The following is a 121,832-nucleotide window of genomic DNA, read 5'->3' as shown; positions in this document are numbered from 1 at the left end:
GTATCACCTTTAGTGAGTCTTAAGGTAAGACTGGATGAGAAAACCGAAGGATAGTCCATTGGCTGGGTACAGTCCTCTTCCAGCATGCCAAGAAGAAAGGTTGGGAACTGAGTTATCTCGGGATAAACCAAAATGCATAAGAATGTATAATGCCTTGGAGGCAGGCAATGGCTGAGCAGTCAAGAGTACATACCCCTTGTGATAATTTATATATGCTCAGCCCAGGAAGTGGCACTGTTAAGAGGTGTGGCCCTGTTGGAGTAGGTGTGTCACTGTAGGCATGGGCTTAAGACCCTCATCCTAGCTGCCTGGAGGTCAGTATTCTGCTAGCAGCCTTCAAGATGAAGATGCAGAACTCTCAGCTCCTCCTGCCTCAAGCCTGTCTGGATGCTGCCATGTTCTCACCTTGATGATAATGGACTGAACCTCTGAACCTGTAAACCAGCCCCAATTAAGTGTTGTCCTTGTAAGAGTTGCTTTGGTTATGGTGTCTGCTCACAGCAGTAAAACCCTAACTGAGACACCGCTCTTGCAGAGGGTCTCAGTTGGATCCCCAGCACCCATATCAAGTGGCTCAAAATTGCCTCTACCTCCAGCTCCACGAGATCCAACGCCCTCTTCCGCATACCATGCGGATCTGCACTCTCACGTGCGCACACATACACATACCCACAACTAAAAATAAAATAAATATATTAATTATGTTATTAATTGTCAATTATGTTATTAATTATTAAATGATGTTAAATATATTATTTAATAAGATAATATATTAAAATAAACATATTTTAAAATGTGTGATGACAAATGACCAGATGCTTGGTTAACAGGTCTGCGTGACAGCAGCATGTGTGACCCACATGTTGGCTTGGTCTCAGTATAAGCTACTGAGGGAGCATGCATGTGTTCAGGAAGGCTGCTGAAGCAGCTAAAAGCAACATAAGGCCCAGCCCCTCAGGAATCTGTTTTGGGGTCTCGACAGTATTGGAAATGGGAATGTCACCGATGAGCCCTTGCAGAGAGAGGTTTTCCAGATTTGCCCTTGTCGGCAGATCTTGCCGGCCTTTAAACCGCCTGCCTGGCTTTGACACTAATGTCCTTCATCGATGTTCCTGAAACTCTGAAAAAAAAAACAGACTTGCACAAAACGCATCTTAGTTTTTAGGACGGGCAATGTGCCAAAAGGAAAAGAGGGCCTGTGACCAAAACAAAAATGATAAAAATACAATTTTGATTCAACTGCTTCAACATGGCTGACCATCCCAGGGTCCTTATTGCTTGTAAGTATCGGTGTGATACCTGTGGCTAGGACTCTCAGTTCTGCAGATTTTAAATGAACGCATCCTATCCACTGTGCAGAGCATACTCCACAAAGACTGATAGAACTCTGAAGGCACGCAGAGCAAATGTAGACAATGCAGAATACTTTAGAAAAAGCTGGTGTGGCGGCACTCACCTATAATCCCAGAACTCCAGAGGTGGAAGCAAGAAAAAAAAAAGGCTAGCTTTGGCTACATAGATGAGTTTAGGGCCATCCTGGGCTTCATAATACCTTATCTCAAAACATAAACTAAACTAAATACTTGGGAAAGAAACGATAGTACTTATGTAGCCATCATTATCATGGATCTTATAAAGGAAAATGAATCTTCTAGTCAGAATACAAAAGCCACCACAGATGTGGGCCAGCTTACCTGAAGAGCAGAGGCTACAGTGACTTGCCTGTGACATGCTGGCAATCAGAAGCAAGGCTTCTGAAACTTACGTTTTTTCAGAGTCTTACTGTCAGGTTCATGGGGACAGTGGGTTTCTCGACTCCTGTTGTCCCCAGAAGGCATAGTTTTCCCACAAGCTTGATGGAGGCAGGAGGCTATTGATATATAGTTAAGTCGGGGTTGCTTCTAACCTTCAGAGTGGGCCATGCCGGTCATTCTTCCCTAAGTAAAATCTGCCAGAGACATTGGGTCAGTGTACCTCTTTACCCACAGAACAAAAGCTTCATACACAGGAATCATAACCAGACAACTGTTGAGTATATGAATTTGGAAAAATACAGATGTTGGCAGAACTGAATGTGGATTTCCAGACAGCCACTCCTATGATTCCAGCATTTGGGAGGCTGAGGCAGGAGGATTGCCATGAGTTTACTTTGTAGCCAGCCTGGACTACAGAGTGAGACCTTGACTCAAGGAAAAGAAGGAAGGAAGGGAGGAAGAAAGGAAGGAGGGAGGAAGAAAGGAAGGGAGGGAGGGAGGAAGGGAGGGAGGGAGGGAAGGAGGGATGGAGGGAGGAAGGAAGGAAGGAAGGAAGGAAGGAAGGAAGGAAGAAAATAAAAGAATTGAAGAAAGACAAGCTGAATCATTAAGAGAGGCATTTGTTTTGTTTTGGTTTTTGGTTTTTTGTTTTTTTGTTTTTTTTTTTCCCCAGCTTTGGAGGAAATTTGTAAATTCTTGTCTCCGTTAAAGTGTTTCCTGGTGTGACATGTAAGGCACTGTACCCCACCCCCCTGAAACCCTACCCACTCTTTTTATGATACAAAATAACTTACTAATGGCACAGAGTACTGAAGTACTCCAGTAAAAACAAACAAATAAACAAACAAACAAACAAACACAAAGACGATGTAACTTGTAAATATATCTGGATACATAACTTCTTTTCTTAGGTGGTGACATTCTGCTATTTTCTATATGGCTAGGGTTCTACACCACCCATTGGCTATATTTGCTGTGGTGATTTTAACTAAATATGGTGGCCACAGGGAAGGTGTTTGCTAGTGAAGGAAGCAAGATACAATGGGGAAAAGTCGAAAAGTGTGTCAGGAGTCAAGTGAGCCATCCACTTATCCTTCACCCCCCCCCCCACCTGTGCAGAAAAGATGCCCTATGCACACCTGCTGCTACATGAAACCTGAGGCACAGCTTAGCAACCCTGCTTCCTTTTATGTAGTCGAGTATGGCCAAGTTCACCCTCAGGCTCACTCAGGTGACTCATTTATAAACATGAAAGTTTGTAGACATAAGCATCTCTGTGATTGTGGTAAATTTTAAAGTTCTATGTATCTAAGGAACATTCAAAAAAATCATTTGTTAGTGCCCAGCAAATCTCCTCCTACTTAAAAAAAAAGTGAAATATCATATTTGACTTCCTACTCCGAATTCCATAACTTCCTTGTTCTCTACAGAAACCAGCTACCTTACCCTAAGTGCTTGGGACAGGAAGTTTCTTGGCCATGTCAGAGTTTGGGATATCTGCATATTACACAGTGAGATTTGGGGAGATCAAATCCATGTCTAAACAGTTTGTTAGGTTTCATACCCACTATAAACACAGTGTTTGAAGCCCATTTCCACAATATTTGGGGGGGGGGATTGTGTTTTTTGGTTGTGGTCTGTGACATAAGGTCTGATAAGGAAACTTAACACTTGTTAGAGAGCAAGGCATTTCAGATTTTGGAGCACTTTAGGTTTCAGATTTGGGGGTCATGAATGCTGTCGTAATTAGGTTTTCTGACACTGAAATAAAACACCATGACCTAACGCAACTTGGGAGGAAAGGGTTTATTTGGCTTACACTTCCACATCACTGTTCATCATCAAAGGAAGTCAGGACAGAAGGTAGGAACCTGGAAGAACCTGGAAACAGGAGCTGGAGCAGAAGCCATAGAAGATGCTACTTACTGGCTTGCTCCCCCATGTTTGCTCAGCCATTTGCCAAGGAATAGCACCTACATCAATCATTAATAATAATAATAATAATAATAATAATAATAATAATAATAAATGCCTGACAGGCCAGTCTCAGTCTCGTAGGGGCATTTGTTTTTTCAATTGAGATTTCCTCTTCCGAAATGACTCTAGCCTATGTCAAGTTAACATAAGACTAGCCAGCCCAGGTGCTCGCCCAGTAGTAGCATTCGATAACAAAGAATATGTTGCCTGGAGGACCTATTTGGGCTGGATCTTGGAGTGCTAGAGTTCTGTCACCTGAGCTACTGAAGATGGGCAAACGGGAACAGTAATGACACTATCAAGGCCAAAGTGTGTATAATAATAGCCTTGGTCCAGCAGAGCTGAGCACTACAACATAGGGAGAACACAGGAGCTGGCAGGAGGACACCTCTGGTGAGGACCATCTGCGAATTAGAAAAGTATTTATCATGTCAGTTTGGGACTGGGGGTAGAACAGGGGCAGGGCTGTCACGAAGCTTTGTTGGGGGCCAGTGACAAGCCTGTGTGCTGAATGTTTCATCCCAGTTAAAACCCTTTAACTAAATGAGGGACCTGAAACCTGAAAGCCCTAGAGGAACCAGCTTTAGAATGTGCCAGCAGGAGAGTGCTGGGGGTTAGCCCAGTCTCTCCAGGAGGGAGATGCTAATGAGTTAAACTTGGCTGGAAGAGAGAGTATGGAACCCCCAAGTGAAGGTCACATCCTCACAGGAAGTCTTTCATTGATGGCGATTTCATGAAGGGATGGATGGCGCTAAATACTGTTTATAAATTATTGGCAAGCTTCACCACAAAGATAGCAAGCACCTCTTAGGAAATTTAATATGTGAACTGGCAGTAAATACTTCGAAATGAGATGGTGAGATAGCCCATGGAATCAACACCTCATCAGAGTGGTTGAATTGCAGGACGTATTCTGAATTTCCTGGCCAAGTGATATGCACCTGGAATCAAAACTATTCTCAGGCTCCCTGTTCTGCTCTCCGATAGCCAGGGCTTACGACCTCTTGGAAGACAATTTCCAATCTAGTGGGGAAGCTTGCAACCTCCACCTTGTCACCTCAACTTGTTCCCTCAGTAAGTGTACAGGAGCCATCTGGCCTGAACGGCTGAAGCTGGGGGCACAGAGAACTTGAGGAACACCCTGGGGCTGATTAAAGTGCCCACCAAAGGCCTGACCCAGCAGTAAGTGTTGGCAGATGCTGCCAACATGAGATACCCAGTGCACAGAAGAAGGCAGACACCTGTGAATGGGGAAACTATGTGTTCCGTCAAGCTGACTCCTTTCCTAAGAAATCTCCGTTGGTCACGGTGATAGGAAAGTGTTGAAGACAGGAATGAGTCATAAGATGCCGTGGGAAGTATTCCATTGTAACACACAAAAGCTTTGTTCAAACGGACGTGTGACGTAGGCCGATGCTAAGAGATAATCCTGTGGTGTTGACTTAATGCCATAATAGATTTAAAGCAGGCATCAGGATGAAACAGAATGGCTTCTTCCTGGCCTGGATTTATAATTCATTTGGTTGAGGGCTTATCGGTGGTGCACAAAGCACTTACTGAGCTTGCCCCACCACACTGCAAAAGCTGGCCGTGGTATTGCAAGCCCATAATCCTAGCATGTAGGACATGGGGCCGGAGGATCAGCAGTTCAAGGCTACTCTTGGCCTCAGAGAGAGTTACAGGCCTCCAAGTAAGTATCTCCTCTGGTTGCTGTAAGTTTATGGAAATGGAAGACAGACTATACCTCTCATGAGAAGCTTGCAGCCTCAGAGGTAACAGCTGCCTGGATGTGTGGGTGGGTGCTTGGATGGACAAATATTTTTGTGCATTGTCATCTGGGGCCCTGTGGTGGATTGAATATTCTTAGCCCAGGGAATGGCACTATTAGGAGGTGTGGCCTTGTTGGAGGAAGTGTGTCACTGTGGGTGTGGGCTTTAAGACCCCACTCCTAGCTGCCTAGAAGTCAGTATTCTGTTAGCAGTCTTCAGATGAAGATGTAGAACTCTCAGCTCTTCCTGTACCATGCCTGCCTGCGTGCTGCCATGCTCCTGTCTTGATGATAATGGACTGAACCTATGAATCTGTAAGCCAGCCCCAGTTAAATGTTATCCTTTTAAGAGTTGCGTTGGTCATGGTGTCTGCTCACAGCAGTAAAATCCTAATTAAAACAGGCTCCCACTGAACTGCAGAGTCCATTCGTTTTCAATTTCTTCAAAGAAGACAGTGTCTGCCAATGTGTCCCCAATAGCTCTCAAACGCTGAAGCACCCAACAGTCAGCACCTAGTTTCTCCACAAATCCTGCATCGCATCATGAAAGCTCTGCAGAAACAATGGAGTGTTTGCAGAACATGATCAAGTTTGATCAAGAGACCCAAGGAGGCCAGAGAAAATCACTGGGAACAGATGGCCCACATCACAGTCCTCTCAGGAAGTGACTCCTTTTAAATCTGGATTAATATATCAGCGGCGCTTGATAGTTATAAGGATGGGTGTGTATAGTTCAAAATACATGAACTAAACAATGGCAGACTTAAAAGGAGTTATAAGTGACACATTCAAGAGTGTGTGGACAGCACAAACTCTACCTGATGGGCTTTGAAATGAAGAGAGGATGCAAAGTTGGGTGTGGCCAGGAATGGGGGAGGATGGGGGTGCATAGAGATGAGCAGATGCGTGATACGAAACATTCAAAGGAAAATTAAAAATGAGGAAACAGCAGAGCACATACTGCTCTTTATAGGATTTGGGTTCAGCTCCCAGAGCACATCAGGGAGTTTATGACTGCCGACAGCTTCAGTTCCAGGGATCTCAGACCCTATTCTGTGCTCCACCAGCCTGTACTCGCTAAACACACACACACACACACACACACACACACACACACACAGAGAGAGAGAGACAGAGAGAGAGACAGAGAGAGAGAGACAGAGAGAGAGAGAATGATATACCTATGTCTTTTTAAAAGAAGTAATATGATATCATAATCATGAGTATATCGATATCTATCTATCTATCTATCCATCTATCTATCTATCTATCTATCTATCTATCTATCTATCTATCTATCTATCTATCTATGAGATAGTGTCATTAGTCAGCCCCAGCTGGCCTAGAACTCCATGTGTAGACCAGTCTGGCCTTGAACTCACAGAAATCCACCTGCCTCTGCCTCCCAGTACAATATTAAAGGCCTGTACAGCCACATCTAGAACTTGACTCTGTGTTTAATTCTTGTTCTTTGCAACTGATGAAACAATTAGGGAAAACGTTCAGTGACATGGGTGAACTTATCAGAATACTCAACCTCGAGGACCTTAAACTAACTGTTCATTACATAGTCCTGGGACTAATGAGCCATATGGGTGAAGATAGTTCTACAAAGCTGCTGGAAAATTCCTATTACTAAATGACACAGAGCGCTTGTAAGATCATCGTGTGGTGAGTTCCTTGTGTTTGTGGCGATGTACAGGGAAACAGACCACAATGCTATCAACTGTAGAGAGAATCTCTTAAATGCACCTCCTGTCAATAAAAAAGCTTAAGACCAATGAGATGAGCAGAAAATAGGAGGTGGGACATTGACAGGGATAGAGAGGATTCTGGGAAATAGTCAGAGGTATGGGAGATTCGCCCTGGAACAATGAGGAGACAGTCAGTCATAAATGAATAGATAGCTGAACTTAGGATAGAATAAAGGGAAGACTCACCTTAGAACTCTGAGGAGACAGATGTAAGAAGACAAGAGAGGAAACCAGCCACATAGTGGAACCTGGGTTAGAATAAAAGAAATAATAAGTTAAGAACAAGTCAGAGAACGAGCTGAACCTTGTGGCCTAGGCATTTACTAATAAATAATTAGTCTTAGAGTTATCATTCAGGGAGCAGGGACTAGGAGGATTTATTTTTTTATAGCCAGCCATACAGAAATTCAGCATGCATAATCAGATGTGTGTATTGAATATACTTACTATGCTCTTATATTTGCATACTCTTACTATGCTTTTTTTTTTTTTTTTTTTTTTGCTATTTTAGAGTATGTTCCTTTTACTTGTATACACATAGTAGTTTGCAAGCCAAGCATGGTGGTGCGCGTGTGTAATCCCATTACTCAAGAGGCTGATGCTGGAGCATTTCATGTTCAAGGCCAGCCTAGCTGAATACCCATGTCAAAAAAAAAAAAAAAAAAAAAGGAAAACTTACTTTGAAAATGTATTCCACATTAAGCTACGGTCACTTCCGACACTGTCTTGATTTCATCGAGAGGCCACGTCAGGACTGCAGATGTAGCACAGCCGGTAAAGATAGCGACCACCCAGGAAGCCCTAGGTTCAATCCTTAGCACTGTATAAGCAAGGAACAGGGTCTCTCACCTGAAATCCCAGAATGTTGAGGGTGGGGAGGGGGATCCAGGAGGTTTAGAAGTTCAGGGTCATCCTCAACTATATAGACATGTCGAGTGATGGAACTAGGTTTGTGTGGATACACTTTATGCTGCTCAGACACTGACAGCATCCCCTAATGATGCATTACTCACAATGTGTCTTCATCCCTAAGTAACATGTGGCCGAATTTACAGGACACTGAGAAGTCCATGCTGTGAGCTCCTTCAGGTGTACATACTTAGCTAAAGATGATAGGACACAGGCCGGAACACGAAGTGTATTTTAACACACTGAAAATGATCAGAAACCATACAATCTAAACTATCACATTAGAAGGGAATAATAAATTACATAGGGAAGTTGCAAATATTTAGGGGTTAAGTAACATCTTGAAATAGCCTGTTCAAGAGGACATGACAAGAGAAATCTTAAAGTCAACTTCTAGCTGAGATCGGTAGCACTTGGAAGATGGAGGCAGGAGGATCAGGAGTCAAAGACAGCCTTGGTTACAAGTTTGAGTCTGGCTGGGGCTGCATGTGACACTGTCTCAAACAAACAAAACAAAATCAAATCAAAGTTTTTTAACTTATCAAGGTCGGTGAGATGCTGCTGACCCCATTTCAAGAACAGATTCCTAGGCTGGGGAAACAACACACAGTCTGTGAGGTGCTTTCCACACAGCCTGAGGACCGAGTTCAATTCCCCAGGACCCACTAAGAAAGTCGGATGCAATGGTGCTTGCTTGTAATTCTAGCCCTGGGCAAGCAGAGACAGGTAGATCCTTGGGACTGTGTGGCTAGCCAGTCTAGCCTACAGGGTGCGCACCAGGCCAATGGAAGACTCAGTCTCGAAAACTCACTCCTCACAACACACTGTCCTTGCTTGCTTTCTAATGGTGGATAAACATCATGACCAAAAATGACTACAGTTCCTCAGCCAAGATTTCTCTTCCCAGATGATGCTATCCTCTGTTAAGATAACAAGAAACAAACAAAAGCCAAAACATTCTAACCAGCACTCATCCATAACCCCCACGTATGCACCTCCTGCAAGTGAACATACATGCACACACAACATACATAAGGAGAAAATTCCTGGCTTAAAGAGTTCATACATATCATATATCATATCATATCATATCATATCATATCATATCTATCATGAGAAAAAGCTCTAGCATCAATGACCTAAGATAACGCTGACGCACAAAGGCTGTGCTGGAGAAATGGCTCAGTGGGTAAAGGAGCTTGCAGCCAAGCCCAGTGACCTGAGTTTGATTCCTGGCACCCATGTAATTGAAGACAAGAACAACTCCTGAAAGTTGTTCCTTCACTTCCACACATGATCTGTGGCACACACACACACACACACACACACACACACACACACACACACCCCTGCACACAAGATAAATAATGTAATAGAATATTAAGAAAAACAGTGAGACTAGCACAGAAAATCCTCAGGAAAACAACAACAAACCCTAAAACATAAGACACAGCCTCAGCAGCTGAGAGTGACCTTCATGGTTCCTATCTGGTGCACACAAAGCCCCAGCATCAGAATCACTGAAATAGAAAAGGAGATGATGAAGAAGGAATTAACAAAGCCAGAAGCCCACTCTTGGAAATAAACAAAACCAATAAAGTCCTTGCTAGACACATCAGGAAGAACACAGGGAACACATCCCAGCAATACTGGGAATGAGAGACCAGTCACAGCAGCAGACCCTACAGATTTTTAAATGACAAAAGGGGTATGTTGTGAACAACTTTATTATCAACAAATTAAACAACTTGGTTTAACTAGAAAATTGTCTTGAAAAATACTCTTTATAATAAAAAAATAACACGAAGCCTGCCTTAGTTAGTGTTTTACTTCTGTGAACTGACACCATCATCAAGGCAACTCTCATAAAGGCAACATTTAACTGGGGCTGGCTTACAGGTTCAGAGGTTCAGTCCATTATCATCAAGGCAGGAGCATGACAGCATCCAGGCAGGCATGGTGCAGGAGGAGCTGAGAGTTCTACATCTTCATCTGAAGGCTGCTAGCAGAGTACTAGCTTCTAGTCAGCTAGGATGAGGGTCTTAAAGCCCACACCCACAGTGACACACTCCCTCCAACAAGGCCACACCTTCTAACAGTGCCACTCCCTGGGCTGAGCATATGCCAATCATCACAAAGCCAAAATAATTTCTATTCTCGTTGTAGTAAAGAAATAAAATTCATAATTAAACAAAATCTTAGAAAAAAAAGAAAATTCCTGACCAGGAGAGTTCACTAGTGACTTCTATCAGACACTGAGGAAACAGTAAGGATAATGTTGCATTAATTATCATGGAAATTAAGGGGAGAGACATTTTCCAACTCATTTTACCAGACCAGTATAGGCCTAGTCTCAGCAGGGCATGGGGTAAGCTGGGAACTCTGTAGGTCAAAGGGTCACTTTTGCTTATTCCCATCTTCCTTATGCACACAGTACTTCTAGCAAACTTAACAAGTAAATGTTCTCAGAATTCTGATTTGACAGAAAAGATGCATAACTTGGTGTCCATTACAGAAGGACTAGTTATGGTCACGTAGAAATTAACTCCGAAATACAATGGAATTAGCCTCCTGTGTCATCAGTTTCAAAGTGTGGGTCCATCAGTTAGCAGTTGGATTGCACCGTGTTCCGTATCTGGAAAGAAAGGCCATCAGGAAAGGCTACTTTGGGACACTTTGCTCAGCAAAGCGGGGCTGGGCAGAGGGTGTAACTGGCCACTGAGAAGAAGTTAGACCTGGTCTGTTTCTATCAGGTCTATCACCCTGCAAATATTTAGCTCTACAACAATGTTTGATTTCTCTTGTTTAAAGACCTCGCCCTTCTTCCATCCACAACAGGATAAATTGTGCACATAATTAGTGTGTGTATATGTGTGTGTGGTGGTGGGGGCGGGGGGGAGTCCTGAACACATAAGCGACACTGACCTTTCTTCTCCATGCAAGCTTTCATCAAATTGCAAGACTGGTGCTGTCAGTGCATTTAACTTCCCTGTAAAACCCAAGCCTAGCACTTTATCTGTGCAGATCCCAATGCTTGCACTATGAAACAGGAGAGCACAGCTTAACCTCGACATCTATCTGTATCTGCATCGCCTTTGTCTCCTCTCTTCCTGTCCTCTCACAGCACAGGAAGAACTGGTCACATGATCCTGCTGAAACTCAGAGGGCTGGGACCTGAGGGGGACAGATGGCTGCTGTCTTTGTGCTGGCTCCCTTCCCCACAGAGCTTTGCTTCCCATGTTTAGTTGCATGTCCTTAAAACTTCCATCTTGGCAGGCTTATGGATTTGTTGACTGTTTCATGAAATCTGGGTAATATGATGTGATTCCTTAGAACGTTAACCCTGGGCTGGGGACCACAAGTCAACTCAATGAAAAATAGTGACAGTAGTTTTTGATTTTTAATGGTAAGTGCTTATGTATCTTTGTGCTTAGCTGCATTTTCAAACACTACAATAAACATGTTACTTCTATAGTCGGGGGTGGGGATAAGTAATTAACCACCAAGGAGAGACACTGTGATGGCTAATCTTGACTGTGAATGGAAGCGCCTAGAAGATACACATCCGGGTGTGCCTGTGAACTTCCTTCTGAAGAGGATTAACTAAAGGGAAGACTAACCATCAGAGCAAGCAGCACTTTCCAAGTGGCTCAGACATAAAGGGGTCCAAGGAAAAGCAGTGTGGCCTGCCTGCTTCCACTGCTTCCACTCCTTCCTGAGTGCATAGGCCCCTCTGCTGCTGCTGCTACTGCTGCCGCTGCCGCTGACGATATTGCTGTTGGTGATGATGACAGTGCTGCTGCTGCTGCTGCTGATGATGATGATGATGATATTGCTGCTGGTGGTGATGATGGTGCGGCTGCGGCGGCTGCTGCTGCGGCTGCGGCTGCTACTGCGGCTGCTGTGGGTGCTACTGCGGCTGCTGCTGCTGCAGCTGCTGAGGGTGATGATGACAATGTTGCTGCTGCTGCTGCTGCTGCTGCTGCTGCTGCTATCAGCCTGCAGCTTCTTTCACTTCCAAGTGAGTACCAGGAGCTCTTCAGGAATTCTCTAGGTCTTTAGTAACAGATTGGGACCATTGAGGCTTCATGGTCTAAGTAGGCAGCTACTACCATTTCTCTGCTTCTAGAACCTACTGATGGCTAGTGTTAGCCTACTCAAATCCTATGGTGTAAGCTATTCCACACATCTCCTTTTACAACACACACACACACACACACACACACACACACACACACACACACACACACACACTCCTACTTCTGTTCCTCTTAAGTGATAAGAGGATGAACTAGGAGAGTACTTTGGGGCCTCCAAGCTTGGAAAGAGAGGTGTTGACCTACCATTTGGTACTTATATGTTGAAGTTGCTCTCAACAGTGACTCAGCCTCACACAATAGTCTGGTCAGAAAGCTACAGACCTCTGGCAATTCTAAAAGCAAGCTCATTTCAATGTTTAAAATGAAAGTAGTCGACTTAAAGGAATTCACTGAACTTGATTCCCATCATGAAACATTCTCCCCCAAACCCTATTGGAGATCTTCCAGCTCATAAACGAGTCCCTTCATATTTGGCGGTCTCCCTCTCTAGCTTGTTGAAGAAGGGACCCTTGTGTAGATCAAGCAGGTCCCAGAAGCAGACAGACTTCGACTTCATTTGTGACCTTAGACTCTGAATTCTGTAAAGGATGGCACTCTTTTCCCTCCCTAAACATCACCAGGGTTGGTACAGGTAGTTGTGAATAGTGGGCATAGGGGAGTGACACCATGAAGGGACACTTAGGTCCTATGGTGGATAGAGCAGTGAGACCCAACCTTAAGTGAACAAAGAAATCACCTTGGTAGGCAAGGAGTGTTAAAATTCTTGTGTAAAAAAGCCATTCTCTGGGTTATTGAGATGGATCGGTGGGTGGGCACTGGCTACTTTTCCAGAGGGTCTGGGTTCAATTTCCAGTGTCCACATGGTAGCTCACAAACATGGAGTTCACCTTAAGTTCCAGTGATCCAGCGCCCTCTTCTGGCAGCCATGGTCAATGCACACACAAGGTATACAGACATACATGCAGACACAGAAATGCATGCAAATAAGATAAAACATCTCTACACATAAAATAAACTTAAATAAATGGGAAAAAACCACTCATTCTCCCAAATCAAGAAAATACCAGGGATCAGCTATGTCATCTTGAACAGGTCGCTCAATTCCTGTGAGCCCCAGGTTTTACACCTAAAAAAGCCAACTTGAGAAAACTTGAGTGGTGGTTTGAATATGTTTGGCCCCTGGTAAATGGCATTATTAGGAAGTGTGGCTTTGTTCGAATACGTGTCACCTTGTTCAAGGAGGTGTGTCACTGTGTCAAAGGTGGGCTTTGAGAGTTCCTAGTGCTCAAGCTTCTCCTAACTCGCAAGACAGAACCTCCTCCCGGTGGCCTGTGGAAGAGGAGAGGCTCCTCCTGGCTGCCTTCAGAGTTACCTTGGTCATGTTGTTTCTTCACAGCAATGGAAACCCTAACTAAGACACCTGGCTACTTCAAGAGATGTTGTAAAGATCAAATGAATGGATTTCTTTCTAAAGTCAGGCAAACATTGTGGCATGCTAGTTGCATTGCATTCTTTAATGGGCTTCTTGCTGCCAAAGCTCCTTTCAGTGACAAAATGAGCACAGAATACATCTGATGACCATGGGATAGAATTGGCACCTATAGGATCCGAGCCCTACGATTCTGAACCCATAAGGCTTACATAGGCAACAACTAAAGAGAATGACCTCAAGGTTTTGGCCAAGCCAACCATTGTGGAAATTGCCAGTATTCTCTTCAACTACTGTGTGTTGCAGGGTATTTGATCACACTGTGAACCCTGAGATTGTGTTATTTACTGGGAGAAAAAAACAAACCTGTTTTTGGTTGTGGTGTGGCTCAGCCTTAGCACACAGCTTTAATCCAAGAGCTTTCTGCTTGCATACTGTAAACAGGATTAAATAAAGTCAACCATTGGTCACAGGGCAGAGCAAGCAACAGATGACCAGAAGTAAACGTAGGATTGATTATTAAGGAAAACCCATAAAGGATAAGAAGTAGACCAGAGGACAGATAGAGAGGGCAGGAAGTAGAAGGGCGGGACATTCAATTTGAAGGAAGTTTTTTGTGAGAAGGGGCATTGCTTCTGCCTCTCTGAGCTAGCAAGCTATCACCCCAGCATCTGGCTGCTGGGTCTTCATTGGTAAAACTGAAAGTTGAGACTTTCTTAGAAAACAACTACGGTGTGTACAAGCTTGGACATTATTTGAGACACAGGCAGTAAAATATCCTAGCAGATGTTATTGTATGATGAAAGTTCACGTAGGGAAACTACAAAGACCAAGAACAGGTGTGTGCATGTGTGTGCACTTCTCTCTCTCTCTCTCTCTCTCTCTCTCTCTCTCTCTCTCTCTCTCTCTCTGTGTGTGTGTGTGTGTGTGTGTGTGTGCCTTTTGCCATTGACTTTCTAATCCTCTCCCACTAAATGGGTCAAATTGGAGCCTATTCCTGGTTAATTCTTCCCGTAACTGTGTGAGCTTAGCCAGTTTTCTATTTCTACAGGCCCCAGCTGGAGCTTGAGTACACTCTAATAGAAAATGTTGAAATTTCTTTCCATTCCTACAATGAATTGACTAGTGAACCGAAGCACAATGTCACCTGGTCATTTAAAATCATTCTGTAAACAATTTTAGATTTTCCCTGTACATGCTTTTGTGTCATTATTTGTTAAACTAATGATTTGGTCAGGAGATTAGGCTCCATAATGTTACCACTTTCCAGTAAAATAGGGACTGTTTGTCAGCCAAGGTAATGGATACATAGTATATTTGCAGCTTGGAGTCAGCAAATGACTGTAGCCAGGCTTCCTGTGTAGTTCATTCCTGGGGAAGGCGGAAGCCATTTTATGCACCCATTATAAGCTAAAATTAAGTTGGAGGTGACTTCAGCAATGCTTCAAGTATGGCCAGACACATAACCCATGAGCACTGAGTTCCTTCTGTCTCCAGAGCTATTTGAAATCCGTTTCTGACATCAGAGAGTTAACTAGCAGCACTGCCTCTGGTTGTCTGAGGGTTGACTCAAGATCTGAGACTCAAGCAGCCTCAGGACTTTAACACCCTAGTACCTGGGTAAAGATATAAAACATGGCGACCGTGAATACAATGTTCTTCACACAAAACCAACCCAGGCTACCACAAAGCCACCACAATGCCTTCATGTCTCTTAGTCACTCAGCAGACACACCACAGATCACCTTAGACTATTTCTCCAAGTTCCCCAGTTGCCTACACCACTTCACATTTTATCAGTAAGTGGAAAGCAGAGCCTAGAAAATTCCTTTGGGAAAGATGAACTGATTCAAGAAACAGATCTGAATGCCTACGGTGTCAGATGCAGCTTTGAACAGTACAAATGTCTTTAATGAGGGGGATTAATTACATTCTAATTAAAAGCTGATAGAAAATGGAGTCTTTTCATTCTTCATAACATTAAATACATTTCAGCTTGGCCTAAGTCTTTGTATGTTTCAGTTTGTTTGAGATTGGGTCTTACTCTTGGAACTTGAGATTCTCCTGCCTCAGTCTCCCAAGTGCTAGGATTATAGGTGTGTGTCACCACGATTTTCTTAACATGCAGCATTGCCAAGTTGAGAAAAACCTCCATATACTTAAAACTGTAAATTGGATTTCCAGCTCACGATGAGAGTGCATTGTTAGTATTTATATTTATTTTTGTCAAAGTTGGAGGATCAGTATGTCTTATTCTATAACTTAAGGACTTAGACCCATGGCATAGGAGTGTCCACTTGTGCCCTGGTCTCAAGGACACCAGGATTGTTGATGTGTTCATTAGAAAGTTCCATTCCCTGCATCTTTCTTTTTATATTCTTGGCACCAAAACTTAGAGGTTTAAGTTGACTTTTCTGCAAATAGATGAGCCAATAATTTAACTTTTGAGCTGGGTATGGAAATTCCTACACTTGAGAGCATTGGAGACAGGAGGATGGCAAGTCTGAGGACCACCTGAGCTAAGGGAGTAAGACTATGTGAAATGGAAACTTGGGGGTTCTTTGGAAAGTCGCTTGGATGGTGTTTTGCTGGGGCAGACGTGTGAAGGAACATTTCCTTAAAGTGGACACAGGTGTGCAAGGCTAAGGCGACTTGTGAAGGAAGGTTTTGCTGAAGCAGACACAAGTAAAAGGATGTTCTGCTAAAGCAAGCACGTAAAAGGACATATTATGAAAGATTCTTTGCTAATGACACACATGTTTTAGTCTACCTTACATTGCATAGTTGAGCTGCATTTGTGGGGATGCCATAGAGAGAAATGCACTAAAAAAAACTTCTGGTGGTGTGCTGCAGTTTCTTGCCGCTTCTGTGGACTCAGGCTGATTGGACGCATGTGCTGAGACAAGGCACATGGAGGACACGTGATGTTTGGAGGGTATAAATAGGACTCCACAGAGTGATTGAGACAGAGCTTGGCTTGCTGGCACAGCTGAGAACTTCTGGTGTCCCTTCAGGTCCTTCCTGCTGACTCGAGCTGAGGCTGAGGCCTGGCTTTCTCTGCTAGGTTGTGTCACCTCTGTTGCTAACCTGACTCTACTGAACTGGAGTGCTGGTCTATCTGTGAAGTGCTTGCAAATGGACTGAGACGCCGCTGCCTGCTAACCTGTGAACTGAACTGCTGATTTCCAGACAACATAGACAGGAGTTGTTCCAAAGAACCTTTCTAAGCAGGTCCACTTCCCATGTGTCCTTTCTTCCCCACTACCTGTGGTGGGTGGTGAGATACAAGGGACGTTAAAGCACTTAAGATTTAAGCATCATTAAAAATAGGATTTGGAAACATTAGTGTCTCAAAAAAAAAGGAGAAAAGTGTAACTTTTGTTAGATATTTTCTTTGCAAAAAGTAGGAAATTCCAGGCAGGTTAGAGTAACCAGGGAAACATTTTGCCTCCATTCATGGGGATTCTATTGGTGACTTTTCTATTTTATGATGCTGTGAGTGTTGTGTGCTCAGGAAAAGGTGTGAGCCCCGTTTGACCTTAAGATGAAGAGATGCAGTGTGGTGTTCTCTTGTGATGTCAAATGGGGGCAAAGAGCCGAAGCTACTGGTCAACTGTTCCATGAGAGGCAATGGTCCTCATGTCAGAGTGGGTGTGGTGCTATGCTGGGGTGGAAGGGGTAGCTGGGGTGGAAGGAGTAGCTGGGGTGGAAGGGGTAGCTGGGGTGGAAGGAGTAGCTGGGGTGGAAGGAGTAGCTGGGGTGGAAGGAGTAGCTGGGGTGGAAGGGGTAGCTGGGGTGGAAGGGGTAGCCGGGATGGAAGGGGTAGGTTTAGGTGCATTGGGTACTCTCTTGAATTACCATGGTCTCAACTACTGGTGGATTTTCAGGATGTAACTCTACTATAAGGTGAGGAACATCTATATAAGGTGTCATAGAATGTAAGCAAAAGTTCTCAGGATTCTAAAAACAGAAATCCATAGTACCAAGTAGGTCTTGCAGAGAGGCAAGGTGTAGCCTTGGCAGCTCTGGGGTTCAGTTTACTAAAGGTTTGAGTTGACTTGATTGGAAGCCATTGCATTGTGGGTTTTTTGTTGCTGTCACATTGTGTGTGTGTGTGTGTGTGTGTGTGTGTGTGTGTGTGTACAAATGCCACAGCACAGATGTAGAGGTCAGAGTAAACTTGCAGAAGTTGGTTCTCTCTTTCCATCGTGTGGATCCTGTGGATCTGACTCAGGCAGTTAGGCTTGGTAACAAGTGCCTTCACTGGCTGAGCCATTTTCCTGGCCTTCCCATTGCAGCCTCACCGGATTCTTCCACTGGGTTTCTTCTCTCAACTGAGTTTCTTCTCTCTGCCTAGGGATTTCCCACTACGATCGGCTTGCTCCCAGGTGCTAACTCCCCTGTCTCAGAGTGTTTTCATCACTCTCTGATGATCCATCCTTTTCAAATCCAAACTTCAGAGACAAGAACCAAACTGGATTCCCTTGTTTTGCTTTTTGTTGTTATGTTTAAAGAAAAATCTGATCACCCCAGGCTAATCTGTAGCCACATTCCTAGCCTTTAATAGCCCAGACATCTCTCCAGCCCACGTTCCTAGTCTAATCAAAACCCTTGGTAGATGGTGAAGATGTAGTGTATTTGACAGAGCGCTTGCCTAGCATGTGTGAATCTCCCAGCATCATATTAATGGGGCATGATGGAGTAGCTGTGTAATCCCAGAACTCAGGAAAGAGGCAGGAGAACCAGGAGTTCAAGATTATCCTCAACTATATCTTGAGTTTAAGGCAAACCTGGGCTACTTGAAACCCTATCTCACAAATCAAAACCACGACCATGGTGAGGCATCAGTGAGGGGTTGGCAGTTCTTGGGTTGTATGTGGACTAGTACTGAGTCTGCATTGCTGGAGGGATCTTCGGCAGATATAGTTGCCAATGTAGGGCCTGTGCAGGGGACTATGGACACAGAGACTCCACAACTGTGCGCTATAGTGGCTCATGTAGCTTTTCTCCTTCCAATCACATTTTCTATGTATTATGCAATGAGGGTAACCATGGCCTATCACTAGTCCATGATAACATTAGTCACCAGGATGTATTTCTTCTGTCTGTGCTAAGTGTAAGGAACATTAAATCTTTGGTCATCAGTAGTTCTTGCTCATTCCCCCCACCCCCGACATGTATGGGATCATACTTCTTTCTCAGAGTTCATGTAACTCATCTCCAGTGGGGTCCGCACGCCCCTCTAAGTGGAGGCCGCAGACAGGTCTTAACAAGGACATTTGATAGTTTGAGCCCTGGGTGCCAAAGCTGGAGTTTCTGGAAGAGTTAAGGATATGAACCATGGGCTGGTGAGACGGCTCAGTGGTTAAGAGCACTGACTGTTCTTCCAGAGGTCCTGAGTTCAATTCCCAGCAACCACATGGTGGCTCACAACCATCTGTAATGGGATCTGATGCCCTCTTCTGGTGTGTCTGAAGACAGTTACAGTGTACTCACATATATAAATCTTTTAAAAAAAAAAGGGAAAGTGACAAATGTCTTTTTTAAAAAATCTGAATCATCCTTAGAAAATGCCAAAGGCAAAAGATGAGGAAAGCCAGATCTAGAGGCCAGAGTAAGGTCAAAATCAGCTCACAGTGCCAGAGAAGAAATGGAGGGTGACAGGAAACTGTGGAGGGGGCACTGTCGCTCCTGTGGTCTCACTAGATAGCGCATGGCTGGTGTCCTGGAAGAATTTCTTTTCCTTCATTCTTTTTTAGGTCATATTCCTCTGTCATCTCAGCTCTCCCCCATCACATCTGGCACCCTGAATGATCTGCTGAAACCACTTCTTTTTTTCTATTTGAGAATTCATTTTTAATCATCAGTTCAGTTTTCGTTACAGAACACAGCACAGAAGACAGGATTTACAACTACATCACGGGTCACTGACTTGAGTCCCTCGGCCTGAGAATGCTTGGAATGAAGAACAGCCGAAGTGTTCTGTATAACCGGCTCACAGGAAGATCTGCCCTTGACATGTCCTGCTGCGTACTGACCCACCCTACTCCCAAGAAAGACAAGCTGCCACAAAGTACCAGGTTACAGTCATCACATCTCCAGTGTTGTCTGGCACTGAGCCACAAACCTACACCTGACTCTCCACTCATTGCAGACATCCGAGTGCCGTATATGCTCTCTTACAAAATGAAACAAACAAACAAACAAACAAACAAACCAACACATAAAGTGTAGAGTAAAAGATGAAGTTAATGGACTGGAGAGATGGCTCAGTGGTTAAGAGCACTGACTGCTCTTCTAGAGGACCTGGGTTCAATCCCCAGCACCCATAAGACAGCTCACAACTGTCTGTAACTCCTGTTCCGGAGGATCTGACACCTGCCAGCAAAACACCACTGAATATGAAATTAAACGTTTTTTACTTAAAAAATGTTTAAAATACATGATTGATAATTTTTTAAAAAATCTTTGAATTGGGTCAACAGACATTAACATTATTCAAGTGTCATGGTTCTGAAAGAAAACACTGTACGATCAACGCACATTTGCTCGCCTTTGAGAATGAACTCATATCTCCCTGCAGAAGTTTTGCTGCTACATATTTAAAATAGCTGTGAAGTCACTGGTCTACGGTGATACTTTACCTGATTTTTTATTTTTTGAGGCAGAGTCTAACTCTGTAGCCCAAGCTGGCCTCATAGTGCCAGGATTATAGGTGTGTGCTACAGTGCCCAGCCGAGGGCACCGGGGTGAGGGAGAATTCAACCACTGGACTTCCTGTTAGAGGACCAGTGGTGCTGAGGAGTACCCAAAATGTTACTATTGATCTTATGGGGTGGAATCAGTGGAGGCAACAATGTGGGCAGGGGCAGAAAATGAAGACACTTGCCACCAAGATTGATGATCTGAGTTCAATATCCCAAACCCAGATGGTGGCAAAAGAGAACAAGCTCACTCCAGTTGTCCTCTGACCTCCACACATGATGGCATGTGCACGCACACACAGGCACATGTATGCACATACACACAATAAATAAGTAAATAAATACTTAAGAAGAAACAGCATGAACTTTTATGGAGTGACATGGCAGCTTGGCCTTCACCTTGGGCTCCTGACGTCAGCTTTCGTATCTTTTGGAAGACACGTCACTCATACTTTAGTGAGTGTCTCTATTAAAACTGAAGGGGCTGAGTGTGGTGGTGCATGCCTTCAATCTCAGTGCTCCTGAAGCAGAGGCAGGTGGATCTCTGAGTTCAAGGATAGCCTGCACTACAAGTGAATCAGTACATCCAGGGCTACACAGAAAAACCCTGTCTCAAATAAGTGAATGAATGAATGAATGAATAAATAAATAAATAAATAAATAAAATCTTTGTAGAGCTAGCTGTAACTCAGTTGGTAGAACACCTGTTTGGCATGTATGACACCCTGGGTTCCACCTACCTCCAGCACCACCGAAGCCTGGGCATTGTGGTACTAGCCTTTAATTCAGCACTTGGGAGATGGACGCAGGAGGATCAGAAGTTGAAGGTCATGCTTGACTTCAGAGTATGTCTGAGGCCAGCCCAAGATGTACAAGACCTTGTCTCAAAAACAAATAGCCTCTTTGTATAAAAGAATATCATTTTTGTTGACATAGCATCAGTTCTTATCTAAAGCAAACTCTCACCTTTCAAAAGCATCCCCCAGAAAACATTTTCATGCTTCTTCAGAGGTGGAAGTTATTTAGTATAAATCCAACAGCCCTGAACTTGAAGGCTGTTGAGCTTAAAAAAAAAAAAAATTGAGAGAATCTGCACTTCATCCCAAATATCCTCCTAGTCCTCCCCTCAATTACAGCATTGAGGAGCCCTTATGTTGATCAAGGTTGTGCTTCATTTCAAGATACGTTTCCAGCACTCTAAAGGGATGAGGACTGTTTATTGGGTATGCAGTGTTTCAATCACATTTCAAATTACACAGAGAAAACCCCCATCACGAAGCGCTTCAGGAGGCAGAGATTCATCACACAGCAAACAAAATCACTTCTGCCATCAGTGTGCTGGGGCAACATCTAATTAGCACCGCTCTCATCTGCCCATGATGCTTGCAGGCAGCGGCTCTGATTTTTCTCAAACTATCACTAATAGTGCCCATGGAGGAAGCAGAGAGAAGTGGGAGAGGGAGAGAGAGGGAGTGGCCAGGGGAGAGAAGAGAGAGAGGAGGAGGGAAGGGAAAGGAGGAGGGGGAGAGAGATAACACATGTCATGTAGCCCAGCCTAGCTTCAACTTACTAGGTAGCCATAGATTGCACTGAACTTCCTGCCTCCACTGCCCAAGTGTTGGAATTCTGACACACACTATCATTCTGGAAGCCTTTGCCTTGTAAGGATAGAGTTCAACTTTGTTTCTTGTTCAAAGCTTGGAATGGTAATAAACCACCTACTCTGCCTTTAGGGGAGCTCCCGGCTAAAGGTGACAGACACCTTCCCTTTTCTCCTAAAAAGGCTCCATGGAGACCCCCTTCTTTCATCTCTTTGCCCACTTAACTAACCAGTTATGACTTGTCGGGAGAACATACATAAGACACAGCTCACTTTTTTTTTTTTTTTTTTTTTTTTTTTTGACGTCTGGCATCTTATTTAAAAGCAAGTGGTTTGGAGCCAGAATTGAATTCAACTGTCCCAGTTAATACAACTCTAAAGAAACCATCGTGAATGCTCTGGGTCTGTTTTCTCATCTCCGAGATAGACTGATAACAGGAGTTAACATCACCGTTAAGGAGCAAATGGGCTAAGATTTGCAAATTTCTTAACACGGGAATAGGCATTCACCGAATGACAAATGTAACTATTAGTCTTTAATAACTGCGTCTGCCAGGCAGTTACCATTATCCCTGCCTGGATGGATAAGTGATACTGACTCATTCCAAAGACACCAGGATTTCTGACTCTAGGTGTCAGGGTCCCCATCACCCTCCATTACCCTCCATCACTTTATAGACTCTTATAGAATGGGATGCAGTATCCAGCACAAGAAGAGAATTCTCCTTGTTGAAGACCAGTGCCACAGGACGGGAAAGGCCATGAGTAACCATCGGCTTCAGGGCTGGAAACTCCTCAGGTTTCCCCAAGCACACGATGCCTGGACCAGAGGTATCAGCAACAATCACGTTTCCTTGGTGATCAAAGGTGACAGCTGAGGCGGTTATTTTGGAGGGGAAGAGGAGGTTCAGCCCGAAGCTATCCACCTGGCCAATCAGCTGCATAGTGGAGCTGAACACCTTCACCCTTGTGTTGCTACAGCTTGCCGTCCCAAAGGCACAAGGATGCTCTAGGACCGCGATGGCCCCGGTGAGCCACGACACAGCCACCCCACGGGGGTTGCACAGGTGAGCTTGCAACCTCTCAATTCTCCGAAGGACCCCTTCAGGGAAATCCGCTTCCAGCAGGTGCAAAGTCCCTGCCTCTGTGTCAGTCACCAAGACCCCATTGTGAGGGGTGATCTCCACACCCCAAGGCAGAGCAAACTGCTTTCCCACAACCAGCTTGATCTGGCCAAAGAAATCAAACACTTTGAGGGAGCAGTCGCCAGCGTCGGTGACAACCACATGGCAGTCGTTGGTGACGGCGACATCCAGTGGGTACTTGACGTCGTGCGCTGCGTCCCCCTTCTCTCCAAACTGGTGTGCTCCTCCTCCTCCGGAGTCAAAGATCTTGACTCGTCTCTTACCGTCGTGCACGACCACTACCCGTCCGGTCTTGGGGCACAGTGCAAGCCCTGTGGGGTTCACTAGGGTCCCCCACCCGCCAAAGGCGTGGTAGCAGGTGAGAGCCCCAGGCGCACAGGAGGCAGCACTGAGGGCAGCCGGGTTCGCGTGGAGGGTGGAGCCCAGGAGCTCCAGAAGGTGCAGCACCGGCAGGCAATCGCTGGTGTCACAGGCTCGGCAGGCCCGCCGGCAGAAGGGACACTCGAGGGCCAGCGTCCGCGGGTGCGCGAGGGCGGCGACGCAGGCCAAGCAAACCACGTGGCCGCAGGGCAGGTTGCGCGGGCGCCGCTGCTGCCGGTGGCCGAACCTCTCGAAGCACACCTTGCACTCCAGCAGGCTGACCTCCGCCTCGCGCACCAGCTCCGGCCGCACCCCCGCCGCCTCCTCCCCCATGGCTCCGGCCGAGCCGCGGCCTCCACGCAGCCCTCGGTCACCGCCACGGTCACGGGGCGGGGCATGCGCTCTGACGCGGAGAGCGCGCGCTGCCGCCCTCTGGCGGACGCACGACGCAATAGTCCGCATGCGCCGTGCGCAGACCCGGGGTGATCACGTCACCGGTGGGAGAGCCTAGTGTTAGAGATTGAAACGCGTCTGGGGACACGAGTGGATGTCTCCGTGTCCGCCTGTAAGTGGCAGCTAGACTCCCAGGGCTGGTGCCCAGCAGGGCTGCCAGTCAGCTTCGTTAGGAGCTGGGTACCAGGGCTGGGCAGCAAGACATGGTTCGTAGTCTCTGTGTAATATGACTCTGAAGACAGAGATACAAGAAAGAAGGTAACTTCAAGAGGGTGAGGCAGATGTGCATACCTCTCTGCTGTGTTTTATCACTCTTGTGAGAAGGTAGATACGTAACCCTCAAAGAACTGGATGTGGGAGTTGTGATGTCAGAACTCAGGAGGCGGAAACAGAATAACAGTTGGTGGTTACTTGGAGGCCAGCCTAGGCTACTGTGCCTAAAAAAACAAACCCCCAAACCAAAACAAACAAAAGAATACTTGTGAAGTGGGTTTGTGTGGAAGGGATATTTTTAAAGCTGTTAGTTCCCTTGCATGATGCTGGCCAGATAGAGGTATAAAGGGAGACCCTGTCTCAAAAACAAAACAACAACAAATCTTGTTAATAGCAGTTACTATAGAATTCACTCCATGCCTGCCTTTTAAGTGGTTCTCATTCATTGTTTTATTAGTAATTTTAAAAACTTTTTTTATTCGTATGTGTGCATGTGGGTGTCTGTGTGTCTGTGTAGATGTCTGTGTGTGGCTCTTGAAAGCCAGAAAAAGGACGTTAGATACCCTACCGGAGAGCCAGAATTATAGGCAGTCGTGAGCCACTGAATGTGGGTGTTGTCCTACTGTGGATTCTCAAGATTGAGCAGCAAGTGTGTGTAACTCCTGAGCAATCTCTCCAGCCCCTCAGAAATAATAAGAAAACAGATTTATTTTACTTTGTGTGTATAAGTGTTTTCTCTACATTATGCCTGGTGCCATAGGAGGTCGGAGCGGGGTATCAGTTCCAGGAAACTGGACTTATGGATGGCTGTGAGCCACTATGTGGGTGCCGGGAATCAAACCCAGGTCTTCTGCAGGAGCAGCAAGTGTTCTTCACTGTTAAGCTGTCTCTCCAGTTCCTCAGAAACAATTTTCAACTCAGGAAATACAGTCAGGATACAAAAGCTGGACTATTTTTAGAACCAGTCTTGTGCAACAGAAATGTAATGGAACCCACATTTTAAAATAATTTCCCGGTAGCCCTGTTTTTAAAAGTTAAAAAGAGAAAAAATGAAGTTAACTTAGTTGTATACTTTATGCAATCCATCATTTGGACATCGTAATCACCTCAAAACATGACCGAGATATTTTAACACTCATGTTGTGTACTAAGTAAAGTCTGGTGTGTTTTATGTTCAGTGTGTATCTAATTCAGACAAGCTAACCTCCACACGGAGCTGGCGGCTCCCACACATGACAAATGTAGAACTATGCTATGAGATATCATCTTTTGAAGGTATTTTCCCCAACTGACCTCGATGCATCCCTTACTTGTATCTCTGCTCCAGCATTGCATCAAAACTATTCAAAGACTTCAATTCATTGCTGACAGCAGCTGAACTGTGTCCTCTAGAGATGTCCAACAGCTTGCTGCCTGCTAAACCTCCTTCTCTGCCTTGTTGGACCTTTGCTGCCTCTGAGAGGCTACAGCTGGCACTACACCATTAGTATTGCTGGCTCGGTTGGGCAGCTTTGCAGCACAGGACAGCACAGCACAGGTCTCTGGAGGTTTACAATGAAGCACCTAACCAGGAATTAGAGGGGTTTTTTTGTTTGTTTGTTTGTTTTTTGTTTTTTTGTTTTTGAGGCAGGGTCTCATGTAGCTCATGTCAGCTTCACACTGGTTTTGAGGCTGGGGCTACCCTCCTGCCTCTACCATCCTAGTCCTTGGACTACAGGGCTTACTACTCTGCCAGGCCCAGATATTAAGTTAAAAGGATGGCATCTGATTGGCATAATTGAGCTTTTCTCAATTATGCAAGGCTTCCAGCTTCAGAAGTGGAAATCAAAACCAAGGTTTGGGTCTCGAAGTTTAGGGTTCTTGGCAATCACGATCTTCAGACTTTGCCTCCTTCCCATGGAATCCACCAGTTTCCACTCTGGAATTTCTACCAGCCTAAACTGACAGCCGGGTCCTTCTTCTGTATGATCTGAGATACAGAGTCTAATTGATAGCCTGGTCCATTTTAAAGCTTACAATCCATCTTCATCTCTTCTTATTGCTTCTGTCTCTGAAGAGACACACTAAGTCCCACCTCTGGTTTTGCTCAACTCTGTACCACACCGAGCACAGGCCCAACAGGCTCACACTTCATTTGCTGGGTGAATGTCATCATCAGGACAGGAGGAAGTGTACAGGGACTTTACCTTGGATGTGGTGGGAGTGGTGGGGGTATACCTTTAATCCCAGAGCTTGGGAAGTGAAGGCAGGTGTACCTCCCTAAGTTCCAGGCCAGCCAAGGCTACATAGGGAGACCTGGCCTCAAATAAGGAAATAATAAAGACCTTGGATTAGGCAGGTAACTCAATGAGAGAACATGGTGCTTACAACCAATACCAGCACTGATGAATCAAAAAACAAACAAACAAACACCCTTTGCTTTGCTTTTGAAAGATATTTAGTTACTCAGGAAAAGTCAGAAGAACTTGAGAGATGTGCTATGGGACCTGTCATGAGAGCATATGTTTGTAGAATCACAAGTATGTAAAGGCAGACCAGAAAAAGATGAAGAAAAAACAAACAAACAATCCCCTCTTAGCAGTGATGTCTCTAGTGCAAGGGTGTTTGGTTGCTCCTGTTTGTCCTTGGTAGCCGACCCCCCCCCCCAGACTTTCCAGGTTTTCAGATATTAAGATTATTTTGTAGTACTAGGGATTGAACCCGGGCCTCACATATACTAAACAAACACTCTACCATTGAGCTATATCCCAAACCTAGAACAGTATTATTTAACATTTATTTTTACACTTTTATTTATGTGATATGTGTTACCTGCATGTATGTGTGTGCCACTTGTGTGAAGGTATTCACGGCAGAACAGAGAGAATATCAGAGCCTCTGGACCTGGGGTTACAGACAGTTGTGAGCTGCCTCACATGGGTGCTAAAAACTGAACTTAGGTCCAGTGCATGCTCTTAATCACTAAGCCACTGCACCAGCTCCCAGCATGTTATTTTTATCATTTAAATATAAATAAATGTTCACCTCTTACTTAAAAATACTGCAATGCGCAGTGGTAGCAAATGCCTTTAATCCCAGATTTGTGAGGCAGAGGCAGGCAGATCGCTGTGAGTTTGAGGATAGCCTGGGCTACACAGCAAGTTCCAGGACAGCCAGGACTAAACAGAGAAACCCTGGCTTGAAAAAAAAACAAAACCAAAAAAACTGCCTTTGATGGCTACCTTCCCCACCTTTTCTTCAGCACTCAGCAGATTTCCAGGCAGATTTTTAAAAATTTTATACATCAAAGTTATACAAAGTCAGAAATGAGGACTGTATACTGAAAACAGAGTGGCCATGCTTAAGGCTCACATATATGAATCTTCTCCCATGCCATTTATAACTCAACCACTCGAGTGGATTTGTAATCTGTTTGCAAGGAATAAAACATTAGATGACACACGGGAGGAAGCAGGAGCCGTATGAGTTAAAGACAGTTTTAATTAGAGCATACGGAGCTGGGCGTGAGGGCAAACATCTTGAATCGCAGCAGTTGGAATTAAAGAGGCAGGCAGAACTCTGTGAGTTTGAGGATAGCCTGGTCTACACAGTGAGTTCCAGGGCTACTAGGAGGAACCCTGTCTTGAGAAACAAAGCATCCAGAGATCTTTCTTTTAAAAAATCTCTGTCTCTCTGTCTTTGTGTGTCTCTCTTTGTCTCTGTCTCTCTCTGTGTCTTTCTGTTTCTGTTTCTCTATGTCTCTGTCTCTCTGTCTCTCCATTTTGCACTCACATGCATGCCTACATGCATGTGTACACACACACACACACACACACACACAGTCCTCATTCCCCACCCCCATAATCACACTAGTTACTTTTCTTATTGATGTGACCAAATACCAGACACAAACTAAAGGAAGAAGGGAGGGCCTGTTTTGGGTCATGGTTTGAGGGAGGACATGGTGGAAGGCTAGGACTGAAGTAGCTGGCATGTCCTGCATCTGATTGTTCACTGCCACTGAAAAGGAAGCAGAGAGAGCATGTACTAAACCAGGCCTGACTACAAAACATTAAAACCTGCCCCCAGTGGCCTATTTTTTTCAGCTAGCCCCATCTCTTAAAGGTTCCAGAAACTTCCAAAACTGTGCCACATTCCAGAGACCAAGTGTTCAGATTGGTCCAAATCATAACATGCATGATAAACACGCATTGAAAAAAATGCTTCCTTTATGAAAGAAAACAACGACTAAGAACGTACTAACTATGGTAGTGAGCGGGCAAGCTAATGTCTCTGTGGGCCGAGTTTCCGTTCATCCATGAGTCCCGAGCATTTGAGAGCTCTCTTAAGCAAACAGTTTTCAGGCCACCTTCTGTGGTCCTGACCATAAATCCTTTCCAGAGCCAGTCTCCTGCAGATGGTGGATCTTTGGTCACCTTCCCCATGTGTTCTTTCCTCACTCAAGTACACAGACAGACTAGGACACTCTTTCCTTTCTGCCCATCTGCAGCTGTTCAGTCCAAGTTTGTGTATTCAAGCATGCAGAGCAGGTAAGTTAATAAATCACCATGTAGGGCACAGAGGCTCGGCTAGTCTAGTATTTAAGCTATGAAATTATATAAAAGGGACTTTTGGGAAAATCCCAGGAATAATTCAATCCCTGTAACTTAATGCATACGTAGTGTGTTTTCAACTCAAGGCTTTTAAAGTCAGAACACCCCCAGTGAGGACATAAATTACACAAAAGATTGATTGTATAAGGCTAACTCATTAGTGTCATTTAAGACTCTCTGGGTTTGAGTTATGGAAATGAACTTCAGCTACTGCGTGAAGAGAGGAGTCTATCATACAACATGAGACTTCCTTCCTTTGGCTGGGTGGCAGGGCCTTGGGAAGGGAAAAATGGGTGGGTGGGGCAGAATACTGGTGGCCTGTCTTCTGTTGTTGTCTCCAATTCTCAGCTCTGTGGTAGGCCATAGCGACCAGAGAGGTCCTGGCTGTACCCATTAGTCTTGCCCTCTGAGCAGGTAACTTGTTTTTCTGGCTCTGCGGGGAGAAAAAAAAATTGATTGGCCCAGCTCAGCGATCCAACCTTGTTCATTCAACTGGCTACAAAGATGAAGTCAGATACTCATCACTTCTAGAAGTCCACTCTGACACCGAGGCAGGTTTCAGAGAAACAAGTCTGATCAGGATATTTGAATAGGTGTATGGCAGAAGGTATCTAAGGGAAGCACCCTCAATGCTGTTGCTGGAGAGGATGTGAGGTGAACACAGCATTAAAGAAGTTTATACAAAATTTAACTATGTGTGTGTGTATGTGTGTGTGTGTGTGTATGTATGTGTGTGTGTGTATGTATGTATGTATGTATGTATGTATGTATGTATATGTATATTGGAAAGTTAAGTGTTCTTTGGAAAATCCATTGTGTTGGATGGTGTTTTGCTGGGGCAAACACATGAAGGAGTGCTTTCCTGAAGTGGACACAGGTGAAAGACTAATGCAGACACTTGAAGGAATATTTCACCAAAGCAGAAACATGTGAAAGGACACGTGAGGAAAGATTCTTCACTAACAACACACATGTATTGATCTGCCTTACATTGCAAAATTGAGCTCCATTTGTCAGGACTCCATAGAGAGAGAACGCACCAAAAAACTTCTGGTAGTGTACTGCAGTTTCTTGCTGCTTCCTTGGTCTCTGGGCTGATCTGCAGAGTGATATCAGCTGAAACAGGTACACATGCTGAGGCAAGACCCATGGAGGACACATGATGTTGGAGGGAATATAAAAGGACTCCATGGGCAGTGAGGGAAGGTGAGCTTGGCTTGCTTATAGAACTAGCTGTGCAATGCTTGTTGGTCTTGGGTCTTTGCTGATCTTTGCTTCCCCAAGAACCAGCCGAGAACTTCTCCTGGTCCCCCTTGCTGACTCTTGCCGAGGCTAAGGCCTGGCTATCTCTGCTAGTTAGTGCCACCAGTGCTGATGAATGTTGGGAACCAAACCTGTGCGTTCTGGAAGAGTAGCAAGTGCTTTTAACCACTAAGCTTTCTCTCCAGCTCCAAGTTTAATGTTTAAAAGACTCTAGGGAGAAGATAATACACAGCTTTCATCAAAAAAAATTTTTTTGAGACAGGGTTTCTCTGTGTAGTCTTGGCTGTCCTGAAACTTACTCTGTAGACCAGGCTGGCCTTCAACTCAAAGATCTCTGCCTCCCAAGTGCTGGGATTAAAGGCATGCACCACCATACTCAGCTCAGCTTTCACCAATTTTAAATGGTGTTCGTCGTAGCAACCATCACCTTAGTATGTGCACAAATATGCACATATATGTTCAGAAACCAATTCTTTAAAAATGTACATTACTGTATTAACATGAGTTAAAAATATAAAGCACTCAAGAGTTAGGAGGCATGGATATATATATATATATATATATATATATATATATATATATGATCTGATTTGACAAAGTGTGATTGTTAATAAAAACTGACAAATTATGAACCTATGAGCTTTAGACCACTCATTTAAATAAGACAGATTAAAAGGAAAAAATGACCAAACTCAGAAAAAATATTTTTTAAAAGTTTTATTCTTATGGTTGTGAGGGAAAAAAATCCTTGCCATATAGGTTAATTTTTTTAATGTCTCTTGATTTTGTTACATATAGAATTATACAAGTGGAGAAGCATGTGAAGATATAGTCCCAGAATCTAAGTAGATTAAGATTTATAGCAAAATATAGTTTTTAATAAAAAATTTAGACTATCCCAAATCCTATTAAAATCTTACATTTCCTCAGTGACTCTAATTTCCACACAGAATGTTTTTTTGTTTAAAGTTATAAGCATTTTATTTTTGTTTTTTTTAGTTATAGAAGAAATACATGCTGACTACAAAGAAGACACGTGAGTATTCAATGTTTCGCTACCAGTCATACAAATCTTTAAAGAATTGATTGACTTATAACATTTTAGTGTGATTTTATTTTTAAAAAGTCATGAGCAAAGATCTGTATATGTTGCATGAGAAAAAAAATTAAGTCATTATATTTTTAATTGTGATGGTTTGTATTTGCTCGACCCAGGGAGTGGTACTATTAGAAGGTGTGACCTTGTTGGAGTAGGTGTGTCACTGTTGGTATGGGCTTTAAGACCCTCACTCTAGCTACCTGGAAGCCAGTATTCTTTTAGCAGCCTTCAGATGAACTCTCAGCTCCTCCTGCACCATGCCTGCCTAGACGCTGCCATGTTCCCACTTTGATGATAATAGACTGAACCTCTGAACCTGTAAGCCAGCCCCAATTAAATGTTGTCCTTATAAGAGTTGCCTTGGTCATGGTATCTACTCACAGCAGTAAAACCCTAACTAAGGCAGAAATTGGTACTAGGGACTGGAGTATTGCTGTGATAGCCCTGACCACGCTTTTGTTTGGAAGAATGTGGATTTGGGGACTTTGGATTTGGAAAGTAATAGTATGCTTTAAATGGGGTATAGTGGTCCATCCTATTAGGAATATGAAAGACTTTGTTGCTGAGAATAATTTGAACTGTGCAGACTTGGCCCAAAAGGTTCAGAGGAGGAGAAATTCAGTATGTGGTATAAAGACTGTTTTTGTGGTATTTTGGTGAAGAATGTGGCTACTTTTTACCTTTGTCTGAAGAATCTACCTGAGGCTAGGGTAAAGAGATTTATATTAATTGCATTTGACAAAGGAAGTCTTTAAAAAGCCCAGCAGAAACTTTGTTCTCTGGTTAAGTCTCATGAAGAACATTTTAAGCAAGCATCGCAAGCTTAGAAAGGGAAATATCAAATATATGGTTTGAGTATTAAAGGGGCACCAGGAAGTGAAATGGAGCTGAATTCTGTGTTCTAGGAGATAGTAGATTAAGGGAATGAGATTTTAGGGCAAGATCCCACCCAGCTAAATTTAGATTCAGGCATAGTAGTACACACCTTTAATCCCAGTGCTTAGGAGAGAGGCATGAGTTCAAAGTCAGTCTACAGAGAAGTTCCGGGACAGCCAAGCTTAGGCAGTCAAGGGAGTTGGAAAACTGAAAGCTGGTGATAATGTAATAGAACAGGGGAGCCAAATTCCAGCCCCAGGAACAGCAGAACTCAGCAGCTTTGGTCATTTGGCTCTGGGTTTAGACTCAAGAGGAGAAGGAGACTACTGGGACAGTTGATGCTGGTTAGCTGGAGCTAAGAAATTAGTGGTGATTAAGAAGAGACCAGCATTGCTGAGGTGAAATCTTCTGGGAGGTGTTTTCTGAGAGCACAAAGAAGCTGTGTTCCAGAAATAGTTAAGGTTGTACCTCATGCTGTTGCTATACTTGGTAATGTGTAATAGTTACCTAGGTAGTACTGGTTTTGAAGGCATAAAAGGGTCATGAAGAGCAGCTTAGGCTTAGCACTGTGAGAGGGCAGGGAAGGCCATTGGTGAAGGTGCAGCCTCAGTTACAGTTGTTGACCCAGGACTGAAGGGGTCATGCAAAGGAGTTGAGGCTTGGCACCATGAAGAGAGCCTATGAGAGGCTACTGGTGAAGCCTAGTTGCAGCAGAAGACCCCAGTGTATTGGAGATGCCAGTTCCATGGGATGATCACCAAGAACAGCAGCAGCAGTGGAGTGGATCAACCTGAGCTTAGAGTGCTACAGAGGGCAGAGCTGGAGAAGTGATGCCAGCCCTTTGGAGGAGCCCAGAAGATCATGTGTGGATCTACAGACAAGCCTGCTGATTTTATCAGGCTTTTTCCATCTTCGAAATCCATTCTTAGAAGACAAGTCTATCTTCCTTAAGACAAATTGGCATCATTCTTTTCTGATTTTGTCCTTATGTGGTACTGGAAAGAACTAAACAAGAAGGGATGGATGCATGAAGTTTAAGGGATTCCTCATAGAGGTGATTCTGCAAATGGGGCTAAAACAGATTTCTTGGACTGAAGTAAAGGAAGCATCTTGGGAAGACCTTGCCAACTTACTGGTGAAACATTGTGAGGGGAAGCAAGCCTCGGAGATGACCTCCAGAAGATTGACAGGAAGGATGAGAGGGCAACAGGGGAGATTGCTGCACAAATGATATATCTAGCTCATTTAAAGAAGCTTGACCCATGATTGTTCTAGAAAATTCAATATAAGTATTCAGAATTTCTTCCAGGATGAATATGATAATCTTGAGAACCTTCTTGTACCAAAGGGAACTGAAAAGAAGCCGCACATGGTGTTCCTGAAAGGTGCGGATGGAATTGGCAAGACCATTATGTTGAAAAATTTAATGCTTGTCTGGTTGGAAGGCCTGGCATTTCAGAACAAATTCTCCTAAGTCTTCTACTTCTGATGTCAAGATGTGAAGCAATTGAAGACAGCAAGCCTGGCTGCACTGCTCTCCAGAGTGGCCCAGTCTCTCAGCTCCCATGGAGGAGATCCTATCCCAACCAGAGAAACTCTTACTTAGCATTGACAGCTAGCTTAGAAGGGATGGGATGGGATTTCACCAAACGGGAGTCGGAGCTACGTGACAGGTGCATAGAGAAGCAGCCAGTGGATGTATTGCTGAGCAGTTTTCTCAGGAAAAAGATCCTCTTCAAATCTTCTCTCTTCATCTCAGCTACTTTTGAGACTTTTGAGAAATTGGAGGAAAGGACCGAGCGCACAAATGTGAGAAAAATAACAGGATTCAAGGAGAGCAGTACTAAGACTATTTCCATAGCTTGTTCCAAGATAGGAACAGAGCCCAGGAGGCCCTCAGTTTGGGAGAGAAAATGAGCAGCTGCTCACTGTATGTCAGGCCTCTGTGGTCTGCTGCATGATGGCTACTTGCCATAAAAAATGAGATAGAAAAGGGAAGAGGCCCAGTCTCCATCTGCCGATGTACCGCCTTCCTGTATACCACGTACATCTTCAATTTGTTCACTCCCCAAAATGCCTAGTGTCCAAGTAAGAAAAGCCAGGACCGACTGCAGGGTCTGTGTTCTCTAGCTGGCGAGGGCCATGTGGACTGACACATCTGTGTTTAGTGAGAAGGCTCTCAGGAGAAATGGGATTGTGGACTCTGACACCCCCACACTGCTGGATACTGGAATTCTTAAACAGAGCAGGGAGTGTGAAAATTCTTGCATATTTCTCCACCCATCCATCCAGGTCTGTGCTGCCATCTTTTATCGGCTAAAGACCCACAGGGACCACCCTAGTCAGGATGCTCACTATATAGACAAACTTCTGTTTACTTTTCTAAAAGAGGCCAAAACACGGTGGAATTTTTTTGGGCTGTTTCATCTTTGGCCTTTTACATGAATTGGAACAAAAAAAGCTAGAGGAATTTCTTGGCTACCAGTTGTCTCACCAATTAAAGCAAGAATTGTTTGAATGGCTGGAAACCCTGTGTGGCCTCGAAGACCCTTAAATACAAATACATAGCACAAAGTGCCTTTATTGTCTGTTTGAGGTGGAAGAGGAAGACATCACAGAGCCAGCAATGAACTTAAGGGCCAGGTTGACATTGTGGCTAGGGATTATTCTGATTTTATTATGGTGCCTACTGCTTAAAACATGGTTCTGCATTGAAAGACTTATCCATTTCAACCCAAAATGTCCTGAAAGAAGAGCTGGACCAGAGGGAAAAGCTACTCATCCTTTGGCATCATATATGCTCTGTTTGTAAGGAATGAGGACATCCTCCAAATGATAGACACTATTTTCAATGAGCCAGTGTTTCAAATCTTATATAATTATCTGAAGAACTCCAGCTGCATCCTTAAAGAACTTGTGGTAAATAACGTGTCCTTTCTATGTGGTGAGTGCCTATTCTTTGAGTTGATTCAAAACTCTAATTTGGAGCTCTTGAACCTCAGCAGCACATTCCTCTCCCACAGAGATGTGGACATGTTATGTCATATCTTGAACCAGGCAGAGTACAACTTACAAATTCTGATGGCAGCAGCCTGTGACCTTTCACCTGATGACTGCAAGATCTTTGGCTCCATCCTGATCAGAAGCAAGACCTTAGGAGTCTTAATTTAGAATCTAACAACTTGGGCCAGGGGATATCCTCACTGTGCAAGGCTTTGTGCCACCCAGACTGTGTTCTGGAGTACTTTGTGTTAGCCAAATGTTCCCTCAGTGAGCAATGCTGGGACTATCTTTCAGAAGTTCTTAGGTAGAACAAAACCCTGAGCCACCCAGACATCAGCTCCAATGACCTGAAGGACGAAGGATGGAAGGTTCTCTGTAGGGTTCTCACTCTCCCAGACAGTGTACTGGTGTCACTGTGAGATCTGGTCTCATCACCACTAGAGGCTGCCAGGACCTGGCCAAAGTCCTCAGGAACAATCAGAACCTGAGATACCTAAATGTTTCAGAGCATATTCTAGAAGACTCTGATGTCAAACTGCTGTGTGACACTATAAAACATCCCAACTTGCTTCTTGGTTATGATATTTTGTGCAGGAATAGAAAACCTAAGACATTAACCCTCAACATAATTTTTAATTGTTCAAAAATTCATACAGGATTGATTGGGTATTTTTTGTTTGGTTGTTTGTTTGTTTGTTTGGTTGGTTGGTTGGTTGACTGGTTTTCTATTTGGTTTTTCCAGACAGGGTTCTCTATGTATCCCTGGCTGTCTTGGAACTCACTCTTAGACCAGGCTAGCCTGCTGAGATAAAAGGTGTGCTCCACTACTGGACTGGTTTTTTACTTCTCTGTAAGGAGATACAATTTTTCAAAAATGTAGTCAATTCCCCAGGTTTTATGTCTTTCTTCAAAAACATCGACCTCCTCAAGGCATTGGATGCTGCATTTTGCACCTGAAGTAAGAAGGTAACAGGTTAAAATATTGTGAAAGATGTTGCAGGAGGTTTATTGACAATAATGCTGGACTGGGTATTAGGTCTATCTTGTACCTTACAGTTACAAAATGGTAATAATTGTGCTCAATTTATATCTGAGATAAAAGATTGTTTTAATTGGACAGAAAGGGGGAAATGTTGCAGAGAGCCCTGGCCTTTTATTTTGATGCTACTTCCACTTTCCCGTGAGGGGCTGCAGAAGAGGAGTGAATCAGTATACAGGTGACTTCTTGTGAACCTTCTGCCCACCTTAATTTGTAAAATAAAGGCTAGAGCTGGTGATTGGGCACTAGAAGGGGAGGTGGAGCAGAAAAGTTTGGGAGAGAGGGAAGGAGAAGGAAGGAGAGATGGTGGTAGACGTTTGTGACTCTAGCAGTCTCAGGTAGTTATTCATATCAAGGTATGTAATTGGATTAACAATTCTAATTGTGTGGGCATCTTGTGTGTTGAGTATTTGCTAATATATAAATCCAATGGATAATCTTTAAGCATTAAGAGTCTTCTTTCTACCAGGTACTGGAATTGTTATATCTACCACATGGGGGTGGCGGAGTTGGCCCAGGGGCCATGCTTAGAGCCATGGACTCCATAGGGCTGAGCAGTGGAGGCAGCAGCCATGCCAACGTCTCGTGGGTCCCGGGCTGGTGCCACTGGCCATCCGGCACCTCCATTAGTGCAGGAACTTAAGAGCGAGAACAAGGCCACCAGGCTGGGAGCTAGCTGGACCACCCACTTTTTCTAATACCTCCCACAACAGGTGGGCCCAATGTGGGGTACGAACCCATGACCCTGAGACTAAGAGTCTCATGTTCTACCGACTGAGCTAAGACCAGGGCTATCCACAACAGAAAGATATCTAGGGTGTTTCTAGAAACGCTCCTGAGGATTTTGTGGCTACAGTCCTTATTTCTTTTGTGTTGTGTCTGTGTGCATATGAATGCATTGACGTGAGTTTGACAGTCAGGAGATGATGCTTGGTGTCTTCTGTCTCACTCTCTGCTTTATCGATTGAGACAAGATCTCTTGCTGAACCCAGAGCTCATAACTGGCCAGCAAGCTTTGGAATCTCCCTGTGCTAAGGATGCTAAGATCACAGTCATGAGCAAGTAGGTCTGGCTTTGATGTGGGTGCTGGGGATACTAACTTGGGTCTTCATGCGTGCATAGCAGGCACTTCACCCTCTGCACTATCTTCCCAGCCCCTTCTAGCTTGTTTTTTTTTTGAGACATGGGTCTCATGTAAACTAAGCTGCCCTTGAATTCACTATATAAAAAGGATGACCTTGATCTTCTGGTCCTCCAACTCCAGCCTCCCTAGTGCCAGGGCTACAGTGATGTGGCAGATAAAAAGGTACACTAGAAAGGGAGACTAGTCCCTTTTCTAGGATAAAACAGTCTCCAATGAAATACTCTCTACTCTTACATTTTATAGACTTTAATTGCACATACCACTAATAGTTCTGTAACAACTCAACAATTAACTGTTATCCTTTCCTTATTTTTATTTAATTCTACTGTTTTAGACAGGCCTTTCTCCTTGGTCCAGACTCAGGCTGGCCTTGGATTTTCTTCCCTCTTGACTCAGCCACCTGAGTGCTAGGATTACAGTCGTGCCCACCATGCTTGATTTGCTGACTTCATTTATTTAATCTGAGCATAACTGGGGCCGGGAGATAGTTCAGCAACTAAAGCACTCCCTGCTCTCACACAAGATCCAAGTTTTCTCACAACTGCCTGTAACTCCAGAGCCTGGGGCTCTGATGTCTCTGGCCTCTATAGACATGAGCACATACCCATACAGACACATATACATGTAAACATGGTTAAAATAGTAAAAATAAATCTTTAAGAATAAACATAAGGAGTATAATGTCTACCCTATGATAAGGGTGCCTGCTGCCTGCCTGACAACCTGAGCACATGCACAGAATTGAGGGAGAGAACTGGCTTCCTGCAGGTTGTCCTGTGACCTGCACATGTCACACACATGCACACATATACATACATGCACACACTTATACACACATACACACACATACATACATACATACACACATATGCACATACACACATATACACATGCAACACACATATGCACATATACACACATATATACACACATACACCTATAGACATACACATGCTTACACACACTTTAACATACATATGTACACACATGCATATAAACATACACACATAATACACATATACACATACATACACACACATACAGAGGCACATATGCATGGACACATGTAGTGAAAAGGAACATTAACTTACCAAATAACCTTTTAAATTCAGCATCTGGAACATAAAATGGTGGGCCTAGGAAAAAGAAGTGTGATGAAGAATAATCTTCTTTTTCAATACGAATTCCAAAGACAAACAAATTCTTGGGGCTTACCTCTCAGCTTAGTTCAGAGATGTCATGGACACTTGTTCTATAAACCACTCAGGAATCCAGATAGGTGAGGATGAAGCATGCCTTTCTGGTTGTTTTGTTTTATTGTGGGATATGTGTGTGTGCATTTTAAAGATAGATTCTTGTGTAGCTCAGCTTGGCCTCGAACTCACTATATATGCAAGAATGACCTTAAACTTCTGATCCTTCCTGCCCTGCTGTCTCTTTCTCCTGAGTGTTGAAATTACAAGTAGGCACTGCTGTATCTGTTCTACGTCGTGCTGCAGATCATCTCAGAGATGGTCATGCCCGCTAGCCAAGCAGTCTACATCCCTGGTCCCCTGATTTGGCTCTTGTCTATCTCTCATCAAAGATCAGAGCAGAGCCATTGGCAGTTTCCTTTGGGGTGTCATTTGCCTTCTGAGACGCTAATTCTGGCCTTCTGTGTTCCTCCTCACTACCTTCTTCCCACTCAGGTGTGGGATGGATGGGGACTTGAAGCATCATTGTTATTCTTTAAGTGGGGACAACCCCACCACACAAAAAGCCAAAGCCCTGCTTCCCGTGGCGCCTGCCTTCCCTGGGCCTCCTGCTCACCAGCAGAACATAAGTGAGCCAAGCAGGGCTCCCTTCTGCCTCCACTACCTTCTCTTTCCTTCTGCCTGTAGTAGAGACACTAAAGTCTCATCTTCTCATGAGGTTTTTAGATCTGGGGTTTTCAAAGAAAACAACAGCAAAAGCTTACCACACATAAATAGTAATTAAATGGGGGCATTGCTTTTTAAAAGCTCAATTAAAAACCAAACAATGTCAGACATGCTGGCTCAAAGCTGTAATCTCAACACATAGGGAATCGAGATAGCAGGCTTCGAGAACCAGCTTGGGCTACATTGGCAGTTTCCTTTGCAAACAAAACCCAAGGAACCAGGTGTGATTCCAGCACTCACCAAGTGGAGGAGGGAGGAGAGTTTGGAGCCTCAAAACATGCCAACTAACCAAACAACCTTCTCCCCCAAACAAGAAATCAAGGAGTCTTACAAAGTAAAAGTCTGATTATTTGACTTTAACTCCTTCATGAAAATATGAGTCTGTCCAAGGAAAATACTAAGCTTCAATGTGCAGGCTGGGCTGTGTGTCTGTGGGAGAGCATTTGCCTAGCACCTCGAAAGCCCTGGGGTCTAACATGCTTGCTGCAAAAGCTTCCTCCCAAAGCAACAAGATGAAGATATCCTTTCTAGACATTCAAGACAAAAGAGTCAGGCCAGGGATGAGGCTCAATGATTGCCCAGCAGGCACCATGCTCTGGGCTTGGTCCCTACCAATGCCAAATACTACACAAGACAAAATCTAAGAGGATGGTAGCAGCATACAGTAGACAAAATGTTAGCAGTACACAAAAAGGTTAGCTAGGTGTGGTGGCCTGTGTCATAGTCCAGGCACTTGGAAGACTGCAGCGCAAAGATTTTGAGTTTGAAGCTAGCCTAGGCTACTGTAAGCTCCAGACCAGGCGGAGCTTTAGAGTGAGACCTTGCCTCAAAACCAAAACCAACCCATACTAGTTTAGACATTTTCCTACAACCCCATAGTTCCTCATGCTTCTTCCTTGCTTGTCTGAATTCCCATGGGGATGTATTTGAGTGAGTACCACATGTAGCTCCACCTCTGGGGGCAGCATGGCCACCCAACACCCACAGCAGGCCAACCATGTTTCTTTCTCTTAATCTAGGGCTCGTGAGCTATCTCTTTACATTAGGATCGTCCATTTCTTCCTTCTATAGTTTGAACAATGACTGTCGAATAAAACATGAAAGGGGTATAAGAAAACATGGATGGTGTGGAAGAGCCCACTGTTCTCATTAGTCCAGAATTATCTTCATGCCTCCTGTGAGGTAAGTCAGGGAAAAGAATTCTTACATGTTCATAGAATCAAACCAGGGAAATTAGGCCAACAAAAACAACTGTTACGGGCTGGAGAGATGGCTCAGTGGTTAAGAGCACTGATTGCTCTTCCAGAGGTCCTGAGTTCAATTGTCAGCAACCACATGGTGGTTCACAATAAGATTCCATCTGTAAACGGGGTCTGCCTTCTTCTGGTGTGTCTGAAGACAGCAACAGTGTATGCATATACATAAAATAAATAGATAAATCTTTTAAAAAAACAAAAACAAACAAACAAACAAACAAAAAACAACTGTTACCTGCGTGTTTTGTTGGATCATAAGACAAGACAGCCACGAGGTATTGAAACTCTTTTCTCAGTAGGGACAGTATTAAATCTGCATAGCTAGAAAAAGCACACACAAAAAAGTTTGTTTCATTTCTCTATAGAGATGAGGCTGGAGGGGACAAGAGATGATAAAGGAAGCCAGCATTTACTATCAACTCTACATAAAAGTCATCACTAATCATATAAACCTGTGTGGTGATTTGAATGAAAATGGTCCCCAGAGGCTCATACACTTGAACAGTGGTCCCCAGTTGGTGGAATTATTTGGGAGGTGTGGCCTTGTTGTAGGAGATATGTCTCTGGGGTGGGCTTTGAGGTTACAGAAGCCCGTGGCAGGCCCAGCTAGGCCCAGTCTTGCTCCTTCTCTGCTTCCTGCCTGCAGGTTAGGACGTAAGCTTCTAGCTACTGTTCCAGGACTGTGGCCGTCTACCAGCTGCCCTGCCCTGCCCTGCCCTGCCCTGCCCTGCCCTGCCCTGCCCTGCCCTGCCCTGCCCTGCCCTGCCCTGCCCTGCCCTGCCATAATGGTCATAGACTAACCCTCTGAAACTGCAAGCTTTCTTTGATAATCCACTTTGGTCATGGTGTCTCTTCATAGCAACAGAACAGTAACTAAGACCTGGTTCTTGTTGCTCCCTGCCCAGGTTGGCTTCAAATTCCCTATGGAGCCAAGGAAGACCTTGGATTTCTGGTCCCCTCCCCCCTTACTAAGTATTGGGATTACAGACATGGAATACCACACCAAGTTTATGGTGTGCTGTGGTTGGAACCAAGGGCTTGGTGCATGTTAAGCAGTGTTTTTCTTTCTTTCATCTTTTTGAGATATTATTTATTTTAAAATAAATAAAGTACAGTGTATTACCTATATAGATGTCTGTGTACCACCACATACACACCATCATTCAGGAGTCCTTGTTTTAGCCATTCATTATTTTAATTATGTATGAGTGTGTGTCTGAGGTTTGGAGAAGTGTATACATGCAGGTGAGTGCTGGTGTCCAGGGAGGCCAGAGGCTCTATCCCCCTAGAGTTGGAGCTACAGGCAATTGTGAGCCTTCCGACATGGATGCTGGGAAGTAAACTTAAGTCCCCTGGAAAAGCAGTATGTGCTCGTAATTGCTCAGCCACATCTCCAGCCAGGTCACCCTGGGCTACATAATGAATTTGAGGATAGCCTTGGTTACCACAAGAAAGAAAGAAAAAGTACTCTTTTGAGCAGAATCTTTCACTTTTTAACTTTCTGATACCCCTACCCTCAATGTACTCTATAGCCCAGGATGACCAGGAACTCACTATGTAGCCTAGGCTGGCTTCAGATTGACAGCAATCCTCCCGCCTGAGCCTCTCAAGTGCTGGGAGTGCAGGCATAGGACACCACAGCTGGTGTGACCCTTGCTCTTACGAAGAGACAAGAAGAAGCACATCCTTAGGATGATCAGATTGGCTCAGTCTTATCTCCTGGCACTGACAGACATCAATCCTCTTGGAATGTGGACTTTCAATCAATCTTAAAAACAATCCAGAAAGTGGGGCAGGAGAGATGGCTTGGTGAGAGCACACACAACTCTTGCAGAGGACCAGAGCTCAGCTCCTAGCATCTACATTAGGTGGCTCATAACCACCTGTATGTTCATATCCAGGGTATCCAATGCCTCCTGGTCTCCATGGGCATCCACCATGTTTGCACGTGCGCGTGCACACACACACACACACACACACACACACACACACACACACGGGTGGGGGGGGCAAGGAGGGTAGAGCAGGGGAATAGAAGGATCTAGACTCTCTGACCAATCAGAGCTTGATTCTCCAAGTAAACCTCTACCCTCTACTTGGGTGTCACTGCCTGGTCAGCCATAAACCAAGTGGGTCAGTGTCCACTAGGCTGTCCTTCACAGCTAAGGATAGAGGAGCAAATGCAGGAAGCAGTGCATTTGCCTTGCTTGATGTACAGCTTGGTGTTCCTCCTTCAGTCACAGTATTTACGGAGCTTACCTGCCCTAAATATGTGTCAGGTCCAATACCGAGGAACAGCTGGGCCCAATGGACCTGCCTTCCCTTTGGTCTCCATCTTGCTCTCTCCTTGCCATCCTGTGGCTTTTTATTGAGCAAACCAAAACCCCTGGAGGGACTAACCCCAAAGAAACAGAGGAACCTGCTGGAGGGGGCTCAGGCTATACCCACAAACTTAAAATGTTTTGCACAACTGAATGTGGTCCATGAATACAGTGTGTTAGGAAGACAGAAGGGGTTTCAGTGATGTTTTTGAGCTGATAAAAGGATGCTGATATCATGTGGAAATGCACAGCATGCACAGGAAAATCGGTGTGGGCTTTGGAAGGAGGAGCAGAGCAACATGCTATATATACTTCATGGCAAAACCACGCCCCCTGCACGACAGGACTTCATAAACAGCTGTTGAAAGCTGAATGTAAAGGATCAGGACTCAAGTGACGGTTCAGGAGCAAGCACCGCAGAGAAAAGTCCAGAAGATGAAGGAGGGTGGGGTGGAACACAGATAGAAAAATGAGCGGAGGAGAGAGAGATTATCACTGAAGGAAAGAAAAAGACGGATATTTCTGGTGTGGAGTCTTCTAATTTTCAAAGATTGGGTTTGGCAAGAAGCTTTACTTATGAAGCAATTATTTTTTAAATTAAAAAAAAAATCGATGTCACTGAGCTGGACCCTGAACATTGGCCATGTGTGAAAAGCCTGGCTCTGTGTAATGAGTAATTCAGTATCCAACTTGCCAAATTCAAGGAAACACACGTTACCAGTATTATTTGCACAGGAAAAGGGGATTGCGTTTCCCTCACAGGCTTTCCTAATTTTACTTTCTAGTGAGGCTAGTTATAATTATGATCACCCAAAGTATCAATAAGTACTTTGGTAATGACAGCCAGTAGTTTATAGTTCTCAATTTCATTGTTCCCATCTATCTTATCTATCTATCCATCCATCCAGTATCTATCATCTATCAATCATCTATCATCCATCCATCATCTATCTATCTATCTATCTATCTATCTATCTATCTATCTATCTATACCTATTTATCTATCATCTATGTCTATCATCTATTTATTATCTATTTATCTATCTACTAATCATCTATCAATCATCTATATCTATCTATCTATCTATCTATCTATCCATCTATCCATCCATCGACATAGTTTCATGGGCTTATTATGAGGCCCAGGTTCGCCTCAAACTCCCAATCCTTATGCCTCAGCCTCCCCAGTGCTGGGATCACCAGTGTGCACGGCCACACGTGGCTTGCATATTTCTTTGTCTTGCCACAGCAGCTCTTGGAGACTATTTAACATGAAGCTCTGAGCAAACTCCGCGGGTACTGTCAGGTACTGGCTGCCTAACTGGGACGTATCTCTTTGACTTTAAATTTCTCATATGAAAATTGGAATCATACACGGCACCTATGTCATAGGGGTGTCATGCTAATTATATGAGCTATCACACACACAATATTTCTAACAATGTCCAGCACAGGACAAGAGTCCACTGGTGTTAGCAGCAGGTAGGTGCTGAAATAGTCTTGGGTTGCAGAGGAGTAAACTGAGGCCTAGAGAAACACAGTACTTTGGTCAAAGCTTGCAAAGTGACTGAGCCACTGGCTTCATACATACTTTGCTTTACTCAGACTCAGCTCAACACAAAGGAAACCAAGTCAACTGAAGAAACCAACTTACCGATCACGATCGCCTGGATTGATAGCCACCAATGCTCCTCTATCCCAAACCCTGTCAAACTTGCCAATGTGTGCTCTGCTCAAAAGAGAGGAGAAAGGTTGTTACATTTTATCTGAAAGAGATCAAATTTCAAACATGATGTCTGGGGTTCTCCGAGGGGCATACTGGGACATCACCCATCACCAAGGTCTCAGTATCTCATGGCGGCTTTTCACTATAGACATTAGAGGGGTGTACTTGTGGGACTGTCCACCTCCTAACTTCCACAGCATTCTGTTTTGCTTTGATTTGGAAAGAGGAGGGAGGAGGCAGTGACTGACAGCTCTGTTCTCAGCCCCTGGCTCAGGCATCAGGCTCTGTCAGGTACCATCCTACCTCCAGTACCTTGTAATTGGCTTTCTCATAGGCTCAGGTGCCAGGTGGAAAACAGTCTTCCTTCCCTACCTTCACCCTACCTGCTCTGCATCACAGTAATGAGTTTGTTTGTTTGTTTGTTTGTTTGTTTTTTGAGACAGGGTTTCTCTGTGTAGCCCTGGCTGTCCTGGAACTCACTCTGTAGACCAGGTTGGCCTCAAACTCAGAAATCTGCCTGCCTCTGCCTCCCAAGTGCTGGGATTAAAGGCATGCGCCACCACTGCCCTGGGCACAATAATGATTTTGAAAGTCTGGGACCTATCCCCACGAAGCAGAAAGACAAGGCTTTGGTAAGAGCAGCTGCAGGATAGTTCTTGAAGCTGCAGAAGTGCAGAGTGAGCAGTGAACAGATCTACAGTCATCACTGCCCAGCAGGGCCCACCTTCATTACTATTACTGTCGTCGTCGTCGTCATCATCGTCCTCTTCCTCCTCTTCTTTCTCCTCTTCCTCTCCCTTCTCCTCCTCCTCCTTCTCCCCCTCCCCCTCCTTCTCCTTCCTCATCATTTGTAGTGAAAATTTCTGTTTCTTTAAAAATACAGAAATATCATATATTTTCTTTTTAATCCCAGATGTAGGGCTGCTTCAGATTGTCCACAGCAGCTGACAATGATGTGCCTCCTGCTGTAGCAGGGGTGTGGCTTTACCAGCTGCAGATAGTTTCTGAGAGTATATGATGTTTGGAATTCCGGGAATGTGTCAGAGATATATAAATGCTAGGCCCCAGGAGCGTGGGTTGTTGGTTGTTGGTGGGTTGTTGTTGATTGCTGTTTGTCAAGAAGTTATGCACAAAGAGATGAGGAGAAGAAATTAAATATCCTTACTTTGAAGATTAAACTTGCCCCAAGGAACTGGATGCCCCAATTAGCAGAAAAGTAAGGATGAAGCTGCCCCCTTTCCCCTCTGTCCTTCTCTCCTACCTAGTTTTAGGGGGTTGAAAGGAGGGGTGGAGAAGGGCAACAGAAAAAAGAACCCAAAAGGTAGCCAAAAGTCCAGCTACAATTATTACTATTACTATTATTATAATTATTATTAGTGTATGTGTATGTGTGTGCAGGCACATGCATACTAAGATGCGCATGTGGAGGTCAGAGAACAACTTTCAGGAGTTAGCTTTTTCCTCCCACTGTGGGTTTTGAGGACTGAACTCAGGTCCTCAGGCCTGCATGACAGGCACCTTACCCTCTGAGCCATCTTGCTGGACCAAAGTCCACTTTTTTTTTTTTTTTTTAAATTGCCCTGGCTAGCCTGGAACTTTATATCTAGACCAGTCTGGCCTCTAACTCAGAGATCTGCCTGTTTCAAGTGCTGCATTAAAGACGTGCCATAGCTCCCTTTTAAATGACCAAATGGATGGTTCAGTGTGTGAGCGCTGACCACTAAGCAAAGGGCCATGAGTGTAGGCATAATGTTATTATACACTATAAAGATTATCCTTGTATTATTCAAATGCTGATTTCTGTGCTCCATGTCCAGCTTCAATCCAGACACAGCACTGTAATGCTTATTCTAAGTATCTCCTGACAGGATGTTGTGTAAACATTGCTCCCCATTCATTCTCTGATTTGTCAATAAAAGCCTATCAGCCAATAGCTGAGCAGAGGAGAGAAGAGTTGGACTTTTGAGGGGAGGGGAGGAACAGAGAGAGGATTCACCATGAAGAAAGGGTCCAGGAGCTAGCACGGGAATGCACCCGGAGCAGAGAGAGCCAGATTTAAAATGCAAGTATCTCGGGGATTTTGGCTGGGAAGTAACCAGATTAGTTTAGAGGATTAGAATAGATTAATTAATGCTCACATATTGTGCCATAAAATTTGATTAAATAAATCACATAGTCGCTGTCTCGTTTATCTCTGAGCTAAGCAGAATAAAGAAAAACCTGTCACTTTTAAATTTTCTCTAACATGTGAATTCAGAGAGCCAGAACCTATGTAAAAGCAAGCCATGTAACCCCAGTGCTCCTAGTGAGCTGGGAGGTAGAGACAGGACCCAGAATTCTGAAGCCCTGTTTGAGTACAAAGTGGCCATGAAACTCTGTCTCAAACAGGGTAGAAGCCAAGAACTGGCATCTAAGGTTGTCCTCTGACCGCCACTCATGTGCCATAGCATGCACACACTCAAACATATACTCTCATGCAAACTCAGTTACATACACTCACATGCACAGCAGTGCAGACTGAGCACCCAGCCACACAGACACACAAGCTAACATTCACACATATTCACTCTTACATACTCACACGCTGACATTTACATACACACACTGATTCACTCTCACATGCTCACGTACTCACACACAATGGTGCAAAGGAATCACCCGGTCACACTCATACTCACCCACACACTCACATGACAGTGCAGACTCATAGAGCACTCAGTCCTACCTGGGAAGATCGAAAATGCTGCAGCAGTATAAGGAGATGTTCCCTGCACAACTCTGGAATGAAACAGCACAGGACAGTTAATTACTTAATTGGGACATCTTTAAGCAACCACGGAAAGGGAACAGGACTCAGACAAAGCCCAGGAGGTAGATGGGGAACACACATCGAACACAGAAACTTGATTAGGATTTAACTGGACCTTAGGGTTTCTTTAAAACCTGGATGGAGGCCAGCCCAATGGCTCAGAGGGTAAGGTGCTTGTAGCCAAGCCAGGCACCCTGGGTTTAATCCCTGGGCCTACATGGCGGAAGGAGAGAATGGACTACCACAAGCTGACCTCTGACCTCCACATGTGCAACACAGTATATGTGCACAGATATACATTCTACCATCTGTAAATCTATGTACAATAACAATGTAGCTATTATCTATCATCTATATGCTTAGCTCCAGTTCTATCATTTATCTTTAATATCTATCTATCTATCTATCTACCATCTTTTGTTTTGAGACAAATCTCACTGTGTAGCCTAGATTAGCATGAAAATCACAATCCTCTTGCCTCCACTTGGCAGTGCTGAGCTGTGTGTGAGGTGTAGCTGACCTGTGGTAGAGCGGCAGTGTGAGAGGTGTAGCTGACCTGTGGTAGAGAGCGCCCATCTGACACCTGTTTAACATTCTCATCTACTCATGATAAAAAAAAAAAAAAAAAAAAAAAAAAAAAAAAAAAAAAAAAACAGTCTTTGGTGAGGCATAGAAATAGTTACTGGAATCAATGCAAACCTTAAATACTTTGGCACCGGCAATTTCAGCTAGTGGTTCTTCTGTGTATGAAAGATTCTGTTCTGCGAAAAATTCCCGAATCCCAATTTCACTGATTTCTACACCAACTACAGTGTGGGCCCGGTCTGCAAACCTGCAGAAAACCATATTTACAACAAAATAAAAACCACAATAAACAGACATGTTCCCCCTGGCTGGAAATAAAACTCAGTATCAGAGTCTCTGCTATGCCTAAGGCCTCGTGTTGGAAATTTATCAACACAGAAGGAAGATGAAATAACAAAAGAAAAGAAATCCATTTGTTTATCTTAATTTTAGGGAATCCATATTTTTTGCAGGCATTCATATAAATGTGTTCGACTAGAGGGATGCTTTTCAATCCCTCCAAATCAACATTGGCTATTGATTAATTTTCTGTGATGATGGATATGGCTATCACTGTCCTTGAGAAGACAGAGCCATGGGCCACACTGGCTACCAAGCATGTGTATGTAGCCAGTCCCATAGAGATAATTTAACATTTTTATTTGGCGTATTTTTAAATAGCCAAGTCAGGCAAGATGTCACCACCAGCTGCAGTACTGAGGACGTTGAAGACCTTACAATTGAGGCCATACTGGACTATACGGCAAGACTGTTTCAAAATTGAAAAACTATAATTAGATTAATTTTTAAACACTGTTACACAGGGCTGTTAGTTGCCCCACTTGAAAGCTTGAAGCATTGTGTGCTTTTTGGCAGTAGTCTTACAATTTCCACTTACTAACAATAAACATGATTGGAAAAAGGAATCTTATTACCATATACAAATAGCTAAGACTTTACTAATAAGCCCTGTAGTTATACAGTTCACATTTTGAGGATCTTATGGTCGAAAGAAAACAGGAGAGCAGGTGCACAGATACTGAGACATACAAGTGAGTTTATATCAAATCACACAGAAACTAGTCAGCTTTGCTGTAATGAGGTATGAGCCCAGCCAAACATTACTGCATTACGCAAAAGCATGCACAGAAGTCACGAGGCTGATGGGAAAGTGACACTTAGGAATCAATATGAAAACCTTTGGGAGCTGGGCATGGGGCAGAGGCACTTGGGAAGTGGAGGCTAGAGGGTCAGGAGTTCAAGGTCAGCAACAGCGATATAATAGGTTTGGGACTCGCTTGGGCTGCCCGAGACTCTGTCTCAAAGACCCACAAAAGGGGCCAGGGAAATATCACAGTGGATAAGGGCACGTGCTGCCCTGGAAGTCTCAGCACCTGTATCAGGTGGCTCCCAATGGCCTGTAGCTCCAGCTCCAGAGGGTCTGATGCCTCTTCTGACCTGTGCTCATGTGACACACCCACCAACATGTACTTAAAATAAATCTTTAAAACACATATCAAGACCAAATGCTAGGAATGAGGCAAGGGCTTAACGGGTTCTTTACCGAGCTCACAGCAGAAGCATGAGGATCTGAGTTCAGATCCCCAGCATCCACAGCGAAAGCTACATGGCAGCCATGTCTGCAAGGCCAGTAGTGCTGAGAGACAAGAGGACCCTGGCATGTCAGGAGAATCCAGGTTCAGTGGCGATCTTCTCTTAAAAAAATAAGGATAGATCAATAAAGGAAGATGCCTTGTGTGGACTTTCGGATCATACATGTGCATCTGCACATACAAGTGCATATCATATACACATGTATGACACACACACATGGTGTCAGAAGGTGGGTGTCGGAGAATGTTCTGTTGGAATTGCTGTGGGGTACTAGGATGAGGAAAACCAAACATGAAGTTTCTAACACCATGTGCAGAGGGTCAAAGGCTGGGCCTGGGGTACCCTGGGGTAGTGAGGCACTGTCTAGAGCACACGTGCATTTAGTCTATCAATATGCAGCTTAACTCATCTTGACAGAGTTTGCTTTCTACCTAAGGCCGTCTTCAGGTGAAATCCCAGGTGACAAAGGCGAGCATCACATGACGTTTCTTTCATCTGTTGACCGGGAGCAAGACAGACTGTGCCTATTATCTACCTATGCAAGAGTGCACACTCCCACTGTGGGAAGAACGTGGGCTGCGTATTGTTCTAAAGGAAACATACTAATAGCTGGGCTCTCAGATGCCCAGGGGATTTGTACTCTAGCATACAGAGACTATTTCTTTCATTTTCCATACATGTTGTTAGAGTTATAAAAGATAAGCCAAGAAGTTATCCAGGTTGACGAGATGTATTTATATTGCCCAGTCGACACATGCAGAGTCACCTAGACTACAAACAAGGCAAAAGGGAAACCCTAAGATAACTTTCATATTTCATTGTAACGCTTTTCCCATCTTCTCCTGGTTAGTTTATGAGCTCATATCCAATGCCTGTACATACATAGAGATCAGTTATGTAAGTAAAAATTACTCTAATACTACAGCTTGCATGCAATTACAGTAGTTTGAGTCTGGTTTTTTATTTCACTTTTTATTATTATTTTGCAGTTTAGGGGAATGAATCCTGAGCCTGTGGATATTAGGCAAGTACCCTCCCATTGAATTACATCCCCAAATCCTTGATTTTTTTGATACAAATGGATTGAGACCCCAAAAAACCCAATAACCACACCCAACTAGCTAGCTAGCTATATGGTTTAATTAACACTGCCTAAAAATCTCCACTCCAGTTCCAGAGTTACCATTTCTGTTCATAGAGTTGTTTTCTCATAGATTGCAAAGTCACTCTTCTGTCACTGTATTTGGTGAGAGTCCATTAAAACATATGTCTAATAGGAAATATAGTTCTGTTGTTGCTTTGAGACAGGGTTTCTCTGTATAACTGCCCTGGCTGTCCTGGAACTCACTTTGTAGACCAGGCTGGCCTCAGAACTCACAGAGATCTGCCTGCTTCTACATCCCTAGTTCTGGAATTAAAGGTGTGCTACCACACCTGGCCAGAGATATAAGGTTATAACAGCCATTTTAAAAAATGTTATTTGCTTATTTTAAATTTTTCTTTATGTGTCTCTGTGTATGTTGTGTTCTCAGAGGGCAAGCTTAGCTACAAGTTGAGACAGTGTGAGTTACAAAACTTTTACTCTATTAGAGAATAAAATCCAAATGCACGTGTGCCTTGTAGGTAGATCACTGTATTTACACAGGGGGGCAGAACTATTAGGGTAACTATTAGGGTAACTATTAGGGTAAGTCTATTCTGCATCCACTAATGTTTTCTATCAATCTTTTGTTCTCTCCTCTTAGTGAACATTTGCGTTTTTAACATTTCAGTTTTAAGTAACCATACATCTTGGAGGACGTGTAGGTGGCTATGCATTATCGTTGGCAGCAGCATTCTGTGTAAAGACAATCTCTAGGGTTGTGACTCAGGGTAGGAACGGTGCCTTGTCAGTTAGAGGGAGTTCTGTTTGTAGAGGACTGCTCATAAGAACCACCCTCCTTACCACTGGTTTTATAACAGTGGTTCACATAACAAAATCTCCTATTTGTTCATGGGAGGAAGGGAGAGCTGAGCTGAACTCTGGACTATAAACACTGCTCTGATAAAAGCGTGCACTATAGCTTGTGTTTTTCTGTTGCCTTCCATTTCAAACAGCCATAGCTACTAAAACTTCTCAGCCACTTATAAACATTACATCACATACAAAGCTCCAGGAGACATGTAAAGGGGGGTGATCGTCCCCATTTGGTTCCAAAGTAATTCACCTCCTAGTTGCCAAGATCACAGGTGTGCATACCACCCTTGTTTTAAGTAATGCTGGGAACTGAACTCAGGGCCACATGCATGCTGGGTAAGGGCTCTGCCAACTCTGCTGAATCCTCGGCCTCTCTGCCCTCTCCCCGAACAGTTTTTTCTTTTCTTTCTTTTTCTTCTCTTTTCTTTCTTTCTTTCTTTTTTTTTTTTTTTTTTTTTTTTTGCCTTTGAAACAAAATATAGAAAGACAAGGTCATTCCTGATTCAGTTTGTACACTTGTTGTTTATAAATGGTATTTCTAATTTTATAACTATCGCTGATTCTCCTAAAAATAAAGAGACTCTTATACTAAGAATGGGATTTTGTTGTTCTTTGTATGTTAGGTTACCTGGCTTTTTTGAGACAGTGTCTCCCCTAGTCCAGTAGCCCTTGAACTTACATGCAGCCAAGGCTGGTCTTGAACTCCTGATTCTCTTGCATCTTCCAAGCATTACTATTATGATGTATCCTGTCATACTTAACAGATCTTTTTAAAAAAAAAACAAACTATATGTATCATGTTAAATATTCATCCCAAGAATCACTCTGCAAAGACTAGTTGACTCTCACTTGTGCATACCATTTCATCTCAACAGCTTTTCCACAGAGGGGGAAAAACACTCTCAGTCCACTCTGGCCTTTAAGAAATGTATCCAAATGCTTCTTTAGTAGCCTGGGGAAGAAAACAAAGTCACCACAAATGCTTGCGTTGACTAGCCCAGATGCACAGCAGAGGGGAGAGTAGAATTCAGACACTCAGACCTCACGCATTACCTCACTATTCCCAACAATATAACAAGGGGTGATGTTAATTATTACAACCTCCAGGTTACACTCAAAGAAACAGGCTAGCTAAGTCACCTGCTTCATTACACAGCTACTTGGTATTACATATGACGAACAACCTGAATTTTCATGACTGGGAAATAAAAACTACTTATGTTACCTTGAAAAATATATTTGGAAAAGTCTATATTTATATTCTTAGTTTTGTAGTTGCATGAAAGTGATGTTAAGAAAGGGGGGTCTCAAAAAAAATAAATAAATAAAAAGGGGGGTCTCTAAATTTACATATTTTCAATATATCAGAGAATATTCTCTCAATAAACTTTCTTTAATTTTAATTGTGTGTGTATGTCTGTGTGTACACATATCATACATATGTATGATGTACCCATGTCAAAGTCCAAGTCTGGAGATCAGAAGACAACTTTCAAGAGTCAGTTCTCACTTTTCCTGATGTAGGGTTTAGGAATGGAACCCAGGGTGTTAGGGCTGGTGGCAAGTGCCTTCATCTGCTGAGGCAGCTTGCCAGAGCTCACCCTCACTTTAGAACATAAGGAGACATAAACTTACATGTTTCAGCATTTGCTGCATGTATAAGCACCTATGACCAACGTGAAGAAAGTGAGGGTGAGTTTTAAGAAGATGTATTTCATACATCTGTAAGTCAGATTATTATACACTGAGAGAAAATGCATGCCAGTAATGAAAGTATGATGTGCAATGGATGCTTCGTGATGCCCGAATGATATAAGATGACAGTGTGTGTCTGAAAATAAATCCAATAATATATTTGTATATTACTTTTATTTCAAAGTCAGTTTTTTCTTCTCTCTCTCTATCTCTCTCTCACACAAAGCACTGGCTTCAAACTCACTTATGTAGCTTCAACTTCTGATGCTTTTGCTTCCATCTCTCAAACACTGATATTACATGCACATGCCACTGTGCCCAGTTTTGTTCAGTGTTGCAGATCAAACCAAGAGCTTCCTGCATGCTAAGCGCTCTCTACCAACCGAGGCACACACCCATCAGAGTCAGTTTCTGATAAAGCATTTCTCTGCCAGAGACCAAACATGTCTTACTGATGGCCTTGCTCCTGATGGAATGAGATGTGACGGGTCACCCACTTGTCTTGCCACTCCTCCAGGGTTAGTACCCGGTTCTTTTGTACCTCCACATCAGGGTGCTCTTTCATATCAAGTGACATGGTATCATCCACGGTTTGTAGACAACTTTTGTCTCCAAGGTTGGTGTCTCCAGTGCCCAAGTGGAAAGATATCTGCAATGACGTCATTCAGGAACATTGTGATTCTGTTCATGAACTATACAAAACCCTCTACCTTGTGTAAGAGCTTTAAAAACATGTCAACATCAAAGACAAGAGTAGCATCACATGCCCCCAATACTTGGGAGACAGAGGCAAGAGGGTTATTACAAATTCCAGGGTGACGTGGTCTGAATAGTAGATAGGCATGGCAGCATGCCTTTAATCCCAGCAGTAGGAGGGTAGAGGCAAGAGGCTCTCTGTGAGTTCAAAGCCAGCCTGGTCTACATAGTTTGTTTCAGGCCTCTCAGGGCTACAGTGAGACCTTGAATCAAAAAAAAAACAAAACAAAACAAAACAACAAAACCAATGAAACAACAACAAATGGAAAATTTCATGTCAGTGAGTCTAGTACTAAGAACACCTCATTGTTATACATCAGGAAAGCTGCCTTCAGAGAACATCTACCCTATCAGCCTGCAGGGGTGACAAGGAGTAGAAACCCTGTTGTAAGAAGTTGACAAAAGGAGCCTGTGATTTAGCCTTTTCTGAACCAGAAATCTAATAGCTAATCCCCTGGTTTTATTCCTCCTCCTGTTTCTGGTAGTGATTCTGTTAAGGTGGGAGGGTCTGGCACTCTGTCCTGGCAATAGTCACTCATTGCTTGGCCCCATGGCAACCACTGATCACGACCCCATGATCAGAATTCAGCGTGTTAAACCCATGAACCCCTTTACTGGCAGTCCTTCGCTTTCTGTGTCTTCACCTGTCCGTCCGTCCTTCATTAATGGTTGATGCACTTTAAAAAAAATCCTGAAATTTGGTAGTGCTTCAGGAGGGAGAAAAAAAATAGACACATCAATTCAACATATTATCGCTACACTGTAAGTTTGTATTTTCAACTAACTGTCCCCTGGCTTTTGGAAGGGTACTAAAGATTGACCCTACGGGCTCACACATCCCAGACAAGTACCATGCTGTCCAGCTATCCTCCTGCCCTCATTTGCATGAGGACATGTACAAGAAGGGAACTGGGGGAGTAGGAACTTCATGCAATCGCAATTGCCAATTGGATATGCAAGTAGATGCCTGCCCTTCCAAAATTAAGGACAATATAATACTACAATTCTGGGGGCCGGAGAGATGGTTCATTGGTTAAGAGCACTTGTTGTTCTTGCAAAGAATACAGTGCAATTCCCAGAAACCACAAGGTGTCTCGTGGCTGTCTGTAACCCCAGTAGCAATGGATCCAATATGGGCAAGATATTTATTCACATAAAGTAAAATAAATTTTTAAAACAATCTAAAAAATTTTCCACAATTCCAACCTACCCTTTAAATCACTGGTGATCATATGATTTGGATCTGTGAAACAGCAAACATGTCACAAAGGCGGTAATGTAAGCAAATGTCCTTTTATTGTATGATTTAGCTTCTGTGCTTAGGATTAAAGGACACCCCCATCAAGTCTGGGAACAGAAATGCACTTCACAGCAAGTATATACTAACAAAAGGCTCCCTGCCCCCCTGCTCGTGTCAAGAGGCAGAGTCCAGAATTCTGAGCGGTCGGAGAAGTATGGGATTACTGTGGATACAGAAAAGCAAGAGAATTGCTCCTCTTCTTCCATCTCCGCTCTCTATCAGAAACTGTGATGCCAAAAGGTGCTCTCAAAAAGAAGTGCTCTTCTGAACACAGAAGATCTTTAGCCTGCCCAGCTCTATCTCACTGAAGCTGCGGCTGAGAGTGTCAGAAACACAATCATTTAGCTGTTGTAACAGCGCCTCAACGTGGTGCTCACTGTTCATTTCTGGAGAAATAAAATTCTAAACACAATACAAGTGCAAAGTACAAAGATGAGAACTAACAGATCCACAATAATTCCCACCAATAAACATTTACTTCCAATATGCTCATTGGTCTATGCTCTCCACACCTAAAAACCATCTTTTTCTGCTTAGGATTTTTTTTTTTTAAAAAAAAACAGAGGGTCTATCTAGAGCTCACTATGTAGTCCAAGCTGACCTCTAACTCGCTGTGATCTTCCTGCCTCAGCTTCCTTGTGCACAACAACGCTTGGCTTCTGCTTTAGTTTTATTTTTGAATTTCGTTAAACTGAAAAGTAACTTCACTTGAAGTTCACCAATCTCCAGGATGGCTCAGTATTTTACACTGGACTTGTGTCATCTGAAACACACAACTAACCAAGGGGCTACTTAATACATTGGACTCAAAGCATTTCTAGTCCGATCATTTATTCCCAGTTTTTGCTGCGGTTACCAGAACCCCTTTTCGGGGGAGACTCAAGTAACTGGGTCATCCGTGCTTTTCGGGCGCCCCATTCTGAAAAGCACTGTAACAGGCTCACACAGTCTTAGCAAACCACCACCTTTACCACCGGCTGGGAACTTACCTTGGTTGTGGTCAGCTGCTTGCCTCAGACCCTAACCTTTGGCTTTCCGGGAGCTATGCAAGGATGCACAGGCCCCGCCCCATGGGCGTAGGCCCTGCCCTATGTGTACAAATCCCGCCCCGGAAAAGATTATCGAGGCTCCCGGTCCTATAGGCCCTGAGCGGGGCGTGAGAACCCTGCCCAGGACACGCAGACTCCGCCTAGCTTGCAGACCACGCCCAGGACGCACAGGCCCTTCCCAGGAGCTTGTGATCCCGCCCGGGCCGCTCATGCCCCACCTTCGAACCTAAGACCCGCCCCGGAGTAAGGGCTCCGCCCAGAACGCATAGGCCTCGCCCTTCGTAGCTGCCGAGTTTGCGCAGTGAAGGAAATAATCGGGGCGGGGCGAGCGCCGAGACCCTCCCGCTCCCTGAGCCTGTGGGCTCCTCCCACTCCGGGTCACGGCGTGATAGGGGCGGAAGCGGCGGCGGCCGAGCTGCTGCAGCTGGCAGTGCGGATCGGGCGGTCCGGTGCAACCCGGAGCAGCCCAGGGCAGCGCTCGCCGCCTGGCCAGCGCTCTGAGGTAGGGACTGGCGGCTCCGCGGTCGCGTCTGGGAGTGGCGGCGGGTTTCGGGTGACAGCTCCGCACAAAGCGGCCGGCTGTGTGTTGTGTCCGGTCAGGAGGCGCGCGCGTTCCCCGGGGCTCCCCGGCGTCCCGCGTTCGGAAGGGGTGGCGCGGGGGACCCTGTGCGAGCTGGGGCTTCCTGCGCTGGGCTGCGGGGCCGCGGGCTTTCCCACTCGCCGCTCTCTCAGAACCCTGCAGGGAGCTGCTTGCGCCTCGGCTGGGCGGAGGTGAGTTGGGGCGGCGGCTGCACCTGGCACTCTGGCGCCGGCACCAGCTCCGGACCGGGTGGAGAGGATCCCAGTCTGGATTTCCACCCTGGGCTATGGGAACCCCGCAGCCCGGAGCAGGGGCCTCACTCTGGGATCCCACCCAGCGCCGTAGGAACCCATCTACATGGAGGCAGGACCCCGTTCTCTGCTCCCACCCGGAGCGTAGAGGAGTTACCCCACTGTGGATATCTCTTAGCCCAAAGGAGAGACCCCACTCTGGGCTCCCACTCGGGGCCGTGGGAACCACCCTGCCCCCACCAACCGTGAAGAGTGGCCCTAGGCTGAGCTCCCACTTGGCGGACCTGGGGAACCCCTAGCTGAAAAGAGGGACCCTAGATTGTGCTTTCCACAAGGGACGTGGGAACCCCGGGCTAGGAGGAGGGTAGGTACTCCAGACTGTCCTCCCCACTCAGGGTGGTGAGAGATTCCCCGCAGCTTGGTAGGAGGGGCCCAGGCTTCCCTTCCCATTCTGTGTGGTGGGGAGAAACCCCACGCTGGGCTCCTATGTGGGGCAGTGGGGAGCCCCGCGGCCAGGAGGAGGGATCCCAGGTTGCGATCCCCATCTGGGACAGCAAGGCGCGGTCAAGTTCGCAGGTGTAGTGGATACCCTGGGCATCTGCCACGGGGTCCACTGAGAAGGGCTCCCGGGAAGCCTTTGGGATTGCACACCGCCCGGTCCCGGTCCGGGTCCATATGGCTGATAGTCTGCGCAGCTGGCATGTGAGAGAAGGCAGAATCAGGCCCAGCTGCAGAAAGTTGGGGTTGAGTGATCTGGAACCTAGCCACAGAGGCCCAGGTTCTTGAGCAAGCAACAGACCATGCATGCCAGATGTGGGGAATCCCGTTAACACAGGCACATTTTTTGAAAGTATTGGTTAGTCTTCAGCCTCCCAACTCAAAGCAGTCCTTCTGCCTCAGCCTTTCTGCTGCAAATACAAAGCCACCACATATGCTTTGAATGCTTACAAAATATATTGTGAAATCCTTTCTGAGAAAATTCTCATCAATAATTGTCTTCCAGACAGGGAACAGTTGAGAAAAGACGCAGGGCAATAGGGAATTCAGAATTGAATTGTTGGGTTGGGTATTCAATATTAAATTATAGCACTGGGTCCATATTTCTGTAACTCAGATTATCATGGGAATATGAAGTGTTCAGCTTGCCTATTTTAAATGACCCAAGGAGATTTCAGTTTCTTTCATTAACAGAGTTTCTATTAGTTTGCCCTGTTCTTACAAGTAATGTTGCCTCTTCCGTAAATTTTTACTCTATTTTCGATTCTTTTGAACTCCTGTTTTTATGAATTTTATGTATTGGTGTTTAAACTCTTCTAAACTACATTCAGAACACCTGGGAGTTATTTAAACATAATTCTAAATATTGACATATTTGCTTGTATATTTATTTTTAACATTTTTTTTAACTAAAAGAAAACTAAAACTCTATATTTAAAATTAGGAAGAAATAGGCTTGTAAAACACTGACCACGAAACTCTAGTTGGTTGGGTGTCTTCACTGGAGAGCCAGGTGGGAGGGAGCAGCGGTGGGGGGGGGGGGGTGCGGTTTCCCACCTGCAATCCCAGCATTCTTGAGACAGGCAGGAAGATTGCCAACAGTTGGAGTGGCCAGGGCTACACTGTAAATAAAAACCCTGTGCTAACAAAAAACCAGGCAGGTGGGGAAGCATTTGTTATGCTTGTTACATTAATACTTTATTTCTAAGAATATATTTTAAAGCACACTGGTTTGCGAACGTGCAACTCATATTATTTTCCCTTCGCTTTAATGAAGACCCAAGGACTAAGCATTGATGAAAATGCAGATTACATTTAACACTTAACAGTGGAAGCAGGCTACGCTCTCTCAATTGAATAATTAAAGATGATGCACTATAAAAACTTTGAGTCAGATTGAGTAGCTCCTACAGTGTGCTTCTTTCTTTAGGCATTTCTTGGTGTCTATGGCTGTTCTCTACCGTTAAGGTGTAACGATTGGAAACTTCTAGAAGTCATGCTTGACTTTAGGAGCCGTGCGATTCTGGGTTATGTTCAGTGTTGCGGAACCTCACGCTGAGCTTCATTTTGCTGTACTACTTGAACGTACATGTACATACTGTATTCGGGGCTCATTGTGTGGCTGTGGAATACATGTCTTACATGTAAAGAAATCTATGTATTTTCATGTATGTGAAAATTACATTTACTTGAGTGGTTAAGTTGGACACCCTTTTAAAAGTACAAACAAGGCATGGGATGTGGTTCGGTGGTAGAGTGCTTGCCTGGTGTGTATTTCCAGTACAGCATAAAAGTCCCGATGGGCTCTGGAAAGTCTTCAGGTAACAATGATTGAAGGTAGATGGTATTTCTAAAAATATTATTAGTATAGTGTTAGTATAGTGAGCACCGTCGGAGTGATTTTAATTTTTTGTGTTGAGGATTTCATCTAGGGTCTCATGAATACTAAGCTTGTCTGTTATCATCGAACTAAACTCCTAGCAACCCCCCACCCCAGCCCTCACCCCACCATTGTGGGCCAGTGAGACGTAGAGATGGATCAACAGGTAAAGGGTTTCTGCTGCCAAGCCTAATAACCTGAGTTTGATCCCTGGGAACCCACATGGGAGAAGGAGAGAACTGGTTCCTCCCAGAGGTTGACCTCTGACCTCCATACTTGTGCTATGGTATGTGCCCCCACCCCAGTTCGTAAACATAAAGTAAAAAACACCTCTTTAAATGAGGTACTCTGCATCTTGGAATATGCTGGGCTTATGCTGGCTTTGTAGTTAGCTTTATCCTGTCTTTAAGTAATGAAAAACTCCTCACAGTATTAATGTTATGATCTCTTACTCCATGGATATAAGAGTTTCCATTTGATGTTAATAATTTGTGAGAAGTTGGTCTTGCGGACATGAATATAGCTTACAAATAAGAACTGAGTGTTATGAGGCTGACACTGTGTAATGCTAAGGTTACTGTCTTCTGTGGTACCACTCCCTTGCTTCCACATCACTTATCCATATAGATGCCTACTTATCCTTCATTTGGTATGTGGTAACATGACAGAAACATGATAGAAAAAGGCGAATAATTACAGATTCATGTGTTACCTTAAGTATTTTTCTTACTATTTTCTAATAGCTCATAATCTTTCATGGTTTTATTGCCTAATTTATAGATTGTTTTGGATGGTTGGTTCTGAGACAGTGTCTCATGTCCAAACTGGCCTTGAACTGTCTATGCAGCTAAAGCTGGCTATGACTTTCCAACCCTCATGCAATCTCCACTGGAATTGCAGGCATGAGTGACCACGCCTAGCTAGATGTTTGTTCTTAATGCTGGTCTAACCATGCCGTTAACAGACTACTTTGAAAACTCCTAAGATTTATCTAGTAGAAGATATTAGTGCTTTGATTGAATCCAGATTCATGTAATCTATATACAGTGTGCCTGGTATTTGTTAGTATGAAACTTACTTCTTCTTAGTATAAGCTAAGACTTCATGATTCAGGAATCAGGAGACATAAGTAGGGGGTGGGGGAGGATAGCAAGAACACTATAAGGTCTCATCATGTAACCTGGCTGGCTTGGATTTATGCAACTGAGGATGACCTTGGAACTACTGGTCCTCCTGCCTCTCCCTTCCAAGTTCAAGGTGTATAGGTATACCCCAACATGATTGGCTTGTCCTTATTTTTTGTATGTGACAACACAGGCATCAGATTATGCAACTTGGGAGTAGGGTTTTTATATTCAAACAGCACCCCCCATGACAATGGCTTGAAATATCAGCAGATGCTAATAACTTAATGGTGTATGTTCCCCCAACCCAGGTTTTCAACAAAAAAAAAAATGGCAGCATCTCGAGGGAGATCAAAGAAGAGAAGCAATTTCGAGCTTTCTCCTGATAACCTGCCTTTGAGGAGCTCCGGGCGGCAGGTAGTCTCTCTGTTCACTTGTGGTTATGATGGGGAGTGGAGAGTTAGAACCGCACAGAGCAAGCCCAGTCCTGCTGTTGCTGTTTGTGGAGGAGGGCACGGTACAGGATGGTGCAGGGTGTAGAGCGTGCAGCAGGAGCTGGGAGGACAAAGAGACTGGATCACCAAATGGTGCTGGGAGAATTGCAGATGCGGTGGCTGCTTCCACAGTGGGCCTCGGAGGCCAGGTCATGCCTGGCTTGGATGTCATTCAAAGGAGTTTGTTGCTTGAGTGATGTTGGGAGGTTTGTTTGTAGTAGAGTATTTAATAAAAGTTGAGCATTCTGATATTTTAGATTTTTTTCTCTAGCTTTTAAATTTCCATACTGAAAGACTTAACTGTTTTAAGAGAGAGAAAAATTCTTAGTTTGTAAGTGACTTTTAAAGATTTATTTTTATCTTATGTGTATGAACGTTTTGCCTAAGTGTATGTGTACCACATACATGCCTAGTGTTTGCAGATGTCAGAAGAGGGCATTTTATCTCCTGGTACTGGAATTATAGTGGTAGGCAGTCATGTGGGTGCTGGGAACCAGACCTGGGTCTTGTATAAGAGCAACAAGTGCTCTTAATTGCTGAGCCTTACCTTCAGTCCCCAGGAGTGACTCGTCCTGACTGTCACATTTTCCTTTGAAAAAAGCTCATCTGGATGTTAGTTCATTAAGATCCTGTTTCTAAATCCTCTAGTAAGACCGTTGTTTATACAAGTAGTTGTTCTGGCTAACCCTAGCCTGTTGCCAGGATGCAACCTCTGGAGCTGTGGCTGTAGCTCAGTTGGTAGAGTGTTTGCCTGGCATGCGTATTTTGATCCCAGATGCTACCAACATGATGACATTTAGAGCTTCAACTCACATGTGACCTCAGCAGCGAACCTGTTGCCGTGCCCCCTCCCCACCAAGTGAAATCTTGACGTCAGCGGGTTCTTCCGTAGGCAAAGAAGAAAGCAGTAGAGATCACAGATGAGGATGAAGATGGTTCGTCAGAGAAGAAGTACAGGAAATGTGAAAAGGCAGGCTGTACGACAGCGTATCCTGTGTGCTTTGCAAGTGCTTCTGAAAGGTCTGTGGCAGGGCTACCTTGGCCATGTGTGTCTGCCTGTGAGCTTGTGCTTGTGGGAATGGCACCCTGAGTGTTACTCTTTAAAGACAAATGCAGTAACTGCTGCCTGCGAATTCTGACTGCTTAGTCACTACATACCACAGCGTCCTCCATACTCTGTGGTTGTTTCTAGACTAGTGAGAGAGATCACATCCAGATCAGCTGTGCCATACACTGTCCTCAGACATGCCCAGCCATCTTTGTACCAGTCCTGGGGCTTGATGTTCAGGGCGGAGGAGCTCACAGACTTAGGCTCTGGAAGGAACCCATGGATTTTTTTTTTTTTTTGTCGTTTTTTTACGTTTACCTCATGTAGTGTGCCGCCTCTTCATATCCTTGTGCAGGTCTCAGAAGTTAGAGGGTTGAGGGAGGTAGCTCAATTGGTACAGTACTCACCTAGCATGTACCAAGAGCTGGGTTCCATCCCAGTTCTCAGTAAAGTGGGCATGCTGGCACATGTCTGCTAATCCCCAAATTTGGGAAATGGAGGTTGGATCATTGGTATTTAGTCCAAGGTCTTCCTCAGCTACCCAGCAGACTGGAAAGCCTGCCCAGGGTGCAAGAGTCCCTGTCTCAAAACTAAACCCAGACCCAAAAACCTACAGCACCAACCATAGTCTCACCATTTGTGATCACTGTGGTACATACAGTTAGAACTTTCTCATTCCATAGAAAATTCTTCAGTAAGGGATATGACTCAATTACATTTGAACAAAACCCATTTGGGTCTGAAGAGGAGATGGCCATGGTGTTGTGACATCTGCTTGTGCTGTGTCACGAGCTGCTTGACCAGCAGTACTCCCAGACTGTGTGTCTGCTCTGGAGGTTGCAGCTGATCAGATGTTATCGCAGGGTCCTCTCAAACTCAGCTCAGCAAGGATGGGGCCATTGCCTCATAAATCACCACCTGTGCTCCAGTGCCCCAGGCAGCCATCTGGGTTACACCTGGCTGACCTAAGTCCTCCCTGTGTGGTCACTGTTCCTGAGGTAGTAAGTATATCTGTTATCAGAAGTCCAAAATGCTCCAGTTCTAAAACTTTTGAGTGCCAGGACCCTTTATGTTTCTACTTGGGTCCTCTCCCGCTGATGTCTCACTGTGCATGGTGCAAGCATTCTGAAACCAGTAGGAGAACTGAAATCTAAAATATTTGTGATTCCAGACATTTCAGATAAGTGACTCTCAACCTGCATGACCTTTCAGCTTGACCTAGCTTCCCCTGTTAGCCCCTGGCTATTTGAAGTGGAGATGCTGCAAATGGGCTCAAGTCGACGAGCTACTTACATGAAACTGAGTGAGAACAGAAGTCTCCATTGCCAACTGCTTATTTCTGCCCTTTTCAGATGTGCCAAAAATGGCTACACCTCCCGATGGTATCACCTTTCCTGTGGGGAACACTTCTGCAATGAATGCTTTGACCACTACTACAGAAGGTTTGTTTCCTGACTGAGAACTATGGTGGAGGGGATGTGACAAAGTCTGGGGAGGATGGTCACAAAGCTGGAACCTCCTGGGCTTCCTTCCTAGTTACTGGGCCATATGCCAGTGATGACTGGAAGTGTGACTGGAAATTCAGTGCTGTAAGCACTACACGCCATGGCTGAAGCTGGGCATTCGTAAGCAGGGCTGGATGGGAGAAATAAAGAGTAAAATCATGTTATTTTTAAGAAAATGGGTGCAGCTGAGGTACTCATTGAGCAAGTTAAGACAAACTCTGAGACAGTGTCAATTATTATATTCACTTTCTCAGTTGTGGTTCCTGGTTTTATGTAAATAATTGCATATGTATGAGAGAAACGTAGAAGCAAAACTGTCTAGAGGGGCTTAGAGACTGACAGGGGGGATGGATGAGAAAAGGAATGTAACCAAAGTACAGTAGACACGTGGATGAAACTTGAGAGTAAAATGTGCTATAAGTTGATGTGTGTGCAGGCTCATGTGTCTGCCCTGACACATGTCGTGTATATGCAAGCTTCAGAGAGCTTGGCTGTTCTGCTGATCGTCATAGTGCAGACAAGATAGAGTGCAGACACTTGGGAGGAGCCGACAGAGCACTGGGACGCCATCCTGTTCAGCTTTTTCTAAAGCCTGGCAGGCCTTGAGCTTGCACCTCTACCCTGAGCAGCTGGGATTATAAACTGGTGCCACCAGGCCTTGCTCTGCTTTTTACTAGTGGCTTTCTGTATTGTTCACTCATCCTTTCTTCCAATTTCAATAGAGTATTTATTATTTTATCCCCTGATAAAATATTAACGGTTGCTGTAGGATTTACCGTGGACATTAGAAAGTTTTCATCACCTAGGGCTCTGCCTTTATTTGTTGTAGAGCTAACATGGTCCAGCGCACGCTCCTCATGCTAGCCTGTTGTGAGTGTGGCATCTTAACCTCCCTCCCTGAGCTTAAGAATAGCAAAATCTTTTTTGTAAACTTGACCAACCCAAGTTGTAGTGTGAAAACCTGATTAGATTATTAGAGACGGACAGGGGGGATGGATGAGATCCATCCATCTAATCTCTATAGATTAATCTCTATAGATTGCCTTTTTTTTTTTTTTTTTTAATGTTTTTTCAGCCACAAAGACGGATATGACAAATATACTGCATGGAAAAGAGTATGGACCAGCAATGGCAAGACGGAGCCGAGCCCCAAGGCGTTCATGGCAGACCAGCAGCTGCCCTACTGGGTAAGGAGGCCCACTGCTACCCAGAGCAGTAAAATCCTGGGCGGTGGGGATGCTGCTGCTTTGTAGCAGATCTTTTCTTGGGTTGTTTCTGGGCTTGTTAGAGCAAATGCTTCTAAAATTTGCCGAAATCTTTGCCTAGTATAGCCTAGGGAGGAAAGGGATGTCACACACTGCCATCTGGCCCTCACAGATACCCATCTTTTTTTATGGTCACTTGGGTTGTCTCATCCTTCAGTTAGTATGAACAGAGGTACAAGTAGAGACCAGTTTACAGTTCTGCAGGGATCTATCCTAGGGATGGGCCATATGGCATTTCTGTGGATGGTTAGTCTTTGATGGTCCTGAGCTTGCTAGGCCACGTGCTGAACTAATGCACGGCCCCAGCCCCTCTCCTACTTCTGATTTTCAGTCAGGGCTTGCATAGTTGCCCCAGAGCCCTTGTACCTGTTGTGTTCCTGAAAGGCTGGGATTTAACTCCTGGAGCCTCCACACTCTTCCCAGAGCCATTTCATCATTTTCCACTGAAGTGTGGGAGATCAGGTTTCTCTACACCATCACAGATTCTGTTTTGGTTTTGGCTTTTTGTTGTTTGAGACAGAAGTCTCACTATGTAGCATGAGTAGACAAGGCTGTCCTCAAACTCGGTCGATCCACCTGCTTCTCTCTGCCTCCCCAGTGCTGGGACCAAGGGTGTGCACCACCACGTCCCACTATTTTTGCCTTTTTTGAGATGGGTCTCATGTATAGCAGACTGGTCTTAAACTTGCTAAGTAGTTAAGGGTGACTTTGAACTCCTGACCCTCCTGCCTTCATCTTTACCAACTGTTGTTTGTAGTTAGTAATGCCCCTGTGTGGGTGGGTGTGAACAGGCAGCTCATTGTGGAAATACAAACTGTATTTCCTCAGTGTTATGTTGTTGGGCCTATTGCAAATATGCAACTCTGCCCAATTTCAAGTTGAGCTGTTTTTCTTCTTGTAAGACCCATTCTGGATATAAAACCCCTATTGGCTCTGTGATTGGCAGATTTTTTTTTTCCTGCAGTTTTGCCTTTGTATAGATCATTTAGTTCTGATACACCTCAATTTATTTATATTTTCTTTATGTCTTCAGTCCTTGCTAGGAACTCTACCAAATCTGAGTCATGAAGCCCCACCTCTGTGCTTTCAGAGAAGAGTTTCACTGTTTTAGACTTCTCATTTTCATTTCTGGGTTGTGTGCAAAGCCAGATCTGATGTCATTTGTCTACATGCAGATATGTAGCATTTTCTGTTTTGGAATAATGTAAGGAGCTTGCAGAGATAGCCATTAAAAGTTATATACCTCTAGGCACATACTGTGGTGTTTGTCAGACTGAAAAATTAGCCCGGGTACAGTCTGGAGAACTTCATTACCAGACTTGATTCGAATATGAGAATATTTCCATCCTTTCGGTGACCTAGGCACCACAATTTACATGTCATGTACAGATTTCCTGAGTAATAATCTCTACAGTTAACTCATTATTACCTCCAGTTGAACTGGAAAATCTTTCTGACAAGAGTTTCAAACTTTCTGTCATTATTCTCTTGCCTGAGCTGGCATTGGATCAGAAATTACCTTGATGGCATCAGAAAGGGTGTGATGAAGCACGGGAGAGAAGAGAAAGGCTGCAGTTGTTAGAAGGTTAGCCAAGGGGCTTGGATGGAACTGAGTCCTAGAGCAATTTTATACCATGCACAGCACCCCGGGCTCAATTCCTAGGATCAAAAACCATGGGTCAGATCAAGTGGAGACAGATCACGTGGAGATGGGGGAGCTCAGGCTTAGGCGGTCTGTATTGAGCTCGCCCTTGTTTCTCATGTAGGTTCAGTGCACAAAACCTGAGTGTGGGAAGTGGAGGCAGCTTACCAAGGAAATCCAGCTTACTCCACACATGGCAAGGACTTACCGCTGTGGCATGAAGCCAAATACTGTTACCAAGGTATGCTTTCTGTGGTGGCCTTTTGAGTTACATTATACATCACTCTGTTTGTAACAGTAGCATGTCTTTGTCATTTTGTGTGTAATTGTATAGGGTTGTGTCATATGTAAACAGAAGTCAACAACAATGGGTTAACTGAGTAAGGGCTTCTTTTACTCTGGGCAGGTTGGTAATGGGTTACTGGGGTTGCTACCCAAGAACAGTCTCTTGCCCAGTCCATCTTTATCTTCTATCCTCAAGTGATAAGGAGGATGCCATTATGACCAGTCACTGTGTCTGAATCTAAAGTGGAGGAGAGGAGAGTGCAAAGGGAGAGACAGTAGTGGCTGAGTCTGTTCCTCTTTGACTGGGTGACAGCTTGCTTGTTAGAGTTCTGCTTGTGTCATTGGCTAGAACAGAATTGCACAACTATGCTAGACTGCACGAGGACAAAGGAAGAGACTGCTTCATCACCCGGTGGTACCCTGTGTGTCACGGCGCCAGACAAAGCAGAACTATGCAGCAAGAAGGGACAGGGTGAATGGCCGATTGGCAGTTAGGAATCAACTGTAGCTGATATAATGTGCCTGTTCTGAAATTTGGCAGTTAGTGTTTGAAAATATCACTACTACCCAAATGTCACATACTTTGAATATTAAAAATCTTTATTAGGTATAAGCTCCTAGAATCAAAATATTTTTTTTGTCTTATTGAGGAGTGATGGCAGATTGTAAAATATACCATTTTCAGTGCTTTCAGACGTTGGTGGTATTGTTAGACACAAAGTTGTTGCCAGCAAAGGCTCTGTTGGTTTAAACACATACATTCTAAACAATAAGTGTGAGGTTTATGATCAAAGTTTTTTTTTAAATGTAGGGCTCAAAATGCATATGTTATTGGGCTGGGGATATAGCTCAGTGTCAGCATTTGCTTAGCATTTGAGTGGCCCTGAGTTTGATCTTCTATAAAGGGAAAAATACCCCCTCCCTCCAGTGTGTGTGTAAGGTCAAAGTGACCAACCTTACTGTATGAAAAGAGCATGGGGAGGGTTCCGTGATAGAGTGCTTGCCTAGTGTTCTTTTGTGATGAGAAATGACAAAGGATATAAATATTTACAAGTCAGATTTCAAACGTTTACATAAGTATATTATATATAAGTGTTACATGACTGTAACCTTAGAACTTGAGAACAGATTATATGTATTTATAAATATACACACATCTAAATAAAGAAAATCCTTCGGAGCCATCTTTTCCCTGCCTGTCTTCAGAAGTAAACTCCTGGGGGCTGGAGAATATGGCTCAGTGGTAGTGCTTGCCAGCATGCACGGAGCCCTGGGTATGAACATTAGCATTTCTAGAGCAGGGCTGGGGCTGGGGTGGGGAATATAGTCTTAATGGGCCATTCATCTTATACAACTTTAAACATAGATTTGATATGGCAGGCTCAATTTTTAAGGGTTTTGTAAGAGGCTACAAACTGCTTCTTTCAATTTAAAAAAAAAAAATGGCTCAGCTGGGCTTGGTGGTTAATATCTGTAGTTCCAGCACTTGGGAGGTAGAGGCAGGAGGATTAGGACTTCAAGGCCAGTCTTCCCTACAAAGAAAGTTAAGAGGCCAGCCTGGGAAACATGAATACATTAGGCTGTGTCTTTAAGAACTGTCCCAACACTGTTAGGTGCTGGGGATTGAACCTACAGCTTTGCACAGTCTAGGGAATCACTGTACCATGAAGCTCAGTCCTAACCCCTCAGCATATTGGGGCTATTTTTAACAGAAGAGAACTGTATCATTTTCATTTCTGAAAGATGTCTATATACTGTAATTCTGTGTGTGGAACACGGGGTCTACAGTGCTCAGTCAGAATACCAATCTAAGCCACAGTATTCTTATGTGCTGCATGCTTTATTTCCCTTCCTCCCCATCTCCAGAGGCAGCTGTTCTGAGTCTAGCCCCACAGGTTAGTTTTCTCTTAAACTTCATAAAACTGGGATCAGTCTTGGGTGTTCTTTCAGCGTTTAGTCTCTTTCACTGTATTAAATACATTAGAAACAGACAGACAAGCTATCAGTGTTGTGTGGATAGATGGGGCTTCTTGTTTGACTGAATTCCTTGCCGTATTGGACACTGATCCTAGGGCCTCTCGAGCGCTTGTCAAGCACTGAACCACAGCTGAATTATCTGCCCTCCTTCTACTTTGTTCTTCTCGAGGTGGAGTCTCCTTAAGCTGCCCAGGTTGACCTTTGAACTCACTCTATACTCCAGACCGACCATCAGCTTGTTGTCCTCCGGCCTCAGTGCCAGGCAGCAAGCCTAGCGTGCTTGGTATTGATGCTTCTCAGTGTTGCATCAGCTGTGTGCATGCCGTGGCTTGTCTCCACACTAGTGTGTGGAAGGACAGTTGTGTTGCAAGTGTTGGCTGTGTGAGTGGAACTAGTGATGAGGCTGCCGGTGTCTTGTGCTCATCTGTGCGGGCGAGCAGGAAGGAGTAGCCTTATGGCGTGAGGCAGAACTAGGTTTGATTCTGAAGGAACTGCCTGATCCTGGTTGTCTGTGTTCTCAGAACTAGCTGTGGTCTCTTATGTTGTTTCTCTGCTGTGCTTGTTAGTTCAAGAAATCCCTTCCTGATTTGTAAGGATTCTTTACATCATCTAGATATGCATACATCTTTAGTATTTTCCAAGTCTGTATTTAGCCTTTCCATTTTCTTAGTGAGTCCTGTACCAGGAAGAATACTAGCAATTTTGAGATAGGCTGGCTTTGAGCTTGGGATGATCTGCTGCTTTACTCTCTTGAGTACTGAGGTTATGGGAATCCTTGACACCTGCCAACAATTTTCAAGCATGTTATTGTTCTGAACAGGGTTTCACTATGTAGCCCAGGCTGATTAATTTAAATTGACAGGCAGATTTTAGAATATGTATACATTCTGGAATAGCTAATTTAGGTTGATTTCATTACGGTACTTGTGTGTCTGTATATACACACATACATCTTATGAGAACACTTAAAATTGACTTGGTGAGTTTGAAAACCATGATTGATTCTTAGCTTCACCTTCCAGGTAGAGGTCTCTCTGAATGGTAGAAAAGGAGAAAGTACAAGGGCCTAGGAAAGAGTGTGGGCAAGGCCTTGTCAAACTGTGTGGATGCACTTGTGGGAGCAGGGCCTGGGAAGGCACCTAGGGTCTGTTGCAGCCAGTGAGAACAACATGTCTGCGGCACCAGCTTGTTCTCTACATCCTCTGACTTTCTTCAGTCAATGTTGAGGCTTTGATGCTAAAGCCCTGGCTCAATCTTGCCGAGGAGCATCTGAAAGTCTGCTGCACTGCACCCACTTCCCTGTTCCAGGAGAGAGGAAGTTCATTTCCAAATCGTGGCTGTTTCTGTTGAGTTTCCTGGAGTGTTGCAGCCCAGCGTGCCCAAGTCTCTTATTAAAAAGCACGGTGTAAGAGTTTTCTCTGGAAACTCTGTTTGGAATCAGAGCTACCGGGTGTGTGTTCTCCCAGCCTTCTGTTAGGCAGTATTTTTGTATTGAATCAGAAACTGCACAAATCAAAATGCCCAGGCCAATGAATTTTCACAAGTACCTGTTTTTCTGGCTTCCAATATAGAAATGGAATACTTGGCAGATGCCCTGGTGACCCTGTCAATCACAGCTGCCAACCTTGCTTCCCAGGGTAAATTGCCTGCCTACTTTTCTAGCTTATAGTATTAGGGATTTGGCATTGCTTTTTTTTTTTTTCTTTTTTGTTTTCTTTTCTTTTTCTTTTTTTTTTTTCTTTTTTTTTTTTTTACTCACATAAATGGAATCATGCGGTGTGATATTTCAGAACTGCTGGTAAGTTCCACCTGTGCTGTGGCATGTTGTCATCTGTTCTTTCACTGCTGGGTAACATGGCATTGTTTGTCACGGTACATGTCAACTTACCTGTTCTCTTGGCTTGTATTTAGCTTTGTCCTATCACAAACAAAACTTCCTTGAACTTCAGAAATGTATACACTGAATTGTGTTGTTGCATCTGCTTTTTCTGTCTCTTGAGACTCAGTTTTGCTGTGTAGCTCAAACTGCCTTTGGAGTCTGAATCATCCAGGATAGCTTTGAACTCACTGTGCACTACAAGCTTGTACTGTATCCTTGTCCATCCTTCTGCCTCACCCCACAAAGTACTGCGATTACAGGTGCCACAGTCCTTGGCTTGAACTCTTTTCTCCTTTGAGCCCTCCTTGGCACGGTGCTAGGGATTGAACCCACAGCCTCTTGCATACTAGGCAAACTGTTTCATGAACTGTTTCCCAGCCTTTGGACTTTCTTGTAGTCCATTGCTTGGTAGACATGTAACAGGGGACTCTAGGAAGTACTCCAAGGCGAAAATTACTGGGTATGTTTATCTGAGACACAGCTTTAGCTCTGCGAGATAATGCCAGGCCTCTGTGCCCTCTCTGCCACGTGTACAGCCCTTTGTTTTCATGGGGGAACATCTTAATAAAGGTACCAATCTTCCCACACTCTCATCTGGTGACATGTCCTGCATTTTTTTTCTTGACAGTTAAACAGGTTTTTTAAAAAAGGGGGAGGTATCATATTGAAAGAAAATGGACAACTAAGACCGTATGTTATGAAAATACTTACTTCAGACTTGGTTTTCTTTTGCAGCCTGACACCCCTGATCATTGTTCTTTCCCTGAGGATCTGGTGAGTGTTTGTGTTCTGGATCAGAGTTAACTGGGCCTTTAAGGATAAGTTCACTAAGTAAATGATTAGCATCTGTTTGGATGTACATCAAAGCCTTCTGACTCGAACCTGCTGACTGCACTGTGAAAATGCCCACTGTCTTAGCCAGTGATGGCGGTGGTGGTGTAGATGCATTACCCCTCACAGTTAAAAGAATGTAAGGCTACATTGCTTTACTCTAAAGGACACAAGAGGGAAGACTGCTCCTACCTTGCTGCGGGGATCAGACTTCATACACTTGCTTGTTAGTGACGGCTATGACCATTCCTCCACTGAGTCCTTACCAGACAAAGAGAAGGGTGGCCATGGATGGATTCTCTTGGCCTGGACTCAGCAGCAGGAGAGGGTTCTGGTGCCTTCTGACCAAAAGGTAGCCACTCCACCCTGTCCCTGCTCAGATTCAGAAGTGGATCTAGCTGGTCGTGCCCTGGCACAATCCAGCTGTTTCTGGCTCCACTTGCCATGTAACCAGATCTGGTTTAAAATGATTTTGAATATTCTGAGTTCCCTAAATTCCCAAGTCCTTCTAATTTTCAGTGATTCAGAATTGGTACTTTGAGCTTGTTGCTGGTGTCTCAAGTTTAAGGAACGTGGCAGGTTTTCAGATAAAGGGAGAAGGGACATGTATTAGAGCCACTTTGAATCCATTTCTTCTCTTGGAAGGAGTGGTTCTGTTTGTTTTTTTACTAAGTTTTGTTTCCATATGGACCAGGTGGATTCTGGGTTTGGGATAAACAGGATGCGTTTATAGAAAGAAGGAAAGATAACTTAAGTGCAGTTAGAATACCATATGCATCAGCTCTGATACTAAGGCCATTTTGTACTCAGAAGATCTTGACTTTAAGACAGAGGCTGTCTGTATTCATGGGGTAAAAGGACTTGAGTTACTTTACTTTCATGGTGCTGGGGAAAGAGCCCTGGCTTTGGGCATGCTAAGCAAGCACTCTACCATTGAGGTATAGCCCCAGCCAGGGAGGCTCTGGACATAGTCCTAGACAGGCCTCCACGACTGGCACCTAGCAAGGGCTTCCTGGTTGCTGACTGTCTCGCTTACAGCCTGTGGAGACTAGTTTGGAGCATCCCCCTTCAGGTATTCGTCCAGCAAAGGCAGTTAGAGGCTCATAGCAAATGCAGGGTTTACTCAGTTTCCTTCTGAGCTGCATGACCCCGGAACAAAATGGCTTCATTATTTTTAAGATGCCAGACTCTGGATGCCAGTAGCTGAATTGTTTGGAGCTGAGCAAATGTTCTAGTTTATTTCTGCTGCTATGATAAAATATCCAGACAAAAAGTGTAGGGAACTTACTTGGTTTATGGTCCCAGGCTCAGAGTCCATCATTGAGGGGAGAGCAAAGCAGAAACTCAGGCAGCTAGTTCCATCGTAAGTGTAGTCAAGACCAAAGAGAATATGTATGCTTGCTTGCCTTCTGCTTTTGTTTTCCTGATAGTTTTCTTCACACTTACACAGTTTGGGGATTAGCCTAGGGAAGGTGCCACCCACAGTGGTCTGGGTCAATTAGCAGTCAAGACAGTCGCCCACTGACCTTGACCTGATCTTGAGAATTCTTCATTTGAAACTTCCCTTAAGTCTTTTTTAGGTTGCAGAATTTAAAATACAAGTATCACAGAAGGGGGCGGGTAGAGGCAGACCTGGGGTATTGGGGAAGCAGCATGTTTACCTGGTGTCAGTGGGGGTTTTCTGGCTCAGGAGGGAGGCGTTCTGAATGTGGGGAAGAATTTTATCTAAGAAAGCTTGTCTCTGTGTATCCTCAGCAGCTTTTGTTTGATTCTTTGTATGAAACTGAGAACTGTTGAGTCTGGATGTGGGGGGAACAGGAGAGCTGTAGTCAAAGATGAGTAACCACCCTCAGCATGTACATTTCCCTTCTTCCTCCTGTTGATCCATCACAGAGGGTGATGGAAGTTTCCAACCACTGGTGGTACTCCATGCTCATCCAGCCTCCATTGCTGAAGGACAGTGTGGCGGCACCGCTGCTCTCTGCCTACTACCCCGACTGCGTTGGCATGAGCCCCTCCTGCACCAGCACACATCGGGCTACCGTCACAGCCACTACCACTGCCACCGGCAGTGCCAGCCCAGCGGAGATGGAACCCTCCAAGGCAGCCTCCTCTTCACTTGGTGAGAGATGCTCTGGTACCCTTTTTCTTCCATCCCTTGGCCCCCTTCTTGGAAATTTAAGGGTAAGCAAACTGCAGAAGACTCTTTTAGTGTATGTGACGTGGTATAAAGCACTGTTGCATGCATTCGGTTATGCAGTTGGTCGTCACATGTACCTGCTCTGCATCTACAGAGTCAGCCGAATCTTTCCTGGGTGGAAAGCTACATGGGAAGCAGTCCTGCCTGTATTCATTATATGCAGGTTCCATATTACAGACTTTATTGTGTGTGACTATGGTGGTGAGAAGAGAGGATATCTGATCACTAGCAGCTATCTCTACAGTATCTATGTTGTATTAAGTGTTGAATTGTCTAGAGATGGGCCTGTGCAAACATTGCACCATTTAAGTAAGGGACTTGGGGATGTATGATTGAGAGACTTGTGTGGGTAGGGAGTCATGAAAGTAGTTCTCTGAGGATGCTGAGGGAGGATAGCCCTGCAGATCTATCACACTGTTAGTAGACAATGTACAGTTGCCTTGGAAAGCCTGTAGCTCCTAACTGTGAATTACAGAGGATTTAATGAGTGTTTATTTCAAAGTCGGACAACTGTGCCTATTACTGATTTCATAGACTCTGACATTCCAGAACAAAGTTTGGGCTGTGTGATCACTGTTTTTATTTCTCATCTTTCTGTCTCTAATGACAGCAATGGAAATCCACTCTAAAAGATTCAGAATTTCATGTCAGGGCAGAATGTTACTGGTTTCAAAGGAGTCCTAACAACCCCTAGTCTTCCATCTGTACATGAACAAAGCACATTTTTGATAGTGAAACTAGGTTTTCCTACCAAGGCCTGACATTAAGGATTTAGCTGATAATACTGGGTGGTGGAGCTGTGCAGAGATCTGGGTGAGGGCTAGTGTGGAAGTGTTCTGAGTGTGTACTGAGCTGGGCACTCATTATTGAAGGAGTACACATTTGTGAAGACAGTTTGGCAGTGTGTGAAGACTTTACAATGGGACTTTAGAACATTTCTAAAATGCTACACTAAAGCTAGTCAGCCCAAAACTGCATGTGCAAAGAAATTTACGTTAGTGTTGCTTACAGTTGTGATTGTGCTAGGTGTGACCTAGATGCCCATAGGAGGGGAATGGTTGAATAGTAAGACACAAAGCCACTGAGTTTAATATAAAGCCATTATACTTAATATATATGTATAAAACGTATATGTAATTGTTTAATATATATGTATGAAACATATATATAATTATTTAATATATGTATAAAACACATATAATTATTTAATATAAAGCCAAATATAAATATAAAGACATTATATTTAATATGTGAAAAAACATTTAGAATACTGTAAAAAAAATTTTTTTTTTTTTTTTTTTTTTTTTTTTTGGTTAAGAAGCAGGTTTGAAGACACCACCTTTATAGCATTTGTTCAGTTTTAAGAAAACTAGTGTCTAGAAGGTTACCATAGGCTGAGTCCTGGGATGTAGCACTAGTGTTTAGAATGTTAGATGATGTGTTCCAGTGTGTGTGTGTGTGTGTGTGTGTGTGTACACACATACATGTGTCTCTTGTGGATCTGAAAGTCCCAGCTTGCAGAGCCGCCTGCCTGTCTCCTGTCAGTTCTAGGCATGAACCGGTACTTCCAGCCGTTCTACCAGCCCAATGAGTGTGGCAAAGCTCTGTGTGTGAGGCCGGACGTGATGGAGCTGGATGAGCTCTATGAGTTTCCAGAGTATTCTCGAGACCCCACCATGTACCTGGCTCTGCGAAACCTCATCCTTGCTCTGTGGTACACAAACTGCAAAGTAAGTAAGAGCATGCCATGAGCAGCAGAGCAGGGGCTCCAGGGACTACCTAGGAAACTAGTCTGCACACCTTTAATCCCAGCACTCATGAGGCAGAGGCCAGAGGCTGGTGGATCTATGTGGATTCAAGTCTAGCTTGGTCTGCATGATGAGTTCCAGATCAGCTAGAACTACAAAGTGAGACCCTGTATTAACAACAAAATGGAAAAATAAACAGGGTCTCAGTACATAGTTTTTGCTAGTCCAGGCTAGCCAAGAATGCACTGAAGTCACATGCCTCTGCCCTAGTTTTTTGTTTAGTTTTTGTTGTTGTTTTTAATTGGGTTACTTACTCTGTTGCTGTTGGTTTTGGTTTTGTTGTCAACACAGGAAGCTCTCACCCCTCAGAAGTGCATTCCCCATGTCATCGTTCGGGGCCTTGTACGCATCCGATGCGTTCAGGAAGTGGAGAGGATTCTTTACTTCATGACAAGGAAGGGTCTCATCAACACGGGAGTTCTCACCGTGGGAGCCGGCCAGCATCTTCTTCCTAAACACTACCATAATGTAAGCCACTGGCTGTGCAGTAGGGGAACTGGCCAGAATCTTCTTCCTAAACATTACCGTAATGTAAGCCACTGGCTGTGCAGTAAGAGAACTGGCCAGAATCTTCTTCCTAAACACTACCATAATGTAAGCCACTGGCTGTGCAGTAGGGGAACTGGCCAGAATCTTCTTCCTAAACATTACCGTAATGTAAGCCACTGGCTGTGCAGTAAGAGAACTGGCCAGAATCTTCTTCCTAAACACTACCATAATGTAAGCCACTGGCTGTGCAGTAGCTTTGCGTTTGGTTGTGGTAAGAGACCAGTGTGTTGCTATGATGGTACCAGAAACCACATAAACCATTAGGCATAAGCAAAACCTGTGAAGACTTCCTCCCTGGAGGAGAATTAGGAGCACCGTTTTTTCAGGCTGACAGAAAAATGAAGTTACTTAAGATGGGTACCGTCATGTACTGTGGGAAAACAAATCCCAGTGACACTAGAGAAATACAGTAACCTAACAGTGCTTGGCAGTTAGAACCTTCCAGAGCAGCTATAACAGCATTTCATCACACTGTTCTAACTGGTATTTTGTTTCTTTTTTGAAGAAATCTGTTCTGGTTGTTGGGGCTGGTCCAGCAGGCTTAGCAGCTGCTAGGCAACTCCATAACTTTGGGATGAAGGTGAGACTCTGGGGTGAGGGGGGTGGGGGGTGGGAACAGATGGTTCACCGCTCCTTTGTTGTTCCAAATTTTCTAAGACTTAGTTCCTAAGTTTAATGAAGAATAATATACACACTGACTTTCTTTTGAAACAGGGTCTCAGTACATAGTCCAGGCTAGCCAAGAACGCACTGAAGTCACATGTCTTTCAAGTGCTGACAGTTAAAGACTGTGACACTCACCAGCCCACATCATTTTACAGTAGATTTTAGAGAATCTTTGGCATTGCAACTGAGTCAGTCAAAGCAGGTAGTGCTTTGGGCAGTAGACTTTCTATAGAGAGGAACTCTGATATTCTAACCTGAATCCACCGAAGTTCTTGGCAGGTTATCATTAACCAGTGGAGGGGATGGGATAGTTTATAGCAACAAATGAATGCACAGAGATTCACTGTCTCCTGGAGAAGTTTTTGAAATACCCAGGGTGCTCCCACCACCCCCCACCCCCCCACTTTTTAAACTCCTAGTGCTGCGGATTGGAACCCTAAGCTTCTGTTAATGCTAGGCAGGCACTCCGAACTGGCCATCGGCTTTCCTTATGCTGACCAGTCATTCTTGGAATCTTACTCTGCAAAACAAAAGCCACGGCTTCTGAAAGCAGGGTGGATTGAACAGTGTCTGGACTGAGCTAGAATTCTGGCTTCCTTAGCACTGTAGATGTGTAAGGAATCCAGCTTCTCCTAAGGAAGACAGAGCAACATGCTAATTGCTGGAAAATGCCTGGCTCACTGCTAGCTGGGATAGAGACTGATAGCGGGTAGGGAGGGCGGTTCAATTGGGTGTGGTAGTGCACAACTTTAATGCCAGCACCAAAGAGAGAGACAGGCAGATCTTGAGTTGTAGGCCGGCTTGGTTTTAGGTCAGTCAGGACCATATAGTGAGACACCGTCTCAGAATTTGGCATCTAATTTTTATCAAATGGGAACCTTCTCCCTAGCTTTCTCTGGTTGCTAAGTTGGACCCGTTTCTTCTGTTTAAAACTTTGTAAGGATTTTGCTTTTTATTGAAGGCAAAGTTAAGTATAGTTTTTTTTTTGTTTGTTTGTTTTGTTTTGTTTGTTTGTTTGGTCTTTGCTTTTATTTTTTAAGTCAGGGTGTCTCTCTGAATCTTTGGCTGTCCTAGAACTCCCTTTATAGACTAGGCTGGCCTCAAAATCAGAGGTCCACCTGCCTCTGCCTCTCTGCCTCTGCTTCTGCCTCTCTCTCTCTGCCTCTGCCTCCGCCTCCTCTGCCTCTCTGCCTCTCTCTCTGCCTCTCTGCTTCTCTCTCTGCCTCTCTGCTTCTCTCTCAGCCTCTCTCTCTGCCTCTGCCTCCCGAATGCTGGCAGAGGCAGGTTAAATATAACTTAAGGCTCAGTCCTTTTACTTTTCCCTGTCTGGCCTAAGGAATTTAAACAGTACCTTCTTGGCGGTAAGGATTGGAAGTCATGTTTCAGGTTGTTTGAGTGTTCAGTAGCTACTGGGTGGAGAGAGGACTCAGGTTGGGGATCCCATTATCTTCCTTGCAAAGCAGGGAAGTCGACTGGACTAGTGGGCGTGTCTGTGGTAGGGAATGTCTTCTGTCAGCTATAGAAAGTGTCTGTTATTTCAGCAGTAGATGTTAGGGCCAGTGTCTCTCATTTGCTTTTTACTTGGGAAACTTAAAGATTATATTACAGGGAAGGCTACTAATATTCAAAGTCTGAGGAGGCTGCCTTTAGTGCTCAGCCCATAGCAGCAAGTGGCTCGCTGTTAAGTCCAGGGACTGTGGGTGGCGAGGTGGAGCCACAAGCTGGACCTCCCTAGTCATGTCTGGGGAGTGCGCAGAGGACTTGTTACACTCACATGCGCAAGCTAGCCTAGGAGATGGTCCATCCCCATTTAAGGCTTAGACAGTAGAGCTCTCTGAGCAAGCTGAGCAGCGGTTAACTGGGAGAGAACATTCAGGGTGTATGCCTGAGGATCCAGAGCCAATGGCTGACACTGCAGTAAGGAGCACTCACTGGCATTAGAAACTTGGAGCTGGGGGTGCCACTCACTGGATTCAGCCAACTTTCTTAAGGTCATACTTATATACTTGAAAGGTCCTAGCAACAGATGTTTCATGGGGAATTCATCTCTAGAACATAGTTCTTGTTTGATTTGTTTGAGATGGAAATCCCATGTAATCCAAAATGGCCTCGCCTCACATTTGATCTTTTTGCCTCAGTCTCCTGAGTGCTAGGTTTACAAGCATATGCCACCGTTCATGACTTACACTGGGGTTTAATGTGATTTCTAGGAACCTGGGAAGAGGCTTCATGTATAAATTGTTTAATATGCAACCATGAAGACTTGAGTTCAGATTTCTTGACCTCATACAAAATCTAGATGTGGCAGCATGTGTCTATAATCCCAACATGCTGGGGGAGTGGAAACAGGTAGCCCTAGGAGATTCCTGGCCAGCTAGTTTAGGTGAAAGGGAGAGCACCAGGCTCAGTGAGAAATAACCTACCTCAAAGAATAAGGTCAAGTATACCTACATACACATACATACACACATGCGTATACCCACTTTTACACAAACAACTTGTACAGGGCCTGGGGAGTTGGCTCCATGCTCCTCTGGAGGAGGACCTGGGTTTGGTTCCCAGTGGTCACAGTGTTTAATGTTTTCAGTGATGAATGCACTCATTCATCAATTTTTTTTTTATTCTCTATTTGAGATAGGGCCTGGGTCTCACTTTGTAGTCCAGGATGGCCTAGAAGTCTCTATGTAGCCCATGGTAGCTTCAAACTCATGGTAGCTTCAATCCTCCTGCCTTAACCCTCAGAGTCCCGGGATATTACAGGCATGAGCCTGCAGTCTGGCTCACTCGCTGACTCTTACCTGATTTGAGAGAAGTGGTGGACGGTATCCATTCTGCAGACCACCCACCTGCTTGTCGCTAGAGCCTAGGCTAGTTTGAGTGTAGACCTGGGCTTCTCCATCCTTAGAGTTGGTTCTGTAGAAATATGTTAAAGTGTCTAAGCAAGGAGCTGATTAACACTGCCATTCTACCTTTCTGTAATTCTGCATCTGGTGTCATGGTCTGTTTACATTCCCCAATTACCTTTTTAGGTGACTGTCCTGGAAGCCAAAGACCGAATTGGAGGCCGAGTATGGGATGACAAGTCCTTTAAAGGCGTGGTAGTAGGAAGAGGACCCCAGATTGTCAATGGCTGTATTAATAACCCAGTAGCCCTAATGTGTGAGCAAGTGAGTGTCTTGAAAACTTGGATGTAGACGAGGAAAATGAAACTTGTCTCTGTTTGCATAGAGTATTAATATGAAGCCGGGGGTGTGGCCCTGTGATAAAGCACCTGCCCAGCCTGTGTGGGGTCCTGAGTTTTACCCTCGGTGCTGGGGGTGGGGTGGGGTGGGGTGGGGCATATCATGCTTCCAGCGTGGACAGTAAACATAACTTCATATCCTCTTGCAAAGGAAATAAGAATGGTCAGAAGCATGCCTTTCCCATTAGGCATTTAAAAGACCTCCCCAAGTTCTTTCATTTTTATTGGTGGGTCATTTGCAGGCTACTTAGTTGGTTCATAAGCGCAGGGTTGGAAGATGTAGCGGGTGAAGGTGTGGGATCCGTAGGTAAATTCATCTTTCAAACCAGTAATGTCCTTAGTGTAGGTATCCCCCAAATATTACACAAGATATGTACATGTGACATTTGGGCATAAGTATTACTTTTAAAGTATGGTATTTCTCTGAAAGTCGGTCACCTAGCATCCTGTCTGTTATCTTGACAATCTGGTAGGTCAAAGGTGATTGTTTCCCCCCCCGCCCCCCGAAAGGATTAGGCTTCTCTGAGTGTGTGTGTTTACTTGCATGAAGATCTGAGGTAGAGACAGAATGGTCAATAAGGACAGGCAGCCCCCAGCACCAGAAGCAGGAGCTGAAAACTTTGAGTGTATTGGCTGGAAGCTGTTGTCACCTTACCTATTTTCTACTGCTTTGCTTGGCTGTCACCCCCAGCAGGCAAACCAAGCCTTGGTCTTGAGTCATTAGAGCCATCACGAGAGCGCTGTCTAACTTCAGCTTAGAAGTTGTAGGTATTTTTTTCCAGGAAAGACTCTTCACCCTGTTCTTCTTGTTATTTTGAAGCTTGCCATCAGCATGCGTAAGTTGGGAGAGAGATGTGACTTAATTCAGGAAGGTGGACGGATAACTGACCCCACTATTGACAAGCGCATGGATTTTCATTTTAATGCTCTCTTGGATATTGTCTCTGAGTGGAGGAAGGATAAGACTCTGCTCCAAGATGTCCCTTTAGGAGGTATGGGGAGTACGGCGGTGTGATGGTTTCCTCGTAGTGTGTGCAGGAAGGCCGGTCCTTCCATGCCTGACACTGGCTGAACTCTGCAGATTTTCTCAGAGGTGGGCAGTACCTTCCTGGGGTCCATTGCTGCTTGGCGTGCACATGCTTATATGTGCACTTGCTGGGGCACATGTGTACACACACACACACACACACACACACACACACACACAACTTTGGTACATTGTTCAACTAAATTATCTAAACATTTACTTTTCAATCTCCCAGAGAAACTTACTTTTATGGAAACCTGTGGTGTGGTAAGCCCTCCTTGTATATGGTTGTTAGCCCATATATACTTTCTGAAGGTCTCTGGATATCAGGATTTCTTTCCTTTCTTTGGCTTCAGTTGTAATAGATTTAAGGTTTTGGGGGGTTTTTTTAGTGTATTTTTAAAAAGTGCTTAATGTATATTAAAAATAAGTATATAAAATCAGAACTTCAACTGTGGTACTTGAATGGGCAACTGTACTCACAACTCTCCAGTACTTAACTCCTTATGGCAACCTATTTCCATGAAGGTACCAGCTGGGACTCTGTGTACTGCCTCTTACATTTCTGTTTATATAACCTGAAATTTTGTGATCTGCATTTTTCATTTGTACTTCTTGGAGACATGGTATTTTTTTGAAGTGTGAATGTTTGAACTCTAACATGTTAATTTCTTTACCCATGTATTCTGATAAGTGTGTTCTCACTTCTTCAGTTGGTAACATAGTCCATTTCGGTAATGGGTGTTTGAAGGTCATTGCTGTTGCTGTGGTGTACTCTGAGAAAAGCAGCTTAGGAAGGAAAGGGCTTTTTAAGCTTAGGTTCAGGTCCATCGCAGCAGGAAAGTCCCATCACATCCACAGTCAGGCGCTTGGGGAAAAAACTGAAGGTTCGCATGCCAGCTGGTAGCTTAGGTTCCAGTCCATCGCAGCGGGAAAGTCCCATCACATCCACAGTCAGGCACTTGGAGAGCAAACCAAAGGCTTGCATGCTTTCCCTACTTTAATAACACTCTGGGACCAAAGCTCAGTGATGCTGTTGCCCACTCTCGGGCTTTGTCTTTCCATATCAAGGCAACTGAGGCATTCCTCACAGAGCATCCTGACAGATGTAATCTCACTGAGTCACATTCAGTGCCAGGAAATGCTACTTAGTGTCACGTTGACAGTTAACATTCATGTGCACACAGGCTTGTTCCTTCCTTCTCTGACACCTCCGAGAGACCCAACCCACAGTCAGATCATCCTTGGAAGTATTGGCAGACAAACCATCACAGAATTCCCAGAAGTCCCCTCCAGGCAGCAGGGCCCCTGAAATGTATAGTGTCCAGACCAACTGATCAACCTCTAGGAATTGAGATTGTTAGGCTGACTTGAGAATTCTCCAAAGTTTACTTTTTTTTTTTTTTTTTTTTTTTTTTTTTTTTTTTTTTTTTTTTTTTTTTTTTTTTTTTTTTTTGAGACAGAGACTCGCTATGTAGTCCAGGCTAGCCTTGAACTTGGAATTCTCTTGCCTCAGCCTCCAGAGTGCTGGGATTTGAGGTGAGTGTCATCACCCCCAGTTCTCTTCTTAGTATTTTATTCCTCTATGACAGACCCTAGCTGGGTTGTTTGTTTTTCTCTTAGCTACTCACTTGCTGATGCAGCATTTTCTCTTGGCCTTGCTTTTAAAAAGTTAAAGGTGGCCCAAGAATAATTTATAACTGTTTAAGCTTAATTTATTTTAAAAGTTTTGCTAATGTATACAAATATCTGTATGAAGTTACGGTTGTATTCTACCTATCAGTGTGTCAGTTGTGTCCAGTGTCAGTACATGGAGTGTGTGTGTGAGAGAGAGAGAGAGAGAGAGAGAGAGAAAGTGTGTGTGTGTGTGTGTGTGTGTGTGTGTGTGTGTGTGTGTGTGTCCGTGTGTCCATGTCCGTGTCCGAGTGTGTGAATGCCTTAGGGCTAGAAGTCATTTCAAAAGGGACTCACAGTAAAGTTTTAATATTACTTACACAGAAATTAGGTTCAAGCTCCTCTTAGTCTGCCTATGCTTCATTTCTGGCTGGGCTGTAACAATGGTGAGTCTCTCCTTTTCACACAGTGACAGGAGTGTAGAGCTGCTGTCAGCAGGAATAGGCTGCTTCAGAGAGCGCAAGACTCCAGGGCAGAAACCTGGTGCAAACCCAGGGTCCCTGGGTACCTCAGTATTACCAATTAGTGTAAGAATGAGAACATTTTAGTGAGAATTTGGAGTTGGCAAAGAAACAAAAGTTGAGCTGATCTTAAGGGTGTTGAGGAGGCTGAGTTGGGATGTGGGGTTCCAGCCCCTCCTCCCTTGATCTCCCCCAAGCTACATAGTATTAATACATATGTACCTTATCTCAGAAACCCAGACCTCAGGCTGGAGCTTAGGAGATTACTTGTCTGCCCTGCTTCAAGGCACTGAGTTCGTTTTTCAGCTCTGAAAACAAACCAACAGATCAGATAGATGCTCAGTGGTGATTCTAGTCAGACAGATACACAGCACTCCATAGAAGCCTTGAATCTGCGCCGTGTGTGGGTGATTGTTGTCACTAAACAGGAGCCGTCTCTACTAAGATGCTTGGAATTAGGCATAAGCCAGAGCCCTCGGACACCTAATGTGCACCCTCCTCATTACTGTCTAGTTAAGACAATCGGAACAAAGTCCCAGGAATTCTATAGTAATGGGATAGAGAGTGCTGAGGTTGAGAGTGGGAAAGATTACATGATCTGTAAAACAAGCATAAAGATGAAAGCCTAGCCAGGATGGAGGCACGCACCTGTAATCCAGCACTTGGGAGGCTGAGGCAGCAGCCGGCTAACACTAGATTTTAAGGCACGAGGGCCAGGCACTGGAGGGTGTACTTAAACTCCACAGTTGGAGAAGCAAGTACAGGAGGGATAGAATTTACCCTGAAAGGATCACAAGCTGTGTGGCCAAGCCTCAGAGCGGGCAGGTCATACTTGCTCCTCGGGTGAGGCCACCAGGTACCCACCAACTCAGCTTTTAGAATGTAATTGTCTGTTGCAACAGGAATTCATTCCTGGTATTGAGGGAGATGGCCGACCCAGCAGAAGTCTACGCAAGAGAATGCAGCCTAAGACTTCTGTAGTTGCAGGGAGGTGGTGTAGGAACTTGCAGGCTGTAGCAGTGAGCAGACAGGGAATGGCAATCCTGTATATGCTTGTGTAAAGAGACTCACTTTGTGAGCAGAGGCGAAACAGTTTCTAGCTAAGCAGGAACTCGACATGGCTTAAGGTACAGCTTTCTCTGTAGCTTTTTCCATGCTTATAACTATGTCCACATGCTGAGGACTCCCCGGCCCCGTCAGGAGTTATGTGTTACTTATTCCTCAGTTTGCTTGAGACTGAAAGTTTTGGGCTCTGTTGGGGGAAAGCAGGATCAAGAATTGGACAGGAGTTTTCTTCTCCGCTGATCTTTCTGCTCTGATCCGTTCCTACCACAGAGAAGATAGAGGAGATTTACCGAGCTTTTGTGAAGGAGTCTGGCATCCAGTTCAGCGAGCTGGAGGGACAGGTGCTGCAGTTCCACCTGAGTAACCTGGAGTATGCTTGTGGCAGCAGCCTGCACCAGGTGAGCCAGCGGGTCCTGAAGCGGGCTGTACCATAACTCTGGCATGCAGCCGGGGAGCAGGCTCATTCAGGAAAGTCCTGATGCACAAGCACTAGGATCTGAGTTCGGATCCCCAGCTTCCATGAGAAAGTGAGACATGGTGGAGTGTGCTCGTGATCTCAGTGCTGAGAAGGCAGAGACAGGAGGATCTATGAGGTTACTGCCCAGTGAGCTTAGCTAACTGGTGAGCTCTGGGTTTAGAGAGACAAATGGAGGTACCCAGTGTCCAAATCTGGCCTCTACGTCTGTGCACACAACAAAAGAATGCTTATAACTGTGTGCACATTGTGTGTATAAATGGAACTTAGGCTGTTTGGGACCAAGGAAGAAAGGTTCTATTGCCCAGAACTTTGATAACCATGGCTTCACAGTATCATTAATTCCATAGTTTATTATTATTCTGAGGCTCTCTCCTGTCTTTGTTTCTCTCTGTGTGTACACATTCGGTTGCTCGAGTGCCACCAAATACATGTATTGGTTAGCAGGCAGCCTTCCAGAGCTGGGTCTCAGCTTTCACTGTAAACTCTAATGATCAAATCCAGGTCATGTCTTATACAGCAAGCACTTCCACTCACAGAGCCATCTTCCTGACCCTGTTCCTGTAGCCCAGGCTGACCTTGAACTTGACATGTGGCTCCAGCTCCTCCTGAGACCACCTCCCATGTCGCTGGGGTCACAGGCACACATCACAGATTGGCTGGTGGCTTTTAATTTGTTTTTAAAGCTAAGCACTTGCTCTGTAGCCCAAGCTGGTGCTGAACTCAAGCTCCTCATTGTCAGCCTCCCGGGTGACGAATTTACAGACATGTGTCACCACACTGCCTGTGAAGATGCTCAGTCCTAGATCAAGAAGGGAGAGCCGCTGGGCTGGATCAGAGAAGGGAGCCAATAGTCTCTTCCTTCACTGTTCCCTCCTCAGCCCCATCCTTGTCCTGTGTGGTGGCCCTGGGAGTCATATTCGTGGAGCCATGTTGCTAAAAATGCTGCTCCCAGGAACCAGCGTGGCCTTGCATTTCTGTCTGTCTCATAGAATTAAATTTGAAGCCCCTAGCTCATTTAAGCAGCTGTGAATCCGGCACCTACTACGCAGCTTCGATGCTGAGGGCAGCCCTGCCTCACTGCTGCTCTGCATTACAATTTGAATGGAGCCCTTTTCCCCATATGTGCTGGGCCTTGGCCTCTACAGACTTCCTGCCCTTGTTGAAGAGGAAAAGCTGGTGTGTTTTCCTGTGGCACTGAGCAAATGCCGTTTGGTCTCTAAAAAATTTGACTTTCTCAGAGTCGCTAATGCATAAAATGAACTTAAAAAAAAAAAATCAAGGAGTGGAACCTGTGCTCAGACTGTTTAACCTCCTCCCCACTTGTCATGTGTGTAGGTGTCCGTGTGTATGCGTAGGACAGAGGACAATCTCAAGATACTGTTCCTCACGTGCTAGCCACTTTTGTTTATTTTGAAATAGTTTTATTGTGTAGCCTATTCTTGCCTGGAGTTTAGGGCAATGCCTCAGTTTTCCAGGTGTTGAAAACTAGAGACATGAGCCGCTGTGTCTGTCTAGACCCTCTGGTTGTTGCATAGTTTGCCTTCCCCAGACAGTGGTGTCCACTGGGCTTCCTTTGTGACTGGTAACTTGGGTGCCTCCTCCTACCTGAAGCATCTTTCGATATCCTCAGGGGCAGCTTTAGGGTTTACATTATGGCTTCCTAAGGCCTTGTGCTGTTTCCCAGGTGTCGGCTCGCTCCTGGGATCACAATGAATTCTTTGCCCAGTTTGCTGGTGACCACACTCTCCTGACTCCAGGCTACTCCACTATCATTGAGAAACTGGCTGAAGGACTAGATATCCGACTCAAATCTCCAGTGAGTGTGGATGGGCGGGAGACTCCAGTTTGTTTGGGGAGGATACCCAGAGTAGCCTGGGTACAGTTGGCTAATAATACACTGACCTCTCTAATCCTAATCTGATAGTTCAGTTCTTCATCCCAGTGGGCTTACGGCATCTTAAGATAGTACAGATGATTCGTCTGTCTCTGTGCTATAATAAAGGATGCTCCATTATCCTGACAGATCTATAAGCTTTGGGTCAGCTATAGCCACATGAGAGTGCTACATGTCCAGCACTCTGGTCCTCGGCACTACACATGCCATGGGAGTTGGGAAGGTTCGAACCCTCACATTGTTTCAAAATGTTCTTCTCGAACAGGTACAAAGTATAGATTATACTGGAGATGAAGTGCAAGTCACCACGACAGATGGTGTGGGGCATTCTGCACAAAAGGTAGGTGCTGGGGTCCTCCTGTGTTGGAGTGCTGTACTGCCATGGCCTGTGGGCACGGAAACAGCCTTTTCCATCAAGCTTTGCCCTTGGCCATCTGCCTAGGGCCTTGTTGGTTTCTAGTGAAGTAGGTCTACTCAGTAGTTGTGTGTAGCTCGTAAATCTGAAACCTTCAAGCACCATCTAAGCACAGCCCTCTTAGGGCTGAAAGGGCGTGGTGGGGTTATGCTTTAAAGGGACCTGTTACCTCAAGTCTGTACTTCCTCCTCCCCTCCCCCCGTGGAACCCTTTTCAAATTCAAGTTTCATCTTGAAACTACTTTGACATAGCTGACTTACTTTAATGTAATGTGGACGTTTGATAATCAGCTATTAGGTGGATGGTGCAAGGTGCGAGTCTAGCTCCTGAAATCAGTGTGAAGCCTGTACTGGAATATAGAGACAGCTACTTGGAGCAGAGAGATTTAACCAACCCTGAATTCAGGCTTGGTTATTGGGGTTCGGGCAATGATGAAGAGATCTCTCTGGTGGACCCTGCCACTGCCACCTGTTGGTGCACAGGCTTTGCTCTCTTCTCATTGCTCTCTGACAGCTTTTCACAGTCCTGAATATTCACACAGAAACAAAAGATTGCATGCCTCACGGGGGAGGACAGAGCCTAAAGATGCATGGGGTTGTCATCAGCTGGCTGGGAGACCTTGCAGTGGTCCCAGCACCCTGCATTCTCATTGAATGTGGCCCACCATGTTTTTTAAGCCTCTCGTGATTCTCTGTGCAGCTTGCACTGGGCAGTGGTGTCACAGTCTGTAAGCTCCCACTATAAGTAAGGCTCCTCTTAAGGTTAGCATTCCAAGTACCACCTTTTACAACTCAGCTGGCTGTTTGACTGAGGAAAGTCTGTCTTCCCCTGCCAGGTCGCTGTCTGTTATGTTGGCTAGACACATGGCACTCCTGAGCCTTTGTATTAGGCCTTCCAGGTGAATCGACAGCTGCAAACTAACCATATATTTTTATCATGTGGCTAGCACTCATCACAGTTGTGTTGGATGTCTTCTCGAAGATGTGACTGAAAGCTTTCCAACCCAGCTGTGGAGACAGAAACCTGTGACGGACTGTAACTTGCTCTAGGCTGCCCCTGCAGAGAATGGGCCTCATGGTCCAGCAGGGTGTGTCTATCCCATGGCACTGGTGGCTTACTCAAGAGCTTGTCCTTCTTATGGTAGGAAGACTTGCAGGTTTAACTTCTTTCTTTGGAGTTGAGTCAGCTGTTGTTAATGGCAGCCTTGGTCATGTGGACGCTACCACATGTGAACAATTGTAAACTTTAGGAGAGAACACAATTTGAGACTCTGAGGCATCCTAAAGCAGTGACAAAATTCCCTGAAGAACTCCGGGCTTGCGTTGCTTCTGGAATTGGTGGTTAAACCAGACACATGAAGTACTTGAAGATGAGAGTAGGTAGGATTGTAGAGTTGAGCTGCATTCCACCTGCATTCTGAGTCCTCTGGTCCTGGGACACTGAAAGGCAGACAGTCCTCCTTCCCTGTCCCCACAGAGCTCCCTTGCCACTGTGGTTTTCCCTGTGTGTGAGATCCGACCAGTTGTACACACATCTGGGAAGTGTGGCCCGCCTGGCTTTGCCCCACAGCCGCAGCCCCTGCTTCTGCTGCAGCAGGGATAGCAGAGGTCCCAGGGAGGCAAAAGGCGAGGCAGGAGTCACCTGTTCTGCTGGTGCAAGTCTTTCTGTATGTGGAGTGGTTCTGGTGCTGGTAGTAGTAATAACTTCTTGATTGAGCCATGATTCTGGAACTAGAACTTTGTGAACAGTAAGGTGAGACATGTAAGTGCTAGTATTATAGGCCTGTGCTGCCATACCCAACCGAGTCTTAAGAGTTCAGTGTGACTTTTAGAACCACGCGAAACCCCTGTAGGAAAGTACTTCCGGCTTTACAAGTTCTCATGTGGTTTTGCAGTTATAACCCTAAGAACTTGTGATGTGCTGTATCAGTTATGGAGCATGTCATTGCCTTATACGTTTAAGTATTATTCTGAGTCTGAGGTTAGTAAGGGCAGGCATTTCCTTTATATTATAGGCCGTTGACAGGGATGGTATTGGGAAGGACAGAGCAAGCTGATGCTGTCGGGCCCTCCCTCCCTGTCTGTCTTCATTTTTTGTGGACAAGCTCTCACTGTATATCTGATTGACCTGGAATTTGTTATGTAGTCCAGGCTGGCAGGATCGTCTTGCCTCCATCTCTGCAGTGCTGGGGTCACAAGTGTTTACCACCGTGCTTGGCTGGCCATTTCCATAGTAGCACTGCTTTTCAGAGCTAATGTCTGCTACCTTCCTGACCCAGCACTCTCGTTAGCCACCAGGATGGGTCTGTATTGTGCTCCTGTGTAGATCCTACGTCCGCTTCCCCGGGCACTCTTGTGCATTGAACAACCTGTGCTGAAGTGGGGTGCGGACAGTTTTCCGACTGGAAGCAGAGAAGGGCGAGATGCTCAGGCTGCTAGGAGCCCCTGAGAAGGTGGGCGGTTTCTACTGTGTGTGTTACCTGTTCGTTGTTTCCCACAGGTATTAGTCACTGTACCACTGGCCATACTACAGAGAGGTGCCATCCAGTTTAATCCACCTCTGTCAGAGAAGAAGATGAAGGCCATCAACAGCTTGGGTGCAGGCATCATTGAAAAGGTGACCTAAACTGTCCCTTAGCCTCAGAATCCAGAGATCAGTGCTGGCTGATAGGTTTGTTTGGATAATGGCCTGTTGTACAATTAAGCAAACAAAAGGGAGCAAGAGTAAAACAGACTGTACGGTATACATGTAGGAGTTGCCAATAGCCAATTCAGGCCATTAAAAAATAGGGAAAATGATATTAAGAAAAAATGTAGCCCTAATTTAAAATTTTTCTGATGTAATTTGGATTTTTTAAAAAGGCCAGCCTGGTCTACAGAGTGAGTTCCAGGATAGCCAGGACTACACAGAGAAACCCTGTCTCGAAAAATCCAAAAAAAAAAAAAAAAAAAAAAAAAAAGCCAGCTAAATTCCGTTTTGCCTTTTAGGAGCTCCTAATCAGTTCCCTCTAACCTCAGTTAGGGTCTCGTGCTCTCTAAACTGCTCTCAGACTGTGTAGCCTGGGGTAGACTTGAAGTTCTCATGCTCCTGCCTCCACCTAGCAAGTACTGAGATTATCAGGCGGCCTACCATGCCCAGCAGAGGAACGAATCTGCTTATCCGAGTTTGGCTTTGCTAAAGCTCGTCTTAGTTTGTTCTGATTCCATGGCCATCCTCTCTCCCTGGGTCTCAGGGAGCCCAGTGTTTTTCTTGTCCAGCCTTTATGGTCTCCTTTAGCAATGCCATAGATACTGGAAAGCCTCTCGAGTGGCATGTTGCTTGTGGGTAAGCAAGAAGCTCAGAGAGAGAACAAGGTGGGAAGAATGGGCAGTTTTGAACCTAGTGGGATTGTTCCTGAGTGGACACACTAGGTTGCATTTAGAGATGGCCTATGACTGACAGAGCGTGCTTGAGCCATTTCTCTGCTTGCTTTCTAGATCGCCTTGCAGTTTCCATATAGATTTTGGGACAGTAAAGTTCAAGGGGCTGACTTTTTTGGCCATGTTCCTCCCAGTGCCAGCCAACGAGGGCTCTTTGCTGTATTCTATGACATGGACCCCCAGGTAAAATAATGTGGTATGGTTTGAATTCCTTTCTTGAAGGTTAGGGGTTGCTGTGCCATGCTCAGGAACGAATGAAGATTGTGTAGATCGTGGTATGTAGGGAAGATACTGTGGCTGGAGCTTTTCCTCTGGAGGAGTCCTAGTCCTTGCCTGGCATCTCAGAAGTACCGTTCCGTTCCCTGGGGTATGACTCAATGCTTGGGAAAGCGTAGTTCAGGGTGAAAGTGAATTGCTCAGGTAAGGTCAGCAAGAGTGGACCAGACTTGTTAACTATTGTCTCTTCTGAGCAAGAAGGCTGGATACAGGAGGTTCAGGTGAGGGACTGATGGGGTAGCTGTGTGAGAGAGCTGAGGACAGCCCTGGGCATAGAAAACTGAATATGCCCTGCAGCTGTGCTGCTGACACAGAGGAACTTGGCCGATGGTTCCTGCTCTCCTCACTTTGGGGAACTGTCTTAAGGAAGTTCCATGTGGAAGCTATGGGAAGGTTTAATTATTCCTGCAGATTTTTCTTGATCTTTCTGTTGCTTCTCAAACACAATTTCATAACTAGCCAAGGGAACCTTGACTTTGACACATTACTTTGTGAGCATTTCCTTCTTTCCAGAAGGGGGCGGTAGAGTGCCTGGGGGGTGAGTAGTGTGCATGAGGAGAATTGATGAGGACAGAAGTGGAGATAAAGGACAATGGATTGTAGTGAAGTCAGCTTAGGAGAGTGAGGCCCCTGCCTGGAACTGAGGGTTTAGATGAGTGTCCTGTGCTTTTTCCCTGTGTGCGTGCAAAAGCAGCAGAGTGTACTGATGTCGGTGATCACCGGGGAGGCAGTGGCATCCCTCAAGACCATGGATGACAAGCAGGTGCTGCAGCAGTGCATGGGCATCCTTCGGGAGCTGTTTAAGGAGCAGGTGAGAAAAACCCTCCTTGAAAGCAAGAAAGTGCTATTGTAAATGTGATCTGAGCAGGTGGGGCTGGAAGCCATCTGCATTACAAGGGATCAAGGCAGAAGGCCACATCCGTTTTTGTTTTTGTTTTTTTCCTGGAAGTTTCCCTTTCTCCACCTGAGTACCCAGCCAAATACCACAGCCATTGCTGAGACTTAATTCTGCCAGCTCAAGGTGTCAGCCGAATTGGTCTCTCGGATTCCTGCTGTAGATGCTCTTGATATCCTGGAATGTTTTTCCTTCTATATTCTAAAGACTGATGCTGGTCACACTGAATTAGGCCTTGTCTACCATCCCCATTGTAATTCGGTTACCCATTAAAGACTCAAGACTCCAAGTCCTGTTCTGATGGGTTAGAACTTGAATTTGGGTCTTTTGGGGGCTGCTACTCTCCTTTTCTCCTCTTCTCCTCTTCTCCTCTTTTCTTCTTCCTCCTCCTCTTTTTTTTCTCCTCCTCCTCCAATCATTTACACGTATTTTCCTTTTCTAAGACTGTAAAAGGCCATTTAAAAAAGAAAACTCCTGTGTTTTTTCTAAGCTGTTTTAACTGCTTTGACTACAACATTCTTTTAAGAAACATCTATGTATATAAATGAGCATGTGCACGGATTTATTTACACACACACACACACACACACACACACACACACACACACACACACACACGTCAGAGGACAACTTCCTTCTACTCTGAGTTCCAGAGATCACTTAGGTCCTCAGGCTTTGGCAGAAGCGCCCTTCCCCGCTGAGCTTTCTCACTGAGCAGTCACTAAACATTGCTTTTCTAGTGCACCACATATACAAGTCTCTCCTACAAGGGGCTCAAAAAAGTACCTAATTTTCCATTCTTTGGAGATCTAGAAGTAGCCTTGACTGTCTTTTTCTAAGAGTAGAAATAGAAGCAAAATAACTTGAAAGCTAAATCTATTTCAGGGAAGACTCAGCTGCTGGACAACTGTATAAAAGAGGATCTAACTAGGCAGTCTCATCAGCTTGGGTTTTACCTGGAGTTTTAGTTATTTGGAACTATTTTTTTTTTTTATAGCGAAGTATTTTTTATGTTAAAACTTGACAGAGGCCCACAGACAAAAGTTCAGTGACTAAAATATATCCTTGTATTGTGGTCTTGTGGAAGACTACTGAAAATTCCAAACGGCAATGTTGTGATATACCACCCTTCCTTCTGCACTGGGCCAGATTCTGCTCTACCGTCTTTTCACATGAGCCGGGCCATGGGTACCGTCAGACATTGGTAGTTATTTATTGTACAGAACGTGTCTTTGGCAGGTGAAACAGAAGGGAAGGGGTCAAGCCTGGCTGGAGAAGGGAAGGAGTTCATGGGAGGGACGTACTGCTGCTCAGGAAGCTACCACAGTGAGCACAGGTCTACAAGGGCAAGATGCTTGTTTCTCATTGGGTTGTGGGTTATCCAAGTTCCTTTTAAATAATTGTTTGTTTGCACATAAGGAGATCCCAGATCCCACAAAGTATTTTGTCACACGGTGGAGTACAGAGCCATGGATCCAGATGGCATATAGTTTCGTGAAGACCTTTGGAAGTGGCGAGGCCTATGACATTATTGCTGAAGAAATACAAGGAACCGTCTTTTTTGCTGGTGAGGTACATGTCTTGACACCAAGCCCAATTCTCCTTTTTATTTACAGTTAAAAAGGTATCAGCTGTCTTAAAACCCAAATCAGGTATGCTTAAAGGCATTGTGACAGTAAACAACAAAAGCCATCTCCATTCTGAAAGCCTGCCTCATATTCTTGCTTGCAGCAATTTTTAACTGACTGGTTTCCTGTGCACAGATCTTTCTCGCAGACTTATTTTCCTGTATTACAATATTTATATCGACATTGTATAATTTAATATTAGATTCGGCTTGCTTTGTTGTAAAAGTGTAGCCTGTTTAATCTTTGCACCATTTTTTTAAAAGATTTATTAAGTATACAGCATTCTGCCTGTGTGTGTGTACCTGCAGGCCAGAAGAGGGCACCAGATCTCACTATAGATGGCTGCGAACCACCATGTGGTTGCTGAGAACTGAACTCAGACCCTCTGGAAGAGCCAGTGCTCTTAACGTCTGAGCCATTTCCCCAGCCCATCTGCACCATTCTTCTAATGCAACTATTGTTCTTAGTTGGTATCCATGCTCTCCTAAGATCAGCACCCTCTCACTCTGTAGTCCAGGCTGGGCTGGTTTTAACAATCCTCCTGCTCCAGACCCTGGAAAGAGATTACAGGTGTGAATCAACACTTGGTATGTTTTGGACTGTACTATACAATGTAATGTTTATTTGTAGCTGGTGTCTGTCTCCCCTACCCCCTCAGTCATCCTCAACTCACAGTTCATTTAGATCTCCCTCTCCTGCTGGTTTAGTAATCTGAAACCCTGGAGTCTTTGCACTGCTGTTCACTAACATGAGATTACAGTAGGATCTAATGCTGACTTAACTAGTTTTTCAGTTCTGTAATTTACCTCTGATCATGTTCTTTCATTTTTTTTCTCTATCCTTAGATCTTTAGTCCTCCGTCAACTGTTTTTCATGTCTCTATTCTGTCTGAGAGATGTTTTGTAACCTTTCCATTCTGACATGAGTGTTTTCTTGGTTTTTGTTTTTGCCATCCCATTCTGACTTCACCCTTGTCTGATTAGTTATTTAGGCCTTTGAAAGATGTTTTCCTTCTGGTTGAAGCACTCTTGAAAAGTCTTTTGACAGCTTCAGCAAGACATCACTGCTTGGGAACCTTTACTTTTTGTAGTAGCTTTGCTTCTGAGGATTTCTGGATGTAGGCTCATTGATAAAGGGTACTTTTTATTTAACATGACACCTGATATTTTTGTTGGGGAAATGGGCACGTTTGAGGGGGGTGTGCCAGAGTTCAACTTCAAATGCCAGTCTTGGTTTTTTGAGACAGGGTTTCATATGCCTGGAGTTTATGAAGTAGAGTAGGCTAGCTGGGCAGAAAACATATCCTAGGGTACATGGGGTGCCACTATACCAAGCTGCAGTGAGTTCTGAGGATCGAGTGTAGTTCTTTGTGCTTTTGAAGTACTTTATCCATGAGAGGGGTAGCAGCATTTGTTACCTGGACCCGAGCTCTTTGCAGCTATGCTTCCTCTACTCAAACCCTAAAGGCTGAACCCTGAGGAATCTTAGCATAGCCTTTAGTTAGCTACAATCCTTCCTTCCAACGTCAAAGCAGCTGTATTTTAAGTCTAATACCTGTAGTGATAGATAGATAGATAGATAGATAGATAGATAGATAGATAGATAGATAGAGATATAAATAAGTAAATAAATTTGGGATCACAAGTCGTTTTATCAGAAAGTTAGGGTTTGTTGTGACTTTTTACAAAAGTACATCTTAAAGAACCAGCTGTGCAGGTGGGGCATAGTGGCCATACACCATTGGCTTGCTTTCAGAAATGGCAGTTTTAGGCTCCAATAGGATTTAGAGCCCTTTCTTGATTTCTTTGGGTATTCTCATGCTGTTCTAAACACCATTTCTGAGGCTTGTGTGGTCCACGTCCTCCCCACTACTTACCTTCTCCATGTTCTAGACAGTGTTGATGAATACTACAGTTCTTGGCATGTTGTAAAGGATGGGAATTTGACAAGCATAACAAAAAGCAGCAGACTCAAAGACTATCACGAACACAAATCTTTTTTTCAGGACCAGAAAAACTCCACCTTTGGATAACTTTTTGATGTCATCTAAATTCTTTATACACAAGCTGAAAGATTCTTTCTTTCCTTCCCACAGGCAACAAACAGGCATTTCCCACAAACTGTAACTGGGGCATATTTGAGTGGTGTTCGAGAAGCAAGCAAGATTGCAGCCTTTTAAAAAGAACTTGTATGGACCTAAAGTTCTGTATCCCAAATGGAAGTTTGAAACATAAGTTAAACTTGTTTTGCAAGAGAGGGGACTCTGTGACTCTGTATAGTAAAATTGAAATGTTTCTGTGGTGATAGGAAAATGTAAACCCATTTCACTCTTGACCCTCAAAACCCTTCCAGGCACTTATGTTTAACTGCATTTTTTCCATATGTCCAAATAGAACTAAGTCCTGTGGGTTTCAGAAGGTGGCACAGTATATCACTGAGACCTTGGTTCTGGTTGGGATTCCCCTCAGACTGGACATTCTGGTTGGCAGATTACTTTTCATATAATGTGAAACCAAGTAATCCAGCAGGAGTCACTAGCAAGCTTAGAGGAAGCCATGTGCTTTTCTGTGACAATTTATCAGTACCTTTACCAATGAGCCTTAATATTTTTACACAGCTCCAATTTTGGGCTTTCCTTAAAATTTACAATTCTTTTTTGATACAGCGATTTGAATTTTGACATGCTTCTAGGCTATTTTATACTACATAAATTTCTTTTCACTGGGTATTCAAAACTTGGATTCAGGTGTATTTTGGTATTTTAGACTTGTACACACTCATCAGCAACACCAGACTCAATCCCTACAGTGACTACATGTGTGTGCATAGATTTCTCAATGGATGCAGGATATTTTCACACTACAAAACCATTTTTGAGTGGGTAGCACACTTGAAATTTAGCAAAAATTTTGTCAGAATTGTAAGCCCCTCTTTTATTTTTAAAGCTGACTTTTACAGTGTCTAATATTTTACATAGTTGTAAGTTTCCCATAGGCAGGTCCATTGGAAAACTGCACAAAATCTCAATCATTTTGGTACATGCACATTACTTTATAAGCCATATGTTAAAGTCTGAACATGGCAAAACTTACTCTTCCACTAAAAAGACTATTTGATAAACATGGGTTTCAGGGTCTTTAGGATGCCTATTCTGCCAAGAAACTTCAGTTGATAGACTAGAAATATACTTTTGTTTTAAAAAGTCTTTGAACAATTCTTCTTTGAATTATATTGGTCTGCTTTTAAAAGGGAGCTACAAAGAACTTTACAGCCACTTTTTGAAATATTAGGTATTTCTGAAATTCAAAATTAGCTTAAGAAAAGATCTTATACAATAATGTACAGTACAGTGTGCTTTAGACAGTCTAGACATACTCTCCCCTGTCAAAGTACAAAACAAAGCCAATGACTACATATTTAAAAGTTCATTATTCACTGTACTTAGAGGTTATTTGTTGAGACTCATTGGTACTGATAAGGGAAGTATTCTGCTTTCAAATGTTTAGCTTGTGTGAAGTAATAAATACAAAATGTTAAATGGTTCAGTCCATCTAAGTTATTTAGTTTCTAGGCACTTGTACTTTCTGTGCTATCTCAAGTATGAGTAATTTTCTCCTATTTTGAGTGACATATTTAGTTTCATGTTTTGTTCTAAAGAAACTATGGTACTTTGAGTTATGTTTTCCAATCTCTGGGATTTTTGTTAATGAGCAGAAGTACACCTTGATTTAACTACATCATGAATAATTGGTTATGTAAAACTGCTTAGTAAGTAGACTGTTGCAAATACCCTTAATAAATGGTCGTAGCATCACTGTCAGCCTCATTTCCAGTCCTTTAAACGTTTTGGTCATAAACATTACCCTGTTTCCTTAATAGTAAGTGGTCAACATAATAAAATCATTCTGTGTCAAAAAACAGTTTGTCCTACGATAGATTAGGAGAGAAATAACATGCAAGCAGAGAAACCAAAGATTAAATACAAGACACTTAAAACATTGATTTATTCTTTATTGCGAAGATTTACGACAAATTACTTAAAAGCCAACATTTAGTCCCCATTTAATTGCTTGTTCCATTTCACTCTAAGCATATTGAAGTCAAGTACGTGAAAATACTTGTTAATGCTCAAATCTGGTCTATGATGTGAAGATTAAACACCCAGTTGGTACATCAAATGTCACTTTGTCAAGCAGCATATTATAATTCAGAAATAGGTTATTAGGACAGTCAAATTTTAAATTCAGGGGCAGTCCATGTTTCATCACCTTAAAATCTTGATTGACCAAAATTTAAAATCAAACAGCCTTGATTCTGTAATACTTTAATATTAATTTAATGTACGGTGTTCGATAAATACTTCCAGATACGTACGTTGTCCACACCAACTCTGGCTACACCTGATACTTTTAATCATAATTATGAAGGTAACCAGGTTCCCTGTATCTAATATTTATATGGTCAAAAGTTTACTACTGTCAGTTCACTTATATATAAGCCATGTGTGCTCACTCTTTCCCAGTTTTTGAAGCTGTGATGTGTTTATCCTCATGAAATCTCTATGACACTTAAAGTTAACACAACCACATTGATGACACTTTCAGGGCAAAGCAGAACTGAACAGTCCTTCAGTGTCATCACCACTGAACTCTGTTCTGTCATTGCTGCCTGGATGAACACTGACATTTAGTTACAAGTTTAAAGACACAAGAGTTTAAAAAATTGATTTGCACAAAAGAAATAAAAAAATTATATACAACAAATTGGTTTTTAAAAATACAAAAATAACATCTGTCACTTCTGTCATGCCAACAACTTGACATATATACACATGCAGAAAAAGTTCCAACTCGGTCATCTGAACAGCTGTGCTCTACTCTGATGAACAAACTGCCGCTGTGTCTTCACACTGACAGAAGGCGTATTCAAAATATTTCGTGTACTAAATACTGCAATAGTCTTTGCATGTATAAATGCTGGTTAGAATAGTTTTTGCTTTGATTAAAAGTAATGTCTTAAGCAAGCTAACATTAAGTTCACTAAAATTCACAACAGTTCAGGAATCTATGACCTTATAATAAAGAAACTCAAAATGTACAACTATAAAAAGCAAGGAACAATTACTGCCATGCAAGATTTAAACTGAAAACTGCAAGAAAATGCAATTTAAAACAACAAGCTCAAATATATGTAACACACAAAAGAGCAGCAAGTTCTACCAACAATAGATTTAAAAAAGAATACATTCTCTTTGCTGGTATAAATCAGATCTTCAAATCTGAGAACAAGCCATCTGTCCTCTATCTCAAGAAATTAGCTGCAACAAAAAATAAAACTGTGTTAACACACCCAACACCAAATATGCATACATTAAAATCTTATTTGTAACATATTAAAGTGGTATCGATATAAAACAGTAGCTACTGTTGACCTGTGCCTTGGAGTGACTTGGCTTGAAGTTAGTGAGGACCTCAAAGATCCAAAGCTACCATGTGTACTGTATGAACTTCTCACTCTAGGCTCATCCATATTTATAAACTCTGGGATAGCAAATGTGATTTTTCATTGATAAGAATACTAAAGAAAATGCAATATTTGATATTTTGGTTTCTCTGCCAAGTGATCAAATAGGAAAGAAATATTTACCTCTTTTACAGTTGTTTTAATGAAATCTTTCCTCTCAGTTAAATCATAAGCAGGATAATTTTCATATACCTAAAAACATAAAAACATATTTAAAAGTCTACTTTTAATTTAAAGACATGATTGTAAACTTTCCCCTGAGTTACATGCAGATTCTAAATGCTCTCTGGTTCACCACAGACTTCTATCTGCAAATGAAACTTAATACTGTATTCAAAGCAATAGTCACCTGACATTCTCAGTGCTTTACAGTAGCAAAATTTCACTTATGAAGTAGCAACAAAAACAATACTATGGTTGGGTATTGTAAGAAATTTAAAAGTGGGAGTAGCCTTTTCTCTAACCTGACCAGCTCCCAAGTAATCAAGACAGAGACTATTTATGGCACAAAAACTGAGCAGGTAATAATCCACTCTAATCCTATAATCTAGCTCCTTCCCAGCCAAAATTCTGAAATGCTTGCAGTATCAGATGGACCTGGTGCCCTCTGCTCCATAGTGGCTCCTGGCCCCTCACCTCACCTCATTGCCGTATCCTCCCTTCTCCCCTCTCTACCCCGTCCCTTGCTGTAATCAGACATCTGGCCCTGTTTTTACCAATGCTCAGCTTTTACTAACAAATCAGAGAATAAATGGGAGCAAAGTTTGCACAGCATCAAGAAAGGAGATACTCAGAATACTCACTGCCATGTCCAGATTGCAACCAGACATTGGGGGGGGGGGGGGGGGGCAGAGAAATCAGCATTTGAGTAATAATACAGGGCAGTCTTTACACAGTATCTGCTAGCATGACACGGGGGGGGGGGGGGGGGTCACCATAGCATAAGAAACTGTATTAAAGGGTCTCAGCATTAGAAAGGTTGAGAACCACTGCTGTAGAAAAAAGGTGATGTTCTATTATTTTGGAACTCAGTGAATAATTCTAGATACTTTACTATGCACGTTCAGGCTTATTTACCCCAATCCCAGGTAGGAATGCCTCTGTGATGTACTCCTTTCAGAGGGTTCCAACAGTTTTCAAGGCTCTGCTGGAATATTTACCTCTCCACCACACTGAACGGCAGGCATAAAGACAGTTAATGACTTCTCTGCTTTATCTCTTTTTTTGGGGTGGGGGGGTGGGGGGGTTCGAGACAGGGTTTCTCTGTGTAGCCCTGGCTGTCCTGGAACTCACTCTGTAGACCAGGCTGGCCTCGAACTTAGAAATCCACCTGCCTCTGCCTCCCAAGTGCTGTGATTAAAGGCATGTGCCACCCCTGCCCGGCTTCTGCTTTATCTCTTAACGCCTACTTACTCACGGCTTGGTATACAGGAAAGGCTCAATGAATGTCTAATCAATTAAAAATAAAACCATAGAATAAGATTCTGTTTATGCCAATACAAGCTAACAATGTGTCACTAAATTTTCACACCAGGGAAATGTCTGTGTTGTAAAGCGTAACGTTGTGATTTCCTTCACCCTATTCAAAAGTTTAAGAGAGAGATGTTTGACTGGTTTATGATCCCACAGTCCACAAGAGAGCCTGGAAACAGTTCAATCAACAGTCTTTGAGTGAATACAGAAAAAGATGTATTAATGGTTACAAATTAAAGAATAGGTTAAAAAACAAACCTTTGAAGCCAAAGGGGAACACACACACACCCAGTTACCTCTTTGCAAATCTGCTTCATTGTGACTTCTTCCAAGTTAGCATCAGCCAGCAATTTCTTCACTGTTTCCTTTAGCTCTTCATCTGTAGGTGGTTTTTTCAATTTTTTAATTAAAGGTTCATCATCAGAACTATCTTCAGATTCAGACTCTAAAAGTTAGGATATTAAGTGTGAATTTTTTTTTTGCATAACAAGGTGAAAGATAGGAGTTTTTAAGTTTTCAAGAGAGCATAAGCCCAAATCATTCTTAGTTAAAAAAAAAAAAAAAATTTACCTGAAGATTGCATACAAAGCATGCATTGAAATTTTTTTAGCTTTGAAAACTAGCATGCTACTTTCCCCCAGTGTTCTCTGCAGTCTATTGTCTCATACATACACTTAAAGCATGTACATGCATGTGCTGTATGCTGGCAGTTGCTGTCATCATTTCTAATGTACCTTTTTTGGAACTGTTTTGGTTCTTCTTGGTGGTACTGCTGTCTGCCTTCTTAACATTAGCACTCTTTACAGATTTTTTACTTTTAGCAGAAGCTTTCTGTTTTGCTTTTTCTTTTTTAGATGTCTTTTTTGGTGGTTGCTAGAAAGGAAAGCAAAGCATGAGTCACTATTATTCCTCCTCTCTTTTCTCACAGAAAACCTAGCTATCTCAGCTTAAACATTACTAATTACCAACTGCTAAGAGGAATTGTACCCCAATGCTATTTCAATATGTCTAAGAATATACCACATATATTATTCCATTTAATTGAGGGTGGAAGATAACTCAAAATATAAATACTATTTACTATCTCCTACTGTCTTCCCCAACTAGAATCCAAGCTACAGGAAGACCAGCTTTTATCCCTTGTGATCACTGATAAACCCTAACTTCTAAAAGAGTGCTTAGTATATAGCAGTTGTTCAGTAAAAATTAGTAAATATGTGAGGAAACAGATAGTGACGTCATCTTGTTCACAATCACATTAATACAAGCAAAGATTCAAATACAGACCTGAGTCCAGAACACATGCTCTTAAATACCAATTCACAGATGATTCAACAAAAGCTAAGTGCTGGGCATTTGCAAATTACAGTATCCAAATTATAACTTTTAAGCACTCTGAAACTAAGAAGTATTAACTCTTCATTTAATTAACATTCCCAAAGCAAAGTATTCCACATAACAAAAAAACCTAAGGCCAGGCACTTGGAGGCAGAGGATCACTAAGTTTGAGGCCAGCCTGGTCTACAGAGAATATCCTTGTCTACAAACAAACAAACAAACAAATTCTCATCTTCATACATCAAAACTGCCACAAATAGCTAGACAGAAGAATGTTTTACATTCTCAATTTTGGAGTTACATCATCAAATCAGCTTTCTGTTATCTATAAGATACTGCTGTAATAAAAACATACCTAGACCAGCCTTGAACAATCTTTTTTGCCACGGCCACTAGAGTCCTCAATTGCAACCAGACTTAAATCTTTTTAAAGGACTTAAATACTGTGTTCAAATCTGTCCTTTAGATCAATTTCTTTCAGAATCTAGGTGGACTCAGACAGTATATGCAAGTGGAATTGGTTCATTTTTTGTTGTACACAAACCTAGACTCACTTTGTATTAACTTGATAATATTTGGTTGGCTAGCAGACCTATCTTGGTTGGCTACTATTAACAGTACTTAAGAGGATGATTAAGCATGGGAGCTTTACCAAGCCCAGCACCAAAGATTAGTTATTAGATTTCCCACGAGTAACAAACTAATTTTTAAAACGTAGATGCTCACCTAGTTCGTATAAGCTGCAGTATCCTCTTTAAAGAAATAAAGGTTCAGCTATTTGATACACAAAAGAAAATATTCACTATCACTATTTAGTCCAAGCTAAAATATCTGGACTTGGGTGTTTAAGAAACTAAGCTATGCTACCCAAAGTGCTGGGAAAACTGAGCATCAGAAACAGCACATTTCACTGCGACTCAATCCTATTACATTAGGGAATTAAAACATTCCCAGGGCTGTCTGTCTGAGGTGTATTTAAACCTACTAATTGGTACAAGCTAATGATTTTATAAAGTTTAAACATCTGAGTTTATAAGAGGGTAGGGAAGAAAATGAAGACAATTTTACAAACTTTTGCTTCTGGACAAACATATACATCTTTCTATATTTAACACCATCTTCCAGAAAGGGTTAACATCCCACAACTTTTAATAAAAGACAATTAGCCTAATGTGGATTAACAAATTTTTTAAGAGTACAATCATATCACACAAGCAGTATAGAGTAAGACAAACTATAGTTCATAGTGTAGGGTTTTGAGGTAACCTGCTGACTTGGGAATCCCAGCCTCAGTTTACCTCCAGGTCCTACTTTCCCAAAGTATCCAATAAAGGAACCGATCTACGTCTTTATGGGATATTCAACTGTGTGAAAATACGTCTTTTTAAAAGATTATCTTATGTATATGAGTATACTCTGTAGGTGTCTTCAGACACACCAGAAGAAGGCATCAGACCCATTACAGATAACAGTTATGAGCCACCATGTGGTTGCTAGGAATTGAACTCAGGACCCCTGAAAGAGAGGTCAGTGCTCTTAACCACTGCGCTACCTTCTCCAGCCCATGAAAATACTTTTAAGAAACTCCATTATGTATACTAATTTCTAAAATTTGATGCTGTAGTCTTTAAAAGCAAGGTGGCTACTATAGAATGGAAATTACTAAAGTAACACTTTGTTGACCATGACAAATCACTTACTTCACCACTTTATGTATGGTAGATAGGACTTGGCTCACAAACATCTTCATTCCTATAAGTTTATCCTGGGTCTCACTTGTTTTCAGTAATCAGTTGTAAATTTTTCTGTGACACACTGATGACTTAGGAAATACTGAAAACTGAACAGTAAACCAACAAACTCATACAAGTGGTACAATCTTGGGCATAGTAAAATAGCCAGTGAACTTGTCTTCAGCTCTACAAATGGTAAGAATCACTTCGCCTACCCTGAAGATACAGTTACAGGTAACTGGAAAAGATGAGCATTTCAAACATCTCAATGTTGAGAAAGAAAGGGCAGTTTCAGAAGGTAAGGCAAATATAGGTCATTGGTATTTGGTGGTAAAAACAACCAACCAGCAACCAACAGGACATCTGAGAAGGCAAGTTAATCATACCATTTTAATTTTCTACTAACTCAATCCTTATGAAAACTTTAAGACTCTAAAGCCAGCTTAACTATCACGCCTTAAACATCTCACAAGATTACCAATTTGATTGGTAAGATATGATTACTTCAAATTCCCATACCTGGCCTGTAGGTCATTAATCCCAACAACCTCTTAGAAGACAGTACATAAGTAAGAATATGAGCTTCAATCAAACTTTGTTGCCAATTTTGCATTCTCAGTCAGATCAGATTTCTAGTCCTCTTTTCTGGTCAGTAAAAATGAAGATAAGAACAGACCCATTTGCCAGGTCATGGTGGTGTACACCTTTAGTCCCAGCACGATGAAGGACACAGAGGCAGACAGATCTCTGCAAGTTGGAGGCCATCCTGGTCTACAAATCCGAGTTCCAGGACAGCTAAGACTGTTACACAGAGAAACCCTGTCTCAAAAACAAAACAACAACAAAAACCCAACCAACCAAAAGCCCACAAAAACTGCCCATTTTGTTGATCTTAAAACTTTTTCTCGAGGCCAGCCTGATCTACAGAGTGAGTTCCAGGATAGCCAGGAGTACACAGAGAAACCCTGTCTCAAAAACAAACAAACAAACAAACAAACAAACAAAAAAAAAAAAACTTTTTCCAATCATTTCCACCTCTGTGCTATTAGGATAACATTTTTAACTTACATAAAAATCCCTTATAGACACAGTAGGTCTGATTAGTTCTATTATCTACACAATCCTTGAGGATAAACTCTATGAAGTGTAGTACAGCTATACACACACACATACATACATACTGTTTATTAAATAGTATCTTCATGCCTGTTTATATACATTACACTGCAAGCTTATGATAAGACCTGATATATCTGGAATAGATTCTGACTGCCCTTTTTACCTCTACCAGTCCCCACGCAAGCAAGCTGTTTGGTTTATAGTACACAGTACTCTTCTTATGTTCATCTCTGTACTTTTTTGTAGGACCTGGTCATTGTTCTCTATAAACTAGGAGGTAGTAGAAAGTTCAAGAGGGAAAGAAAAATGCATTTTCATAACACTGCTTCCACACAATCTCAGGAGCTCAAAACAAACAAAAACAAAGATTAAAACAAAACCCCTTAACTCATCATAAATGAAGAAATGCAGTAGAAAAATCAGTCAACACCTTACAGCTAGCTACTAAGAAATGTATCCTATATTAATTTTTGGAGGAATAAAAACCACCTACTTATGTGTTCCTTTAAACTAGGGCTAAACTATAGAACTAAATTACAGTAACAAACCGAGTGCTGTATCACAGCTCATTTGCTATATGCTGAATATAGATCATTTTTCTACTCTAGAAAGCATTTCGAGTAACAGATATGTATTGGCTCTTTCGTTCCGTACGTTATATTTGATTACACCTTTTTTCCTCCTCCTAATATGTGGCCAACCCAATCTCTAAAATATATAAGGCTACATATGGCTAAAGACTGTTAATAATGTCTTAATCTCTACTATAGAGCATAGAACTAGTGCTTCTAGTTGCTACATAATTATTAAAGTGGGACATGATACTTGAGGCCTAGATAAGATTTAAAATCTTCTACCCATCTACTATTTTGCCAGTTATCTTGCTAAGCCACATAGTCTTTTATTAGTAAAAATTAGCCAAGCCTCCTGATTTGTAGCATCATCATCTTGTGGTATATTTACATGTATAGATTGTATATCTGAGAAAGAGGAAAAGGGAAAGACCATGTATCAAGCCATCAAGAGTACTCCTATAATCCATGACACTAGGGAGGCTAAGGCAGTTGGCTATAAGTTCAAGGCCAGCAAGAAATACACAAACACTTAAAAAAAAAAGATCACAATAGTTCAATAGTTCCTAAACTATATAAACAAAGGTATACCTTTTAATTCTCAAGAATTAATGAAATTTAAGATGTGAAAGAGTCTCAATAGATACCTTTGTTATTTAATCAAACAGATTCTGAGACCGGGTCATTTACAAAATAAATGTGGAAAAAAATTTTAAGTTTCAAAGGGGGGGAGCTAGTTTCCAAACTATAACTTACTTTGAAAGATGTGTGTGTATGTGCGTGTGCGTGTACACACAGTGTGTATACTATGTGTATGTCCTAGGAGACCAGAACAGGATATCGGATTCCCTGGAGTTGGAGTCATGTATTGGGATTTGAACTTGAGTCCTCTAGAAGAGCAGCAGATGTTCTTAATGGCTCAACCATCTCTCCAACCCAAAGATGTAAGATTAATAATGTAAATTTTCAAAAATTTGGAGAGGCTTTTCCATGTAGAATTGAGAAAAGGCACAAACACTTTTGGCCAAAAACCCAAAAATCTTGTGAGAACAAGGCTTACCTATCTGTTATAGGCAGCAGGGCTCTTGAAGGAGGGTCACCAAAAAAGATGCCTGTCACAGAGCCAGAATTCTGTCCTCACAGCAGAAAGGTTGTACTGAATGAACGAACAGATGAACAAAATAAAAAAAAATTAGCTTAATTACAGGACTGCTCGAACAAGTTGGCAGAGAAAAACCAAAATGCCAAGAGAAAAAAAATGCAGTTCCAGTTACAATTCATAAAAAAGATGAAATGTAAATGGATTTTATCAAGGTGACCTATTAACTTTGATTTCTAACAAAAGATTTAAATAGATTATTCAATTCTATAATTTCTGCTGTTCTAATTATAAAGTTTCTTAGTCTCTAAAAGTATTATTATTATATTATTATTTTTTTCAAGACAGGGTTTCTCTGTGTAGCCAAGGCTGTCCTGGAACTCATCTCTGTAGACCAGGCTGTCTCCAAACTCAGAAACCTGACTGCCTCTGCCTCCAGAGTGCTGAGACTAAAGACATACACTACCACCACCTGACTCTAAAAGTATTATTAAGGAACAGAAAAATATGTGTGTCCACATTTCTACTCTCAAACAAGTCACTCAACAAAAAAGACAGTTAACAAACTTTGTGACCATAAGCTTCTGATCTGTAGGATGTGAAATGATTTGTCCCTTTCCTAAGAAGGCAGGAAAGGGAACAGCTCCCTCACAATGTCAATCCACCCCAGATTCAGTACAGCAGCCAGTATAAGTTAAGCACTGCTGGGCTGTGGTGGCACATACCTTTAATCTCAGCACATGGGAGGCAGAAGCAGGCAAATCTCTGTGAATTCCAGGCCAGCCTGGTCTACAGAGCAAGTTCTAGGACAGCCAGGGCCACATGCAGAGAAGCCCTGTCTTGAAAAGCCAAAAAATAAATGAAAACAGTAAGAGAAGAAACAAAGAGGAGAAATACTAGCTTGGGATCTGAACAGCTTCATATATAGAGAAGCCTCTAAGTTTCCATTCCAAGGGTAATATGGCAAACACCTGCCTGTTGCCTTTTTTGTCCAGGTCCGTAACAAGAATAAACTATCTAGGACATAAAGCCATTACCCTGGTTAGCTTTGGTTAAGACAGAGAAATCAAGATAGAACTGAACTGGAAACTTCTTCCCTCTCTGGGTAATGGTTATTGCCAGATGATGGTATGACGGTCTTGCAGGAGAAAAATGTATTAATGATAGATATTACTCTGCTATAGAACTCTTGTGCACAACAATACCAATTCACCAGGCAAGATATGCCAACTAATGTAATGGTGGCAAGACTATTTTCCAGATGAACCAGTCTGGTTATCTGAGGCCTATAACATAGGAAGGAATACACTTGGCAGTATAAAAACCTGGTCAAGAGGCTATGGCTGACAAGGGCCTGAGCCCATAGGCAGAACATATTTACCTACTTGAATACATTCTAAGTACACGTGTTTATGTCCTTTTAAAAAAACAAACTAACAGCCGGGCAGTGGTGGCGCACGCCTTTAATCCCAGCACTTGGGAGGCAGAGGCAGGCGGATTTCTGAGTTCGAGGCCAGCCTGGTCTACAGAGTAAGTTGCAGGACAGCCAGGGCTACACAGAGAAACCCTGTCTCAAAACAAAAACAAAACAAACAAAAAACAAAGCAAAACAAAACACAGGTAACAACACTGAGTCCTATCTGGTCAAAGTACAGCCAGTGGTGAGCGCTCACCCTCAAATGGGACATCTTTATCAACTCCCACCCAAAGCCTAGGGAATATTACAGAAGAGAACAGAATGAATTCAAGAACTGGAGGATGGGGACAACTGTCATGAAACACAGCCATGCAGACAAGACCCTGTACCTCAGCCATGAACACACAGCAGCTATGAATACCTTCACAAGATTGGCGCTCCAACTTTTCATCATGGATAGAGGCAACAATAAAGCTCACCCATGCCTTCCTCAGGAGTAACACTACTAATGGGTGCTGGGTGCTAGTTATAATAAACTAGATGAGAAGAAGAAGAAAAAACCTATCTATAGACTTCATTGAATTTTATCTCATGAAGCCTGTTAGGACAAACCCTGTTGGGAAAAAAATCCCCCTAACAGCTTTTATATGGGGTGATTTGATGTATTTAATGTCTACAGAGCATTGTCTTCTTTTGTCCTGGGTTTATGTCACTAGATAAAGTAAAATTCTTTGTAAATGGACAGTTTATATATGTCCATAAAGTATCTTCCTAGACTTTATCTTGGCAACAAGACTGAATCTTGAAATAGTACTTGGAATAAAATACCTTCTTAAGGATTCTTTTGTTGTATGGGGCTTTAAGACGGGGTTTCTCCGTGTAGTTCTGGCTGTCTTGGAACTCATCCTATAGACCACAGTGGCCTGTCTCATGAATGCTGGGATTAAAGGCAATGTGCCACCATACCTAGCTAAGGACTCTATATCAACTAATGCAGAATATATGTTGCCAGAGACGCTAAATTCATTTAGTATGACTCCATGACGTTGCTTCCAATTTCCTAATGGGAGACTGAGTATACAGATTAAGTAATTAGAGCAGGGACTTGAGCCCAGTTTCCAAACCTCATGCTTTGTTTCATGAAAAACAAAAAACTTCTGTAACAACTCTTAGAATTTAATTTTCCATGATTTGCCTTTAAAGTTTAATAAACAATGAAGGGCACATGATAAATGAGCAAAAGACTGAACAAGGAAAACAGTTTAAAATCATGGGGGCTAATGAGACAGCTCATGCCACGTAAGCATTGACTCCAATTTAATGCATAGTGATGCAATGCCTACAGCCTCAGTCCTAGGAGATAGAGAATTGGAATCCCCTGGGGCTTGCTGGCCAGCCAACTTAACTAGTTGGTATGGTCTAGATCCCAATGAGAGGTCCTGTCTCAAATCAGGTGGATGGAGGCAGGGTATATGGTGATGTATGCTTTCAGTTTCACCTCTAGAAAAGCAAAGGCAGGTTTATCTCTGTAAATTCAAGGCTAATGTGGTCTATATTGAGATCCAGGCTAGTCTAAGTAAAGGGGATGGGGGAGGAGAGCAGTTGCTCGAGGGGTGCTCTCTGACACAATCTGTTACAATTATTTATATAAACAAATGTTTTCCTCTCAGGTGTTCAGATTACTCATCTCCCCTCCACACCAAAATACATTTAAAAAATTTGTAAAGTATGGGTTGTGGAGGGACGTCTTGGTGGTTAAGAGCACTTACTATTCTTTTAGAAGGCTCAGTTTAATTCCCAGCACTCATGCCAGATAGCTCAAAACTACCCGTAACTCTAGCTACAGAGGATAACACTCTCTCTTCAGGCCTTAGAAAGCACAGCACTCATAAACAGACACACACATGCATATAAATAAAACAAAGTATGAAGCACCTGCAAGATGTTTAAAAACAAGCTCTGACATTATGAAAGGTCATACTTCGTTCCCTACACACCTTTAATAACCTGACATTAGGGGTTAGAAAGATTGGCTAAGCTGTTTTTCCGAGGTATCTGAATTTAATTACCAGCACCCACACGGGTAGCTCAACCATATGTAACTCAACTCCCAGAGGATCTAATGCCCTCTTCTTCTAATGGCCTTTGCAGGCAACAGACATTAAAACAAACATGAATTTTAAATATCTCAGGTCATATGTATACACTAACATATTCATATAAAACAAAGTTACCATGTCTTTTAAAGAAAAGATTTTATTTTTAATTATGGGTATTCATATTTGTCTGTGTAAAAATGTGTAGTTCCCTGCAGAAACTAGAAGTGGTCACTGTAAGCCCCAGAGCTGGAATTACAGACAGTTCAACTTGGGTACCAGGAATTCTGGTCTTTTGAAAGAGCAGTATAAGCTCATAAGCCACAGAGCCACGCTCCCAGTTTCACAGTTTACCATAGTCTTCTAATTCTGGGGTGTTCAGGAGATGAGAAGCAGCCTCCCTAACCAAGGGGCATCATTAAGTGTTGAGACATTTTGGCTGTCACAGTTGTGTGGTGCTTCCCACATAAGGAAGTAAGTAAGACTGCAATGTCAACCCAGGATCAATCAACCCACATACTTCTATACACACTTCTAAAACACAATAGGTCTACTCTCTGAAGAAAACAAAAACAACAAAAAACCATACTAAACACCTTTAAGAACAGGAACTCACCTTCTGTACCTACCTTCCCAGACCTTGACTGAAGAAGCTAAATTCCTAAATAACAGTTTTCCTCCTACCTAGTATGCACTCTGGAAGCATTTTACAAATAAAAAAAATGTTCCATTTCTAAGTGACATAAACTTCAAATGCTGTCACACATCATAAAATAATCCCCAAAAGATTGGGGAGAAAATGACAAACTTTAACATTTTACTTTTTGTAACAATTTAAATTAAATTCAAGTCAATTATAAGATATTAATATACTATGAAACATCAACAACAACAACAACAACAAAACCCTTAAGAATATATACCTATGGGCTGGAGATGGCTCAGTGGTTAAGAATACTGGCTGTTCATCCAAAGGATCCAAATTCAATTCCTAGCACCCACATGGTGGGACTCAGTCATACATAACTACAATTTCAGGGGATCCTGATGCCCCTTCTGGTCTTTGCAGGCAGCAGAATACATGTGGTGCACAGACACATTTGCAGAATATGATCTTCTGCTGCTTCCTTTCCCATTCCCCCAGCCTATACGATGAGAGCCAGCTCAAGGCCCACTTCAAATTCAGATTACAAACTCAACTGTTCTGAAACTATTATAATGTATAATGGGGGAGGAATATAAGCCTACTCAATTATTTATGTATCTTCACAATTTAAAAAAAAAGTATTTACTTGTTTATATAGCAAAATATCTTTCTGATAGACAACAATAGCTTAAAACATTTTACCTCCTCTTCACTTTCTTTCTCTTCATCTTCTGAAGACTCTTCCTTATTTTTCTTCTCATCTTCATCACTACTAGACTCATCTGACAGAATTTCAGGGCATTTAGTTTGCTTTGACTTCCTTGTCGTTCCAGAACTATTCCGTTCCTTTTTACTACCTTTGCTGGAAGATTTTTTGGCTTTTGGCAATGGCTGTAGCATATAAAAATTCATTGACAGTAACATCAATAAGGGTATTTCTAAGTCAATCAAATCAACTCCTTTTGATAACTACTGTTAACTCAAACTCTGTGGGAAAGTATCTACAGGCTTGCAGAAGCCACTATTAAATGTGTCAGACTGCACCACCAGCTCTCATCTGTATCATGAGGCCTGGTGAGATCATTTGCAAAGGCTGCTCCTAGTTCTGAAACAGGACTGGAACTCATTTAATAAGATCAGGTATGTTTACATTTGACTAAGACAGTATTTGAAATTAAACTTAATTTACCTCACTTTTTAAGAACTAAAGATGCCATTACAAGGAGTTCCTTGCTTTAAAGGTTCCATAAATCAAGAGTGGGAGTAACCACACACAGAAAATAAAGCTTAACCAGCAATTATTATTTATCCAAATTTATAAATGAACTGTACCACCTCTCTCAGTTATGCCAATTTCTCAATGACACCGTTCTAGGTGCAATAAATGTTGAGAATGTTAGCTATGAAATAAGTAACTTGCTATTTTTGTCCTCCGTTAAACTGTATAAATTTCTAATTATATGAGGAAAATGATTTGATTATCTAATGAACTTATTTTTAAGTGCTTTCTTAGGAGTATTTGCTAAATTCTAAATTTTAAGAACTAGGTAATAGCCCTATATTAACTATTTCTTCAACCTATTTCCATTAGTCCAATGCCTTTCCAGACAGAAACCCTGGAGCCCCCGTTTGTATCCTATCTTTGTGACATTTAGGTACTTTTCTTAACCCCTTCTTACACTCGACTTGAGAAAACAAGTATGCTATTTGATTTATATTATGAAAATGTTGCGGTTCTGTTGATGGAAAAACATATATTTTAAATGCAGATGATGTCACTGATGAGAGAAAGAAAGGCTGTTAATAACGAATTTATTGAAAAGGTAAAAAGTGATCCTTACTTTGCCAGAAGGCTTTGGATGCATTAAGAAATTCAAGATCCTCTTCACTAGTTCACTGTTCACACCTGACCTCTCTAGATCAAGAACCTCACAGATGCTCTTTAACATGGCATTTCTAAACCTGAAACAGAAAGCAGGGAAAAACAAGGTGACTACATATGAATTGTAAATATTCCTCATGGTATAGAGACAAGAGCCAACAAAACTGGTTTGCTTACATAGCAGTTACAAGTATTTTTCTGTAGTTTTAATCAACCTGACCACAATATACAACCATTAGAAAATGAAGAATATTTACCAACAGTTTAAAAAGCACACTAGAAAATTACTTAAAGTTTCCAATACTACAAAATTCATGGACTTGAAAATTGGGTTAGTGATTCAGCATACAATATCTCAATCTTTTTTATTATTTAAATTCTTATCTATGGTATTTAATAAAACATTCTAAGAGTCTGTCACCTTGCTAGTACATATGGAAAATTTCTCACTAGGTTACTTTCAAAGCAAGTTTAAAACATTAAGAAACAGTAATGGCAGGAAACGGAAATATATTTCACTACATTTCTTTCAGATCTTATCAAGTGTGAACTCTTGAGTGAGCACTTGCATTGTCTTGGAAATGAAAATTTAAAAGTTCTCAATAATTACAACAATATTTACTAGAATAGAAAAGACAACCCAAGTTAATGCTAAAAAAAACTTGTCAAATTGTGACACCTAAATTAAATAGCAATCTACTAGAAAATGAGCAGGTATTCATTTGGTATTCATTTTAAAATAATAAATGTAAGCTTATAGTCCATTAATCAAACACAGTATTTACATAAATAACTTACTTTTTCAGCATTTCTTCCTTTTTTTTATACTGGGTACTGCCTTTTTCAAATGGAAAGCCACTAAACTGACCCACGTTCTTCTTCAACGAGGACACCTGAAAATGTTTATTGTTAATGCTACTATCCAGTAATGTATAAAACAAAAAAGTCAAAGACAATGTCTTCATTTTCAGATCCATCTTCCAAGTTAAAATACTGATTTATTCAACAAAAGTATATTAGCTACTAACACATTAACATTTCGAAAATCCTACAAACTGAATTTTTTTTGAGAAGTCTGAATCTGAATGTATTTTCACTGAGGAGAATTTACCATACTTGTTCTTCAGGTAGATGTAAAGTTACTCGTCAATGACGGTTTTTAAGAAGTAAAGAACTGTAAGTATTCTAAAAAGTTAATGCCATTTACTAGTTACAAAACAAGTGTAAATTAGATTGTTGTGCAGACTTAGGTTAGTGTGTGTGAAAATAAACTAGACCATGCTTCAGACATCTTCTACCTTTTTTTCACATATACAATCCAAAGCAAATTTTATTTCAAATATAATTATATGGCCTGGCAAGATGGTTCAGTGGTAAGACCACTGGCTGTTTTCTCCAACATCTCCATGGCAGCTGACTCAGCACATCTGTAACTCCAGCCCTGGGGATCCAGTTCTGTCTCAGGTACCAAGCAAGCATATAATGAACAGACAGATAATGTGGGCAAACCACCCACAGAACAATCCCTTCCATTTCCATACAGTTACATGTAGTATGATGTAATAAATATAATTTGGCAAAAATTTGCCACTTTTACGAGTATTTGGTTAAAATAAGATATAATTACAAGGAACTAAGACAGAACATTGAAAAATTAATTCTAATATCATTAAAAGTCACAACAGATTGCATTATATAATTTAGGTTTTCAGTTTGGAGCAAATTTCATTTCCTTTTTTGTTTTGCTGGTAGTGCTGTTGGAGACAGCTCAGGGCCTTGGTCATTTCAGAAGCAATTTATCTCTGTACTATTCCTCTAGCCCCAGTTAGAAGGAGAAACAAGAGTCCTAGACATTATCAGCTATGTGTATCATGATGTCCTTAACAAGTACCCCATGGCCTTAATAAATGTACGTCTCAAATTTACTCACTGTTATAGTATAGAAATTAAACTAGTTGATCATTAAAGTCTTACAGAATTAAAATTACAGCTCTAAGGTGAAGCATCTTAATATATTAAATATCAAAAAACATGGCAAAGATGTTTTTCAAATGTCTTACTGTGCCTGGCCTGTTGTAAAGCAGTTTGTGTAGATTTCTAAGTTCATCTGTTTTTTTCTTACTCAGAAAGAAATGTATCCTTTCAATTTCACAGAGTTTCTGACCCTTCCCTGAAAAACAAAATATCATAATTAAACATCCAGGCCTAAATAACATTTACAAAGTTAATGAAATAATAATAATAATTTAATGAAAATTATCCCCACCAAATAATTTGTATAACTTTGTGCTAATAAAAATTAAAATTATGCCAAAAATATATCCTATTTTCTAAACACCAAGTATGCTGCTAGTATCAAGTATTTGCTGGCTAATTACTTTTGCCTAATTGAGCATTTTTTCCATAAAAGTAATATAAACTCACCTTGTGCAATTGTAAATGGCTCTCTTTGTAAGGAAGACACTTGCATCGTCAATCTCTCTACTTTCTTCTTCTCTCTCTTGCCTTCCACGATAAGACTCTTTTCTAGAAATTAATAATTCTTACATATCAAAAAGCTGAAATCATGTCAACTTTATAAACAGGTCAGGAAGCTCTCCTGCACTCAGCACCGTACTTTCCTCCTGAACTAGTTTTGAGAAGTGAATGAAGCACTGTGGAAGCTTTGATTTGTTAAGAGTAACATTTGCTTGTCAAACATCTAATCTAAAATAACAGAAACTTCCATCCAATTACGATTATCACTATTAAGATCGTCATTTGACTTGTGAAAAAAATCATCTAGTTTCTCACTTATCTTATTTTTTTCCTCATACATAAAAAAATGAATCTATTATATGTATATAAACTGTAATAAGATAATTAGTATTTCAATCTCATTTTATTTTGTCCTGGGTATCTGAACTCTTCTAAATTTTCATACAAACATGAAATAAATTATTTAAACTAAGTAGTTATCCTACGGTGCTAAACACTAGAGCATGTTTCTCCTCTAACTGTGTTTTGGTACCTGTTATAAAATAGCTGAGTAAACATTACTTTGTAGTTTGCTAACAATGCTCACAACGTCTGTCAGTGTGAGAAAGTTAAAGACCCTTTAGACCAGTCTTCTAAGAAAACCCCAGGAAATCTGTGGTATATAAAGCTTAAAATATTAAGTTAGATTTATCAAAAACCACTTACTTATTGATTGAAATCTAGTCAAATAAAAAACTATTATTTTGTGTAGGTCTTCTCATTCATTCAAATGAATATATATTGTGTCCAAATTGTACCAGATACTCAAAAGAACATTACATATATTTCTTGAAAACGACTAGGAAAATAAAACTATACATAGTGTAAAAGATGATAAATATCTTAAAGATACAAATAAAGGATAAGGATATAGCTCACTGATAAAATATCTAAAATATTCAAGTCCCAAGATTCAATACTCAATTTTGAAAAGAGAAAAAGATAACAAATATAACATTTGTGAGCCTGGCTACTCAGACTGCTGAGCATGTAAAGGCGCTGGCTGCCAAGTCTGATGATCCAATCTAACACCCAGGGTTCTAAGCCCAGAATGAATATGGGGAAAAGAAATGACTCCCTGAAGTCTTCTTCCAACCTCCACACGCACCACTCCTAGCCACACACAACAGAAGATACAGTATGCTTTGTGAGGGACTGAAGACGTGGCTCAGGGTTTAGATACTAAGCATATGGCAGCTCACAACTATGTAACTCCACCTCCTGGCATCAGGTACCTTCTGGCCTCCAAAGACACTGGGCCATGCACTTGGTGTACACACACACACACACACACACACACACACACACACACACACAAACAAAACACTCATATACAGAAAATAGAAATAAATCTTAAAAACAAAATTTGTGTGAGTTGACAGGGGATTATTATTTGGGGAGGAAAAAGAATCAAAACATTAGTGTAGACTTTCCAAGACAGGTCAGGTTTGGGGGACATAAAGAGTTGCAAAACGCCGGGCAGTGGTGGTGCAAGCCTTTAATCCCAGCACTTGGGAGGCAGAGGCAGGCGGATTTCTGAGTTTGAGGCCAACCTGGTCTACAGAGTGAGTTTCAGGACAGCCAGGGCTACACAGAGAAACCCTGCCTCAAAAAACCAAGAAAGTATTGCAAAGAATAAATGGAGAAAGACAGCACTGAGCCCAACAGCTCCTGCAGTCGCCCAGCTTCTTAGTAGTAAGTTGTTCACTTGCTGTGGATCAGGATCTACAAACTAGTAAGTTCTCAGTCTCAGAAGCCTGACTGGAAACGAATGCACACCCCACTGTAACCTTGACAGTTCCTCTATGTCCTTCAGGAACCCAAACAACACATCTGAAAGACCTGTCTTTTGTATCACAGTCAAGCTTGGACACTTGTTCTACAGAACAGTATCATACAAACCCTACAGTGGAAAGACGACAGTCATACTTCTGACTTTCATCTCCACCAAATCACTTCCAATTCTTGCCTTACTTCACGGACTTCAGTAATTTCACTGTCCACACACCTTTCTGTCATTATACTGAAGGTAAGTATTCTGGGACAAGTAGAATAGAAACTTGCAATTCCATTTACTCCGAATATCCCTAAAGAGAAAACTGAGTAATAACGAACCAGTTCTAAAACTGTGAAGGACTAAACCTACAAAATCACTTTTAAAAACATCACCGCCTTATTCAGCTAGAAGGAAATCCAGATCTTAAGAATCCCTCATGGATAGCCTCCCCAGACATTACTGTTTGGGTCTTCTATATAGAACTTCTCAATTTCTTTCTGCCCAAGAAAGCTTACCACTTCTAGCATCACAACTTTGTCCCACTAGGAAGACAATAAATACCAACAGTCAAAGTGTTAAAGTCTTAGCTATACTGAGATATTGCAGTCAACTTTCAGTCATTACATTATGGCTTTCATTCCTTCTAGGCTCCACCCAACAGTTACCTAGCAACAGCAAGGTAGGCCTGGCTTGCTATAAAAGGGTCTGTTTGGCCTCTCTTAGCCTGCTGCCCCCTTCCCCTCTCTCCTTACCCCCTCTCTCTCCACGTGTTACAGTCTCTTTCTCTCTACTCTCTTCTTAACTCCCCTTCCCATGACCCCAAACAAACTATTCTATAAACAAACTATTCTATAGTACAGTTATCGTATGGCTGGTACCTCAGGGAGGAGAAATGTCTTAGCATGGGCCCGCTGAGGCACCTCCCCCCACCCCCACCGCACCATACCACGCTCTACAAACATATCATTGGCTTTACAAAACACATCCATTATAAATAACCTAAAAGCAATTTAAACAATTCTTATTAAGATTTATAACCAAAGCCAATGCTGTACTTAAATGGCACACTACCATAAGGTCTTAGGGCACATACCACTTCAAATAATAAGTATGCCTTGTCCTCTTAACCCAGATGATAGTTATAAAAAGAAATGACAGTTTGGGAAGAGTACTTTAACCTTTAGGCCAGCTCCCAAGTTTGGCTGAGCTGTGGCCATTTGCACCATTAAGCTAGATTGTGAAGTTGGATTTGTCTCGAATCGAAGACTGCTGTAGAGGAACGGCAGCATGCACTCTAACTGACACAATACTACTTTGCACAGCTCAGCCTCTAGTCAAATGATGCTTCTCGCCACCTTCCTTGGACCAGAATTACTTCCAAAACCGAGACAGCTGTGGGCTCACATTCTAACTTTCAGTTCAGTTTTCTCGTTTTTTAACTACTTTCACCAACAGCAACAGCTTCTACGAGCGAGTCCTAGGCAAACAAGAGCGCTCCCCACAAAAACCCTTACTCTGTGTGTGTGTGTGGGGGGGGGGGGGGAATCAGCAGATACACACAGCCGAGAATATGGAAATGAAAACATCTCCAGCGTTTGCAAGAATACCTGTAGTGTTACGTTACATTACAGAAAGAACCTTAGGGTACCTTCAAAAGGCGGATCTCAAACTTACAAACTTCCTAACGAACGACGAAGCGTTCTGAAGGCACACCGGGAAAACTCTTGCTACGCTTGCACCGAAACCCTGGCAAATATTCAAAAAAAAAAAAAAAAAATCCAGATCCTCTACCACTGATTGTTAGCATTCGCGTGAAATCAACCACTGCGACTTGATGCCTCTAAGCGTTCAAAAGCAAGATTAACTGCTTCCCAAAGAAGGGGGTGGGGGGGAAGGAAACTTTTGATGTGAAAAATCCACCCGTGAGGGATGCGTATCCCTGCCCACCTTTTTCTTCTTCCTCGTCGTCGTCGTCTTCGTCGTCTTCCTCCTCCTCCTCCTCCTCTTCACTCTCCTCCCTGGGACCCGGCATCTCGGGTTCCTTCTCAGACGCGGGCGGCGCGGGGGTGTCCTCTCCCTCCGCAGCGGGGGCTGCCGCTGCCGACATGCTGGGGGCCTGCAGGCGGGGAGGAAGCCGCACGCTTCGGTTCGCTCGCTCGCTCGCTCGCACGGGCAGGAGCGTGGCGACCGCCCAGTGTTAGCTCACCTCCAAGTCGCCTACCCTGCTCTGTCACTCGACCCGCCTCCCCGGGGATGCCCGAAGCGGGAAACCGCACCGCCCTCCAGCCGCCGGCGCGCGCTCCCGCCCGGCCTGCGCCGCCCCGGGCCGGGCCGGGCCAGTCTGGCCAAGGCGAGCCGAGCCGAGCCGAGTCCCCTCCCCCGCGGCGGCCCTCCGTGCTTCTGGCCGCGTCCCCTTCCCGCTGCCCGGGCCACCGGGGGCAGCAGCCGCGCCTCCCCGATGCTGTCCTCACCGCGGGTGCGCTCGAGAAGGCCGCCGCTGAGTAGAAGGCGCGCGGGCCGAGGTCCTCGCGCCGCGCGCTCTCTCCGCTCCTCAGAATCAACAAGATTTTCAAAATGGCGGTTCGGGAAGCAGAGCGGGAATGCGCCGGCCAATCAGCGCGCTGCGCTGGGAGTTGGCGCGCGCGGGAGGGCGGGCGGGCGGGGGAGGCGGGGCGGCGACGGCGGCGGCGGCGGCGTCTCCCGCAGGCAGCCCGGGCGGGGTCTCGAGGGTCTGCGGTCCCCGACACAACCGGGTTGCGGCGCCGGGCGGGCGGGTGCACGGGGTGGTGAGCGCGAGCCGGGGCCGCCGCGCTGAACGGTCGGACGCTAGGGGGCCTGCGAGCTTCCAGTCTCCGGATCCTGGAGAAAATGACGGGCCGTCCTGGGCCGCGGAGCCGGGGAGCGGCTGGAGGTGGCGAAGTTGAGGGATCCGCAGAAGTCTTTCTCGGCTCGACTTCACACAGTCATCTCCTTACAGACATGGATGACCCGCAGCCCCCTCGTTGGTCTCCTAGAGGTCGTTCGAGATGAAGGCTCCCAAATGTGACCTACTTGTGAGGTTTCGCGTCGCTGGTACGCTGCACCGTGACAAGGACCCACCACGTTAGGTGCTCACACCATCAGCGACATAAATAGATTTGTTACAAACCAGTGAATGTAAAACACATTCGTTCCCTCCCCCATGGTCTCCCTTAAAATGCAGATACGGTATTTATCCAGCCACACTCTCCTGTTAAGAATTCTAGGCAAACCCACTGATACCTTTAAGAGTACACAGTTTAAAAACAACACATTTCCTCACGTGTTCATTGTCTTCATTTTCTCCCTACTCTGAGAACACTAGCTGCCCAAATGATATCCCCCCCCCCCTTTTTAATCCAGTCAACTTGGTGGAAATATGATTGGTTTCATTTGCCATAATAGATTCCAAGTTGTAGGATACAAGTTAGACTTTATTTTCTTCTATGTCCCTTTTCGAAACATAAGCAAAGTTCTGCTATTCCTCCTTTCACATCTTGGGCTGTTTCTTATTCTGCGGATTCTGCTCACCTTTCTTTGCTCCTTTTTTAGTTTGGATTGCAACAGAGCCCTTCCAAGGGCTTCTCTCTCCTCCCACTAATCACACCCCAGCCAGAGCTATTTTGTTTAATTTGACCCTCAGATGGCCCCATCATAGCTTGGAACTAACCTCCAAATTTCTGTAACACTACGTGTAAGATGCTACATAATCCGGCTGCTGACCCTCTGTCTGATAGCTCCCTGACACAGTTGCCCCTTCAGTCACACAAGCCTTACCTCACATTCCTGCACATGGCTGTCATTCATACTCTCCAGGCTTCACACTTCCACTGCCAGGCCTGCCCCTTCTGTTCATCTTCAATGAACGTGATCCTTCCCATCACTTCTCTCTGCCCATGTATTTTTCCTCCCTCCAGGCCATCACTGTTTGATACCATTTTCATCCTTTATAAGTACTGAGTCCTCTGCCCATCACTAAAGGCCTGCCGTCTTGAAGAATAGACTGTAGTTGAGACATTGAGCAAATATACACGTATTGTACGGTAGCAATACAGCAGTCAGAAGGGGATTTGGAATCCCAGTGGTGGGGGGTGCTTTTCTTTTAAAAGTTCAATGACTGAAGGACTGAGATCAGAAAGAGACAAGGTGTGCGCTAAAGGATCATCTGAATGACTAGATGTGGGAAATACGGGATAAGAGGATGAGAGCGAAGACTGGGTTTCGGTTCGGGTATAAGAACAGGGGGTACTTACCGGGAAGAGGAGGATTCGAAGAGATGGGAGGAGTGTGTGGGAGGGCTGAACTTTGTTTTAGAGATGTTAGGATTGAGAGAGATTTCACCAAAGTGGAAACTAAAAATAAGCTGTCTTAGTTTGGGTTTTACTGCAGTGAACAGATGCCATGACCAAGGCAAGTCCTATAAAGGACATTGAATTGAGGCTGGCTCACAGGTTCAGAGGTTCAGTCCATTATCATCAAGGTGGAAGCAGGGCAGCATCTAGGTAGGCATGATGCAGACAGAGCTGAGAGTTCTACATCTTCATCTGAAGGCTCCTAGTGGAAGACTGGCTTCCAGGCAGCTAGGATGAGGGACTTAAGCCCACATCCAGTGACACACCTACTCAACAAGGCCACACCTAATAGTGCCACTTCCTGTGCCAAGCATATACAAACCATAACATAAGCAGTTGGACATGAATGTCTAGAGTTTAAAGGAAGAAGCAAGCAGGAACTCAGGATACAAACTTAGCAGCTGTCAAACTGTGGTTGGCATACAAAGCCCTGGCACTGAACAGTGTCGCATGTCACACATCATGTCACATACAGGATGAACAAAGGTAGTGATGAGAAATTAAGTAGCAAGGAGAGATAGTCTCAAGACTGAACCTCTGAACGCTACAGGTTTATGGGTTCTAAAGAGGAAGGAAAGCCAGTTAAGAAGCTGTAGTAATAGTAGCCAGTGGTGGAAGAGAATCAAAAGCTGTGTCCCAGCTGCCAAGTGACTTCTTCACTAATAGTGCCTTCCAAAGAGAGTGACCAGTTAGGTGAGATGTGAATGAAGAAGTCACCATTGAGTAGAACCATATTCTCCATGACTGGGAAGAGCTGCCTCTGTTAGGTAGTGGGTGTGAAGATGCTAGGAATGGGGATAAAAGGTGAATTCAGACCCTCTCCAGGAATTTGGCTTTATGTTGAGTCTAAGAAAGCAGTAATTCAAAGGAACCCTGCTTTTGAAGGAAGAACATATTACTGTATTATGATAGCAGTGACTTGGGAAAGAAAAAAATCAATGACGCAAAAGGAAGGGAGGGACAGCAGCTGGAACCACTGTAGCAGGCCTGTCAGGTTGGGCTTTCTATGAGCAGATGCAGAAACAGAATTTGGAGCACTAAATATTTTTTCAAGGGGTCAAGACCTGGTGAGAAGGAAGGAGAAGGAAGCAAGATTGGACAGAGGAAGAATGAAGCCGGTCCCATAAACTGTCAGCCAGCCCTGGAGTTGTGGAGTGAGTACTGTTCT

General features: G+C 43.3%; 5 protein-coding genes and 1 pseudogene across 13 annotated transcripts; 3 read left to right on the top strand and 3 right to left on the bottom strand.

Annotated features, from left to right (window-relative positions):
• Positions 1-11,789: 11,789 nt before the first annotated feature.
• LOC143443274 (uncharacterized) lies at positions 11,790-19,748 on the top strand. The gene is made up of 2 exons (XM_076939089.1): positions 11,790-12,183; positions 19,564-19,748. The coding sequence occupies exons 1-2, from the start codon at positions 11,947-11,949 to the stop codon at positions 19,639-19,641; spliced, it is 315 nt and encodes a 104-aa protein (XP_076795204.1). The 5' UTR covers positions 11,790-11,946; the 3' UTR covers positions 19,642-19,748.
• A 1,845-nt stretch (positions 19,749-21,593) lies between these two features.
• Nhlrc1 (NHL repeat containing E3 ubiquitin protein ligase 1) lies at positions 21,594-23,897 on the bottom strand. The gene has a single exon (XM_034511049.2). It carries the CDS (start codon positions 23,831-23,833, stop codon positions 22,643-22,645), a length of 1,191 nt encoding a protein of 396 aa, XP_034366940.1. The 5' UTR covers positions 23,834-23,897; the 3' UTR covers positions 21,594-22,642.
• LOC117713786 (NACHT, LRR and PYD domains-containing protein 4B pseudogene) lies at positions 23,832-35,298 on the top strand (annotated as a pseudogene).
• Positions 23,928-96,922, top strand: Kdm1b (lysine demethylase 1B). 7 transcript variants are annotated; one of them, XM_076939082.1, is made up of 22 exons: positions 23,928-24,065; positions 31,021-31,057; positions 60,792-60,897; positions 61,867-61,994; positions 63,375-63,464; positions 64,603-64,714; positions 66,559-66,675; positions 71,311-71,349; positions 73,300-73,528; positions 75,152-75,336; positions 75,706-75,882; positions 76,469-76,543; positions 79,659-79,796; positions 80,691-80,862; positions 84,368-84,495; positions 86,260-86,391; positions 86,735-86,809; positions 89,384-89,500; positions 90,361-90,486; positions 91,274-91,390; positions 92,894-93,046; positions 95,198-96,922. In XM_076939082.1, exons 3-22 carry the CDS (start codon positions 60,811-60,813, stop codon positions 95,279-95,281), a joined length of 2,481 nt encoding a protein of 826 aa, XP_076795197.1. In that variant the 5' UTR covers positions 23,928-24,065; positions 31,021-31,057; positions 60,792-60,810; the 3' UTR covers positions 95,282-96,922. The 7 variants fall into 7 exon arrangements, with proteins under 7 accessions (XP_076795197.1, XP_076795198.1, XP_076795196.1 ...); XM_076939083.1 differs by having other exon boundaries at positions 23,989-24,211; XM_076939081.1 differs by having other exon boundaries at positions 24,019-24,211; positions 91,271-91,390; positions 95,198-95,429.
• On the bottom strand, positions 35,613-56,230 carry Tpmt (thiopurine S-methyltransferase). 3 transcript variants are annotated; one of them, XM_076939086.1, is made up of 10 exons: positions 55,010-55,037; positions 54,444-54,506; positions 53,496-53,692; positions 52,208-52,300; positions 47,913-48,045; positions 47,130-47,182; positions 44,333-44,407; positions 40,593-40,678; positions 38,274-38,318; positions 35,613-35,952 (listed from the first exon to the last, which is right to left on the bottom strand). In XM_076939086.1, the coding sequence occupies exons 3-10, from the start codon at positions 53,618-53,620 to the stop codon at positions 35,840-35,842; spliced, it is 723 nt and encodes a 240-aa protein (XP_076795201.1). In that variant the 5' UTR covers positions 53,621-53,692; positions 54,444-54,506; positions 55,010-55,037; the 3' UTR covers positions 35,613-35,839. The 3 variants fall into 3 exon arrangements, with proteins under 3 accessions (XP_076795201.1, XP_034366972.1, XP_076795202.1); XM_034511081.2 differs by lacking the exons at positions 54,444-54,506; positions 55,010-55,037 and adding an exon at positions 56,089-56,230; XM_076939087.1 differs by lacking the exon at positions 54,444-54,506 and having other exon boundaries at positions 55,010-55,033.
• Positions 96,923-97,092: 170 nt separating the features above from the next.
• Positions 97,093-118,907, bottom strand: Dek (DEK proto-oncogene). The gene is made up of 11 exons (XM_034511080.2): positions 118,766-118,907; positions 118,242-118,410; positions 114,425-114,526; positions 114,061-114,170; positions 112,799-112,893; positions 111,960-112,080; positions 110,821-111,009; positions 100,833-100,971; positions 100,395-100,543; positions 98,749-98,817; positions 97,093-98,419 (listed from the first exon to the last, which is right to left on the bottom strand). Exons 2-11 carry the CDS (start codon positions 118,399-118,401, stop codon positions 98,408-98,410), a joined length of 1,146 nt encoding a protein of 381 aa, XP_034366971.1. The 5' UTR covers positions 118,402-118,410; positions 118,766-118,907; the 3' UTR covers positions 97,093-98,407.
• Between the last annotated feature and the right edge of the window lie 2,925 nt (positions 118,908-121,832).

Source organism: Arvicanthis niloticus, chromosome 8 (assembly GCF_011762505.2).
Source record: "Arvicanthis niloticus isolate mArvNil1 chromosome 8, mArvNil1.pat.X, whole genome shotgun sequence".
Taxonomy (NCBI): Eukaryota; Metazoa; Chordata; class Mammalia; order Rodentia; family Muridae; genus Arvicanthis; species Arvicanthis niloticus.
This window is presented reverse-complemented; position numbering and strand designations above follow the sequence as displayed.

Bases quoted from the DNA above. Each gene is read 5' to 3' on its own strand.
- LOC143443274 (XM_076939089.1), top strand. From the start codon at position 11,947: ATGATGACAGTGCTGCTGCTGCTGCTGCTGATGATGATGATGATGATA. The intron at 12,184-19,563 runs GTGAGTACCAGG...TCATCAGTTCAG, and splicing joins GCAGCTTCTTTCACTTCCAA to TTTTCGTTACAGAACACAGC.
- Nhlrc1 (XM_034511049.2), bottom strand. From the start codon at position 23,833: ATGGGGGAGGAGGCGGCGGGGGTGCGGCCGGAGCTGGTGCGCGAGGCG.
- Tpmt (XM_034511081.2), bottom strand. From the start codon at position 53,620: ATGTCACTTGATATGAAAGAGCACCCTGATGTGGAGGTACAAAAGAAC. The intron at 47,183-47,912 runs GTTTGCATTGAT...GTTTCATTCCAG, and splicing joins CCGGTGCCAAAGTATTTAAG to AGTTGTGCAGGGAACATCTC. The intron at 44,408-47,129 runs GTAGGACTGAGT...TCTTTTGAGCAG, and splicing joins AGCATTTTCGATCTTCCCAG to AGCACACATTGGCAAGTTTG.
- Kdm1b (XM_076939081.1), top strand. From the start codon at position 60,811: ATGGCAGCATCTCGAGGGAGATCAAAGAAGAGAAGCAATTTCGAGCTT. The intron at 91,391-92,893 runs GTGAGAAAAACC...TTTGCACATAAG, and splicing joins GGGAGCTGTTTAAGGAGCAG to GAGATCCCAGATCCCACAAA. The intron at 93,047-95,197 runs GTACATGTCTTG...TCCTTCCCACAG, and splicing joins CCGTCTTTTTTGCTGGTGAG to GCAACAAACAGGCATTTCCC.
- Dek (XM_034511080.2), bottom strand. From the start codon at position 118,401: ATGTCGGCAGCGGCAGCCCCCGCTGCGGAGGGAGAGGACACCCCCGCG. The intron at 100,972-110,820 runs GTAAAATGTTTT...TTTCCTTTCTAG, and splicing joins AGAAAGAAAGTGAAGAGGAG to CAACCACCAAAAAAGACATC. The intron at 100,544-100,832 runs GTACATTAGAAA...CCTAACTTTTAG, and splicing joins CCAAAACAGTTCCAAAAAAG to AGTCTGAATCTGAAGATAGT.